Below are 120,840 nucleotides of genomic sequence, written 5' to 3'. Positions count from 1 at the left end.
AAAGCATTAGAAATTAATTTTCTGTGTCAAATGACAATAGGGCAGCTGCAAACACATGAGTGAGTACAGATTTTCATAGAATAGAATCATCATTTATGTTGGAAAAGAATCACAGAATCATTAAGGTTGGAAAAGACCTCTAAGATCATCAAGTCCAACCATCAGCCCAACACCACCATGCCCCTTAAACCATGTCCCCAGGCACCACGTCCACACATTTTTTGAACAGCTCCAGTGATGATGACTCCACCACCTCCCTGGGCAGCCTGTTCCAATGCTTGACCACTCTCTCTGTAAAGAAATTTCCCCTAACACCCAATCTAAACCTCCCCTGGTGCAACTTGAGGCCGTTTCCTCTTGTCCTGTCGCTGGTTACTTGGGAGAAGAGACCAACCCCCACCTCACCACAACCCCCTTTCAGGCAGTTGCAGAGAGCGATGAGGGCTCCCCTCAGCCTCCTCTTCTCCAGACTGAACACCCCCAGTTCCCTCAGCTGCTCCCCATCAGACTTGTGCTCCAGACCTCTCCCCAGCTCCGTCGCCCTTCTCTGGACACGCTCCAGCACCTCAACATCCTCCTTGTAGTGAGGGGCCCAACTCTGAACACAGGATTCGAGGTGCGGCCTCACCAGGGCTGAGTACAGGGGCACAATCGCTGGCCACACTATTGCTGGTACAGGCCAGGACGCTGTTGGCCTTCTTGGCCACCTGGGCACACTCCTGACTCATGTTCAGCCACCTGTCAGCCAGCACCCCCAGGTCCTTTTCCACTGGGCAACTCTCCAGCCACTCCTCCCCAAGCCTGGAGCGTTGCCTGGGATTGTTGCGACCCAAGTGCAGGACCCAGCACTTGGCCTTGTTAAACCTCATACAGTTGACCTCGGCCCATCGATCCAGCCTGTCCAGATCCCTCTGCAGAGCCTTCCTACCCTCCAGCAGATCAACACTCCCACCCAACTTGGTGTCATCTGCAAACTTACTGAGGGAGCACTCTATCCCCTCATCCAGATCATCATTAAGATATTGAACAAGACCTGCCCCAGAACCGAGCCCTGGGGAACACCGCTTGTGATCGGTGTGGCTTGGAGTTGTTCAGATACAAAATACATACAGCAATTTTGCTGCAAACCTGTGTTTTCTGCATAGGGCAAGAGGAGGCATGAGGCCATTGGGAAAGAATAGTCTCATGCAGGTCTGCTGTAGACTTCAGAGGTTCATCATACCCTGTTACATAGAACTAGTTTGGTTTTACTTATGGAATGTCAGTAGCACATATTTTTGTGGAATACTTTCTCACTTGCATTTTTGCTTCTACTGTTGTCCATAAAATTTTGTTATCTTCCTGGTTTCTGCAGTTAAGAGGTGACTGGGGAAATTTGGGTCTCTAAGCACATCTTGTCCTATAGATACGTCTCCTCATGTGTATATGTTTATAGACAAATAGGATTTGGCTTAAAATGATAAACTGAAAACAAATGGACAACAGTATAGAATGATTTAACTTGTGATGATTCAGCAATCAGCAATTCTTCATTTCAGGAAGAATGGCAAAGGCAGGGAAGCTTGGGCTTTTTCTTGTTCTACAGACTCATCACCAACCAGTACCTCACTTCAGTGTCTGGTGACATTGATTTCTGCCTGGCATTCCTACAGTTCAGCATGGAGCTGGAGTGTCTGGTGACATTGATTTCTGCCTGGCATTCCTACAGTTCAGCATGGAGCTGGAATATCCAGCCAGAACCTTTCTGGTTCACATGACAAAAATACAGATTTTAAACTTCTAATTTTACTAGGAAGTTTGCTTTGCAAGAAAAAAATTATCACGCTTGGTTGGGGCCAGCAAAAGTAACAGGTAATAAAGTTTTTGATTGCTAAGGTGAACATGTGACCAATTAAAAAAGAGAAGATCTTTTACGTAGGCACTGTTTTACAGATGGTTCCAGAGGAAGAATATACTGAAAGGCAATAAACTTGTATCTGCTTATTGAATGATAAACTTAGATTTAACCATAACTGTAGTGAACAGAGAAATGGAAAGAATGTTTGTCAATGTTTTTAGGTTTAACGGCTATCTCTTTTTCTTTTTTTTTTTTTTTATGGGAAGTAAATGACTTTGTTATCAGATGATAAATTGAGCTGCTAACTGAAGTTCTTTAGAGAAAGAACACGTTATTAGTAGCTGCCACATCTGCATGGGCTTTAAGACTTTCTGCCCTTAACAGACAAAAATCTAGCTGTTAAGACCCATCAGTGTCAATTTATGTTGAGAATGAAATATTCAGGAATCTACTTATGCCTTGAGAGCAAATGTAGCAAAGACTAAAAATGTGGTGAGAATAAAACTGATAAGCACTATCTGCTGATGTAAATACTGAGGAGTCTTTGGGAGTCACAGCCATAATAATAAATACAGAATTATAAATTACTACCTTTGTTCTGAGAGAGTTGTTTTTCATTTGGTTGCAGTTTGCGTGCTGGCTCCTCCAGCAGCAGTTCTCTAATCAGCGTGAACGTTGAAGAGAGATTTGGCAAACAAAATCCATTTAACAACCTTGTTGCTGTGTCGGACAATACCTGCATCGCTGCTAGAATCCGCCCAGTTTGCAAATACAAGAAGCGCAGGCTCATCCGAGCTACCTCCGTGTCTCACTTCACCAGGAAGGTAAGTGAAACTTTTGCCATGTGGTTACTAAACTATGCTGTGTTTTTATTTAGAATGTGTGGTTTGTTTTATTTTTAGTAAAAACTATCATAATGTTGGACTCTGGTTTTAATACAGCATTTCCTGAGCTTTTTTCTAAAATTCATGTAGATCTGCAGCAGAAATTCCCAAATATGCCAAAAAAGTCACAAGTTCTCTACATTGGTTTAGAAACTGATTCTAAATTTCCATCCTTAAAAACCAAACAGCTGGTTTTTCTGAGTAATGATGACGAGGGTGTACTTCAGACTTTAGTGTGGGCAGCAGCCTTTTGCCGCTGGCCTTTTGGAGTTGATTACTTTGGAATTGTCCAGGGAAAAATAAACCAGCAACCCCAAACCACAACACAAAACCCACCACCTATCCAAAAATAAAACCCTAGAAATACAAAACCTTAGTTAAGACTTGGCAAGCTGGTGTGTGATTGAGTATAACTGGATTGTGGTTATTTGAAGCCTGAGCTACCAAGCCTTATGAAATGAGAACTCCTTGGACACCTACCTGTGAGTTACCTGATGATTAAAAGATGTTTAGTGTATTAATTCTGACAAAGAACATGTGGTAACATCCATCAGTTGACAAGTGGCAGTCTGTTACATTGCTCATATCTTATTTGCTTATTTGTAGACTTTCCCTCAAATAGTGATTTATAAGTAACAGGTATTTAACAAGCTGCAGATTGAAGACAAAAAGATTAAGAGTTGTGTTACTTTTCCTGGTCTGTTTTTTTGTTTCACCAGAGTGCAAAGCCAGTATGATTTAATTCAGTCTGTGTAGGCTTTAGGTAAAAGCACTATTAATGCTCCCTCTTCTGGTTTGACTGATATTCTGGAACCTGATATATTGATGGTGAAGGGGCGTTGGGTGTGTCTTAGTGACAACGTTGGGGAAAATGGTTGAACAAAGACATTCAGGCTGTTGTGCTTGCAGCCCTTACACTTCAAACAGGCAAGTGAGGAAAAGTGGAAAATAAGACAGTGGTGGGTTCTGCTGGTGGTGGATTGCTCACCTAAGTTTTTGATCAAGTTTTTTGGAAACATCAGAGCTACAAAAAGCCTTTAAGGAAGATTATAGAATCATAGAGTAGTTTGGGTTGGAAGGGACCTTTGAAGGTCATCTAGTCCTAAGATGAGGAAGAACAGGATGGGAAAAGGCACAGAAGTGTTCGAAGTTTTAAAAAGAAAGCGATAGGCTATTCTGACTTCACTGGAGTCACAGAGGACCAGCTCTGTTGGCTTGGAAATACTGGTAAAGAACCACACAAAACGTGTCCCTTAATATACTGAATTATTTTGAAAAGGTAGTTCATCTATGGTCAGAAGGAGAAAGAGCCTGCTGTAGTACTCTTGTACACTCTCTTAACATTGACCCTGGCTCTTGGTCTTATTTTTCACCCTGCAAATGTGCTGCTTGGTTATGGTTTTGGGGAGTTTTTGTTTCCCCAGTTGTGCTGGGGAAAGATTATGCCAGAGATGCTTTTCAGTTTTTCAAAACTTGCCTGGCTTGGCTTTTTTTTAGTGAATAGAAACTAGCGTACCTGTAGAAAGCAGACTGGAGATACTGGATCCGAACTTCAATTTTACTTATATTTGAAGCGTGTTTCCCTTCCTAAATGTTTGATCTCCTTTCTTCTGCTAGCTGCTGAAACCTCTCACCGTGAAGTGCAGTTGTGAGTGGCCCAACTCTTGCATCCTCTGTAGCTGCAAAGCCCCTGTCCAGACAATAGACCCTGACACCATGTCCCTAGAAGAGCGCATAGCCCTCCTGGACTCTGGCTTCCACCCCGTTCTCTCTTTATCTCATGGTGAGTGGATCACATCTTACAATGTGAAAGAGGATCCCTTACCGTGCCACTACCCTCTTTGCTTGTCCTCCTTACACGCAAGGAAGTTAAAAAGACTCTGACAGAGTTGTAAGCGTGTTTCTAGAGGATAATGAAAAATGTCCAGTGATGTTCTGCATAGTAACCAGACAAACATCTGACGCAGTTGCTTTCTCTAGTTTAATGTAAGCTTAGATCAATTCTTTAGGATCAGCTCTGTCTTCTGCAAGGAACACCAATTCTGGAAGCTTGCAGAACAGCTGTTGTAAGTTCCTTCTAATTCCCTGCCCTGGAGGGCTACTTGAAAAAATCCCAAACCTCAAGTTGGTTTTGCCAGGCTGTGTGGCAGTTGTTTAGTAGACTTCTAGCACCAATTCTGAGTGTGAAATCACTGTTTGAGTCTAATCACTCATTATTTAAACACCTGCGGCCTAGGTGTGCTCTGTGGTTGCTTTGTGAACTGTCCTGGGTAGAATCTTAAGATTTCGTATCAGTTTAAATAACTGAAGGATGGCAGTGGCTGCAGCGCTGCTAGTGCCTTTATCTATGGAAGAGACAAAATGTGCACTAAGGAGTTTTTGATTAGATTAAGGGACAGTTCATCCTGTTCGCTGTCACAGCATGCACGGGGCGAGAGAGCCTGCACTCAACCGTACTTGCTCTAGCTAGCTCTGTCACTTCATTCTTCTACTGAAGCACTGCCAGCTGTGAATTGCTGCTGATGCATGAGCAGCGCTGTGTATATGAAAAGAGAAAATTTGTTCTTACCAAAATCACTTGTTTTTTCTGCTTTCAGGCAACCCTCTCCACTTGCACTTTGAAACCTTATTAAGAGAGGATGGGTTGCATAGACTACTGAGCCATGAACTTGGGACTCTGAAGATGTCTCATTTTGGAAAGAAACGAGATCTAACTAACGGCGCGTTCCCAAAGCTCCATTCCTCATTCCTGCTTGCCTCCCGTAAGTTAAGCAAAATGGAGTTTGAGATGAAGTTGGAAAAATTAAAAGTGGGCTTTTAACCAGTACCTGAGGGCAGCCAGTCAAGGTAGAGTGGAGAAAGTAGCTCACTTCCTTCTAGTGGAAGATAATGCCTGTCGTAATGCCTAAGTGACTCAGCCCAGCATCTTGCAAAGCATAGAAATTGTGACCTGCTTGGAGGGACACAAAAATACTGGCCTCAGCCAAGTTATTAAAAATAAATAAATCTTGCCATTCTCTGTGTTTCTTTCAAGGGAACAAGCGACCCAAGAAAGAAGCTTTTATGAACCTTTTTTTGAAATCAGAGTAGATCAGTACTTGCCTGGCAAAATTCTGGCATCTTTTTCTGCTGTGGTAGCAATTGCTGTTCCAGTTGCATGCTGCTCTTACTGTTTTGGAAGGCCCAATTTTTTTTCATCAGCCTGTCAGTTGATGATTTTAAAGTGGTTCTACAGCAGGTTAAAATGAGTGACAGAAAACTCAAGCTAGTTTCAAGACGGGAAGAGGGAAACCCAGCTAAAACACAGCTCTTAAAAGAACTGGGGTTGGTGTTCCATTTGGCTTTCTTTAAAAGGCATATTTTTATGCCAGTTAATTTTGTGAAAGGAACATGATATGCAGACTGCAAGCTGCCTATATTGACATTCTTATTCCAGATGCAGCAACTGTGTCCCATACTTTTCATGTTCTGTGGTTGCTGATGCAAACTATCATGAACAAACTAGATAGTATTTAAAACAAACAAAAAAACCCTGAAACAACTTCCATGCTGAAGGTATGTCAGCGGTGTCAGGTTGTGTGTTTGGCCCTAACAATCTGAGCTATAACTCAATTTAATGATGCTTCATCAGTCTGAGCTGAGGTTACTTGGCTTTGAATGGGGATGGATGTTGTTTTTGGAGAGAAGTGTTCTGGAGAGACATCATCCTTCCAATAATCAGCTCAGGATGTAATGAGGATAGAATAAGCAGGTGGTTAGTGTCAAATAAATGTGAGGAGCATGCTAGAGGATGCTTGAGTAACACACCAGTATAGATTCTATCAGTTGGTCAGCAGTTGTTTGATTTTTAAGTGATTTATCTTCGTATACCTCCTTCCTTTTTTCAAATATTTAGCCACAAGACTACACAAAAACTATTATTTATGGGTAGCATGCATGGGGTGGCGGTGTGTTTAGACACCTACTGTGAAGAATATGTTTTAATGGGTAATGCGGGATGATTTCCATAGATCTTTAACTCTCTAAGCCTCACAGAGCTAGGTCTTTAGGAAAGATTTGAATAGTGGAGTAATGAGTAATCTGGCACAATAGGTTTGGAAGATTGCTCTCTTTGTGGTATTCAGCATAGAATAATCCAGTCACAAATGGGAGAACAAATAAAAAGTGATTGAGAAAAAGCATATCAAACCGAGGTTACATAGGACTTCAGGGAGAAGAGTACATCTGTCTTAAAATCAGTGTGGTTTGTTACTGGAGCGATCATTAGAAATGGGACCAGCCTGACCAGTTTGACAGTGAAGGAAGCTTTTCTTAAGTGGCTGTATTTTGGACTGAGAAGTCTTGTTCTTGATGGCTGTAACCTCTACTTCACCTTCCACTTTATTTTGGAAACCCCACCAAGAGTAACATTTTTTGGGCTAGCATCTTCAGCGCTGCAGAGCACTGACACTGCACTTGAGGCTCCTGTTTTACATTTGTTCTCCAATGCTGATGTTTGTTCTGCTCTGCTCCCCAGGGAGGGTTTGGTGACCTTATGGAGGTAGCAACATCACCAACCAGTCTTAAGTCAGTCTGACTTCACCTTGGTTTTCTGTTCCCGGTTTAACAGGCTCACTGTTTGAAGGGAGCAGGCAGCCTGGAGGAACATCCAGTCACAGCTTTCCTGTTTCCAGTCCTCGGGCACATAAATACGGTTCTTTGCACCACCCACCGTCCTTGTACCCACAGACTCCTCCAGCCCCTTCTTCCAGCCAGATCCCTTTCACTGGCAGCTCAGCATTGGTGAGTTGAAACAAAAGCTGTGGCAAATGAATCTGAAAAGGGGGAATAGCCTTAGAAGGGAGCTGGGGGCTACCTTTCTCACTGAGCATTGCCATGGGGCTGCAGACCCACTGGGAGTTCAGTTGGGTTGTTACTGCTAACGAACTGCTGGGAAATGCAGTTTGGATGTTGGTGTTAAACAGTAACAGCTACTTGTTTCATTTTTCCTGGGGCAGCGCTTGGCTGGCGAGGTGCCTGCTGTACTGCTTCTCCAGCCAGACAGGTTGGTTTCAAATTCAGTACTGACAATACTGATTTTTTTTTTTTTTTGTAAGCAAATAGCTATGTACACATAATGTTACAGCATTATTTGGCTGCAAATTAATAGTAGAGATTTGATTGCTATGGACTTCCCCACATGAAGCAGGAACATCAGCCAAGAGACTATCTTTAACATTTTCTTGTTTTTCTAGAAGTAGCAGGGGATTAAAAAATACATCCCACAACAACCACATCTCTAGGAAGGCATTGAGTAACTCCTGGTTCTCCAAATACATTGAACAAAGGAGACCTTGAAGGACGGGGGCTCAGACTTGCTATCCTTACCGCTATTCCCATCCTCTTTTTGCTTATACGCAAACTGTTAGGTCCAGTTGACAGAAACAGGTCTTTCCCAGAGCTGAAGCTCTTAGGTGACTGTTTTGTGCTTCATGTCTGTCTCATGGAGGTCGACACAGTACTTGTGGCTCTTCACTGGACTCTTGCAGAAAGGAGTAGGGGGCTCCTCTGTGGAGCCTGCAGCCCCTGTTACACCCGTTTCACTTGTATCAGCTACTAATTTTCTGATTTTATGGCTCCCACATTGTTAGTACTTTCTTTGCAAGTGTGGTTCTCCCCCTCTGATGCACAGATTTAACAGTCCAACTTTGAGCTGGCTGCTTCTTTGGTAAGCTGCTCTTTTGAGTACAGTCTTTACTTCCTGATCAGATTTTTAAGGATGCTTTTGGGTAGTCCTGTGTCTATTAAGGTTTTTAAATAATATTACATCAGTAATAAACCAGAGCTAACCTTGTGTCCTCAGAGAACTTTAATTTGTCGTTGGCCTCTACCTAGAAACAAAAGGATGTTTGTTTGAGAAAGGAACAAAAGAACTGAGGTGACTTGGAGACTAAAGGGAACACTTCTCTTCTGGATTGCTCTGCAGGGAACCACAGTATATGGACCTCTTAATAAACAGATCAAAATGCATCTCAACACTACTTAGGGGTCTTTTCATCCCATTGTTCCTAGGACATTTTTCCAGAGCCTCACTCCTCAATTTGGAAATACTCTGACTTCCAGCCGGAGTGCTGTCATGTTCTCATTTGTTGTCTCAACAGCAGTATCCTCCACCTCACGAAGGTGGTGTTCTTCCATGGGTTTATTTGCTTTACATTTTCCTTTTCAGCCCTTATTTTGCAAGGCGAAACAAGTACAGCTCCTTTAGTCCAATGAAATGACAGGTTTTTATTTCTTGAATCATCATAGCCTTTTTCTTTGCCTGTTTGAATTATTTTTTTGCTACATGATGACCTAAATATATACAAAGTTAAGTGAAAACCCACCCACTAAGGTAGGTAAGTATTATCCTGCTTCGTATAGGAATAAACCAAACCACAGAGGTTGTATGACATGACCAAAATATCATTGAACTCCAGTGACAGGGGAAAGAACCCTCTGCACTTGCTGTTACGGAGAAGTTGCGTTCTGTGGTGTATTCAAATATGCTTTTGTTCCATGGGGTTTTCTCTTCATCCTGTGTTTCAGCAGTCCTCAAAAAGAAGGAAAGCAGAATGTTCCTATGACATCGACAACATTGTGATCCCCATGTCAATGGCAGCTGCCACTCGAGTGGAGAAACCGCAGTACAAAGAGATTGTAGTACCAAGGTATCTACAGACCCGGCCTTATTGATCCTCTCTCCTTGGGTGACAGGAGAAAATGGCTTTAGTTGCGCACAATGAGAGCATTTCCCCTTACTGACAAAGGAAATTATTCCTAATGGATGAAAACAGAAAGTATTTCATGCAAAAAAGGTGTTCGTATTGCCTGGATATAAATGTTAGTACCAAATGTGTTTTTCCTTGAAGTGATCTCTAGCTTGTGTTGCCCCTTGCAGCTGGAGGATAGTAGAGCTTGAGGAGCTGGAGCCTTTCAGTCAAGCAGACTCTGAGGTAAGGAAACAGTTTTGTCAGTTTGTCTCAAATGTTTGTAGCCACTCTGAGTACGTGCCACAAATGGCACGTCAGTAGCTCTGGAGTCAGTCTTTACCAGTTACTAAATTCTGCCAGCCCAGTAAGCAGCTGCTGTACGAAATGCTGTTCAGTTGCATCTGAAGCCAGTGAAAGGCCAGCAGGATGAGGCCTGCGGTGGCATGTCAGCTGTGGGTCACTGCTGCTAGCTGCAGGCAGAACAAACCCCTTCATTGTGCATGACTTAATGCCCTAGGCAGCTGTTTATATGGTGCATCCAACAGCCTGCATCTGGCTGCCGACAATTCAGGCTGACAAACAAGTTCCCAATTCAGTGCATAATGAAAAGTATGAAAATGAGGTAGTGATACAAAGTGCGTGTGCTGGTTCCCAGATGGTTTGAGTGGGTTGGATATTGCTTACCTGAATTTTCAGAACAGTAGGCTTGGCCTGCAGGCAAGATCTCATGCTCTAAGTATTCAGACAAAACTTCCCTTCCTAGTTGGAGGATACTTCTGATGAGACGTATTCCAGTCATCACTCCAAATGTGAAGATCTTGAACGAGCCTGCTGGGACTCCTGGGCAGCAGCTACTTCCCGTAAGCAAGGAAGCAGGTACTGTTCTTGCTAGCAGACACAGAAGGTGGCTTCTTTTGAAGTTTTCTTCTGAACTTTAAATTGTACGGAGATCTTGATTCAAGGCGTTCCTTTGAAATGAAGAAATCATTTTGGTCATATAGTTTGTCTATTACATAATAGAAGCAAAACTGATTAAAATAGGGCATAATCAGCAGAATAGTAACACAGCATGTCAGTCCTGTTAAAAATTAGCTTCATACTAAGCTCAGGTTCTTGTGTTGAGAGCTTTGTGCTAACTGTAGTACTTCATACTTTTTCCAAACACTTTTCCTCTGGCCTACTTCAGAACTTACTGCTATGGAGATTGTTTTCAGTTCATTTTGTGTACCTCCCTTACCTTTTTACCTGTTGCTGGGACAAAGAACAATCTGTTCTGTGTCCAGAGGCACACGCATTCTGTTTGCATGGGTAGAAGCTGAATTCTCTGCCTTTCCTTCAGTGGGGCAGTAGTAGGACTGTCTCTGCTTTCATTACCTTTTGGGAGTTTCATATTTTTGAGATCCCTGCCTCTATCAGAGGTAAAATTCAGATGTTTTTGCAACTTGTTGAGCAGTAGAGTGAGGAGAGGGACTGACAAGTTGTATCGTTAGTAATCCATACTTCTGGAAGAAGGCCAGAATAGTGCAGTCACACCAAGGAAGAATGTTGGTGGACCTCCAGGTAACTTTAGCCATAGCAGTTTTATCTCTAATAGCTGGTGTGTTTTTCTGTTGTGTCTTACTTCTTTTCACAAGGTTTTATTCTCTCTTAATGCTTAATTGTTCCCTTCATGCTCAGGATAGCTGAAATGGACAGTGATTGCCCAAGAAGCCATGAGATGCTCTTTGAAGAGATGATAGGAGAGAAAGGGCTATTTAGTTAAAGCACTAATTGAGCAATATGATCTCATCTTATTGTACAGAGGGGATAAAGCTTACATTTTTCGATGTACAGTGATCTTATTTTTGTTTGGGTTTCTTGCTGTACATAACTGACCGTGGTCCAAATACTGTTTTGCTTTAGGTCCTCCAACAAAGCAGATGGCCGATGGGCTGGGCAGCCTCAGCCAGCATCTCCAGTTACTGGATTTAATTGCCTTAATGGTCTGTATGGGCACTCTTCCACTGGCTTGCACAGCCCTGAGACTTGGAATGGTTTGCAATCCCTCTCCATACACAGTAGGACCAGAACGGTGCTGTCTTGCAGTGAAGGTGCCAGATCTTCCCTGGAAATGCTCAATGAAGCAGTACAGGTGAGGTTATGCTGTAACAAATGTCAGCTGGCTCCAGACTGTGTGTTCTTTTAAAGTGAACTTTCTGAAAGCTGCATGAATCTTCATACCGCTCAGAAGATAGTTCAGCTTGAGTGTCTGCTGAGACTTGGGCTGGCTAACAGTGAGATAAATTATTCTTCTTCATATCATAGTTTAAATAATTCTAAAACAATATTGACCCAGAGTTTGAGATTACTCCCAGTAGGCGAGACTGAGTCACGTATATGACAGTGAATAGTTTCAGGCAGTTGCACACATCATGGGATGTTTTTTGGCGGAAGGAGTTAACTTTAAGGATTAAATTCTGAAACTACCACAGGAATTGAACTTCCTCTCATTCTTGGGGATGGTCTTACGAAGTCTTACAAGCACAGTCTTGCGCTTCATACCAGATCTGTCCTTGCTTTGGGCTCAAGTCTGCTGTGTTTGCTTTGGAAGCCTTTTCAGATAATGAGACTCTGAAAAATAAGGAATGTCATGGAGATGGCAAGGCAGTAGTCTTGGTACCAACAGAGCTGAACTGGTGATCCTGGGAATGTTGTGAATAGAGCACTGTGTTCATTGCTCTTAAAACTTGGCTTTGCTTTGGCATCCTGACAAACTCGGAGCTAGCTTTCTAAACTGAATCTGCTGGTGTTTCAGCAGATGGGGGGACAGGGAGGAGATGGGTATTGTAGAGTTCTTGGAGTACTTGATTCTAGGGTTTTCATTTCAGCAACTTCTCCCTTCGCTTCACAGAACGTACAGCCTTGGGAGCCTCGCACGTTTCCGCTTTCAGATTCTGCATACCAAGGTCTTCTCCAGCACTCCAACGAAGATAGCTGTGACCAGGCTGACTTTCAGCCCTGGGTCTCTAGCAATAAGCAGGGCATCAGGCCTACCTTTGGAGACGCTGTTGTACCCCGCTTCACCGAGATGCAGTTTTCAGATACACACCTGCAAACAGATGGCAATAAAAGCATGGAGGAGTTCATGGTCCAGCACTGCAGCCCAGCAAAGCTTGTCAACAATGATTAACCTGAGCTGTGGTGTCTATGAAGTGTTAGCTACCCATGCTGCAGTGTCAAAAGGCTGTCTGCTCTACTGGTGCAGCGGAGCACCAGCAGTGTGTAGCACTGCTGTGGGTCAGACCTTGCTTCAGCAGCAGATGAGATTTCTGGATGAGGAGGGGTCTAGGCACCTGATGGAGCTATGGTGCCAGACCTCCAAGGGATAGTGCTTTTTAGAAAGACCAATTTCAGCTCAGGTCTGCAAAAAAAGGTTCAGCTGCCTTGTCACAGGAAGGTGAGGTGTTGCTACAGAGAGAAGAAAGGAGATTTGAGTAAAAGGAGTTCCAACAGTGGAAAGAAAACAGCATTGTTCAGTCTCCATCTTTACAAAAGTGCCTACCAGGTGGCTATTGTGTTCTTTAGTGGCTAGAAGCAGGTTTCAGGGTGGTGCTTGCTCACCCTGGGATCCATTTCCAAATGCCTCAGAGGTCTGAGGAAGTCTTGTTGTGAGTTTGATATAAACCAAAGACCTGATGAGGAAGAGGGAAGGAGAAAGCTGCATGATATGTACTCTAAAATGCAGCTTTGAAAAATTAGTCTCTTAAGTACATAAAAATCAGGTTCCCCTTGCCCTGCATAATTGAAGTTTTGTATCAGCTTCCTTCACAGAAACTGCAGGTCCAGTTCATCACACACACTTGTCTTGCGATATCCTTGCTGTAACAGAATTGATGAGTTACAATTCTCTGCCTTCTTGCATCATTTCTGAATTGCCTTCTCTCCTTGGAGTGAAGACATGGTCTCAGGGATGTTGGCAACGAGGCACTGAAAAGCCATCCAGCTGAGAGAAATGTGTAAAAGGGTTCTCCAGCTGCTGGCTGTTTCTAGGTGAGAGGCGTGGTGAGCTGCTTTCAGGGAATGAGCTTCAAACTTGATCAATCTGATACTTTCCGGTGGGACATGTATCAAAACTAATACTGCTATTAAGAATAACTTGAATCTGTATTAAGGTTACCCAGAACCATGTTCCAGCTTAACTAAAACTTCTTGCTTAAAATAATTGTCTTGAGCAAAAGGTGTTTATTTACGTTCTAGAGCCAAAAAAAATGAAGTTCTTATTACTAGTTCATTATGGAATATACTCACTTTGCTGCCTTTCAAAATGATCTCTGAAGTTTAGATTTCTGGATGTTTGGCTGTTTTTATCATTCTCTATCTCCAGAAGCATCCTTTCTTGTAGGTATTTATTTTGCGGTTGGAGTGTTCGTGGGCAGGGGGAACACTTGCAGCCTGTAGTAAGGCCAGGGATGTTTTTCTATGGGGATTGTGGTTTTGCTGAAGAGGTTTTTGTCTCTCTATTTGATTGTATTTTAATAAAGTGGCAGTAAAATGCCCAAGTGTTGCCTAGTTACATTCTGTGAAGTACATTGCATGATTCAGTGATGAGGCTGCTGTTCACCACTGCAGTGGTGCTCTGTTGCACTGCCTGCAGCTGGAAGTAATCGATCTTGTTTGTACCAAAATGTGTACAGATGGAGTGGAATTGTGGCTAGTTCAGAAAGAAAACAAAAAGCTGCAGAGTTCAAGGACGCATGACCGCACCTGGGTGTGGGTTTCTGTTACTGGTTGTGTGGACCAAGGACTGTGGTGCTACTTCAAGTTGGTTTGAAAAATTGGGAAATTGGAGAAGCCCCCACCTTCACCATTCTTACTTTTCTGGAGTTGAATGTAGGAACAAATCATAGAAATGCACTCAATTTTTTGTACTAAAATTTGTTGACTTGTGTAATAGCATACAGATTTTTTGCCTGTCTTTTTGAATGTTTGTATTTTGAATGGTTAAATTCACAAAAAAAAAAATTAGTAGAAGCTCAGTCAAAGCTAAATCTTTTAAAAAGAAGAAATTTCGGGGAGAATTGTTTCATAATGATTCATTCCATTGAACTAGATGCAATTACAAAAAGAGAAATAACTTCTGAATGTACCCAGCAGTGAAGACGTGGTGCAGATTTGTTCATTATATTTCAAACTACTTGCTTTTTGAAGCCGTAATGAGCACTGCCTGAGTCAGTTTTCTTGTGGGCTGGCTCTGCAAGGTAGAGCCTCACATGTGTCCCTGTACCTCTTCTCCTAGGCTGCATCCTGCAGGATTGCTGCATGTTTGTGCTTCTAAATCTCCTTGAGGAGACATTAGTAGCACCAGCTCTGTTCATCTAGCTCAGGCACTACCCACTGCTGTGCCTTTCTCTAAGGCTGCCTTAAGGTTACATACAAAACCCTCAGCCTTTCCTGATCAGATGCTTCATCGGGGCATGTGCTGTTCTACCACCACTGAAGCTAATCCAGCTGTTCCACTGCTGTGGAGCTACACAAGGGCTAAAACTGCCTGTAGGGTAATTATGTATGTTGGCACCCAGTTTACTCCCTAATTGCATCTCTCCACTGAACTTGAGCTCTCCACGCAAACTGTGAGCTTCAGCTCACAAATCATCTGCTCATATTCTGAACTCTCCCTTTGCCTCCTACGGTGTCTGTGCACTCAACTGTGTCCTAAAACAAGCTCATCAAGTCCTTGTTGGCCATCACCTAGTCTTGACGTGCAGATGATCTTCCTCTTCCTTTGTGTGGCCAATTGTTATGCCATTGCTGGCATTAACAGCATTCCTGGAATGCCCTTGTGGTGTCTGACTAGGAAGGATGTGCTCCTGGAGCACAGACTACTCGCTCAGCTGTATGGGCAATCACAGCATTTGTGTTGTGTGCCAAACCTGACCAAAGGGGACCAGCAGGTCCAACATTTGCAAGGTTTGGGAACAAGGGGAATATGACGGAGTAAGTTGTTTAAGAAGCTAGGCTAAAGCCAGATCTTCCTCTCTCTGAGACCCAGATCATCTAAATCAGAGTTGTGAGTTACCCTACAGTCTCAAAAGACACCTTGGGTGAGGATAAGAGGGGGCGCTCTATATCTGGAAGAAAGAAAAAGGGCAGGTGATGTGAGGTGCCTAGCTATAGGGCCAGAGCCAGTCCTTCAAATCTCATGGTTCTTACATGGCGCACCAAATGTCTCGGTTCCAACCAGATGAAATCTTTGATTTTGTGTTTTTCCCCTTCAAGGTACAGATCGATCAGACTCCACTCTACCTCAGAGAGTTAGCCCCAACAGCAGAAAACGATGGTTACGAGGGAGACAGACCAAGATCATCATTTGTGATATAACTGAAATACAAATGTTTTCCTTAGTCTCCACAGTCATGAAAATCAGCATCTGCGTTCACTTTGTCTTCTGGGAGCTTTTGCAAAACACTGGTGCGTGTGGTGTTCACTGAGGTATGACCTCCTCCTCTGTTCCGCTCCTGCCTGCCTTCTGTCTGCAATTCCTCCCCCTCTCCCTTCCTTTTCTACACTTCCTCGCTGGGATTCTGATATGTGAGGGCCATGACTGCAATCATGACTTCAAGAATTTCTGCTCTCTAAGTTTTTCTGCTTCTGTGCTGCAGCTCGTACACCTGGAGCTGCACAAACACACATTTCTGCAGGTGATGTCAGGAACCTGACCCACAGCAAGCTGTAGTTCAGGTGGCTCATTGATAAACCACATGCTTGATCTGCCCATAACCCATCTAAAGAATTGCTCCCAATTCTGGTATTTTCACTTTTGTTTCAGGTAAGTACACGGTCCAGACTTTTGGAAGAGCTGCCCTTTCTAGCTGAGGTGCAATTGTGAATTACAACTCAGCTACCTGTATGCTTAGCACTCTCCCCCTTCTTTTCACATTGTCATTTTCAGTACTTGCCATCGTGGAGATGACACTCTTCAAACCTTGAAAATTGAGGCTCCATTTCCCTGCCTTCCACTTTTTTTTTTACCCCAAAATATTACTTGCTAGATGTCATTCCTTTTCTTCTGTGTAAAGCTTTAGTCACTGTAGGAACAATGCGTGCAGCCACACTGCTCAAGGATGGTTTCCCTGGCACTGGTACTAGTGCTCCACCACCCCCTGTGGTGTCCGATGAGAGAACAAACAGCCTGGGCTGGTGTCTGAAGCCTGTGAGCTGTTTGCTCATCTCACTTCTGCTTAGCAACTTGAGAATTGTCTGCCTGATAGCCAAGGGGTCAGCTGTCTTCAGAAATTCAGAACGGAAAAAAATGTGTGTGGTTGCACATCCTTGCAGCCATACTTGAGGATGAAGCTGTCCTCTTATTCTTTATGGAAGTCTCATGTTTCGCTGCCTGCTGTCCTGAAGATGGAGGAGCAAATATAAAAGGCTACACAGGTCTCCACTGTGCCTCTTTCCACAGCAGGGAAAAAAAAGCTATTTCCTATATATCTGAGCAACCTGATCTGGTTGAAGATGTCGCTGCTCATTGCAGGGAGGTTGGACTAGATGACTTTTAAAGGTCCCTTCCCACCCAAACTATTCTGTGATATGAGGCATTCTAATGCCCAAAAGGTGGTATCACAGATTTCAATCTGCCACCCCCTAGCACAGAGTGCCAGAATGCTTTGAACGGAAAAGATTTTTTTCCACCCTACATAGCCAACTCCTCTCCACCAGTATAACCTGTGTGAGATTTAAAAGGAGTTCTGGATCAGATCAGATTTGCAGCTTCCACAGCCCAGAGCTACCAGGAGCACCCCCCCACCCCCCAACTTGGTCCTGTGTGAGGTCAGCGACGGCTGAACCACGGAGGAACAAGCAGAGGTGACGAAAGCTGCACTAGCACTAGAGAGCACGCATGTAAACAAAGTTAAAAAAGCACCCGAACTCATCAGCGCACCCCTCGTGCGGCAATACAGCAGCGGGATTTGACAAGTCGCCACAAGGCGAGCTGGACATGGATGGGACTGCTGCGACCAGCCAGCGTGTGAGGAGAGGGTGAGACCTCTCGGGATGCCCGAGCATCCCTCTGATGTCAAGGTGTCCACCCGGTATCAAGGGCACCGACGGCGTTGTTCCGGGCCCGGAGCGCACCGCCAGCGCTCCCCAGCCGGCATCAAGGGCACCGACGGCGTTGTTCCGGGCCCGGAGCGCACCGCCAGCGCTCCCCAGCCCGGGTCTCTCGGCGGCAGCCTCTGAGGCGAAACCGCGCTACCGGCCAGCTCGAGGCGGGGGGAGCCAGCGCGCATGTGCCGAGGCTGGGCGGAGGGGGCGGGGCCGGCGCCGGAGGGAGCCCGTTTGTAGTCCCAGCGCATGCGCGGGAAGCAGACACCCCCCCCGCCCACCCGCGCAGGAAAAGGGCCGCTCGCGCATGCGCCAAGATGGCGGCGGGGCTGCGTGGGGGAGGGGCGGTGGCGCGCGGGCGCTGAGGGCGGCGGCGCGCGGACGCCAGCGCCGCCGGGAGGGGCGGGGGGGGGCCCTGCACCGGGGGGAGTTGGAGCGCACTGGGCTGGCGCGCGCGCGCGGCGGCGGAGCGGGGGGGGGAGCGTGAGCGGAGCGGGTTCCCGAGCATGCCCGAGAGGGCGGGGCGTCCGCCGCTCGACGCATGCGCGGCGTCAGGCGGGTGGGAGGTGCAGGGCCGCGGTGGCGGCGCTCGGCGAGGCTAACAATGGCAGCGGCGGTGGCGGCGGGCGGCGGCGGCACGGGGCCTGGAGCCGCGGCGGCGGCGGCCGTGGCGGTGAGCGGCGGCCCCGGGTTGGCGGCGCTGTCGGTGGCGCGGCGGAAGGACGGCGGCCCCACGGGGAAGTTCTGGGAGAGCCCGGAGACGGTGTCGCAGCTGGACTCGGTCCGCGTCTGGCTGGGGAAGCACTACAAGAAGGTGCGGCCCGGCGGGGGCGTGGGGCGGCGGGGCCGGCCGGGCGGCCCGAATAAAGGCCTCCGCGGCGGCGGGGCGAGCGCCCGGCTGGGGCGGGGGAGGGGGGGCGGCGGTTTAACGGTCCCTTCCCGCGGGGGAGTTCACCGGCGGGGCCCCGGGGCTGTGGGGCGGAGCGGGGGGGGAGGCCCGGCACCGCCGCCAGCCTTTGTCAGCCGCGGCCTCGCCGCCGCGCCCGGCCCTCCTGCTGCGGCCGGGGGGGCCTGTCGTGCGCCCCGCGCCCCCGGCGGGCCGGGCCGCGCTCCCTCGGCGACGCGGCGCCCCGCGTCCGTGCGTACACCGAGGCGAGCCGCCGCGGTAACTTTCTTGTGCGGGCAAGTCCCGGCTCGGCTTGCCAGGATTTTATTACGGGTTTCACTTAAACCGCACCCCTGAACTGTCGGTGTGTTTAAAAAAAGGCAGGGGAATTAAAAAAAGCTGTTCGTGCTGTTCAGAACCGCGTTTCGGCGAATCTGGGACGTGTTACAAGCTCTGCGTGTTGCTTGTACTTGGGGCCAGTTCAGTCTTTGAGGGTGCCATTGCTCGCTGTGTGTTGCCCTTGTCCTCTTCCTCTTTCATACGGTTTGCTATGTTGTCCGTTTCTTTGCTTGCTTTTCAAGTGTTGTTCCTGTGTGATGATTTTGTAACTTTTTTTCAATACTTAAGCCTCGAAAAATTACCTGAAGTGACCCTTCCAGAAGACAAATAGATCTGCCTAGACAGCGTTGTAGCAATCCTGGGAAGAACATTAGGTGGGGCAGAGCGATGTCAGGGGGAGATGCTGGACAACCTAAAGGTGCCTTAGTCTCCATATTTCCCTGAGGTTTGCAGGCCGTCCCTCCATTCTTCTGTAGGTCTGGTGTCAGTAACCTACCCACAGGTTTGCCCGACGCTCTGCGGGTGCCATTGCTTGGGTTATTTGCGTGGCAGTGCTCTGAAATATGTTTGATCTGATCTGGGTTAGAAACCAGAAGACATTCTGAGGTGTGTTTTACCGGTCCTTCCACATGACTTGTTCCAGCACAGCCGCATACAGTCGAATCCACGCAGTGGGGTGGAGGTCATCGTTGGAGCGAGCAGCTTAAGTTATTAACATTGATAACGATAGACTTTTGTGTTACAGTTGCTTCAGTTTTTCTTTGTTTTGGTTGTGCTTCTCTGCTGTTTCTAGACTACTGGGGAGGAGCGTTCTTTCATTTCATTTTCATAACTGAATACCCACCAGAACACAATAAAGTTTTGAAATAACTTTGAATTGGCACCTGCCATTTTGCAGAAGAGCAAGTCATGTTATTAAAAGCGTTAACAGCTATTGTCCCTTGCTGTTGTGAATCAAAACTACCTAGACAGGCTAGTTCTCATCTTACTAGCCAGGCAGGGCCTTTTATCTGTAGTTTGGGAATGGGAGCTTTCATTTTGTATGCCAAAACAGAACTCCTTTAGTATAATTGGTTTATGCTTATCGGTATTACTGATTATAAAGATTAGATGCTTATATTTACTACTTAAACTCTGGAAGCTAATTAGAATTGGGCTAAGACGAAATCTTCACTGGGCAAGTGAATTTCAGAATATGTGTAAAGTACTTTTTAAAAATTGAAAATTATTTTTGTTTTGGGAAACAAGGAAACTGATACATACTACTAGCATTTAAAGGCGTATCCTTAGTACTCTAAATGTCAGTGTTAATTCCTTTTTGATACGCAGTAAATGGACTCTAGTTCATCTTACGTTATTTTTCTTTGTGCAGTGGATACTTCATTATTAATTTTATTTCCTGTAGTTCAGGTGGCAGCTTTGCTGTATATGTGCATGACTTCCTTCAGAAAAGTACATGGTGATCATAGTTGGCTTTGGTCCAGTTTGTGCTCTTAAAAAAGGATACATGTGGATGTTGGCAGTGGTGAAGCCGTCAGCTGTAGTAGGTGGTGTGTCCAGCTCTGGGGACGTTGGGAACCAGCCGGAGAGAATCACGAGAGCAGGAGCGAGTTTGGTCAAGGATCCAGAAGTCACAGTGGGCAAGGAGAGAGTTAGAGAATTGCAATTATAAAACTTCTCATTCTTCTCTCTAGATTAGACAAGTCAAAATGTCTGAGAGTTCTCTGTGTCTCTAGAATATAAGTAAAAAAATGAGAGATTTAAATACTGTTTGGAAGACTTGCACTGGATATTGGAAAACTCTTATTAACGGGGAGGAGCGGGCTGCCTAGGCAGGTCTCTGTCAGATCTTTTGATGATAAATTCTGTTGGGCAGCGATGTGGGGTTTGTAACCCTGCGTTGCTGTAACGTGCTCTTTCCTGACACAAACGTTTCCGGGCCCATTTCTTCTTGGCTAAGGTGCTGGCAGTGAGGAAGGCCCTTCCCTGGACGTGCAGAAAGACGGTGTGCGTTGGGAGCTTGTGTTGAGAAGGCTCAAGTGGTTGGGTAAAGGATGCCTGTAAAGATGGAAGGAACCCTGGGGAGGGACTGTTAGTGACAACAAACTTAATGACAGAAAACAACATTGATTGTTCCAAACTTCCTCCCGCTCCCTATTTCTGTGTATGATGTATGGCCGTCATTTTGCGTGATTTCTCTGCATTGAGAGCTGCAGGAGGTCCCACGCTTCTTCCCAGGCCTTGGACCAGAGTACAGATGTTTGAGCCTTTCTTCCCTCTGAGTTGGAAACGGGTTTGTGCTGTGGTTTCTAAGGCCTGGGGGATCTGACAGGCTTTCATAGCGTTTGGGTAGACTAATGCTGGTGACATCAAGCTGTCCACTGTAAGTAGAAATTTCTAGTTCAAAAGTAAACTGGGCAATTCACCTTTTATTGTACTAATGCTCAGTGATCTCTAGTACTATATGTTGTTTAGGTAGTTCCTTTGACATTAAGGAACAAATTACTCTTATTAAAATGGCTTTTCATAAAATAGAGTTCTCTCTTGCATTTAAAATATCTTCCTGAGATAGTTTGGGATGGGGTGTTTTGCATATGTATTATGAAGGATGCAGAAACTAACCTTGGCCTTGCAGTTGTAAGTCCCTAAGGACTGTTCCCAGTGTGTTAATCATGTCCAGTTCAGTGTATCAGCCTGTCGGAGCTTGAGCCACTGGGAGGCTCTGAAAGCTGTGCCCTGCCCCTCTGAGACAGAAGGCTGGAAAACTGCTGTTTTGAGGGGTGGGGAGGAGGCTGTTTTGGTTTGGTTTCTAAAGAACAAGGGGAGCGTTGCCTTCAAGGGTGAGTTACAGGAGAAGAGGGTATGGACTGTCCATATAGACACTAAACCGTACAGACTATGAGGAGGTATGGCTTGGAAGTCTGGGTGGTTTGTCGAGTATCCGGGACCCACCTGCCCTAGTTGCAAGTGTACGATAATGAGTTTTCTTTCCGCGTTAATCGAGTGCGGTGCTGTTGTAAGGTGTTGGACTGGTGCCGGTGGAACACGCTTGTTTTACCGCAGGCCGATAAGGACGGGCAGCAGCGTTGGGATCCCTTTATGCCCTTCTATTAATATGCCTCAGCCCGACAGCGAGGAGGGACGAGCCGCTTCTTGGCAGCTATTGTGAAATGGCAGTTGTTAGGGCTGAAGATGTCTGTTCAGAGACCACCTGCTTGTTCGCCGCCAGCCAGGAGCTGAGTTTAGAGGATGTGTCTGGCTCTGACTTCTTGTGCCAGTGCTAACCTTATCAAGTATTTCTTCGGTGACTGACTTTTATTTAATCTGAGGCAGGTTCTTCTCTGTTTGCAGCTCTCTTGTGTTCTTGCCTTTAAAAAAGGAACACGGGTTATAACCTAAATCAAAGTATTGCTGGCTTTCCTTTCCCTGTTATTTAGCAATCTGAGCTGAAACGTTCTTTGTTTGGGGAGGGAAGGAAAGGGGTTTGTGCATGAGGGCTACAATGCAGAGCCACAATGTGGTTATTTGAGGTCAGTAACCACATGAAAAACAGCTCTACAGCTCTGTCCTTAGGTCTGTGACAAAGGCTTTCCAGTGCAGCTGCAATGGCAAATCTTGCTGGTGAAGAGAAGTGATTTCCTCTGCTAGTGGTTACTCTCTATTCTTGAATATTTGAGTTAGACTGAAAGGCTTCAGACTATATGTGTTTTCTGCTTAAGGTTCTGTGGGTGTATTTCTAATTGACGTGGAAATGTTAGAAAAATCTTTGCTGTGTCAACGAGGCTTTGGTATTTCAGCGCTTGAACAAAATCCTCTTATGCCGAAGGTGTGTGTCTAGGAACAAGGTGTCGTTTCTCTCTTCTGGAATTCGTTCTTTAAAAACCTTTAATTGCTGCAGAATCACTTTCTGCCTTTGTCTGCTCTGGATACTAGTGGAAAACTTGCAGTTATGTTGTGACTCCAGTCCTCTGTGGTCCCCTCAACCCGCTGCATATCAATCAGGAAATTGTCTTACTGATCTTGCTGCTTTAAAGATCCATTTGTATTGCTGGATAGTGTGCATAAATGTATGAGAGGAGTCTTTTGTTTCCTTTTGAAGGTGTGGGGGTTTTTTCCCCCTTATTTTAGAGGTTTAGAGGGAACCTTAGGCAAAGAAGCGACTTTACTGTATAAACAATTTGCAAGAACAGTGGTAATGCAGAATAGAATGGGGGATTCCTAATGTTATGTTACCTACCTTTCTGATAGCTTCCAGCTGTCAGTGCCTCCTGTGGAGGTAAAAAATGGGATCTGCAGCAAAGGAATAAGTGTCTGAAAAATTTCACATGTCTAAGAATATGCTTCCCCAGGTACATTCTCATGTAAATGTTTTGTGGCTTTTTTTTTCTGAAGGAAAACATTTTTAAAAAAATATGGTAAGTCAATACAAGAGTACCACCTCTTCTGGATTCATTTTTTTGACTGAGGTTGCAGTGCTGGGTGCTGTAAGTCACCAGGTATTTATTTACAGCAGGCTGTGTTGTCTTGGTGAGCTCTTGCTTACAAGTGACAAAGAAACCCTGCTAGAAAACCCTAAACTTTGACTACTTCCTTATTGGGTTTTGTTTTCTGTTTTTGTTGGCTTGTGTGAAGAGTAAGTTCCTTCTCTGGTTATCTTTTTCATGAACTATCTTCCCATGGTTTAAGGGATCCTCAGGCTGGAAGTTGAGAGAACCTTGGGTAGAGGGTTATGCTGAAGGCAGGATGTGGTTTTGTTCCGGGTGCCCTAAAGAAGCTGTGAGTTTAAGTAGACTGTATGGGTTGAGAGGTGGATTAGTGAAATTCCAAGTTTTTGGATTGGTGACTTTTTTCTTTGTTACGTTTTAAATGGTGGCCGTAAGTGCAGAATTGCTTTAAACATCTATTTAACTGTTAGTAGGAGCCATCAGTGTTTGTTGCATTTTATGCATTTTTCAGTGCTTTATTAATTTAAAATATTGTGTTAAACTTGGTACAAGAAGCTTTGAGACTTTTAACCTGTACAAAAACCCCAAATGTAGCAGTACAGAGGCTTTTGCCCATTAAATGAATTATAATGGTTATGAGGGTTTTTCTCTGTTCTATAATGGTTATGAGGGTTTTTCTCTGTTCGGTGTTGCCAGAATGAAGGCTGTGTAGCTTCAGAGAAGATATGCAAAAGCTATTTTTCATTTTTTATCTTCCTGGAGTATGCCTCCCATGCAAAACTAAAGGTGTGCTACTGCAGTGTACTCTGTTTTACTGGGGAAAAAAAATATATCTGTTGATCTAGATAGGTATTTAGAGAAAGGGCTACAGCTAGGCAGATCGACAGTCTTACATAGCTGGACTTGAGCTGGAACCAGCGGCTTTGCTTTTTGAGCATGTTTAACATGTATGGCATGTGAATGTGTGGAAAACCAAAGCTGTCTTGGGAATAGAAATAGGATTATTTAATATGAAGTCTGGCACTTCATCCGATGCGCTTTTGTTTTCACATTTGTGCAAATGTTTTGCCTGCACCTTTTAATTTACATTTGTTTGATTGCATTATAACTGGCATAGCTGAGCTAAAAGCTCAGTTTTATTCAGACTTGAATAAGGTGGTGGTGCAAAGGTGGAACATGCAAACTGATGGGAGCTTTAGGGCTGTTGCCTGTGATACACTACATCCGTGCACATCCTGGGTATGATAGGCACTTATTTTTAAACTGTACAAAAAAACAATACAAGAAAAAGCTTTTATTAACAGCTTTAAAAATGCGCAGCACTGCATGTGTTTCGGTAATCATCCTCTTGGTTTAACAACCCTTAGGACGCTGATAAAAAGGGTTCTGGCAGATTCAGCAGTAGGGGTTTGGGTGTTATTCTGTGCCTCCCTGCTGGAGAATTTTACCACGTGTAAGAAGGGAAGAGAAGGGCACGCTCCCCGCTGAGCTGCAGCACCTGGTGAGCTAATGCAGAGGCTGGGACGGGTTTTTCAGTAACGATGCTGGATTAACTGGGGCATCTGAGTGAGTCACATGCTCCATTTTGCCATCCTGTCTAGGATCAGTAATTCCAACAAAAGATTGCTTAAACTGCTCTGGTAGATTCAGCTGCACCACGCAGAGCTTCTAGTCCAAAAATGATAGAGAAAATAGTTGCTAGCTGAGAGGAGCATGAAGGTCTAGAGGCTTTACAAAGCCTAAGAGCAGAAGTCGTCATCTTCGAATGGATTCTAACAGCCATAAAGACTGACTGCTGTTGCTGCTTCAAATCTCTGTGGTAGCTGATGTGAATTGGTAGGAGTTACTAATTGGATAAAATGCTCACAATTGCCTGCCTTTCCTGGGGGGAGGGAAGAGGACTAAGAAAAGTGCAGCTTTGGAAATTTAGCCCTCTGTTCCTTATAGGCTGATATTTCTAGATTAGGTTTTATACACAGGGAAGGACACCTGGGGTGTCTTAACAGGTGTTTGTGTCCTTAGAGTTGTGAAGATGTAAGTTCTCAGATATGTGTCTCTGCCTTTGAACAAGTGCTGAAGGAACTTGCGTCTCTTGCATCAGTCAGATGCTGTAAAATCGTAATGACAAAGTCAAATGTCTTTTTAGTATCTTTTACTATGTCGATGGCTTAGTTAGAAAAAAGCTTGGTTAGATTTGACTGCTATTTAACACCACTGCTTTAAACTTCTGAGGGTTCTGGCTCTCAAAAGAAATTTTTAAGGGGCTTTAGAAGAATCTGATTTGAGGGAAGAGAAAAGGCCTTACGGCTCGTAGTGCTACCTAGGTAATATTACTCCGTATGCTACGTGAACAAGTAATGTTTGTTCTACTCTGAGAAGTCATCTGGCATGGTGAGGAGATTACATCCAGTAAATGAATAGTGTAATATTATGGGTAACGAAAACTCAGCAGCCATGGGAGGTTTTTGTATATTCCATGCTGTGATTTCCCCTTCTACATATATGCATTTTACTAGTAGTATAACCTTGGGAAGTGCTTAGATTGTCCCAGAGCATTGCGAATGTAGCTGGCTGGATCGTTTTTAACTCTTTTTACGTGACATGCTATATAGTACTAAATGGATGCTCTTAGGATTAATGTGTAGTAGTTGATTACAGAAGGAGCTGGTAAAGTTGCTGTAGAAAGCTTTGTGTATGTGTGGACCAGAATTAGTCTGTTCCTTTATTAGGAACTACAAATCAGATTGAAGTAGTTAATCTCTATCTGTAAAACACTGCCGGCTGTGATGAACTGATGATGATTCAGAGATACGTGCTGTATTTTAAAACTAAAGCTTGAAAAATGTTTGTGCTTGGCGCTTCTCCTGTGTGCATGCACACACCCCCAGCCACACAGTGATCCTTAAATCTTAAACTGTGCTTCACAACAGATAAAGTGGTCTGGGAAATTAGTAAACTAGTCTTCATGTTTTACTATCCTCTGTCCCAAGTAAGCGTGTGGGTTTTGTCTTTCAGTATGTTCAAGCAGATGCTCCTACCAATAAAACACTGGCTGGGCTGGTGGTGCAGCTGCTGCAATTCCAGGAAGATGCCTTTGGAAAACATGTCACCAATCCTGCCTTCACAAAGCTTCCTGTGAGTATTGGGGTTAACCTGCTGCTATTACTACGGCATATGTTGTTCTTCATCCAGTAGCTCTGCTGCTGGTGATGGGAGATGCGTGCTTAGCCTGAGGCTTTTGTTGATTCACCCTCTGGAAGGGGTGAAAGAACACATTCCTTAAAAACAGATTTTTCAATGTAACACATCTTATTTCCTATACGTTTGGAAGTGATTTCCTGAATACTGTGGAAAGGTTTTGATTTCTAGTGAAATTGTATGTAGACTTGCAAACCTTTGCTTGGACTGATGCATCCTAAACTAACATGCGCATTCCAAAAAGGTTTCCATTGGGCATTTGTGTTAATTAAACTTCAAACTTGTAATGCTGTTAATGCTGAAAAAAGGCTTTACCATGTTCCTTATTAGCACATAGTTACCTAATTAGTCTGGAATACTTCTCCAGTCACTCAGAATATTGGTATACAGAAACAGTATCAATGTTTGTTGATATTTAAAGTTGCTTATTGAAAGTTCAAACTTGGCACATGTTTCGCAGTAGTATCCTAGTGATTATGTTCAGAGATCAGCCCCGTTGTGCTTGGAACCCTCTCTACCACCAAAAGAATCTTGTCCAAGTGAGTGTGAATTCTAAACAACTGATAGAGGGAAGATGGATGCAGCAAATGGTGAGGACAGAGTAACAAAGGGTTTTCAGTTGTGAAGGGCAAGGACTGCAGCGTGGTATCAAGCAGTCAGTTGGCTGATTTAGGGTAGGTTTTGTGGGCCAAAAAACTGTCATAAATGTGTATGTAAGCATTGTGGACGTGAGCAGGAAGATCTTTGCTTATCTTTGCCACAGAATGCTTACTGGGAACCTAAGGTCATGCAACCCAGGGCTCTGGGTAGATACACATACTAAGTTGGAAATATATATAACTGATTACAATATCATAAACTGAAGTTGTTTTGAAAACTGTTGAAAGTACTCCCATCATCTTTGGTCTACCACTTAGAGTACTATCTTTTTATTTTATGGTGATTTTTTTCCCCCAGACTTGTTGCTTATGTAACTTCTTTTGTGAAGACTGAATTCATGCATGTTTTCTTCAGAAGAGGGGTTTTCAAACTTACTAGGTGAATCTCTTTGGTGCTTAGGAATGCACACAGAAGCACCACAAGATGCCATTTAAGATGTAGCTCACCATCTTTTCCATTCTGATCACCTGATACCTCAGTGGTAATGACAAGCTTTAGGGACAGAGATGAACATTGTGGTGCTTTGTTTTGATATGGCAGTGTAGACCATAAAACTGTACCCATATTCAACAAGCTGATAAACCATTTGAGTGCTTCTGAGTCTTAAATCAATTTGTCTTATCTTAAAAATGGGTAATAAAGATTTCAGTGGCATTGTAGATATGTTGTTCCTGTGTTGAACTATTCTTGCTGTTTCAAAGGTCTAATCTGATCAAATTTACTCAACTTCACATCAGTTGTGTCTCTCTGCTCTCAGTTACTTCCGACAGAAGACAACTGATCAGTACATCTTCCCTTATATTGTTTTTATGACGAAATGCAATACGTACTCTTAAGACTAGGTTAGTTGTCACTTTTTTAGACAACAATTTAAGATACGAGTTCAGGCTGCAAAGGAGGCTTTGTTATTCTACCATAGTGCAGAAAGCTCCAGTTCTACAGGCCTATGACTTGGGAAGAGAGGTGGGGCGAAGGGATGTCTTAAGTGACATTGCTGATCTCCAAAAGCATATTGAAAAGCTACTGCAGGCTTCCACTGAAAAGAAACTGAATGAAGCTAAAAGGTTAAAGGCTTGTATTATCTTAGTGACTGGTCACTATTACCATGTTCCTGGGGAGGGAGGATCTGAAGTTGAAGAGGAGGAAGTCATGCTTGTGTAAAAGAAACAACCCCCAAGCCATCAAAATTTTGAGTGCCATGTACCTGCAGATGACTTCAGAAGTCCTCAACTTGTGACTACTGCTCACAACTACCATCACTAATTGCTGACATTAATAGTCCACTCCTGGCGTGATGCTGTTCTCCATTAATACACACTGCAGTGCCTCCCTTATCAGTGCAATTTTATTTGAGATTAAGTGTTGATCTTGAGAACTGCAGTTGTTGCAAAACACAGGGATGTGGCTCACCAGGAGAACTTGCTGATGAGAACGTCAAAGCAAGGTTGTTCTTCCAATTCACGTTAGAGCCTTTATATTTATTTTCCAAGTACTAGCTAGTGTACCTCACGCTCATTCTCTGAAGCGTCTGCTTTGCCATGCTGGAGCAGTCAGTGACAACGGGAAGCTGGTCTCTCCCATCAGTATTTGAGGTAAACCTCTGACCTGGACTGCATATACAGACTTGAAAGTCTACATCACTATATCTCTTGAAATAAAGTTCGAACATTTTACTTAGTGTGTTCAATATATGAAATAGACCTTGCATTTAAGAGAGGGTTTAAGCTCCTGTTCTTGGCAAAGATGCCGTACGGTACAGGGTCTGTGAATAAATCTAGAGTAAATGAAGGACTGTTACAGCTTGACTTCTGTGCATGTCTTTTCATTATTGCATTGAAATGCATATAGTCTAACCTTATTGATGCTTAAAAAAGAGAAAGATGATTAATTCTCTTAAAGGCAGTTTTGCATGTTTCAAATAAAGGCTCTATTAAGATACCAACTCTTAAGATGGCAAATTGTAAGGCCAGTTGATCTTAAGTGCCTTGTTATGATGCATTTTGGGTAAAAATGTTGAAGGGAATCTAGTTTATTGACAGCTGCATCTCTTCTACAGAACGGGTTTTATCTAATTGTTAAAAGCAATTTTCTTTTATGCTAGTAGCAACGACCACAGGGAGGGTCTTGCTAGAGTCTGCTGACGCTTTTTTAAAGTGATTTATGGCTATGAAAGAGGTTTGTATACTCTTTTTCATGGTTAAGTATTGGCTGAACGTCCTGTGTGTGGTAGTAAAATCCTAACTTGCCAGAGTCACTGCGATTACTTCTGCTGCCGAGGACTCCTGGATCGCTGAGCCCTGTGCCAGGCTGCAGGACTGCCTTCCAAAATTGCCCCGGTAATGCAGAAGGGTTTGACCTTGTCCTTGAAAGATGTAATGTGGCTACTGATGGACAGCTTGATAAGGGAGGAGCTGCAGCAAGCAGCCCCCCAACTTGAAGTAGGGGACGTTGGGTACAACGGTGGGATCAACAGTTTCCCAAAATGCAGGTGAGGCAGGCTTTGCTGTGGTGATTTCATTCAGTTGTGTGATATGTCAGGCATGTCAGCAAAAAGGGAAAGGTTGATTCTGGATGACCATACGTATGTAGGACACCTCAAGATAAGTAACGGCAACTTGCACGCTAGTGCTGCAAAAATATTCTTTACCGTGGGTCTTTACAGCAGCTAGCGTTTGCATGCATGTTTGTAAAGCAACGCTTGTATTCTCAGAGTCTTATGGCAATAAAATAATTCAGCATGTTAAAACATTTTGTTGTTGTTCAAGCTTCTGATCAGAGACTGCTCCATCTGTAGAGGACTTTAGTTTGCTAAGAATAGTACTGAACTGCATGCAGCTCGTAAACTGGCAAGTACCCGTATGGCAGCTTTGAGCTTGCTTTATTGCTTTCTGTGCACAGTAGGGCTCTAAGCAGATGGTAGACCAGGAGTGGCCCTGTTCTTGTCGAATGCTTATGAAGGTTCTTTTTTATGTTGTTCTTGGACACTGGTGTATTTGATATCTCACAGAACTGCTTTGCTTTCCATCAGCAGCTCTAGAGCCAAGGAAGGCAATGTTTTGTTTAGATCCCATGCTACTATTTTAGTTGCCTGGCTGCAGAATGAGTTTAAAATGCTTGTCAGCAATGTGAAGACTGTAATTTGTTGTTCATTCTGTTAGCAGATACTCCTGAGGTGTAATATAATGGACTTAAAGACCTATTCTAATCTAAAAAGTAAGATAGGAACTAAATCAGAAAACATTTCTAACATAGAAAAACTATGAGGAAGGCTGTTGTGTGTGCGGTGTCTCCAGCTTTGTGCTTTCTCTAGTTCCAGCAGAAGGCAGCTCGCAGAAAGCTGCTGGTAACCAGAGCCCAGCCATTAAAAACTCCCCAAATTCTGTTCTGTGAATTGTACAAGTGTTTTATGTTTACCGAGAAACACAAAATAGACCGATCTTGGTCTATAAGCTTAGCATGCATGTGAAAAGATAGGTTTCATTTCCTGTTCCAGTAAGTAGTTGGGCATCTTGTACTGAGTGGAGCAACATCAGAAGGGGTCAACTCCCGAACGCCCCTTGGCCGTTGTGCACTTCTCACAGGACTGGGAGGTGTGGGTCTGCGTTTCTGTAGGCGGGTCCTTCCTCGTTAGTGCCAGGGAATACCGGCTTCGAGGCAGAATACACGCGTCTGTTGTGGAAGCCTAGCTAGGTGATGGATCTGCTTCATTTTGTCATTTCAATTTATTGTCAGAACAACTTTCTTTAAAATACATATAAAAGGAGAGAGAGAGAGCATCACACAGCCTGTGTGTCAGTACTCAGCGAATCATGCTTAACGTACATTCTAGCGTTGCCTTTCTCTGGTCCTGGCTTTACCTGAGCTATACAGTTGTCTGCCATTTTGAGGATGACTTTGACAGTGGCTTACTTCTTCCAAGCACATACAAACATCCTGACAGGAGAGACTAGTGAAGGAGCAAAGATAATTCCAAACTAAAATTTATCAGAAAAATGTACCTTTCTGTGTAGCAAACAGTCCTGCTTCTTTAGTAACCTTTTAGGGAATGGACTTGGTGGGACTCGGAGCTTTTCAGTCTCCTCATGCTGCTGTTCGAATTTCAGTTCTTGAAGTCGGAGTACCTGTTCCTCAATATGTGACTCAGCTGTACTCTGCTAAAATTGAGAGTGAAGAAATGAGTTGGATTTAGTATTTTAGGGCAGATCTGCACAGTGAGCTTTCCAGATCTCGACAAACAACTTTTTGTTGTGGTGGAGGAAGGACGTGAACGGAGAGCTTTAGGAGCCATAGTGAATTTGGACCCTGGTTTTAGACGCTCATTTCTAATGATTTGTTTTAACCAGCTTAATACAGATGAAGAGCTGCTTAACAGACAGCTAAGATTTTACATGTAATTTACTATGAAATGGATGTTCAAAGAGTAGCTTGGATTTCTGTTTTACAGCTACGCAAGGAATTTTTTTGCAAGCTACTCACGTAAGAAAGGCATTGGAGCTTTCAGATATATCAGGTTTTTGCAAACGTGAAGAATTCTACTTAAACCAAATGCATTTAACCTTCTCAAAACATTCTTAGAGGAGAATGTAGAACTCAAAGTGATTAATCTGAAAATTAAACTATGCATTTGATAAGTTAGTTGTCTAAAACTCAGCTAACAAGCATGTATTAATTTAAAATAATTACCAAAGTCAATGTCATTGTGTTTCCACTTTTTTTTCTGGTTCTAGGCAAAGTGCTTCATGGATTTCAAAGCTGGAGGTACATTATGTCACATTCTTGGTGCTGCTTACAAATATAAGAATGAACAGGGCTGGTAAGTTTTAATTTTGATTTATACACCTTTTGCATGAAATTAAGCACATGAAATGCCTATGCAAACTACTTAAAGTTTAATACTTTCTGGAGAGTTGGGTAGGCAAGGGAGTTGGAGATGGGAAGAGGAATTTTTTTTCCTGTTTTGCTGGTGGTAGCTTTTTTTAAGACACACCCTTCTAAATTTAAAGATAAGTTGTCCAAGTTTAAGGTCTTCAGCCTGTAGGTTGGGAGTTAATTACAAGCTTGAGGCTTTTTTTTGCCATTTGTTTGCCGTATGACTGAGCAAATTAACCAGTGTCTTAGAATTGCTGTTTCCCATCTATAAGATGTAAATCTTTGTTGTATTGAGTATAGGGTTTAGTTATAATTGGGAAAACAGGAAGCGTTGCATAGATACTAATAAATGCTAAGTTTTCCATTGCTTATCAACCTTCCCAAATGGGGAATGTAAGTAGTTAGAAACACTGCTCGTGTAGCTATTGACCCTAGTACTAAAACTTTTCCTGTGACATCCCAAATGTTGTCGCCTGTGTGTTTTTCTAAGTTATAATCTTCTTTCCAAGACAGCAGTAGCATGAACTACTATATTTGAGAACACTGGAAAAAATCTGAGGATGAAAAATTGATAGATAAAAAGTAAGCAGAGATCATTCTTGTACATGAATTTAAATAGTTTGACCTGATGTTGTGCAGACCTGTAACAGCATTCCTAGAATTGACTGTGTGTGTTACCCACAAGAGCAAATTAAAAGGCAAAAAGAAAGTTGTTTTGGTATGGCTGGTTGTTTTTAGGAGTTGTTTATACTCGTATTGGCTAAATGGATATCTGAGGTGGATATATCAGAAAGCTGGTATGAGTAAACTGCTGTCAGGACTTTTTTTTCTACTCCAATATTGCCAACACCCAGGGCATGATATGTGTTTGTAGTGTTCTGTGTGGTGTATCTTTCAGAAGTGTCTTGCTACCTCTTTGCCTTAAGATAAAGGAGTGAAATGGCTCCTACTTCATGAATATTTAAACATTCCTATTTTTTCCAAAGAATCTTAGTTTTCAGTCATTGAAATTTGTCAGCAAAACTCAGATACATGATTGCCTCCTCTCTTCTCACTCTCTTGCTGATTCCTCAAAACTAGTGGGTAGTGTCTTGTGTTTGTGCATGTGGGATGTAGAGGGAAGTAATACTTGAATTTAACTCTGAAGATCAGACTTAGAGCTTGGAATGTATCCTTCACTGACTCAACCAAATAATATGTGCTGTTTTGCCTGAAATATTATATTTTTTTTAATGGTATGCATTGTCGCTCTTGCTTAACCTGTTTGTGAATGATCTGTCTTATAGGAGAAGTACCTTTCCTCGTCATAATAGGTATGTCTGAAAAATGCACTTATCCAGTGCAGCTGGACATACTGCAGTTCAAGTAGTTGTTTGCTAAAACCTGTCACAGGGTATCAGTTAAACTAAGGACAGGAAGAATTAGTACTACTATCTTACCTAAATGGGCAACTAAAAAAAGTGCAATTTCTTAATATATTGACATGTTTCTCTCAAAGTATGGGTTTCAAAAGCAGGCAGACATTTGGGGACATACAGAGCATTAAATGAATAAGTAATGCAGATTTTAGGCAACGAAATGTAAAAATTTTGTCCAAACTTCAATGTCTTAAGTATCTTTGTTTAATAGGTACTGAAGACTTTATTAAGTGTCTAGGAAAATAGGTTAGTTTGTGTTTGTTTGGCATCTATCTTCATCCACTTCCTTGAAACTATTACGATTGAGGAGCAATACAGACTATGAAGCTGTCAATGGGTGATTACTCGAGAAGTGGCTTGATCTTGGCTCTTAAAATCCTATATATCATAGGTGTAAAATACTTTATTAAACTGTGTTGTGCGGTGAACTGACAGGCTTATTAATTATTGGCCCTACTTCTAGAAGTCAGTGTAAACTCTTCAACATGCACAATGCTATTTAAAGAGGTCATTTCTTCTAAAATTGAAAGATGATTCTAATAAATATGCCAGGATATTATCTTTAACTTGTTTGCCAGGTCCTTAGTGTAAAGGGAAAAGTCCTCAATACTGCTTTAGGATAGAAGCCTAATAGTGAATATTTCTAGTGCTGCCCAACACTACAGCATATTCACGCAGCACTAGCTGTGTGGGCAACCTCTTTCTGAAAATGCTAGAGAGCCTCAAGTGAAGAAAAGCATGGTGGTCTCAGCTGAAGTGTCTTTTGTTTAATTTAGTAGTGTAATATTGATGTGATACCATCCTTGTGTGGTAATGGGTTTTGTGACTAAAAATCGATCTTGCTTTGGTTTACCTTCATTGTATATTTATAAACTTTTAAAATTGGTTTGTGTTACTGGAAACAAACAGGTGTTTAACAGAAACTGTCGTTAGATACTGGCACAGGAATAAATTCTTGCGTGTTTAGGTTGAGGTGTTAACTTAAAGCATATCAGTCACCGCATGGCAATTACGTGCATGGCTTTTTCACCGTGTGAAGGGTACAGGGTACTTCTTATTTTACAGGCTGAAAACCCTTCTGCTGGTATTGCCACACCTGAACGCCAACTCAGCACCCCAGTTAAAAGCGTTTTCACACCCTAGCAACAGCTTTTTCCAAAACTTGGGAGGTACAGAAGTGTACCAGTGTTTTACATGTGAGACAACCACCTGATTATCTAAATGTATCTTGGTGCTTTGGGCAAGGCTGAACACTTTAAGGGTCAGGCCCAAGTCTGGTTCAGAGGCTCCTAGAGCACGGCTTACCCTGGCTGGCGGCGACGAGCCAGTGCGATAGTGCAGACGCCTGCGGGTGCTGGACTTGGCGAGGCGGGCGTTAGTGCTCTTGCTGTTCTACCTCTCAGGTTTTTGGGGGTTGCCATTCAAATTCTTTATTGGAGTTGATTCACCAATGGCTTCTGAGTATTTGTTAAGTTCAGGTGGATACAGCAGAAAGCCTTTGGGGAGCTTTTGTGGTTCTTCCCAGTAGAAAGTCTCAGACTTTGTGTTATCCCCCCCATTTCTGATCCCTACATTGTTTTTTCAAGAATTTTGATTACGTTGTCAATGAAGCAGCAAACTTTGAAGTAGCAGAGTCCAGCAAAGACGATGATAAAATGCTTACGTGGGTATGAGCCTACCTGTATGCTGGGGGTGTGTGTGGATAAATAGTTTAGAAAATCTCAGGCAAATGAATTGCTGTGTTTTTCCTGGATTAGAATCTGGGACTGGTGGATGGTGCAACTAGAAAGAATAGAAACATGAGAACTTGTTCATGAACTTTCTCATCTAGTTGTTGAACTCCATCATGAGCGTTTGATTATCTTTCTGTTTAATTATCATTTGTGACTGTAATGGAATGCGCTACCCTGCTACAGGGTTTTGTTGGACAGTGTCAACCTTCATTTTTCCTAAACATCTCACAAATCAATTACATTTTATTGATTTGGTTCATTGTGATTTTTCTTGCTTATGAGGGCTGCCAAGTGAAGCAAAAATACTTGTTATTGTGCTTTAAGTGTTTTTATGTAGCTACCATGATATACTGTTTTTTACGTGTAATGTGAAAGATTCTTGACTACTGAATGGAGGAGAGTTGAGTTTAATATTTTTGAATAATTTTCCTTAACAGGCGGAGGTTTGACCTGCAGAATCCATCCCGAATGGATCGAAATGTGGAGATGTTCATGAACATTGAGAAAACACTAGTGCAGGCAAGAAACTCATACACACTGTGTGTGTTCACGTGCTCGGGGGAAGAGATTCACTAGCTCTTTATGTACCTCAGTTGTGACCCACTGAAGAGTTTCATCCTGGACTTTTGCAGGAATATTACACTTTTCCCTCCCTCTCCCACCCATTTGAGTCACAATTCCATGTTATCACTTGAAAACTTCTGAGTGTTTTCATTGATATTCTGTGGATATGCATAGGGTGAGAAAAGACTATTTGTAAATTAGGAGAAAGCATCCTCAGTGTCTCAGTCTTCCTATGAAAATAGCACCCTTGGGATTGAGTAGCTAGTTCTGTACACATCCATTGAATTGCTGACTTTCTTGAGACTTTCAGCTGGATATAAGCTGACTTTTTTCAGGGTTAGGGTACATTTTAGGCTCTCTTACTTGTTTTGTCAAACAAGTTATCAGAAGCGAGCTGTATGAATCTAATTTGAAGTTAAATTTTTTAACTGCTGTGTGCAAATAACAGAATATTTTTTTTCAAACTCTAAAACCAAGCTCAGTGCGTAATATTGTTAAGACGTAACTTTCAGGTGCTTGTCAAAAATGGAAATAAGAGGGACAGCAAAAAGAAACAATACTCTTACTATTGCCATTGTATGGTGGCTTCAGTACATAACAGAGTACATGTTAAAATCCAAAATGAAATGAATGTGTTCCTGCAAATATCATAGAAATGCATGAATCTGCATGCCAGTGCAACAGGACAGGTTCAGATTTGGAAATTCATATGCAGGGGACTCTAAATTTGCTTTCAAGCAAAGTCTTCCAGAGCCTGTCAGAAATTCTTTGAAATTAAAGACACGTTTCCATTAAAGATGTTTCTGTGAAAGTAGGAATGTGAAAACAGCTACGTTAGGTCACGTTCCCTTCATCAATGATAATGTCTCTGACAGAGCTAACAGCAGATCTGCAGAGGCCAGAAAGAAACCCATGATAAGACTTCGGTGGGGAGGTGTGCAAAGGAAGTATTGCCGTCGTAGGGGTTTCTGGAGCTAGAGCTAGTGTGCTGTATCACAAGCTGATACATGTTCCTTTTGAGCTTTGCCGAGCTTTGCCAAGCATTGGTGACCTTAATAGGAATTTTTTTATTCATGTTACAGGTGGCCTGCTAATTTCTTACTTAACTTCTTATTCTCTCCACTAGAACAATTGTCTGAGCAGACCAACCATCTACCTCATTCCAGATATAGAATTGAAGTTGGCTAATAAGTTGAAGGATATCGTCAAACGTCACCAGGTAACTGTAAAATAGGATATATTAAAACAAGTGGTTTGTCAGTTGTAAGATAAAGTGTGTTTGCCAGACTTCAACGTATCAGTTGCGTGTGGATCGTGCCTGACAACACAAGGCAGCAGCAAGTCACTTAAGACCAGACATTCACTGTTTGTAAAATGCCATTAGTGGTTATCCTCACATGGAGATTGAGTCATAACTCTGTTCTAAAAGTCAACCTGAAACGGCTGTTGAAGTGAAAAGTAGTTATGGTGTCTCAATCAGTTGGCTGCAGGCCCTAGCTGATTTAATGCTGAATACCTGTTTATATAAAGGAGAAGCTCACCGTTTGTCTAAATCTGAGGCCAAAGAAGGTAGTAATACAGCTGTTCTAGCTGTGGGGACGGCATAAAGAAGCTTTAATCTTAAAATGATCGCTACCTGTTCTCATTTATTTTACTTTTTTTCTTGCTTGTGCTGAGCAGAACACAAGCAACAACAGTCTCTTGCTTATTAGGTAGTCGGCATATTTCTGAGAGAGTCAACATCTTGCCACTGTAATTTAATATACTAAATAATGAACTGAACAAGATTAATAGCTTAATCTCTTAAAAATGTAAATAGTCTTTTCACTTGTCTTGAGAGAAATAGCCTGGAATGTGAACTCTAGATGGTCTGATAGCCCTTTGTGTTGTGATAATTCATGGCTGTAGCCAAAGTAAACTGCTTCTTCTCCAGATTAAATGCATTTCCTGTGTTGCGATTATGAACCATTGTCTCAACTTCAGTTGTGTAATTTTTCACAAGTTAGTCTTAATTATTTAGCTGATTCAGGATGCTTGCTATTGCTTAAATTAGGGTTAATGATTCAATTTTCCTTTCATAAAGGAATTCTACAGTGAACTAAAAGTGTGCTATATCTATGAATGATTTAAGGGACTTGTAAAGCAGGCAGCTTTGTCTCTGAAGGGATGTGAAGAACTGAAAACAGAAATTATCCCTAATTCTGCTTTTTGGGCTTTGTTCCTTTGCCCTACCTCTGAATTCTCATCTTATATTTGTGTTGCTATCTGTGCTTGCTTACAGTCTTGATTTTTTTTTTTTTTTAACCCATTGTTGTCATCTTCCCTCTACCCCATCACTAGTACCTGTAGCTCCATCCTCTCTGGTGTTTCCAAGTCCTTGCTGCTCTGACTGCAGCCTGTGCAGAGATGTTGCATACCTCTTGCCCCAGCACAGTGCTAGTGTGATCTTTGGGCTTACAAAAAGAAGTATCCATAAGATGTTTGTTCTCTCTGCTGGTGAAGATGCTATTAACTGTTTCTGGTAGTCACACTTGTTCTGATTTTTCTTTATAAATATTGAGGATTCTTCTGAGAAGAGCCAGAATAATACTTTAGGAATTTGGAAGTTGCTAATGAGCGAGCTTAGCATTTATATCTCTCTGCTTCAAGAAAAGGGTTTTTTCGGTAAAGAACTCTTCCATCTTCTTATGTCTTCAGCTTCCAGTCACATTCAGTTTAGTAGAAGCAGGGAATAAGCTTTACAATCTGTTTACATCTTCCAGAAAGCTCAGATTTCGGTGTCTTTAAAAGCATCTTTAGCTCATGGGGAATGAAGAGAGAATTTCCATTATTGTTCCTTAAACACTTTGTAGGTTCTTCATTCATGCTAGGGCTCTTTCCTTTCCCTTTGAAGGCTTTTAAATTTTTAAATACTTTCCACCTTTTTTGCTGTTGTTCAGACCACCTCCTTTCCCTTTACCCAGTTCTGTGAACTCCTGTTGCTGTAGGAACTCTTGCCCTTCAACCCCGATATCAAATTAGTCTCCACATATTGCTGCCATAATGCAATGCATCTTCATGCTTTTTAAATTTTCCTCCTTTTGATGCTGTCTTCTAAATAAGTTGTTCACACATTGTTGGCTGTAACCTATCCCATGTGCTCTTAAGTCCTTTAAATAATTCTGTCAAGTATTTATAGAATGTAGATTTTTGAATAACATTTTCATACAAACTGCTCCAAAATATAACTCCTGTACAGAAGCATCTGCAGACTCTGAATTTCTGCTGTTCTGGGAAATGACTCTTCATATACGGAGACTGAGAGGTGTCTCTGCAGAATGTGGGAGAATCCTGGTGGTTCTCCACGTGAGCGAAGGACGGGGTTTTCTTGACTGGCCACACTAAGCAGTGTTACATATTTATTTAACAGATACCTAATCATGTAGTAGATTTTTCTTGCATGATGATGTAGGTCCAATAGGAATATAATTATGGCCTGTACCCATATGTAGAGAGATTGCTTTATGTACCGCTGTTTGTGGCATCTACGTAAGCATGAAAAGTACCTCTGTTGCGTCTCATATGTCAAGAAAATTATGTCCTAAACCAGCAAGGAAAAAAGTATTCTCGTGCTTGAATACTTGACAATGGTATCACATTAATGTATTTCTGATTTATTCTCTTTGTTCTATGATTTAGGAGGCTTTTTTGAAAGAATAGGTGTTTATTCCGTCTCTTGACATACAGCCTTTCTTGAATACTAATGATGTTCAAGGCAGCTCTTCCTAGTGAAGCTTCTCATAGACTTTATCTTACGTAAATTGTCATATTTAGAAATTGTTTTGGATCAAAATGTGTACTTAGTAGGAAGAAAGTTACAGATGCTTTCTTACAAAATATTCATCAGTAGGTTTGTATGAACTGATAGTTGAGCAATTTACAGTCAGGGCTGGGGCAGAAGGAACTAGGAGGAGGAAGGATTTGAAATTAAAAGAGCAAGAGATGACAAAGTAGTTTGGCAGCAGTCCTTTAAAATAATTGCCTTTTTCTGGCACTTCATAGAGATGGTATTCTTCATACTTGCATTGAGGTTAGCCTTGAATATTTCTAGGTTGCATAAGATGTGGGTAAAAAAAAGCAACTGAGAAGCTTTGGGTAATATGTTGAAGGTTTCTCATGCAGTTTCCTCTCTCCTTCCACCTTTTCCACAGGGAACAGTAACTGAAGAGAAATCAAAGGCTACCCACCATGTTTATCCAAGTCCTACCTCAATGGATGATGGTAAAGTTGCATTCCAATTTTTAAGTAGAAATGGTCTTGTAACTAAATTCCGTTAGCACTTATGGGAGCTTTTGCACAGCCACAGAACATTCCAAGCCTGCTTCTGAGAGACACTGGAAAAGTATTTCTAGGATTAACAATTCCCAATAAGATCATTGTGTCCTGCTCCTAACTATGTAACACTCACATTTTTAATTGATGCAGTGTTTCCAGATTAAGGTGTGTAACACTGACTACTCTTCAGTGATTGCATTGGAAGTTGATAAATTATTTAGTGCTGAATGCACATAGACATTTTATTTGTCCCAAGTAACTTGCAGGCTGAACAAGAGCAAAGCTAAGGGTCTGAAAGAACTTAAGAACTTATCTTAGATAAAAAATTAAAAGGAAGGATAGTGAAAGTATGGGGCTTAAAATTAAAGTTTCAATTTTTCTTTCTTTTTTCTTTTGTTCCTTCTCTGGTGTCCCCCAGTGTGTAAGTATTAGGTCAGAATGTTGAGTGAAACATTACTAGCAATCAACTAGATGTGCGAAAGGTAAATAGATGTTAAAGTAAATGAGAATCACAAAACTGTCTGCCGTGTTCTCTTCTCTCCAGGTGACGGGTTGGGAATGCTGATATTGTTGCGTGTGTTTTAGCAAGGTGCATACAATAACAAGTAGACCCGATATATGGAGGTTGTTGGCTTTATTATAATGCAGTCTGCCTCTGTATGAGGTACATAGGTTCCACAAAAGCAATTTAACAGCTGCATCCTTCAGCAAGCAACAAAAAATTGGTCTTAATTTTTGTAATCTTAAATACGTTTAATTGTCTAGTGGATCATTGTTGTTGAGGCTGAGCTTTGTGGATGTAGGGTTTTTTGATGCACCCTGGCATCTGATGGCCACTAGATGGAAGTGTTCACTCCTGTATAGGAGTGGTCATGGATCGTTTGTCCTCGGGTGTTTCTGTACTTCTGCTAGTATCATGCCTAGCCACAGGTTTGTATTTATTTTTAACCACTTCAGGTTCTTGGAAAAGGGTTGAACATAGTAGGTCCCATCTGTCTGGTAGTCCGTGAACATGCAGGTGTGCTAGACAGAGCTCTCTTAACCCCTGGTTATACGAAGATAAGAAAACAGCCACGAATTCAAGCAGCGTAATGTCATACAGCTTCAAATCCCCAGGTTTTCTCTTTTAATACTGCTCTGGGTCATATTCTCAATATTTGGGTTGCAGGGGGTAGGGTTATTTCATTGTGTGATGTGAGGTTTAAAAGAAAAACCTTTGAAACACCAGACAGACTGAGTTGTCTGGTAGACTGTTGGTGTTGCGTGGTAAGTCTGTATTAACTTGAAGTCCTTATTAGCACTGCTGTGAAAGAGGAAAGTTGAAATCCAAGTTTTGTTAGACTCTTGGAAATTTTTTATTAAAAATCTGTTTCAACACCACCCTGCCCTGACATTCTTCCTTCAAAACTCTATTGGTTTTTTAAAAATACCTGTTGAGAGTAGAATTTAGTACAGGAAAGAAGGTCTTTTGAAATAAATATAAATCAATAGAAGTTGTTAATAAGGGGATTCAGGTGTCTAACAAGGGTACAAAAAGACAAAGGGGAAATATTTACCACTTGACAAGAAAGCATTTTGGGAGAAGTTTAGTCTTTTCAGTTATACAGAGATTAAAAAAAAAGGTGAAAGATTGGAGTGTCTGTCTCTGTTTCAGGCCTCACTGGACAGGGGAGCGAAAATAGAACAAAAGGCTCGTCAGTCGAGATAAGGGCAGGGAGAGATCACTCGCCAACTACCATCACGGGCAACACAGACTCGACTTGGGGAAAAGAAGTTAATTTAATGTACTACAAATCGAATAAGAGCAGAGATAATGAGAACTAAACCCAAATCTTAAAACCCTTTCCCCCCACCCCTCCCTTCTGCCTGGGCTCAACCTCACTCCCCATTTCTCTCCCTCCTCCCCCTGAGCAGCGCAGGGGGATAGGGAATGGGGGTTGTGGTCAGTTCATCACACCTGGTCTCTGCTGCTCCTTCCTTCTCAGGGAAGGACTCCTCACCCTCTGCCCTGCTCCAGCCTGGGGTCCCTCCCACGAGAGACAGTCCTCCACGGACTTCTCCAGCGTGAGTCCTTCCCACAGACTGCAGTTCTTCACGAGCTGCCTCAGCCCGGGTCCCCCCACGGGTGCCATCCAGCCCGGGTCCCCACGGGGTCCCAGGTCCTGCCAGCAAACCTGCTCCAGCCGGGGCTCCTCTCCCTCCCCACGGGGCCACAGGCCCTGCCAGGAGCCGGCCCCAGCGCGGGCTGCCCACGGGGTCACGGCCTCCTTCGGGCATCCCCCTGCTCCGGCGTGGGGCACTCCCTGGGTGCGGGTGCAGATCTGCTCCCCCGTGGAGCTCCATGGCCGCAGGGGCACAGCCGGCCCCCCCGGGGGCTTCCCCGGGGGCTGCTGGGGACCCTCTGCTCTGGTGCCTGGAGCCCTCCTGCCCCTCCTGCTCTGGGCCGGGGGCTGCAGGGCTGTGTCACATAGTCTCACTCCTCTCTCCGGCTGCCATTGCACAGGGTTTCCCCGTCCTTCGCTCCGTTCCCCTGAGGCGCTGCCACCGTCACCGATGGGCTCGGCCTTGGCCAGCGGCGGGTCCGTCTCGGAGCCGCTGGCGCTGGCTCTGTCGGACATGGGGGAAGCTTCTGGCAGCTTCTCGCAGAAGCCGCCCCTGCAGCCCCCGGTACCAGACCCTTGCCACGCCAACCCCATACATAGGGTGTGCATGTATGTGGCCAGGGAAGGAAGTGTAATAATTCTTAGCAGGCAGGTGTATTACTGTGGCAGGCCAGGCCATTGTAATTTCACTTCCAGCAGGCTTTTATCAGAGGTAACTGCAATAACTTTACTACGACTGACTACGGAAAAGCAAAATAGTGTTTAATGTGCTTTACAATCTGAATCTGATTCTAGATCTCTTTCCCCTTTGCAGATGAATGGTTGAGACCTGTGATGAAAAAAGACAAGCAGGTGCTGGTACACTGGGGCTTTTTTCCAGACAGGTAAAGAAAGGTCGGGGAAGAAAGCATATCCCAAGTCTTACTTAGGTTTGTTGAAGGAAAAGTGTTGATTCAAACTTTGAAGTAGGAGAATCCGTGTCCTCAAACGAGCTGCTCTTTTAGCTTAGAGTGTTACCTCTCCTGATAGCAGTGCTCTGTGGCTATCGGTAGTGAACCTGCACGGGGAATGTCCCAGCTGTGTGGGCTATAACTACGCTCTTCTCTTGTTCTGCAGGATATGACAGGCTCAGATTTACCTTTAGGACACTGGCTGTCCTAAAAAATTAACCCAAATATATATTACTGCATTCCTGTTTCAATACTGAATGATCATACATCAGTGCTTATATTACAAAACAAGCAGTAGGGTCCATTATGGGGTATAACCACTCCGGAATCCAGTATTGCTGCTGTTTTTCCTCAGCATCCAAGGCTTGAAATGACTTAATCGGTGGTTTAAAACTGAAACATGCATATGCATTTGAGATGCTGGCAGGTGGGGGAGGTTAGAGAAGGCGTCTACTTTTCTGCAGAGCCACTAGTAAGGCTGCAGGTTGAGCCAGGCTTCTAAAGGGTGAAGTGAGCCTTTCCTTAAACTTAATAGGACTTTAAAGCAAAGAGGGGGAACTTCAAATCACCTAGTTGAACTTTCTTCAACAAAGAAGAAAGATTGCACTCCACGGGTTGCCTTCGGTCAAGTGCAAGTGACTGGTGAAAGCATATCTTTGAGAAAGCTGTCGTGCGTTGTTTGGAGATGTTAAAAGATGGTATATGTACTGTTAGTAACTTAAATGTGTTTGTAATAACTGGTTTCTGGGTCCAGTTTATGGAAAACTCAAAAGATTGGTAACCCAGGATTGACTTCTGTTTAAGTAACTTTTTCAGGGTACTAAGATCTGCTCTGCTGCACGTGCACAGAATTCTCAGGAACCACATGCAGATTTCAGTGGAAGAGAGCAAACAACAATCACACTTAAGTTTCTTTATACAGATGAAGAACTTTTAAAATATTTTTGTATTTATATCATATCAGTAGTCAAGTCTGTGTGGACTCTGTGTGTGTATATGTATTCATAAAAAATATGTATATCAATAAATGTAAATATGACGAATGCTATATACACCTCTTTCCTTGCATGTGATTTATTGCAGTTGCTCAGTACATGCCTGGTGTTGATTACAAAGTATTTTGGCTTTTGCTGTTACTGAGTGCAGTTTCTTTGTATTTATAAATAGGCTGTTGAAGGAATAGCACATTGAAAAGTGAGTAAGAATAATAGATGGATTCTGCAGCAGTAGGGATTGAGGGAGAGGATGCATACTCCTCTCTTCTAGGAATTCAGTATCTCCTGCTTTAAACTCCTAAGAACAGAAACGAGTTAATTAACAATGCCAGAATTTGAACAGATGACTCAGAAACTGCATTTATATCCCTGAATCTAGAGAGTAGATTTGCAATTTTAAGCTGGAGCTGGCTTCACTGAGATAACTTTTAAATTCAGAAAGTTAAAAATTAGTCTTAGATGCCTTGGAACCCTCCCTTTTCAGTGTGCTGTATTCCTGTAGCAGAAACCACTGATTATTCCTTTAACTTTTCATTGTGTGGAAAATACTTGACTATTCTAGCCCAGCAGTATGGTTTGCACATGTCAAAATTGCAGAAAAAATATTCCTGCTGGTGATCTTTCTGGATGAACATCCCAGGGGACCAATTTTGTTTTCTCTTGACTCCTCTCATTAGCTATGACACTTGGGTTCATGCCAATGAAATAGATGCTGAAATTGAGGATCCTCCAATTCCTGAAAAGCCATGGAAGGTAAGTCTCTCTTAAACAGTTTCCCAATATTCTGTATTGGTATAGCTCATGCTCAAGTGCTACTAGGTAGATGTTTTAACGTGCTGCTGAGTATCAATGGCTGTGTTTCCATATATATGGAAAAGCAGAGTGAGATTTCTAGAGTTGTAATGAAAATGTCCAAAACATTTCTTTGGTCTGGGAAGGAATGCTGTTGAGAAAATATTTTTTGGAAATAATAAGTGGAAAGGACAGACTGATGCATCCCTCCCTGATAGTGCCAAAATTACCATGTTTACTTTGGCCTGACTTTTGAGGTGTTTTGTGTTAAAGGTAAGTCCTTCTCGTACTGCTGAAGTGCAGCCATCTCTGATGAAACGTGACAACTCATTAGAAGGCATAATGGCATTACACAATATTTTAAGGAGAGGAAGTGGGGAAAATACCGTATCTTTGTGAGGTTTTCGGAAGAATATTGTTAGAGATAAATCCTGCCAGGTTAGAAGCTTGAGGTTACTGCACATGTATTACGGGGCTTAAAACATTTTGTGTGGAGAAAGTTCATCCTTTTCTATAATATAGCAATGGCCAAAAATATTGGGACTTTAATAATATGGAAATTAAGAATCATCTTTAGGAGAACAGATCCGAATTTTTGAAGTCCGTGGTACCATTGAAATCTTGTTCTTTTTGAATTATTTTAGCGGCAACTTTATTTCCAGCAGTTTCAGGTATTAGGAGCAAAGCAGGGCTGTGATCTGACAAATTGTGTGTGGCCGTGGGCTCCCCCATCCCCTGGTTTCACACTGCTGTGGAAGCTCTTGAGTTTGTCTTAGCTCAGTACTGCTGCAGATACCAGCTTGTGTATGCTCTTAGGACAGGGCACAGCTCAAGTTTCTTGATTTTACTAAATTTGCCAAAAGCCCTGGCATTGCTGAAGAACTGTAGTGTATGAATGCAACTGTCCCTAGAGTTAGAGCCAATGTGAAAGTGTCTGAGAAAATCGGTAGCTGTTTAAAGAATCCCTGATGGCCGTATCTCGTCTTTCTTTATGGAAAGGTTCCGTTTAATGGGAACTCTGCTCTTAGCTGATGTTGTAATAATGCAAAATGTCAGCACTTCTCAATCTGTTGAACATCACGCGAGCTTTCAAACCAACATCAGCAGCCTTACTTAGGTTCTCTACATAATTAGTTTTCTTTCTACAGAAATGATTTGTTGTTCTGATTTAGCACATTGCAAATGAATAGTACAGAGCAGTTATAATCAGACAGTAGTAAATGCTACTTTATTGTCCTTTTATTGGATTTACTCTTTTATACATAACATGCAATGTTGTTTGGTGTGTGTGCTGTCGATTCGAACAGCAGAGTTAAAAAAGAGCGGCTCAGGTCAGAAAATAACTTGATATCTATTCAAACACTACTTATTTATTCCAAGTAGTTACCTGTAAATAACTGGAACATAAACACTTTTTTGTATAAACTATACTAAAGCTCAAGAATTTATTTTCATTATGCAGCTATGTAAACTAGAACTTTATTTGAAGATGGGTGTGTTAAGTCAGGATAGTCAATCTTTTCTTTCCAAGATATGGCCAACTCTTCCTATTTTTTGTCATCTTTGTGGCACAGTATATCTGCTAAGATGAGATGTCTTCCAAGTAGATGATTTTGATGGTTATTTTCAGCATCCAAAGTATGCTTTTAATACAGAGCCGTTGTCCCAGCTGTGAGAACTGACCTCACACTTCGGAAGGCCTAAAAATCACATGGCATTCAGTAGACTTACGGGTGTGTTCATCCCTCACTATATTGCCTCATAAAACTGTCATCTGTTACGTGTAAAGCCGTTACAAGATACTCGGAAGTTCAGACCCTGATAACAACGCGGCAAGTGTGTCCTTCATCCTGTGAGGTCTGTTAGGGAGATCTTTTTTCAAAAAACATCAGCATGTTGATACATCATTCTTTAGGTTCATGCCAAGTGGATATTGGACACAGATATATTCAATGAGTGGATGAATGAAGAGGATTATGAGGTAGATGAGAACAGGAAATCAGTGAGTTTTCGACAGAGAATCTCCATGAAAAATGAAGAGGTACGTGGCTCTTTGCTTAATGAGTGACCTGTTGATACACTAATACACTTTATCTCTGCATAAGTCAAATTTTTTGGCACTCGAAGTTGCTAAAATTAAGCCAATGAATCAGTTTGAGGTGCCTCTGATAACATAATCTAGTTTAACTTTTTTCTGATGTTTGTCCTTTATCCAGAGTGTAAGTGTGCCCTTTGATTTTTCTATTTTCCCCCCCTCCCGGATGATGGTAAGAGATGGGACCCATTCTGCTTTCTCATAACTGAAGCCATGGGTGTGTTAAGCTGCATCAGTTAAATGTTTGATTTCCAAATTCTCTGTACCAAAATACTTGTTAACTAGTTTTTGTATCCCTCCCAACACAGGAAGTTAGTTAGGACTCTGCAAATGTTCATTTAACCTTGAGGCCAGGCTACTCATTAGGAAATCTCTCCTGATGGATACAGTATACTGAACGAGTCACATTAATGTTTGACTCTTGCTCTGTTTTAAGAGCACAGTTCTTAAGTACGTAGCCATTGCAGCATCTGGGGGATGGCTGTAGAAAATTATGGGGTCTTCACGTTGACAAATGGAAGTAGTCTGGCGCTGACTGTGGTGCATCTTGTGTTGATACTGCTTTTAGCTTCTCTGTTGTAGAATGTATTAAGGAAGAGTGTAGCCTACAGCATTTCATTAACTGTAGTATTTGGCATGAGGTAACTACTTCACTTCTCTAACAGCCTGTACGTAGTCCGGAGAGGAGAGACAGGAAAGCAGCGGCAAGTACAAGGAAGAGAAAGCATTCTCCTTCTCCACCCCCCACTCCCGTGGAGTCGAGAAAAAAGACAGGGAAGAAAGGGTGAGTGTCTAAGACCTGGAATTTGAGGCAAATTTTCTTGAAGAAATGCTTATGGGGAAATCTCTGTCACCTTTCACTTGTCTATCCTCAGATTACAGTAGAATGATTATTTCTGCTATAGACTTGAGGGATTTTGCTCATGCAGTATATGTAATATCTTCACATATAGTAAAGAAATGTATTGCCTGCAGGTGGAGGAAGAATCTAGTGCAAGTTGTCATGTTATCTGTGTCAACAACGGGGTTCATTGCTGCATCAAGAGTAGAACTTATCAAATGAAAAGTTACTCAGGTGCTTCTAAAATAACTCAAACTGGTTAGTGGAGTCCTGTAGTACATGTATGGTTTTTGAAGTATAGCCCCATAAATTATGGCATTTAATTGAGGAGTTTATCTACATAGCCAGGTATTCTAAAGTCCACTTCTCAAATGCAGCTTTAACAGAGCAGCATTTGTGGTTACTGGTAAGCTACAGATTAGGCTTTTTCCAATACTAGTTTGAGCTCAAAAAAAAAAAGCCAACAATATAGCCAAATAAAAGCTTATTTATAGGGGTTTGTGTATGGATATCAAAGAAACATAGAATCTCTCATGTTGGAAGGGACCCATAAGGATCATCAAGCCCAACTACCTGTTCCTCGCAGGATTACCTAAAACTAAACCATGTGACTAAGAGCGTTGTCCAGATGCTCCTTGAACACTGACAGGCTTGGAGCACTTCTGAACTAATAGTTCAGTTTGTTTAATAGCCCTGTTGGGCTCTAGTAAGACAAGACTGGAAATTTATCATCTGAGGTGAGGAAGAATTAGTTGATAATCTGCATTACTTTTTTATTCCGAATGTAGATTCTGAGTTAGATTCTGTAAGGGTGGGTGATTCTGCCTTTCTTCCCAAAATGGTTTCCTCAGTACACAATTGATTGCACAAATGAGCCTTTTCCTTAAATAAGGCAGTGTGCCTTGAAATGGTCTGTTCCCTCTTCTGTTCTGTGCAGCAGATGCCCTTATTGCAACTTCAGAAAGGACAAATGTGAGTGAATCACTGCTTCCTTGAATCTTACTAGTATACAAATGCTGCCAATGTGCTGGGGAGAGTTTTGGGCTGGAATCAAGATTTATATACAGTGGTGGTCTCCAGTCTTGAAACAGTGGAAAAGACTTTTTTTTCAAGCGTAACTTTGTTTTAGTAATATACAGAGGATATTTTTCATTAACTTCACCAGCCCCACTTCCTACAGCATTCATGTTTTCCGAAGTGTTTTAACCCAGTCCTTTAATCCTCATATCTGAAGAATAACGACAAGATGAGAACATCTGACAGTTGCAGCTGGCAGAGAATTTGTGTGTGATCTGTTTTAGACAAGCAGCCTTATATGGGAAAAGGAGAGGGCAGAAGGAAGAAGATGAGCAAGAAGATCTTACAAAGGACATGGAGGATCCCACACCAGTACCTAATATAGAAGAAGTGGTACTTCCCAAAAATGGTAAAATATGCATACACTAGATTCTTTGAATGTTAAAACAATTGCTTAAACTGCACTGAAAAAATACACATGTGTTTTGTCAAATCTTTGAAATACTTTGTGGCCATTGGGCCAGGTGATTTGCACCCATCTAAATTTATTTAGTCAGGGATTTGAATGTGACAGCTGAGAAGGGCAGCAGATTCACCACCTTTTTGACTTTTTGAAATACACTTACAAAAATGCACTTAAATGTTTAGTTTTGCCTGTTTTAGGATTGCTCTTGCCCATTATATGGGATTCATGTTTTGGGGCATGGAGTTTTCTGGAGGAAAAGAATTGTATGTCAAGTACCCCAGATAAGCACGTCAGATGGGTGGAAACTCTAGCAACGTGCCAAATGCATTCAGTTCTTAATCCTTTTCAGAAGAGTGTTGGTCTATGCAATACCTGTTAAGTAAAGATAAATCAGAAAAAGAATTCCTTATATCAAGTCCTTGACACCAAACCTTTTCCGGTGTCACACCATTTGGTTTTTACCTGGTTTGGACTTGCATGTAAGATTTGCTATGTGTTGTATAGGTGGAAAAAGTGCAGTACCTAGTCCACTGACTGCATGAATAGAAGCTGCTTTGTGTTCAGATGTGAAATTACAGAGAAATCAAACAAATGGTCTGTTGTACTCAAACTGCACAGATGAACTCTTTTGAACTGCAAAGGCATGACCAACACAAATGTTTATTGATAGTAAAAGCATGCTAGACTTTGATAATTGTATCTTGTCTGATGGTTACTCATCAGTTTCAATCTTCCTTCTTTTGTAGTGAACCCAAAGAAAGACAGTGAAAACACGCCTGTGAAAGGAGGAACAGTAGCAGACCTTGGTAAAACAAACACAGATTTCAATCATAATGTTTTCAATCAGAAAACATTATGTTTTCATATGTATTTGAGTTGAAACCTATTGACTGTTTTTCACTTGCAAGACTCTTCCCTTGTAGGTGTTTTTTTCTGGGTTTTTTTTTTTACATGGCATATAAGCTCCTTCCTGGCAGAATTTTTCTTTTCTTGCTGGGAATCAAGGTGAATCACAGTCCCTGAGCTTTGCTAAGCCTTTGGCATAAGAGATACAGATTAGTGTCCTGCATCCTATTATACAAGGATAGGGCACTGGGTGGTAATTAGATATGGATCCCTAAGCGTGGAAAAGTTCTAATTATCCTTCCTCTGTATTCTTATGTGTTCCCTTGTCTGGGATAGTTGAGTTGCCTGCATAGGGATGAGGTTGCCTTAATGATGTGTGGTCCACTTTGCTTTCCTCCTCGCTTCCCTTCCACAACAAATGAAATTCTCTTTCCAATTAAGTAATTGCATTGCTAGAAGGGCTTATGAGCAATCAGATGCTTTTTATTAATGCAATTCTCAATGCTTTTACCTTTCAGATGAACAGGATGAGGAGACAGTGGCAACTGGAGGAAAGGTAACAGCAGCCATTTCTTACTAAGTTTGGTAGAAACTGAGATCACAGAATTGTAGACCAGTTTGGGTGGGAAGGGACCTGTAAGGCCCATCTAGTCCAACCCCCGGCCATGGGCAGGGACATCTTCAACCAGAGCAAGTTGCTCAGAGCCCCGTCCAACCTGACTTGGGGTGTTCCCAGGGATGGGGCATCCACCACCTCTCTGGGCAACCTGGGCCAGGGTTTCACCACCCTCAGTGTGAAATGTTCCTTCTATATAGTCTGAATCTGCCCTCTTTTAGTTTAAAACCGTTACCCCTTGTCCTATCAAGATCTCCATCTCATCTTCAGTAACTTAACCTGTCATGTCTTTATATAAGATTAGATTAGTCACTGATAGGAATGTTGTTTTGCTATTATAAAAATAGTACAAATGCTGGGAGATTATTTTGTATTTTTAAATCTAGTATATAAAAAATGAGAATGAGGAGACAGGTTGAAAGTATTTTCAAAGAAGCATTTTTCAGATGCAAATTTTTTCAAATCTTGTATTTTTTTCTTTAGGTTTCAGGACTAAATCTAAACTCTAGATAGGCTTCCTGATAATTTTCATAGAGTTGTCAGGGTAGTTTCTGTATTGAATTGCATTGTAGGTATGCCAGGCGCTATTTTTAACAGCTTGCTCGGTATAAGATGGCTGCCTGATGATGCAGGTAAGAAAAGACCACATCTATGTTAGGTTCATATAGTTGCAGGCCTGCACGCACACGCACTTGGATGTGTCCTTAGTTATACACATGAATAAGAAAATCTGACTTTCCATACTGACGTATTTCTAGTTTTACTGTATTTCAGTTCATACATTCAATCTGTATACGTGTTTTCAGAAGTGCTCAAAAAATCCTTTCTCATGTTCTAAAATGGGGAACGACGACAGGTCTAGGTGTGCAAACCACTGACTGGCTAGTAAGCAGCCTTTCTTTTAGGTTTCAGGTACAGGTATCACACTAAGGAGCAGTGGGTTTAAGTATCTAGATACGGACGTGTGAACAGAGATCACCAAAATAGGATTCTTAAGCAAGCACTGTTTTCCAAGTTAGGGAAACTAACTTGGAAGGAGTGTGACAGCAGGCTTGTCCATGATGCAAAATGCCTTTTTTTTTACTGGTGTAACTTCTCCATCCCTGGGTGTAGAATGACCTGGAACTGTGGGATGTGGGCAGCAACCTTAGTATTTAGTCCACGTTAGATTGGAGGAAGTTTGCTTTTTATGGCCTGGGCTAAATGGTGTTCCCTGGGGGGCCGTGGTCTGTTCCTGTGTTTAGTGAATGCACTTTGAGAGAAGAGTATTGGAAGTCAGGGGGTGATGAGAGGAAGGACTTCTTTTCTGAATAGCTATTGTCAGATCATTAAATATATTTAGCATGGTACCTTGTTGTCTTGGGGGGAATTTAGTCCCCAGAAAGATACATCATTGATACCAGTGACTCTGAGGCCTTGCTTTAGGGAGATGGTTATTTTTCTGTTTCTGTGAAAGCTCTCTGGATTAGTAACTCGGGTAAAGAAAACCATTTCATGTTGAGTTGTCTACAGGCTCTTCAAGTAGCACCTGAGGGTTTCTCTTACGGTTCATATCACATCCTGACCCTCTTACGCCACGTCTGTGCCCTTCTCTTTATCTTTATGGATCAGGACGTGAGCGTGTGCTGGAAGTGAAGTTGCAGAACACCTAGAGTTCACAGGAAGCTTCTGTTGTGAAGCAACAGAAAGTGACCAAAGACTTGTCCCTCTTGGGAGTTTTAAAATCTTGCTCGCTGATGTCTTCACAGCCCTGTATGAGCAAACTCATGGGTCTGTTCACCCTTTGAGTGGAAGCAGAGTCAGGGACATGCAGAGTTACAAGTTGAACTTGGCATCTTTTCTTCACAAGAGAAAAATATCCAAGACCAGCTTTAAGATTGATCAAAGTGAGTTTATCCAAGCAAAAATCTAGGGTAATGAGATGCAGTTTTGCAGACATGAAACTGTAAGTGCTGACAAGTGTCTCCCAGTGAAACTCGAAGTAATGAATCTGATTTCTGTTAATGCTTTTCTGAGGAGTGAGAAGGTTAATGGAGGAAGAGTGGCCAAAAATACAACCCATCTTAGACAGTATTAAAAATTGGTGCAGTGACAGTAACTGGAGATGGCAGCAAGAGCTAGACTGACAGCTTACAAAGTACACTAGATTCATGCTGTGTTAATTACACGTGTTTGCAGTATACTGCAGAATTGAAATGCAGTGTTTTGTCCCGTAGAGCGTGCTTAATTTTATAAACAGGATGTGAAGCATGATCTAACTGTACTGCCAAGTATCTCCTTGAGATTTCAGCCAGCTCCGTAAAAACTTCTTACTGGCCTTATGCTTCCTGTTAATATTTTTATGAACACAGGTTACACTTTCTTTGGTCCCTGAGGTCTTCCCCACTGACCAGAGATTGCATCAAGAAAAGTGTATTCTGCACAGGATTGGAAAGCATTTGTTTTGGACTAACTTTGTGCTGGTTGAGAGTTGTTAGGTATGTCTCTTGCAACCTGTTAACTGTTGTGTTTCCTCCATGATACAGGAAGATGAAGATCCTAACAAAGGTGATCAAAGTCGGTCAATTGATCCAGGTGAAGATAATGTCACAGAACAAACCAACCACATCATTATTCCAAGCTATGCATCTTGGTTTGACTACAACTGGTAAGAAAATAATTTGGAACTGGGGGAAGATTTAAGAATTTTGGTGGTTGTTTCTCATAAATCAAGCTGAGCGCTGAAGTAAATTACTTTTAGGTCTAATTCCCATGTAGGGGTACATCTTTTCCATTTAAAAATCTTTCTGAGCTGACTTCTGGCAGTTCTCAGGGGTTGGGAATGAGGAAGAGAACTTCAAACAGCATAGATCTTCAGTCTACCTTTTCAGGATTTTATTGCTTTACACTGGCTTTTATTCTACCCCACAGCAATAGGAAAATAATTCCTTTCTCTTCCCTACTTCTCTGGTCCTTATGTGATCTTTCTATGTTTGTATCTACTTCTGAAAGCTAGTGGCTTTTTATTTTGCTTCAGATCTTGACTTTGAGAGTAAGTCACTGATTATACAGGGAGGATAATTGTTTCATTTTGGAATCCTCCTTGGAGTCAGAGGTTTGTGGTGTGCTATGACCATATATTTCATTATAGTAACTGTAATGTTCTCTATGCTCAAACTTTTGTGGTGTGGGAAAAAAGCAAGCATTTGTTTGAAATGAAAGTCCCTCTATGAGTTAAACTCTTACATAATATATTTTTGAAAATAAAAACTGCTTTGGAAACAGAACAAGGAATAGTCAGTCATCTGGAAAGCTGTAATTTGAGTGTGCGTTTTTTAGGTTTAGGAGTTGAGACATTGTTTAGGCTGGAATCTAAAAAGATGTGCTGTGACACTTGAGTATTAGGATTCATGTGCAGCTTTCAAAAGTGAACAGCTTTTTTGTAGTAGTGAACTAAGATGGGATCTGAACTGTTAGTGTAAGAGCTGATTAAATTTCCAGCTCCAGCAAACTTTGTTAACTTGAGTCAGTTGCTTAGCCTGTGTCTGTGCTAGTGGCTTGAGTTGACCTAAATCCCTGTATATAGAACTGACCATTTTCTCAGTCCCCTTGCTCTCTCCCATTTTGAGATGATCCTGGAACAGAAAAGCCAAGGATCACATACTCTGAATTTATAGGTGCTTCAATTGCTTTGTGAGTGGAAAAACTCAAGGTGTAGCTCTGTTATGCACACAGAATGAAACGCTCCACTCTTGCACTTCATAAAGGGAGAAAGAACTGTGGATCTGCTGTAGATCAGGAAAGGCAACTTTGCGTAGCTTGAGCGAATTGAGATTTACTTTAAACCAAGGTTGGCATATTTGTAGTCTCTGTGCTTCCATTCCTTGTTTGTCAAGTGAAGGTACAATGATGCTTCCCTACTGATAAAATTACAACAATGACTTTTTGTCATGAGGTCACTCTGACACTATTGTACAACTTTTTCCATTCAGAGATAGGTTTTTGTAGCTCTGGAGAACTAGAGAGCACTGGTTCTCCCACCTCAGACTGCAGGTGTTGCTGCTGTTGCTGTGCCAGCAAGATGCTTCTTGGTTTATGTAAATATATAAACAAATCACTGTCTGCAGCCTTCCCAAATTGCAAATATTTCTTTAAGGAGCCCAGTCACAACTAATTTAAAGGAGGCTGAAGACTAATTATGATCTACTTCTCTAAATGTTTTATAAACTGCTCTTTCAGAATAGTCCTTGCTAAAATTAATTTTCTAGGTAAATTTTAATGTTCAATTCAGTTTCAGTGTAATCTTATGCTTTGGCGACTTCATTGCAAGAACTAGATAATTTGTTTGTTACTGAAATCTGAACAGTTTATTGGTTAATCTTCACCTTCAAGTTAGAGAATTTTCCTATGAATGGCAAGAGTAAGCAGTATCAGCGTAAAAGGACAATTACGTGGTAGATTAAAAGACAAGAGGAAGGAAGATTTGTAAAGGATATATTTTTCTATGTTTCCTTTAATAGTAACAATTCTTAAAGGACCATTGTAGTTCTTAAGATTTTAACTTGTCTAAAATACCATTCTACGAGTTTCTGGCTTAAGTTACTCTTAGAAGCCCTGCATTTCTGACACTTTTTTGTAAAATGGAAGATTTTTTAATCTTGAAACTATTTCCTCACTTACTAATTGGTGGGTTAAATCTTAGGTCCCTCAAAGAATTTGCATAGTAAGGTCTTAAAGAAAAAATGAGTTGACTAATCAAGGTTCCATATACTCTGGCTGTTTCCTTGCATTGTAATTGTGCTTTGCAGTGAAAACCCTATTATATATCATACTATATGCCATGGATAACACAAAATGATCTTCTTCATTTGTTGCTGATAGAGCTCCACAGGTGCAATCACCCTCCAATTAAAACGTTTCAGGACCAAATTTCCTTATTTGCTCATATCACTTTCTCCAGTCCTTTATTAAGGGACTATGAGAATAAATGTGAGAATGTGATTTCATAAGTTTCTGCAGTGCCATTTACATTGTCAGGCTGGTAGTACAAGCAGAATGGAAGATTCTACTAAAATAACATTTAAACTTAAATGATACTTTACCTGGAACAGCTATGGAAGGAAAAAAGCAATAATGTATCTGCCAAATAACTAAAGCTGAATTTGCTGTGATCTTTACCTTAGTTTATTTCATATACTGCATAGCACCTCATGTGTCATTAGTTCTGCTCTTCCATATGTGGTCAGGTTTTGCTCCGTATTTCATCCTTGGGAAGAATTATTTTTAAGATTGTGTTCAGTTGCTCCAAATATGCATACTCTGGATTTTATTGTCCCAGTTGATCAGGGAGGTACTATCTACGTTCTTGAAGCCAGTCAGTCTTGCCACCAGTGAGCGTTGGTGATTACTGTAGACCCAACTTTGGAGTTGGACTCAAAGCACTTACTTGCATTCCCATCTTCTAAGCATATATTGTAAAAGCTTGGTTTCTTTGAGGTATTGGTACTTTGCTGAATGCTTGCATTAACGAGGTTGAAGAATAAAGATGCTCTGTCAGAATACAGAACTCATGAAGGTGCGGTTGAAAACGGGCTGCTGTTCAGTACTCTTCCTTCAGATTTTGATTAGGGCAGCGTTGGGTGCATAGTTTCGCTTCAATCAATGAATGAATTTTGTGGTGCTGTTTTAATGCTTATTTGATGAAAGTAGCATGGCCCTTTGAAATTTGCTTGAATACTAGGGGTTTTTAAATAGAAAAAAACAACAAAACCAAAAAAACTTGCTATTAATGTACTCCCTCAAAATAGTCATTTGAAGGTTTGTGGAGTACTCAGAGAGTAGTGGAATTCTTAGTATTTGGCATCTGAATTGTGTATTTTTGTTACAGTATTCATGTGATAGAACGTCGTGCTCTTCCTGAATTCTTCAATGGAAAAAACAAGTCCAAGACTCCAGAAATGTAAGTTGTGAATATAGGTGTGTAAGCGTTCAGCATGATAAAGGAGCTTTCAGTTTCATGAATCCTGTCGTCACTTCAGCTGTGCATGTGTTAAGCAGATACTGTCTGTAGGGGCGTGAAAGAAGGAAAGAGCACCTGTGCAAGCACTTCTTGTAGTCTGATAGTGTCTGTGCGCTATTGTATCAGAGCTAAAATTTGAAATATCAAAGTAATAGTTAATAGTGGTTATCCAGGAAAAACAAAACTAGTTTCTCCCAAGTAATATTGGAACAAATTCTTGCACTTTTTTATGTGGTACAAGACATGATTATCTTCCAGAGACATCTGAAAAAATCCATGATACTGTAGAAACTGAACAATCCTCCTTATTTTTCTCTCTCTTCTCATGCCATGCTATATTTTTGAGAGTCACGAGTTTTATATGTAAGCACTGATCACGGAGTTTATTGTAGGGTGCTGTGTCAGACTGTGGAATGGATTTTGCAGAGTTATCTGTGTTGATTTTGCAGTTCCCTGAGCAGCTGATGGGTAATTCTGAAAGTGCAGCTGGGGGTTGGAAAATGGATCTTCACAGGCCCGAGATATAACTGTGTGTTCAAATATTAGGTAGTCTGATTTAAATTGGAGAGCTGGAGTTGGGCATTGCAAGAAGAAAAAATTTTTTTTTCTTACATAGCTATTCCAAACCCTCTAGTGACATTTTAATTCTGCACGTGCCTGTTAAATCTAGGTGGAGTTCTCAGCTGAATTTAGATCTAGTTTGTACCTAGCTCATCTCCTTGTGGGATCTGGTATTTATCACAGAACTTAAGCGTTCTTAATTCAAAATTATACACACAGAGTTGTTCAAACAGCTTAAACAGCTTCCCTGAAGGTGTTTAAAATAAAAAAAAAAAAGCGCTGATTATTGTCTTGAGGTATTGCAGGTTTTTTAATACATCAAATTATTAACCTCTGATCTCACTTAGCAATGTAATGAGATAAGCTGCTGATTTTGCATCAAGTGCTTGTCTTGAGAATCTGCAAGGCTTGTTACATGCATTAGTAAAAGTACACCGTCCCTTCTCTGAGAAGTTTCTGTTATAACAGTAAACTTAGTTATTCAGAGCAATCTTGAACGGTGGTTGATTAAAGGAAGATAGTCAACATCAGGCTTTTGAACAATGTGCTTGTTAATTCTAATCCTAAAACCTCAGTGTTCACCAAAAAAAAAAATTTGAACACCATTGTATGCTTGTCAACTTGGACAGTGGAACTAGGCTGTTTGCGTTCACTTTATCTTGGTATCAAATCTTGGTCTAGTTGCAAAGCAGCTTTTGGAGATTTTAAAGCAATTTTCTGAATTGACTACTAAAGCATTTGAGGTATCTTCTCAGTACGTTGTTTTAACGTCAGCAAAGCTGTGCATTTTCATGCATAACACTTCTTCAAAGTAACTTTATTCCTCAGTGTCTTCCTAGTGCAAGTGACAGTGGCAATACCATCCTGCATTGCTCTTCCAGCAGGTAAACAAGGCAGACTTCAGAGAGAGCGTTCTTGTGCTTGAATCGCCTCTTCTCAGACGTGACCGATATTTTGTGAGGCTTCTGATCTAATCTGAGATAGGGATTAGAAACTAAGCTTTTTCAGCCTGAGAAGAGAAGGATTGGGAGACCTTATAGTTGTTGCCCAGTGCACAAGGAAGTTACTGAGCAGTCAGAGCCAGGTACATTACTGAGGTGTGTGCCAGGAGAAAAATAAGTCAAACTGAAACACAGCAAGTTCTGTCTTGATATAAGGGAGATTTTTTAACTCTGAAGAAGATGAAGCACTGGGGTGGGGCCCTGAGAAGATGGGAATGTTCATCCTTGGAGTTTTTCAGGCCTGGCTGGACAAAGTCTTAAGCAACCTGGTCAAAATTCAATGCTGACCATGGTTTGAGTAGGAGATTGTCTTGGAGACCTCCTGAGGTCCCTGGCACCCTGAATAATTTTTCAGTCTATAGTCTTTACTTGCAAATTCTCTACATGTCTGAATTGGAGAGGTAGCTGTAGCTGCATCATAGTGATTCCAAAATGTATTTGATCCAAAATGTATTTGACACTAACTCTGCTCCATCAGTTTTTACTGTTCAGCATATTTTTGTTTTGGGGTTTCTGGGGCTTGGTGTCTGAGACTGCAAGCAGGTTGAATTGTGGAAGAACACTTAACTTTCATATTTGCCATTGATGTGGTCATCGCATGTAATCCCATGCTTCCTTTTTCCGTTGACATCAGAACATCAGGTCTCCTGATACTGATCTGTGTGCTGCTACTGGTTATTGCCTATGAGTGAAGGAAATTAGGGACTTCCCTTCTGCCAATCCTCATGTTATCCTAGAGTTGTATTTTTGTTGCCATTTAGGGATTGTAGGAGTAGTGCATGGTCTTGGCTTTGTGTTTTCTTTTTAAATAAAATAGAAACATTCTTTTGAATGGAAATGTCTTGCCTCAGCCTAGTGTTCGGGCCAAACAAAATACCATGTTTCAAAACCTCACACAGGTTCATTCTTGTGACAGTAGTGCCCGGGGGATGGTTTCTGTCTTAACTAGTATTTTGTTAAAATCCCCTTTGACTTACCTATCATTTGTTGACAAGTTTTAGCTGATGTGTCATGTCACTGTCAAAACCAGACTCCCTTCAGGATAAACTTTAGGGATATTTCTGTCTTAGGCTTCTCTCTTCGCCTACTAATGTGACCTTAACTAATCAGTATTAAATTAATTTCTTCAGCCAAGACTGCTTTAAAGTACCTACTCTTGAGCAGGTGGCAACCAAGCTCTCTCCAGGAGCATTCAGAAATGTTCCTGAATAGTCCTCTCTGGAAGAAGCTCCCTTTTTGTTTCTTGCCTACCAAACATTCAGCATGGAGGAGCCAAGCATCTAGTTCCATAACTTTTTTCCAGCAAGTCTCATATATAATTTGGTCAGAATGAAGATGTGGGATTTTGGCAGGAATGTGTACTTCAAGCATCTGTCTGCTTATGTCTTGCCTGTGAAAGGCGTTGGTGTTCCATCTCTGCATGATTTATATTTTTGGTTACCAGCTGCTTTTGCACGTGAGACATCCCTGTCTTGAATTTTCCAAAGGCAGAAATCTGCTTATCATACACTGTTTGGAACACATCTTGGCATAGGATACTCACTTGTATGTGGCAGATTGGTTTTGTTCCATCTAAAGAACAGGGCTAGCAATAATTTCATGGTAGTTTATTTTGTTCTGAGCAACTTGTGTTAGGAAGCATTAGTACATTGCAGAAATTTACTGAAAAAGCCTGCGAAGCAATGTCTACAGTGCAGGAAACGGGCTGAACCGCAAAACCTGCTTACTTGGACTGTTGTGCACTGAAATACAGGACACTCACGGGGGTCGTTTCTGCTTTCGCTGTTCCCAGCTCAGTGAGTGGGGAGTGCAGTGCTGGCTTCTGGATTCTTGCCCTCTGCTTTTCAAAGATCTTGTCTTCTCCATTTTGCCGTTCTCTAACCTTTCCTTATTGATGTTTTTATGCATTAAGTCCACATGTAGAAACAGTAGTGTTCCATCCAGTGTACTGCTGCTGGGTTTGTGCACAGCTTTTTTCCTTTCAGGCTCACAGAGGGGGTTGCCAAGGATTATTTAGCCTATTTCCGTGGGAAGACCAGACCCTGTTAATTTTTTTTCTGCAGCTAGCAGTCTCTTGCGCGAGTATTTGGTTAGTGACTGAGCTACGGCAACTATTTGTGGGATTTGCAATTTAAGCGTGCTTCGATGTACTGCTAATCCAAACACAGATAATCCAGAACGAAACAATCTGGAAGAGATGGGTCTTACTCAGTATGTAAAAATAAATTGTACTTACCTGTTGCTTTTGATACTCATTCTTAAATTTCATCAATAAAAATTATCTGTTGGTGTTTGCTTGTCAGTAATACAGGTATCTGGAGAAGGTGAATCCTAAAATACATATTCTAAATTTTATTAGACATCAGTGTTCATGAACCACCTATCAATTGTCTTCCAGATACCTGGCTTACCGCAACTTCATGATTGACACCTATCGCTTAAACCCTCAAGAGTACTTGACCAGCACTGCCTGCAGAAGGAATCTGACTGGAGATGTGTGTGCCGTCATGAGGTAAAAGCCATGGATCTTTCAGCCACTGCCTTCTCTTTAACAAAAAGAAATAAGAGCTGCATTAGAAATCAAAATGCTCTGTCAGACTATTTTATACTATTTATTTGTAATATTCTGTCTGCTGAATCATGTCTACAGAGTTTGGATCTTATCTTGTGATTACTTAGGTTCTGCTGTTTAGTAAGTATGTGGAGTTTTTTCAGAAATTCCAGTTTTGCAAGTCAGTTTTGTCAGTTTTATGTTTCACCAGCCTTAAACTGTGAGGTGCAGCGGAGCCCTGGAAATTTGGAACTTGCTAAATGTCGATTCAGTGAAGAACAGCTCCAGATAGACGAGGGAAGAAAGCCAATGGTTGTGCAACCCTCACAGTCCATACATTGTCTGCAAATGGTTCTGTGCATGCAGCCCTAGCTTTGCTTTGCCTTTGTCCTTAATTAATTTCCTGTTGCCCATAACAAAAAATGTCATGTTTTGTTTTATGCAACATGCAAAAGTGCAGTCAAGTCTGCATAAAGCTCATACTGTGTCATTTGTATTGCTATTTGTGATTAGTGAAGGACTATAGAAGATTCGGGATCCGTGTTTGAGCCGGAAACATAAACTTCTTCTTTTGCTGTCGCCTTTCTGCAGTGTCAAGCATTAGCAAGGCTTTAGTTCTTCAGATTTTAATTTGTCACGTTCTTTCATAGAGTACATGCTTTTCTGGAGCAGTGGGGTCTCATTAACTACCAAGTGGATCCAGAAAGCCGTCCCATGGCAATGGGCCCTCCCCCTACTCCACATTTCAATGTGCTGGCTGATACGCCCTCGGGACTCATGCCTCTCCATATCCGCACTCCGCAGGTGAGCCCCACAGGTCGCACTAACGTGTGTTTGCTGTAGCTCTAGCCAGTGTCATTTAACATGTCAGCAGAACAGCTTGTGCGCGATTTGATTTGTAGGTGCCCCATCCCTGGGAACATCCCAGGTCAGGTTGGACGGGGCTCTGAGCAACCGGCTCTGGTTGGGGATGTCCCTGCTCATGGCAGGGTTGGACTAGATGGTCCTTACAGGTCCCTTCCAACCCAAAGATTCTATCATGATTCTATGAAGAAATGTTCCTTTTTTTTGTCCATGTGGGTTGAGAGTTTCAGGTAGTCAGAATTTCCAAAACAAATCTGCTAGCATTGTGAGCAAGTGATACTATGTAAAGTCATCTCTGTAGACTCATGTTCAACTTAGTTGTTCAGTCTGTGTTCTGCTTAACATTGGTTTGAAAACTTTGAATATCTTTCAGTTCCTGCCCCTCTCACCTTTCTCTTGTAATGTTTGTTCACAGATTCCAGCTGCTCAGCAGATGTTGAGTTTTCCTGAGAAAAATAAAGAGAAGCCTACTGATCTGCAGAACTTTGGACTTCGCACAGACATTTACTCAAAAAAGACTTTAGCAAAGGCAAGCATATTGGGATTTTCTTTCCCTTGTGCCTTCTGTTAAGGTTCCTTCCTCAAGTGTCCTTCACAAATGGACAGTGAAACAACTTCTGCTACTCTTACATTCCTGTTTTAGTATTCTTCCATCGCAACATAGGACGCTAAGATATGCGGTTGTGTAGGATATCCGATTTTATAGAGATAAAGACACATACCTATCCCAAGCTAGTCCATACTGCCAGTCTCCAGACACTGAACTCTTGTTATGTTATTGTATATTTTATCTGAATGGTTCAGAATCAACAAACTGTCCAATAATTCAATACAGAAACTGAGATCTTTCAGCAGATTCTGTTTTCCAAGTCTGAGCAGGGTTTTCCAGACTGAGAGAACTAGTAAGTTGCTTGATTACAAAAGGTGTCACAAAACCATTGCAGGGAATGTTTTAGCACCATCATTGCAATGTGTTGTATTGGCTGGTTCAGGTTCTGAGATACCGTTGCAGTGGTGTCAGCAATTCCGTAACCTGTTGCCTTTAACTCCTCCTAAGGCCTGATTACCTGTGTATGTACCTGACAGTGCTTGGAGCTATTGCAGGGGTGCTTGGGCTGGCATCAGGCTAATTCTGTCTTAATTGGTTTCTGTAAGTACAGTGTTCATTGTCCGAAGAGATCATGAGATAATTGTTTAAAAAAACAACAACAAAACCAGAACGCAAGAGATCAGTGTTTATTTATAAAGCCTGATTCCATATCACATTTCATGGAGTGACTTTTTCACTTAATGTGGGGAGGTATAAATATTCACCAAATTAATGAATCTCTTACTGGTTCTAGACTCTGGTTCTGTTTACAAGCATCTATGCCAATGAACTTGAGCAGATCTGTTTGCAGAAATTTATTACCGTTTTTGCTTTATGTGTGGCAGTTGCTTTTTTGGCTGTTCATATCAGCCTGTTTGAAAACTGATCAGCTGCTGGATGACTCACTTTGATTAATGTTCTCTGTGCCTTAATGATCTGTTTGAAATGCATCTTGAGACAGGATAGATTTCCTTATCTTAAATACCCTTTTGGTGTGCTCTTGCACAGAGACATCCCATCTAGACAAGGTTCCTTCATAAGCAGGTGCCAAGCAGCTTTTGTCTTTATTTGACATGTGATGGATTAGGGTGTCTAATCACTGAAGGGGAGGTTTTCACCAAAAGTTTTGTAACTTTAAGGATAAATCTCAGGAGTTAACCATGAGGTATAGATTTGGGAGCAGCAACCCTTGGAGCAAGAGATTGCTAAATATGCAGATTATCTTGCTGTAATTACTTAGTCTTTTCAGATGGCTTATCTCATTTGTAAAGATTTTTCATTTTTTAAACTCAGTCACTGCTTTTAGGTGAACTTTTTTTTGGACTAGCATGCACCTTGCACAGTCCAGTCTGTCTGCCTTGGAAGCAGAGGTTTGATGGGGGATAAAGTTATGTTGACATAAACCCTGTTCTGTTGAGAAAGGTGCCCTTTAAGCTGAGAGAATCCCAGGTGTGCCTGAATCGAGTAACACCGTCTCCTCAACAGAGAGCAGCCTCCTTCGGCTGTACGGCAGCTGGTGAGGGGGTTAGATATTCCGTTGTGTCCGTTGGCTGCTGCTGTCCTTTGGTGTGAACTGTAGAATGCTTTGTGCAAACTGCTCCGTTCTTGGCTTAATTCTACTGGCTGAAGTCAAGCTGACCAGAATTCCATCAGTACTCCTAAGGATTTTTATTATTTAGGAAAATCCGCTTTTCTGTTTGCTGTATGTGCAAAGATAGCTGGGAGCCTGGAGAAAAGGGTGCCAAACCACCTTGCTTTGGCTTGGCATAAAAGAGGAGTTGCAGGCTCTCCTAGACATGTTGGGAAGGTGGGATCTGTAGCTCCAAGCCTCCACAGAGACTGCAGGAATGTACTCCCCTGCATGCCTTAGCTACGTAAGAATCGTGTGAACTAACCCTCTGTACGAGGTAACCAGGGGCTGGTTACCTGTAGTAGGAAGGCTGTGAAAGGTACATGTTTGAGTGGATTCTTCTCCTTTCTTTCTTAATGTTTTCTTCTGAAACGTTCTGTGCAAAAAAGACCTGTATTTCACTTTTCCCCCCACCCCATCTGTTCTAGAGTAAAGGTGCCAGTGCTGGAAGAGAATGGACAGAACAAGAGACATTGCTGCTATTAGAAGTAAGTACATGAGGGCAAAACCAAAGGCTGGGAAACCAAAACGTGCAGGATATTACATGCTCTAAAAACCTACATGTAGGTTAATTTTTTTTCAAGTGGAGTTAGATGACAGCTGCATGCTTTTACAGAAACTGGAATAGCAAAGCAGAGTTTGTAGTGGGAAGCAACCTCTTGGGACTTGACTTGTAGCTGGAGGAGGGGGGTGGTTGAGTATCTGTGTATACGAGGCTGCTGTTTTGTTATGGTTATTGCTTTTAAACTGGTAAAAGGTTACAGCTCTCCCTCTAAACCATATCTCTTATTTGACCATTGTGGCAGTAACGTCTGTATAGTAGAGGGGCTTCATATACTTTAAGGTTCAGCTCTATCTGACTTGTATCTGCAAACCAGAAATAAAGTGTTTAAGAATGTTTGCATAAACTCAAGAACAGATCTTGCAGTGCAGAGAGGTCTTCTCATTAAACACCGGTTACTGACAGTATGAAATAAATGTCCTTCAAATACTGGTTTACCTGCCACTAAGATAAATACTGATAATCTTTACAGGTTCCTGGCTATGCCATAGCACGTAAGGGAAATGGAAAATTTTTGAAGGTTAAATTGTTAAGAAACAATTGAGGCTGTTTCCTGGCTCCTGCCACTAAGAAGGGAAGCTCTTTATTTGGCAGCTCTTTAATCCCATACATACACTCATTCCTTTTGCCACATAGCTGCACTTGACATATTCTTTAAGCTTTTTCCAGAAGTCTACAAGAAATATATGAGGTGACTCAAATCACATTGTTACTGTAAAAATGAGGTCAAAGAACTGTTAGCACACTAGAATCCGGTCTTTGTCCCCACATTGCTTAATTTGATGCTCTTGAACCACATGGTAATTGTCAGGTCTCTTGGAATTCCAGTCTAGGGTGAAAACCATCATGTGAGGTGCACTGCAGAAGTATGTTCTGGTCTTTCACGCTGACATCAGGGCAGCATTGTTTTTCATAGTGCTTTGTAAGAAGAATAATCTCGGTGGCCTGAAATAATTTATGTGCTGCCACTTCCTATAAAGAAATTACCATCTACCTAGCTTTCTTTTACAGGGACATTTTCTTAACGTAGCACAGTTGGGAGGTTGATTCCTCCCCCCTCCACCTTTTATGTAATTCAGGCTTCTGGTATAAGAATTCCAGTTTTGGGGGTTTTTGGGTTTGTGTGGTTTTACTTGCAGAGAGAGCTTAAAGCAGGCTGCAATTGCGTGATTGTTCTGGCTTTTTTGTCTTTACATGTGTCAGTAAACCCATTGAAAAGTTAATTTCATAAGGAAAAGCATGGACAATGGATCTTGACAGTGCTTGACGGTGCTGAACAATACTCAGCTTCTGTGTGTGGCTTCTTTTCTCTGAGCTAGCCAAAGTGCCTCATCAGCAGCATGCTTTGATTCAGCCTTCACTGATATGGAAGGGTGTTCATCAAGTAGCTAAAATAGATATTATTTTTTTAATGTTAGGTTGGTACATACTGTTTCGCTGATACTTTTCTGTTGGCACGTGGAAAAATTTTGCTTGTAGGGTGAAAAGAGCAAAGATGTCTTTCATATTGTATGGAGAAACGATGAATATCTTGATACGCTAGCTTCTTTGCTTACTAGTATTAATATTTAAAATTCATTCTTTCGTATGTTTGTAGCTTATGGTCTTACATAGCAAGTAGTAGCCTAATGAAATAATCCAGATGACACATTCTTCTTTGTTTTAAAAAAGACAAACAAAAAAACCCCTAAGTCTTGAGATTACAATTTTATTTAATGTGAGTTTAAATTAATAATGTATTTCTTCTTTGTGGTTTTAACCTATGAATAAATCAGTGAAGAGTATATCAGTTCAAGCATAAGTAATTTGGCTGTAACAAGCCAGCTCAGTCCAATTAAATCCTCGGGGTAGCTTTGGGCAAATATATATGCAGTGAAGTTCCAAAGAATAATCTTATCGAAAATAATTATTGTCCTTAAGCCTGTTGACTGAACGAACTGGGGGGAGGAAATACCGTTTCCCTCCCAGAATCATCTTCCCCTCTGCAGTGCTTCTCCGTATCTCCACGGAGATTCTTGCATCAAGTGCATTCTCGGCTTTTTATAGTAAGGACAATTATTGTGAGAGCTAGTGTGTCTAGCAGGAAAATAACAAGCAATGAAGGAGAATGAGCAAAAAAACCCTGCGTGCCATGAAAAGCAGAGCTGATCTAATATGCTAGTGTGATTAAAAATGGATAGACAGTGACACATGACTCGCAGCACAGAGATGAAATTAGGAGAAGTGAAATGAAGGTTGAATGTTGAATAAATATTTCCCCCCAAGTATGACCTAGTGAACTAAGCAGTTTCTCATTTCTTTAAACACTTGGGCAAGATCAGACAGAGGTCAGGAGAACAGTTTGTAAGCAGTTAAGGAGCAGGGAACCAGTGGCCTTCTGAAGATATGTTGGGGGGTTTTCCCTCCTCCTCGTGCAGCTGAAGCAGTGAGACCTTGCTATGAGAGAGACAAGCTTAAAATTTCAGCCAGGTAAAGCTTAAATGGCTTTCAGGTCAGGGGCAAAAAAGCTCCACCTGCTGCAGGCAACTTGATCTCTTTTTTTCTCTGATTTTTCAGAGATCTTTAACACCCTTGGCTTTAACTCGTCTGTCCTTTTAGTTAGTCTGCTTCCACATCTTTGAAAAGATGCTGAGTTTGCATTTTTCCCCAGCTGACCTTAAACATCCATGACATGCCCAAGGGTCCTGTTCAGGTAGATTACTTTGTCTTTAAATAATTGTTGTAGCTTATGTTTTAGCTGCAAAAACACTAAAATGCTTTTCCTCCAGACTGGTGAAGTCAGAACTGCTGTGAAGAAAACAGCATGTTTGGAAACTCCTGGAATTTTTTTTTTTAATATTTATTGTTGATAAAAAAAGACTGATTTATGTCTAGTCCTTCAGGCGAATGTCTTCTGAATGCACAACCATCACATATATAGTAACCGGAAATATCTCTTATATATATAGTAACTGGAAATGTCCCTTTCCATGCTGGGGAACTCAACACATGAGGCTACTGGCTCAGTTTCTGACTTCTGTGTGTCACTAGTAACTGCTGAACCCCCCCGCATGTTAACTTTGTGTACTTGTGTCTACTACTCAGACCTGTTGGATACGCCCTCATCATGATGTCTGCAGATACAGTCCAGCTCTCAATTCTGCCTTTATGCTGTGAAGGGTTGTGCGTGTGGAAAGTGAAGTCAGTCTTGTGTGTTACCCTGAAGGCTGAGATTTCTGGTAATTCTCAGCCTTGTGGGAAAGATTTCAACTATGGAAAAGCCAATTAACTTAATTTGTTCTTAACATTGACACTTAAATGGGCATATTGCTTATTTTGGAAACTCCGTTGTCATGAGTAGTTAGGGAGGAGGATGATTTGTTTGCCTTCTGAAACACGTTGCACCTGCAAATAGCTGCCTTGAAGTCCAAGGCAGCCCGCCTGACGGCTGCAAGTCGGTAAGGACATGTCATAGGGGTCCTCCGAGCAGTCTGATGATACCCACTTCAAACTCTGCGCGTCCCCTTCCTGCCTTCATGATACAGAGTATTTTCCTCTTTTTTTTTTTTTCCCCCTGGTGCTGTTTCATTTTCATAACATCTGTTGGATGTAAAAACTGGGCTTCACCATCATAGCTAGTGTGAAATAAAGACTCTTCCTGCCCCAAAGAGCTTAGTGTGTGTAAGACATAAATGAGAGAACACAGGAGTGTCCTCAGGGGGGGTGGTTATGGGAATTAAAAGAATTGGTGAGACTTCGTAGGGTAAGCAGACTTACTTCTCTGTAAAGCTTTTAATGTGAAAGCAAAATGGGGAAACAGTAACTATGCAAATATGATGAGTAAATCAAAAATCTTCTGACAATTCTTTTGATAAAGTAACAGCATGAAGCTCATGTGATGATCCCTGCAGCTTAAATTTAACTAATGTCCCAGTGAGATGTTCATATTTCTTCTGCAGAATAATTTTACTACCAGGAAAAACCACAATTTTAAATAGCTGCCTGATCCCGATTTACTGTTCTGTTACCAAAATAACTAGTATTGAAAAATCTTTTTGTATAAAGTAGGGTTTTTCCCCCCCCGAGTAGTCAATGCATAGACAATTTTTGTCTTTTGCAGGCTCTGGAGATGTACAAAGATGACTGGAACAAGGTCTCAGAGCACGTTGGGAGCCGTACCCAAGATGAGTGCATTCTCCATTTCCTGAGACTCCCGATCGAAGACCCCTATTTGGAGAACTCTGATGCGTCTCTGGGCCCGCTGGCGTACCAGCCTGTACCTTTCAGCCAGTCTGGCAATCCGGTGATGAGTACCGTTGCTTTTCTGGCATCGGTGGTGGATCCCCGGGTGGCATCAGCTGCAGCAAAGGCTGCCTTAGGTATGAGTTTGCCCCAGCAAATTTTTTCGCCTGGTCTCCATAACTTTGCTTTCTTAGTCTGCTCTTAAAATTGACTATTTCTAGAGTTTCTTAAGGATGAGTAGTAAGTTGTAAAAAGAAATGTGCATGTATGCGGAAAATGGGTCTACTGATACCAGTTTTGTGTTCTGTTACTGACACTGACAATTTACAGGCCAGTTAGAATAGCTCTTAAAGGCCACTGAATGTCTAAAGATGGCTTGCGTTGCCCATTGGTGCTCGTTGACTACAGGTAGTGTTTGCAAGCACCACCTGGTAGTTGGTGTTACTGTGACCACTGTCACTCGTTTAGCTACGGGTAGATGCACAATGCTAAACTTCCAGTTTTCCTGTTCTACTTGTGTGAAATCACTTTATTTCACACAGTTACATGAGTCCTTTAAGAAACGTGATGAAATAGTTCCTTTCACTTGTTTCCTTATTTTTCCACATAAAAGACAATTTTATATAATTGTCTTTCCTACCATATTTCAGAGAGAAAATTAACTACCTGATGTGAAAAGAAGGAACTTGCATATTTGAGAATTCCCTTTGTCACGAGATTTACCTGCACATTGATGGAAGAAAATCGTAACTTTTAATTTGCCATAAAACCCTCATAATGTAACGTTTTCTGTGTCATTTCTAACAGAGGAATTTTCTCGAGTCAGAGAGGAGGTACCACTGGAGCTTGTTGAGGCTCATGTAAAGAAAGTACAGGAAGCAGCAAGAGCCTCTGGGAAGGTCGATCCAACATATGGACTAGAGAGCAGCTGCATTGCTGGGACGGGTCCAGATGAACCGGAGAAAATCGGTAGGCTGTCCATCAAAATGCAGAAATTTCTGCAGATGAGGTTCCTTAAGCATTTTCTTCTGACTCATAATAAACCATAAGTTCGCCTCCAATACGAGATGGGAATCGTGGGTAAGGAGAGTGTCCCCGGTCATTCCACTTCTACTTGTTGCAGGATTGTTAACTCTTGATGCTGAGTTAATGAACTTAGGACCACGTGTGGTTTTAGCCATTTGTTTTCTTACTCTGACTGAATAGAAATGCTGTTTCTTGGGATGCATAGAGTTGAGTGAGTAAAAATACCAGAGCAGAACATTTCATGTCAATGCTGTGGGTATTAAGAGTAGTTAGAGGATGCTGCCTTTCTAGCATTCTAGTTATGATAAAGCAAACTGAGATTTATTGGCTCTTTGTGCTGCAGCTGAATCTATAAAGTTATAGCACACCTTTTGGTAACCAGTTTTAATGTAAGTCGTGTGCTCTGAGTACATTGCTAACAGTGGTGGTAGCAGAAGAGGAACTTTTTATTAAATGATGGACAGGTACACAATAATGCCGCAGTTCTTGGCTCTGGTGGTTGTACGTTACACTGCCATACTAACAAGCTCTCCTTTTAGAGCTCGGTGCCAGTTCAGCTGCTCTCTGTAGTATTCAGCAGGTACTCTGAGATAAAGTCTGTTATCTGAAACTTTGACAGGTGCAAATTTTTTATTCATTACTATGGAGAGTAAAAGCATATCTTGTAACTCCCTATAAAGTGAAACCACTTGGCATAACCCTTTCTGTTTAACTCTTATTTTGGTTTTCCCACCACAGTAAAATGGAGACACACAGTTTGCTACATACCTACTGACTTTCTCAAAGACTTTCACCTCTTTAGTTTGGTACAAGTCTACCAACTTGTCTGTAGATCTTTATTTTTCTCTCTAGCATTGTTGGCTGCTGCTTTGTTCAGCTTATCGCAAATCATTTTAGTGAGTTTAGTGACTAGATATTTAAAGGTATGTATAGCTTTGGGTAAAGCTGAACTGAACATAATCTAGATTGACTGGAAGGTTTGATTTGGGCTGTGCTTGTGCATCTCATAGTTGGCCTGCTGTCACCCCGTCTAGAGACATGAGCAAGGTGCCAGATTGTGTGATGGGATCGTAAGGGACCTGTGTGTACTCCTGCTGTTCAGTTATTGACTGCTAGTCATAAAAGTGAAGATGCACGTCTACTATTTATGGTACTTAATGTCCGTTGTAAAGCTACACTTTTAAATCAGATTTATAAGTACCACCTAACTCATGAAGATATTTTTAAAATGGACAAGAAATTAACAGACCCCTCAATCCTTCTGCCACATTTTTCAGTTCTAGGCTCAGTGGGATAGACTTGATGTGGGCAGCTCGGTGCTTTGGGAAGATGTGGCGTATGTGCTGGAAGGGGAATGCTATCATCTGGAATATCTGCTTCTCCCTGTTCTGCAGGGCTCTGTTATGCAAAACTGACAGCAAGCATTGAAGCGCTGTTGAAAGGGCAAAGCTTTCGGGTTTATTTTCAAGTCTGCTATTAAACAAATCTAGGTGTTATTCCATCAGGGACTAAGTTTAATTTGATAGTTATTTTAAAATAAGCTCAGCTTAACTTAAATTTTTCTTCCTGGGGTTTTGGTTTCGCTTTTCCATATTCTCCAAGTAGAGGCGATACTGTAGCATGTTAAGGACCTCTGCAACATACATGCTACTTTGAGTCTTAATTCTTAATCCTGCCGCATGACCGTGGAAGTTTACCACTGCTAGGCTGCAGGTTAGCCCTTTTTCTAGGAGAATTTGTGCACAAGTTGCAAATAGAGATTTGGAAATGCTTGTCATTTAATACGAGGAGTTGGAGAGCAGATGACCATAACATGATTATTTCTCAGTGAGCTGCGTGGTGAGTTCTAGAAGTAATACTGTCCTGTTATAGTTAATGCGATTTGTATTGGGCTGTGACTAATGGAATAAATTAGGACAACAGCAGATGGTTCTCCCTGGGGGAGCTGCTCAGCAAGAGTGAACTGGGTCACTCAACAATCTGTGGTGTCTTCCACCTCCAAAACAGCTTTGCGCTGGGGGACATGGGGGAATCCATCGCTTGCACTTGCGGAGGTGTGCTTAATGCGTTGAAGTATAGTGGTGTGGTATGCATCTGCTGAAATGGAGCTGTTTTTGCATACCTAGACCTGAAGTTTTATATTTAAATGGCACTATGGAGAACTGAAAATACCTACTTAGGGTTCCATACTATAATTAAAGTTCATCAGTTGTTGTATTTTAGAAATAAAATTATATCACAGCTCTGTAATAATTTAAAAGCTCTTCAGATTGGTGAATTACAGGCAATATGGGACGCAAAAGGGGAAAATATGACTGGAACAGATTGCAGGAGCTTACATTAATATCCAAGAATCTCCTCTTAAGTCTTTTATTGTTAGTTTCTCTGAAAGCTGATGGTGGTTCCTTTTAGATTGGTACAGTAAGGCTTCAGTAGAGTTCCGAGGAGACTCAAGTGGTTCAGGTGCTGTGGTGTGAGCATGGTAGACGCTTTTGCTTTCCAGGATAGCACCCCCCTGTAGGTTACATAGTATGATAGATGAAGATGCTCTGCTTCTGCTTTAGTAAAAATGAATTGAAGAGAGCAAAACAAGGGATCCTAGCTCTTTAGGCTAGTGATTAAGCTTCAGAGAGGGAAATAATCAGTACATCTGTGGTACGTAGTTTCAATTAAGTCTTCACTGAGTATGTGTGCTTTCTTAATGGCTTTCCAGAGGTGATTAACTACATTGGCTGCATTATGTGCCCTGAATGAGGCACCAGGCAGTCTCTGAAGTGCCGGTGTTGGAGACAGTTACTTCTACATTTTAGGTCTTATTCTAACAAGTATTTCACTGAAAGTAATTCCACTGACAGAAGTGTGTGGATGCTTCAAGCTGTAGCTCACCTGTGACAGTAAACGCTGAGGGAACGGTGGTCTGATTTATTGTCTCCGCTACAACTGTAAGTGACTTAAATGGATGATTAAATTTAACATTTTATGGATGATTTTGTATCGTACTCAAATACACATACTAGGAAACCACATACAAGTATACATACACGGGAGAAGTTATTTTGCTTCACTTTTGGCAGGAAGATTTCTCTTGTGGTCTCCAGGGTGTGCTTTGACTCTGAAATAATGCAAGCACTGCTAAAATGAACAGACTCAGAGTACTTCATTCACTTTGCCTGTGTCCACATGCTGGTGAGCTAGTTCTGCACCGCTGGAGGATTGAGACCATCAATCCTCTTGTGATGGACTCATGCAACTTGCACGAAAGCTGCCGCAGCTTTCTGTGAACTCTCCACCCTTCTCCATGGAAGCCCACTTGGTTATCGTGCTGTACACCTGCAAGCTGCATGAAGTAGGAACGGAGGAAGCTCTGGTGGCTGTGAAGTCCTGACTTACTGTGGAAAATGTAAATTGTGGTCTAGATAATAGCCCAATAATTATATTCAGACCCAGGATTTTTCCGTAGCTATAATATATTTCCTCACAATAAAATATTAATATTCAAGCCTGACTTTTGACAGGTGGTGTGTGTTGCCTTAGTGAAAACAAAGGAGACTATGATGTCTTGAGGGCATCTTTAAACTATTTGCTGAGCTGAAACTCACGCTAGGGATTCTGTGCATTTATGTGTGGGGTTTTGCATATTGTTCTTCTGATGACAATGAAGGTTACGTACCTGCTTATGCTGCAAGTGTCTGTTTGCTGGTAATGCAGTAAATTCTTACCATGGAAACATTTTATAGTTTTCCTTCCTGCCCTAAAGTCAATTTAACTTTTCTGTAAAGTCCCCAGGCTTCATCAGAAGTCACTTATAAGTTCTTCACGTATTAGAAAACAGGATTCCGAGTGCCTGGAGAAAATACGAAGAAAGAACAAGCTTCCGCAGGGACAGAAAATAGTTGCTGCTTTGGGTTTGAAGAGGGGCATGGAGAGGCGATTGCATGTGGTTTGCACGTGGTTTCTCCCTCTTGAAAGACGTCTGAGGCATCTCACAACCATCTGCCTCTTGCTGATTTAAGAAATGTCGTTAATTTGATTCTCCCCCCCATCCTGCAAGGTGTAATACCAAATGTGCTGAAGAGGGTTAAAGAGCATTGTTGGTGCTATGTAAAAGGGATTACAGGGTCTTTCTCATTAAAGTTAAGTCTTCCCCTTTTGTAATAGGGACATGTATCTCCAACTAATCAATTCCTGTTTGCATTGTCAGTTATGTATTCTCATTAACCTCGTTAGATCGTACAGGAAAATCAGTAAGGTTGAGTTTGTAGCCAACTGAAAGGCAGGAGTCATTTCTCTCATTCTCATGCAGAGTGTCAGAAATGTTTCGGGGTTTGTCTGATCCGTTCATATTTGAATTAGAGATTAATTTTTACGGGTTGCTTAATTGTTTTGAGGTACTTTTAATAGCCTGTAATTTAGAAGCAAAAATCTGCTTCAACCCAGATAAACTTATTTAACCCTCAGACTAATAACTGATAGCTTTAATTTTGTTTTTCCTCATATATGTAGAATTTCAGCGTGGTCCTCTCAATGTACACAAGTGCAGAATGGCTTATGCCGGGGAACTGCAGAGACATAGCGCTGTCACTGCAAATAAGGGTTTGGTAGCTAATACAGGAAAACAGTTTTCAAAAACGATTGACTACCACCTGCCTAAAGTTGTCATCCTAATTTTAAAATAACATTTATTATTACAGCCAGGACTATAAGACCTAAGTTAAATCAGGATGTTTGCAATAATCTCACTGTCACACATATATCCTTCTGACTTTCTTTGTAGCTGAGTATGTCCCTTGTGTAATATAAAAGAACACTTGGTTTTGGAAAGTCTGTCAAATGTATTACGATGCAAGGGAGAGTCCAAGGGCAGTTTTCCTTACTGTGAGATGCTCTGTTGTGCTTTTTTCTTTGAGATATTTTTCTCTAAAGTGTGGGTGGGAAGGAGTTTGTCTTTCTGGGGTATCCTGTTTACGTTGGAACTTCCTCCACAGCAGTAGTCACTTAACAACTCTTACCATGCTCTACAGATTGGTCTACAAATTTGCGCAGAGAAGTTGTGGATGCCCCATCATTGGAAGAGTTCAAAGTCATGTTGGATGGGGCTTTTAGCAACCTGACCTATGGAAGATGTCCCTGCTCATGGCAGGGGGGGGTTGGACTGGATGATCTTTAAAGGTTCCTTCTAACCCAAACCATTCTATGGTTCTATGAAATAAAAAAGGAATATTTAATAAAACTTGGCCCAATACTTGCAGAGAATTAATAGCAAACACTTAGAATCTATGGTAATGCTTGACATGTAGCACATTGTAAACCTACACCAACTCATCCTGCGCTCGTGTCTTCAAATGCCACGTGTTGCTGGACGCTGCTTTTCTGAAGAACTTTACCTTGAGATGGGAAACCTCGAAATGCACTGTAATCAGAAAACAAAACCCACCACATTTGAAATTGAGTTTAAAGTAGAAAGGCAGTTCAGTCTTACCTGAAAGATGCAAGAATGAACTGACTTTTTGAGTAGAGCAGAAAAGTGTGTGTCTTACAGGACTTTATTATATGGCATAAGTAGGGGCAGCTTACATAATTACTTTACAGCTTTCTCGGTGTGATTCAGAATCTAGCAAGGAGTATTGCCACCTGCTAAGCTTAGCATTCCTGAGCAAATCATGTGCAACTGTGCGACAAGAACCTTCTAGGGATTTTTTTCCCCTCCCTCAGAGTATAAATGCAAAGCTGCAGGTTTTTGTGGGAGCTCCTTTAGACTGACCAGAAGCCTGCAACAGATGAGGTAGTAGCCTGGTGGTCAAGATGCTTGCCACTGGTGTGGGATGCAGAGACTTGAGTAGCTGCTCAGCCTAACTGTAGGCTGGAGAACTTGAGCTCCAGGTTCTCACCTTCCAGAAGAGTGAACAAATTATCAAGTCATTACCTTTTAAGAGACAGAAGCCTTCCCATTTTGACTTAAAGTTGTCCACAGACTAGAGCTTTTCTGGCCTGTTTCACTCTGACTTGTAGTTTTTGTAGGAAGCAGAACTTCAGAATTGCTTAACTTCTCCCTGTGGTTAAGTTTTGGGTTGCTTTATACAAAATTATAGACTTTTTTCTTTCAATTATGCTGTATCCCAGTACTAGGAATCTTGAAGTTCTTAGTATTTGGGTTAAGCTATGCCAGAATGAAAATTTGTGTATTCCTATGCAATATTTTCCTAGTTTGAACTCATGATCTTCCATCCTACCAGCCCAACCGCACTTGGAGTGTTCTGCACTTTGTCTCTGTGGGTTTTTGCTAAAGGAGAGAATAAAGCTTTCTTTGTAAAGCTTTCTCTTTCATTTACTAGGAGGGATGATGCTTTTAAGCCCAATTTGGACCTCTGCTTCTAGGCTTGAAATAGCTGTCTGACAAAATCTACTCTAGATTTTCCTTGTGACATTATTAGGTCACTAAATCCTAACTCTGAGATAAAACTTCTGAGGAGGTATGTCCCCAGTCTCCATAAATTGAATTATGGTGGCAGATACTTCAGATAAATAGGTTTATCATCTTAAAATAAGCCAAGAAGAAAACCATTATCTTTCAGTCAGATTTCTGGTATGTTTTTCTTATCTATGGAAGGGACTTATTTAAAAACTTCCGTAGAGAGCTATTGCTATTAAAGCAAACCATTTTATGCATCTCTCTTGCTTCAGTGTAGCACATGGGAATAAAATGAGGATTACTGAAAATGAACACCCAACACCAGCTAATGTCTTCAGAAGCTTAGAGACGGATCAGGGCTTTTCACCAACAGTTTTATATTAGGATGGCAGCATGTGTTGGAGCCCATGGTCTAAATAAGCTGCTCCTTGAATGCCCCTGCACATGAAATTGTACTACAGTTTCTTTTCTTGCAGGTCTGAGATCCTAGACAAGGAGTAAGAGATTGTGCTGACACTCTTCCCTCTTGTCTGTTCTTGCAGAACAGCTGGGTGCTGCAAATAGATGGGGATTTCCTGGGCTTTTAAACAACCCGTATACAAAATATCAGGAAGGTAGTGCATTATTTAAACACCTTCATGGTATTCTCCATCAGTATGCCTCCTGTTATCCTATTATCTCAGAGGACTGCTATCATTAGGAGGAATATTTTAAGTGCCCTGTAAAGGAGTAACTTAATGAACCAAGGGTTAGCACCAAGAGATGTGTATTAAGCACAAGAAGATGTTAACTGCTGTTAAAACACCCGCTTCTGAGGTGCATGCATCCAGCACATGGTAACACATCATGCTTTTTTAATTATTTTTTTTCCTTCCTCATTTTGGTCTCGCTTGTATACCAGTTATGCTGTTACCTAGCTTCTTTCGTAACTGCCGAGGTTAGATGGGACGATAACTGGTCAGCTGCTACTGAAAAAGCAATCTGTAATGCAAGGGTGGTAGAACTCTTCAGATCTCTCTGTAATAGCTATTTGAATGCCAAACAGACAGTAAATAAGGGGTTACAAGCCTGAAGAGCTCAGTCTAGTCAGCCAAAAAAACAAACAAAATGAGAAATAGCAAGAAGCATGTAACTGTGTATTGAAGTTAAGGTTTTTTTCATGCCTGGTGGTAGGGCACCTGGCAAAGTTGTTCTGGGTTCCAAATGTGAAGGTGTAAGAGGCGGCGAGCGCTGTCCTGACCCACGCATCCACGGTGGTGAAAGAACCCCCAAGTGTCCAGACGGTTCATGTTATATACTTTCAGCTTCTCATGAAGATGGAGATTTCTGAGCAATTCAGAACCGGAGGCTGCAGCGGCGTAGGTGAGCTGCCTCTGCTCTCTGTCGAGGTCATCTCCTGAGCACCTGCTTGGCACGCTTCTTTTTCCATAAGGAAGTACTTCATGACTCCAGTATGGGAGCCTTGGCTTGGAGCCAGTCTTGGCAGAGGCTGTCTCGTGTGTATCCTCTGAAGATTCAGGGCACGGTGTAAGGCTGAAGCTCCATCTCCTGGAGAAGTCCAGGAAACTGTTACTGCCTAGAGAACCCAACCGGTGGTTTTATGGAGAGCATCTTACAACATCTGTCAGCAATACCTGAAGCCACTGGAGAGAAGTAAGCATTGACCTAGTACTGTTCTCTTCTTCAGCACTGGAGGTGTGACTCCAGCTCTTGACTTTTCACAGCATCCTGGAAAGCATGCTTTTCAACCAGCTGGGAGTTGGGCAGGCTATCCTGTGACAGCATTGTCAGGAGATGTGGCCATTCAGCCTCTGTTCTGTTTCTCAGTGGTTTGGATGGCTATATTTTGGCTGCAGAGGGAACGTGAAGCTTTCTGTTGGTAATTTATGTCCTTGCTTCAGCTGGTAATTTTATGTTCTTTTCTTGCTTTATATCTAACCAACAACCAGCTCTTGTGCTCAAAAGTGATTCATATCTTCTTTAGCACCTAACTGGGCAGCTGCGGTTGCACTCTTGAGGAGCTGCAATACAGCTTGCCATATAGCGTTTTTTCAGTGAGAAGGCAAAGAAAGTGTTAGGGTTTCTTGGATCATTTCATTGATCCACTCTTCAGTGCAAACCCACAAGTATTGGTATAATTAGAGCTGAGGAAGAAGCAAGAGAACGAATGATCAAGGTCTGAGTGAGAGCACTGTCCAGGAACATCTACCATAGGACTACACCTTTTGGGCCAGTTTCTTTGATTTAAGCTTCATTGTTCAGTTCAGACTCAACATTTGTTTTGAATGTATTTCTGAGGACTTGGATGCATATCAGAGTGCCTTTGGGAGAAGTGTGTTTGGAAGAACAGCACAAAGAGCCATATGGGACTGGCGAACCACTTGGTCATCGTGTTTATGCAGAGCAGCAGGTACAAAGGTTGTGAAATGAGGTTTCACATCAAACCAGTGTGGAGGATAACTGCCCGCTGCCTTGAACTCCGGTGGTTTTTGGGGCCAGAAATAACAAGAGACCCTTGGTGTTTAACAACAGTGTTAGTGCTTTAAAAAATTTGCTACTGTTTAGTGTTACTCTGGTGTTGAATAATTATTTTGAAGTCTGCTTTGGAGAATTCTGGTATTTGCACCACCTGCAAAATGGAATTTAAATCTTCAGTTGACCTGCGGTGCATGACAATGCCTCTGGATAGACCTTTTGTCGAAAGCAGCTCAGGAGATCTTGTGCTAAGGAGGAATTACGAGTCTGGCAGCGCTGTAATTGAGGTTAATCACGTAACTGACAACCATCTACAGAATCAAACTGAATGTATTGGGAAAAACATTTTGTAATACTGTGACTTACCAATGGGAATTACTGTATGACTTGAATACTGCAGAACTGTGCATTGAACTGTCCTCTGTGTAGCTAAAACTGATAGATTCGGTGGTTTCTCTCTGCATGGGTAAACTGGGTGTTTCAGCAGAGCATGGATAACTTAATATTTTGTCCTGCTTGTTGGACTGAAAAGAAAAACCAGTTAAATTTTAAAATCGCAAGTAAACTTGATTTTTAAACTAAAATTAGTGTAATAAGCTTTTAGTCTTCCAGGAGTTTAGTGTTGTGGCTTTCTTTAAACCCCTGTCAGTGGAGAATAGAAAATTTTAGTTAACCCTGAAATAAATGTTGAGTATGATAAATTGACATTATGGCAATTGTAAATACTTCACTTATTTGTTTTCTCAGATGGAGCTGAAGAAGACAAAATGGAAACTGAGACGGATGGGCAGCAGTCTGAGAAGGTAAGCTTAGCTCAGTACACTCGTTCTGAAAACATAGTTCTGACACTTATGAACCTGAATTACTACGTTCTAAAATGCCTGATAAGAAAAGTGGACGGTACTGTGGCGTTCAGCGTGTGCGTCCATAGGGAACAGTCTTCATTCTCCATAGTGCTTCATTTTGTTATGAGTGATTTAATCTCAAACCATACAGAGACATTTCGTTTGCTGGGCAAAGAGAATGAGGTATCTCTGTTTCCTAGTGCTGAGGAAAAAAGGTTGGGACTGGGAGGAAATGTAAACTAGGTGATACCAAATGAATTAGAGGCTTAAGCAGCAGAAGGGCATTGGTGTGTTATGGTTCATGACTGGTCGCGGTCTAAAGCAAGCATCACTTTGAAGTCTTGCCGTAGAAATTGCCTTCCCAAAGTTGAACACAGCTTTCAGTTCTGACAAGATGAGAGAGGTCAGGGCTTTCCGAGAAATGGGTGAGTTGGCTTATTCGCAGTATTTGGCAACCATTTGTGAGTGCGGTGTGTGGTGCTGAACAGACAACCTGAATGAAGCTATTGCACCAGCTGCGTCGCAGCTCTCCAGCAACAGTGCGAGTTATATATATATATTCGGTCTGCACGATCACATGTGGCTTGGCGGATGTGGGAGGTTGACATCTGGCTGACTAAAGGAAGGTGGCCATAGCTGAGCTGGTCAATCAAAGTCCTCTTTGGAAGAAGTCTACGTTAAGTCTTAGTCATAGGTGTGTGTATTGTACTCTTTTGATGCTAGGTATGATGCATCCTGCTCATAAAGATCAGGTATTTATAAATTAATTTTTTGACCTGTTGATAACGCCTACAAGAATGCAGTTGTTTGGGGCTTTTTCATATCCCCATGCCTGCACACACAGTACGTCTTTTCAGATAGTCTACAATAATGGCACTGGCTCTGATTGTTTCAGAACTGAACTGAAATTAAACTAATATCCTGGAATTAGAACATCACCCTGCTAAATAAATGGTGGTGGGCATTTACTGAGTCTGCAGCAACAGGCGGTATTTCTGTATTGCCTGCTTCGTCAAATGAATGCGATACAACTAACATAATCGTTGCTGTGTATAGACTTGATGTTAGGTCTTGCTCTGTTTTCAGATGGTTGTTTTGCTGCCTTCCTGATAAATAGTCGGGTATGCTTAGGTAGATATAAGTGTAGAAGACTTCTTGGTCAGCACTTGAAAAGATGCATTGTTCTGTAGAGCAGAATAAATCAGAAATGTACAGGTCAATTTGGAGTATTTCCAAGGTGAATATGATACTTCCAGTCTTAAGCATGAAGATGCTGCTGATTTCTTTAATACTGTGTTAAGGCACCTAGATTTTAACCAGAAATATTTATATTCCGTTTTGCAAACATTGCTCTCTTCCACCAATTCCTGTACAGAAGCACCCTCCTGTAATGCGTAATTCAGTTGTAGCATTTATTGCCACAGGATGCTCTTGTGACCATGAGTTCTGCAGAATTTGGAGCTGTGTGGAGAGGTGAATACTGTATAAATTGTTAACATGACAGACACTGTCAGCTGCTACTGAAAAAGCAATCTGTAATGCAAGGGTGCCCGGCTCTGTTTTGGTAGAACTCTTCAGATCTCTCTGTAATAGCTATTTGAATGCCAAACAGACAGTAAATAAGGGGTTACAAGCCTGAAGAGCTCAGTCTAGTCAGCCAAAAAAACAAACAAAATGAGAAATAGCAAGAAGCATGTAACTGTATATTGAAGTTAAGGTTTTTTTCATGCCTGGTGGTAGGGCACCTGGCAAAGTTGTTCCGGGTTCCAAATGTGAAGGTGTAAGAGGCGGCGAGCGCTGTCCTGACCAGGACCATGCACAAACTACTGGAATAAATGGGGGTAGCATGGGGGGCAGAACATGTTCTTATCTGTCACCTTAGTTTAGGATTTCTTGTACCTTCTGATGAACCCAGGTTGGCCTGGGTTACTGAGTTTGATAGACTTTGTCCAGTGTAGCTTCTTCAGATTTCAGTTACGATTGTCAAAATGGGCTTATGTAGCAGTGAACCTGTAAAATCTAATCTTTTCCTTTATGACAGTGAATTAATTTGAAAACTATAAACGAAGTTAACAGTGAATGTCTTCCATAGCTCTTGTTCATCAGACAATCTTTCATCCCATTTAGGTTGAAAATAAAGCAGAGAGTGAAATTGAGGAAAGCGATAAAGTACAAGAAGGAGAAAATGAGAGAAATCCAGAAAAAGAGCAAGATAGTGAAGTGGCTGCAGACACCAAGCCAGGTAATGGTTCCCAGCTGTTCCTCAAGCTGTGTTAGCTTTAATAGTCTTCCTCTAAAGTGGTTGGAATAGACTGTAAACCCAACTGTGGCAGAAATATTTCCTCTTGCACATCAGGCTGCTTCATGGTTCAGTAGTAAATATTCTAGTTTAATTTCACTGCAAAGCTTAGGCACTAAATTCTTTCTTGAATTCATTTTAGACCTCAGAAGGCTCAGCTGTCATTGTGTAGTGACTGGGTGAAGAAATTGCAGTAGCAAAGTGCATGTAGGTCATATAAACTATTTTCTTTTGCCTGAATTGCACACCATTTGATCATTTTTGATGCAAAGAAATGGGACTGCTTACTTCTACCCTTAGAAGTTAATATGTTAGCTCAGTTTCCCTGTGAAGTGATGCAGACTCTTTATTTTGACAGGCTAAGGAGTACTGGGGTTTTTTCTACATAAGAGATTATTATTTTTATTTATTTTTGACACATTCCCCTTGTATCACATGGATATATTGTGGAGGTTTTTTCCTGGAACTTACATTTAGTGTTTTAGCACCAGGTAAAGCAAGACATGTTTGAATTTACATACAAGAGTAGATATAATAATGGAGCTGATTGGGAAATGCGGCTGAAATTGTTCTGATGAGAGTGAGCTGATGGTAGAAGATGAATTGACAGGATGGAAACTAAAAGCATTTAAAGTTGCCCTATTTGTTGGATCAGATCCTCTTAGACCAGAATTGTTCCCCTGTCAGTGGTTGGACGAGTAGCAGTGCTATAACGTAGGAATGTGACAGTGTGTGGATGAATTAATTTGTTTGACTAATAGCAGTGTACGTAGTGTAGTTCCTGTCCCGATGCGATACTGTTAACAAGAGGAGAATGCACGTAACAGACTTGGCGGTAAATCTCTTCCAGAAGAAAAGGAGGCAGAAGAGAACAAGGAGAACGTTGATGCAATCAAAGACAAAGAAAACGAGGCTGGGAAGAAGAAAGTGGAACATGAAATCTCGGAAGGAAACGTAGCTACAGCTGCAGCTGCTGCCCTTGCCTCAGCTGCCACCAAAGCAAAGGTTTGTTTTGTACAAATACCCATTGGCTTGCTTTCCCGTTTGCATTAGAACTCTTCTTAAAACGGTCCTTTGTTCCAGATCTGTGCAGTTTCACATTCTGATCTCTAATACCTTGAAGGAGCACAAGTGCCTTCTTCAGTTTCTTCTGCTTGAACTCCTAAGTGAAATAGTGTACAATTTTAATTTAGGCAACTACTTTTATGATTATGAAGCTGATGAACATTCCTAAGAAATAGCCCCAAAATGTGTTTGTCAATTTTTGGAAGGACTTTTCTCTGCTCAGTAGATCTGGCTGTAATGCTGAGGGCTTAGGTGTGGGTGGGGAAACCCTCGTGTTGCCTTTTTTGCTGTGCCACCGGCTGTTCTCTGGACTTCACGCAAGCCTTCTGTTCTTGGACTCTTTGTCTATAAAAACAACGCAATGTTCAATTCTAGCATTACAAATTTTTATAGACAACTGATTTTTTGTTGTTGTTAAGAGGTACTGTGTGTCTGTTGAAAGCACGTTCTTGTCTTTCTATCATTAAACTGTTTGTAGTCTCTTAGTGAGATGTTTGAATCCGTGTCCTATCTAATAGCTTTTCTTTACCCTATAATTATTAATTGCATGTTTTCTTTAATTTTCTTTTTGCAAGAACCAGTCTTCCTTCTCTCCTTTCAGAATATCTTCTTCAAAATCCATTTCTCCTTACATAGTTTTTGGATTCGAGTTGTAGTTTGGGTTTCTTAATCACTCTTGGATTCAGTGCCAAGTTGCATGTCACCTACTTTATAGATACCAAAAGCAAAGCACGGATGGTGTTTATTTCCTGATGGATTTCCAGGACATAATAGTGCACCTAATGAGGTGTTGCATGTACTGACTTTTCCAGTCAGATCTTTGACTCTTATAACTTCAGACTTTTTTTTCCAACAGCATCATATACACTGACGATAGTGCGGTGATAGGTGTTGTCATGATGATAGTCTCTCCTTTATGAACCCATGGGATTTGAGGATATTTGTAGTTATTACCTTTCAAGCCAGGTTCTAAAATCACAAGCTGCATGAGTTCAGTGTCGCTTAGTGTCACAGCTAGGCACCCTAGCTGTGTGGAGTCCCACTTTGCAGGCGAACTTCAGGTTCATTATTTCGGTGAAGTGCAGAGTCCTAACTGGCTCCCTTGTGCATCACTTCACCTGTCTGCACGTGAACGTGTGGTGCTGCAAGCACCGAGCTCTTTTACCAGAGTAACTTACTATCACTTCATCAGACTTACAGATAGTTTCAGCCAAGTTGAAAAATACCAAAACCCTGCATATATATAAGGAGGCATGAAGTTTAATCTCTATTTTATGGAAGGCTGCTTGCTCCAAATAAAGATGATCTGCTTTCCTTCCTTGGGTGATGACAAGTGCTAGAGGGAGATGGGACTTGGCTAATGGCAGTTTTCATTATGGTAATGGTAATATTCTAGAAGAATTTTAGCCTTATATTACAGGAAATAATATAATTGGGATGTTCACACTTCAGCGTAGAATTCAAGTTCAACAGGGATTTCTCTTTCCACTTGCACTTAAAAACCCAGACAATATTAGGGCTTTCAGTGAGCTGTATCTTGTCTGAGAGTAATTCAACTCTTCATTATGAACTCAAGACCTCATTGTGTGAAGAGCTGTTACAAAGCTGTTTTCCTTACAATTTTATATCAGAGGAGTATTGCAGTTGACTTCTAAGGAGAAACAAGGGTTAAAGGCAGGCACTTGAAGTGGTTTTTCTGGGGTTTTGGTAGGTTTTTTCCTTTTGCGGTAAGTGGCTTCACCAATAAGTTGTCTTATATGAGAAATAGTATGCAGTGACTGTGTACATTTCGGGGTGAGACACTGTATTACTACATATAGAATAGAGCAACAATTTTAAACGTGTTTTTACAGGTTACGGCTTCTGTACAAACAATATTAGAATTTAAATCACTTTTTCCTCATTTTCTTCTCAGATTCTTACAACAATATAAGCTATTTTTTCCTTTCTGTGCATAAGTAGCACATGATAGAAAATGTCCCCTCTCCTGCAGATTGCTGTTAGCTTTTGTCCAGTTGTGATCAATCACAGAATCATTAAGGTTGGAAAAGACCTTCAAGATCATCAAGTCCAACCATCAACCCAACACCACCATGCCCACTAAACCATGTCCCGAAGCACCACATCCACACATTTTTGAACACCTCCAGTGACGGTGACTCCACCACCTCCCCGTGCAGCCTGTGCCAATGCCTGACCACTCTCTCAGTACAGAAATTTCCCCCAACACCCAATCTAAACCTCCCCCGGCGCAACTTGAGGCCGTTTCCTCTCGTCCTGTCGCTGGTTACTTGGGAGAAGAGACCAACCCCCACCTCACCACAACCCCCTTTCAGGCAGTTGCAGAGAGCGATGAGGGCTCCCCTCAGCCTCCTCTTCTCCAGACTGAACACCCCCAGTTCCCTCAGCCGCTCCCCATCAGACTTGTGCTCCAGACCCCTCCCCAGCTCCAGCTTCTCTGGACACGCTCCAGCACCTCAACATCCTCCTTGTAGTGAGGGGCCCAACTCTGAACACAGGATTCGAGGTGCGGCCTCACCAGGGCCGAGTCCAGGGGCACGATCCCTGCCCTGCTGCTGCTGGCCACACCATTGCTGGTACAGGCCAGGACGCTGTTCAGAGCTGCAGAGCTTCTGCTGTAGCTCTTGATCCATCACTTATACTGCCAAAAAGGACTGTGTTGGTCATCATTTGACCTCATATGTAACTCTGATCCCATGACTTCTCTGAATTTCTGTTTTGAGGTAGTTGTGATTGAGGACTTCTTCTTCTAGAAGACACTGGTATCAAAACTACCAGTGATGCAAAACCTCCTATGATTGTCCATAAGTTTTTCCATGGGTGGTAAACATTGCTGTTAAGTTTTATCCCTAGTGTGATATGCTTCACCCACTAACCATTGTACCATAGTAGCGCTTTCCTTTGCCTGCTGAATTAAAAAGCCTTTGGTTATCAACTGCTCTTTTTTGTGTGTAGCTATTTAGAAATGGAAAATTCGGGAACGGAAAAGGACCCTGTTGCTAAAATCCTATTTCTTCTTTTTGCAGGCAGCTCCATCCCATCTTCTGTTTATAGGCAAATCGAATTGTATTTACCTGGTTCGTTTTGCTGTTCCTCTAGAAGCTCACTGTACAACCTTTTTCATCTCATGCCTGAATGTATGCAGGGCAGGACTTAGTTCTTCCCATTGTGTCCTCTAATTTCGATAGTTCTGTGTTACCTGCCACCTTTATTTCTTCTGCTGAGTTTGTGAAAGACAGTTTTATCCCCTCTTGGCCTCACAAAACAAAAGCTAGGTGAAGCATCTTGTCTCCTTCCTTCCCTCTTCCTGTTTTGTGAAAGGAAGAGTACTCCATCCCTTACTGGATATGGCGGGGAACATTGTCTCCAAGGACGAGGACAAGGTTGAGGTACTTAATGCCTTCTTTGCCTCAGTCTTTAATAGCCAGTCCAGGTATCCACAGGGTAGTCAGCCCCCTGAACTGGAAGATGGGGATGAAGAGCACAAGAACCCCCCATAATCCATCAGGAAACAGTTAAGGACCTGTTAAACCACCTGGACACCCACAAGTCTATGGGGCCTGATGGGATCCACCCGAGAGTACTGAGGGAGCTGGCGGAGGAGCTTGCCAAGCCACTCTCCATCATTTATCAGCAGTCCTGGTTAACAGGGGAGGTCCCAGACGACTGGAGGCTTGCCAATGTGATGCCCGTCTACAAGAAAGGCTGGAAGGAGAATCTCAGGAACTACAGGCCTGTCAGCCTGACCTCCGTACCGGGGACGATCATGGAGCGGTTGGTCTTGAGTGCTCACAGGGCATGTGCAGGACAACCAAGGGATCAGGCCCAGCCAGCACGGGTTCATGAAAGGCAGGTCCTGCTTGACCAACCTGATCTCCTTCTATGACCAGGTGACCCGCCTAGTGGATGAGGGAAAGGCTGTGGACATTGTCTACCTGGACTTCAGTAAAGCCTTTGACAGCGTCTCCCACAGCATTCTCCTGGAGAAACTGGCGGCTCGTGGCTTGGTCGGGTTTCCTCTTCGCTGGGTAAAGAACCGGCTGGATGGCCGAGCCCAGAGAGTTGTGATGAATGGCGTTAAATCCGGCTGGTGGCCGGTCACAAGTGGTGTTCCCCAGGGCTCGGTTTTGGGGCTGGTCTTGTTCAATATCTTTATAGATGATCTGGATGAGGGGATTGAGTGCTCCCTCAGTAAGTTTGCAGATGACACCAAGCTGGATAGGAGTGTTGATCTCCTGGAGGGTAGGAGGGCTCTGCAGAGGGATCTGGACAGGCTGGATCGATGGGCAGAGGTCAACTGTATGAGGTTTAACAAGGTCAAGTGCCAGGTCCTGCACTTGGGTCACAACAACCCCATCCAACGCTCCAGGTTTGAGGAGGAGTGGCTGGAGAGCTACCTGGTGGAAAGGGACTTGGGGGTGCTGGTTGACAGCCGGCTGAACATGAGCCAGCAGTGTGCCCAGGTGGCCAAGAAGGCCAACAGCGTCCTGGCCTGTACCAGCAATGGTGTGGCCAGCAGCAGCAGGGCAGGGATCGTGCCCCTGGACTCGGCCCCGGTGAGGCCGCACCTCGAATCCTGTGTTCAGAGTTGGGCCCCTCACTCCAAGAAGGACGTTGAGGTGCTGGAGCGTGTCCAGAGAAGGGCGACGGAGCTGGGGAGGGGTCTGGAGCACAAGTCTGATGGGGAGCGGCTGAGGGAACTGGGGGTGTTCAGTCTGGAGAAGAGGAGGCTGAGGGGAGCCCTCATCGCTGTCTACAACTGCCTGAAAGGGGGTTGTGGTGAGGTGGGGGTTGGTCTCTTCTCCCAAGTAACCAGCGACAGGACGAGAGGAAACGGCCTCAAGTTGCGCCGGGGGAGGTTTAGATTGGGTGTTGGGGGAAATTTCTGTACTGAGAGAGTGGTCAGGCATTGGCACAGGCTGCACGGGGAGGTGGTGGAGTGACCATCACTGGAGATGTTCAAACAAACGTGTGGATGTGGTGCTTCGGGACATGGTTTAGTGGGCATGGTGGTGTTGGGTTGATTGTTGGACTTGATGATCTTGAACGTCCTTTCCAACCTTGGTGATTCTGTGATACTTTTCTCTGCCTGTTGCAATTTCAGTGAACCTGTTGCATGTGGATGAGAAGAGTTCAGCACAGTATTCCAGTGAGTTGGTGCTAGGATGCTATCCATTTTCCAGAAGTCTCCTGTGGTCTAGCTTTACAGTTGTCTATACCAGTTGTCACACTTGTGCTCTTGCTGTGATTAGCTAATTTCACAACTAAAGCTAGGTTTAAGAAGAGCAGGGGATGGGCTAGGTTCTGTGAAACTGCCTGTAATGTGTGTGTTAGCTGAGTAGCTGGCCTTGTGATACCTCCTAAGGTTATCAGTATTCACCCAGAGATACAATTTCGGGAGTCGGCACTGTGGCATCGGGCAGGAGCCCAGGCGCGGAGGCACTAATCGCTGTACTTGTGTTTAGGGCTCCCATGTTTAAGTAGCAAACCAAAGCGTCGTTCTGTACCTGCCCTCAGCCAGAGGCCAGATCGACTTTGCTTAGTGATGCTCAGGTCGTTGAATTGCTGTGTCCCAGGACAATGTCACATGCTGTCTTTTTTGCTTATTTATGACTTGTTAAGGTGGATGCAGTGATACGTTTATAAGGCAATTTAAGTCACTATTAATTTTTTCTTAAATTTTTTTTTTGTCAGCAGCAGTGTTAGTAATGACTTGTTCTTTGTCCATGTGAAAGCGCTGGGTAATGTCAGGCTAACGAGCAGTCTCTTTGGGTCTCTTCAGGAAAAACTTCAATGGTGATTTCCTTTCTCATGTGTATTTTGAGACCTGTCTTTTACCTAATCATGTACCTTGCTGATTTTTTGTTAATCGGATTTCATTGTTAAAATTGCATCCATCAGGCAAGGCAAAATGACTGTCAGAAGGCTGTGTGTATCAACAAAGGTACTTCTGTCACTCTGACTTTTCATGCAAATGAGTTTGATTTACTAAACAGTATTAATTGATGTTGAATTTTCTAGTTCTGTCAGCCATTCAGTTACTTTATTTCAAATGTGTGCACCACTGGTCAGTATTTAACGGAATACCCTACTGGAACTTCACAGTGGCGTGCTGTTAGATGAACTTGGGTGATCACTCTGGTTCGCTCAGACTGTACCTGATTTAAACTTAGTGAGAGTCTTGAATGCATGTTGCCGAGATTTACTGGAGACTTGCTGTATTGCTGGTGGGTTACCAGGGGTGAATGCTGTCAAATGACACAATGTGTTAGTGATGGAAACAATATCATACGTTTTTTGAAAAATTCTGTTTATAGTTAGGATTACCAGGGAGTTTTATGGTGCTCCTTTTCTCTAGCTCAGTATTTCTCCCAGTTCTGAGCCAAGGTTTGGGGCACAGCTCACTAAATATGAGTCTCTGTTTGCAGCTTGAGCTGGAGAAGATCCAGCTTTTTTTTTCCTTCCTTCCCCTTGGCCCTCACCTTTCTCTTCTCAAAAGCCAACCCTCCTTCCCCCTCAACCCTTGGATGTGTCAGTAGGGCTTTGCTTGGACGCTGTGGTTGGGAAACATCCTTTGACTATCGATACAGAAACTTCCAAGCAGTGCACGTGATGGGTGTTTCATTTTGCGTGTATTTTCATTTGAACAGCAAGCTTTTAGCAAACGCTAGTAGAAGGCATCATTAATGTGCCTTTCACACTTGGCAAATGTGAAACGCTTTATAGGCTGTCTCATATATCACATATACATACCCTGTATCATATATGGGTATATGTAAATGGGGTAGAGCCTTGTAAAGAATCTATTTCCCTTTTTCTGCAGTTCACTTCTGCAGTTTAAATACAGCTTTGCCTTCAGCTTTCTTTTGCAATAGGAATACTATGCAACCTGGTTATGAAAGGAAACTGGAAATTTTTTTTTTAAACAGTTGCTTCTAATACCTGTGTAGAGATTTCTCTGCAAGCTCTCCCTAGCCCGAGGTGGAACTGCTGAGCTGAGAAAGCTTATGGTTTAGTGGTGTGGTGCTGCATGTAATGGGAATACATTTAACGGGGTACATAGCTTCTCATTTACTTCAGCAAAAAATATTTCAATGGCAAAGGCATGCAAGAGTCATCTCACTGGTTTGGAGGTTGTTCCAGGTAAAAGCCTTCCATGTGTGTTTTGGTGAGAGCTTTTTGGATGACCTGCAGCTGACTCGGTACAACGTACCCTTCCTCCCTCATTTGCATTTCCACTGAAAGTGCTCTCTGTTGCAGAGCACTCGCAAGGCTTCCAGGCAAAGCTGGATTGCTTTTGAGTACTGAGCATCCACAATACCTCTTGTATTAGGACTTGACACCTATTTATTTGATTAAAAGCTTAATAATCTTCTAAGGGCTTCTGGTTTTGAGCATAAGATTGATAACCTAATGCCCTGTTTTCTGTCCAGAAGTGGAATAGGGTGGGTAAAGCTTGATGCAGGCGTAGTTGGCTTATTCGTTCCCTTAAAGCACTTTATTTTGTGGAATGCATGTAAAGCAAAAACCTGTGCTTTATCCTCAGCACCTAGCAGCGGTGGAAGAAAGAAAGATCAAGTCCCTGGTCGCCCTTCTGGTGGAAACGCAGATGAAGAAGCTGGAGATAAAACTTCGCCATTTTGAGGAACTGGAAACCATTATGGACAGAGAGAAAGAAGCAGTAAGTAGGGGGGTACTAATCCGAAATTCTGCATTAAATCACTGTAAAGGTCTATGTATGCTAACAGCTGGAAAACTAGCAACTTCAGCTGTTTCTCACCTTCATGCAGGTCTTTCTCCTTCAGCTAGAATTCATAATTACCTCCTACAGTAGTGTTCGAGCCCTGCCCTTTATCAAGCATCTTCTCTTAACCATAATCAGCAAACTGGTGGTATGCTAGATTTGCTTGCTAATGCTTTCTCCTGTCATTTAAGCATGAATGTGGAGTTGGTCCTGAGCCTTTATCTAGGCCTTTACCATATGAGTGATATCTGACTGTGGTGAGTTGACCTTGGCTAGATGCTGGGTGCTCACCAAAGCTGCTCTATCACTGCCTCTCCTCAGCTGGATGGGGGAGAGAAAAAATATAACAAAAACTCGTGGGTCAAGATAAGGATAGGGAGAGATCATTCAGTAGTTATTGTCATGGGCAAAACAGACTGGACTTGGGGAAATTAGTTTAATTTATTGCCAATCAAATCAGAGCAGAGATAATGAGAACTAAACCCAAATCTTAAAACCCCTTCCCCCCACCCCTCCCTTCTGCCCAGGCTCAACTTCACTCCCCATTTCTCTCCCCCGAGCAGGAATGGGGGTTGTGGTTAGTTCATCACACGTCTCTGCTGCTCCTTCCTCCTCAGGGAAACTCTCCTCACCCTCTGCCCTGCTCCAGCCTGGGGTCCCTCCCATGGGAGACAGTCCTCCACGGACTTCTCCAGCATGAGTCCTTCCCATGGGCTGCAGTTCTTCACGAGCTGCTCCAGCCCGGGTCCCCCCACGGGTGCCATCCTTCAGGAACAGGCTGCTCCAGCCTGGGCCCCCCCACGGGTGCCGTCCTTCAGGAACAGGCTGCTCCAGCCCGGGTCCCCGCGGGGTCCCAGGTCCTGCCAGCAAACCTGCTCCAGCCAGGGCTCCTCTCCCTCCCCACGGGGCCACAGGCCCTGCCAGGAGCCGGCCCCAGCGCGGGCTGCCCACGGGGTCACGGCCTCCTTCGGGCATCCCCCTGCCCCGGCGTGGGGCCCTCCCTGGGTGCGGGTGCAGATCTGCTCCCCCGTGGAGCTCCATGGCCGCAGGGGCACAGCCGGCCTCCCCGGGGGCTTCCCCGGGGGCTGCCGGGGACCCTCTGCTCCGGCTCCTGGAGCCCTCCTGCCCCTCCTGCTCTGGGCCGGGGGCTGCAGGGCTGTGTCACATAGTCTCACTCCTCTCTCCGGCTGCCATTGCACAGGGTTTCCCCCTCCTTCGCTCCGTTCCCCTGAGGCGCTGCCACCGTCACTGATGGGCTCGGCCTCGGCCAGCGGCGGGTCTGTCTCGGAGCCGCTGGCGCTGGCTCTGTCGGACATGGGGGAAGCTTCTGGCAGCTTCTCGCAGAAGCGGCCCCTGTAGCCCCCGGTACCAAACCCTTGCCACGCCAACCCCATACACTGGCATAAGAATGGCTTTTGCCTGTAATGAGAGTGAAATGGGTGGAATCCTTACTTCCCTAAGGGAAGGGAAGCCAGCTCTGTCCGCCTATCCTTCTGGACCTACTTTAGAGTGGAGATTTGGGTTTAAGCATGTAGTTCTGTTTTTTTGGAGGGCGTTCTCAGTAGCTCTTGAGAAAGTCCACAAAGTGAGATTCGGTAGCAGAAGGATACATGCTCAGGAGTTACAGCTCGTTTTGTGATGATGAGGGATTTGCCTGAGCTGGAGATGGCAACAGCAGCTTCAAGAGAAGGGAAGGAAGCAATGACGTCAGGAGATGAAGAGGTAGTTGCTCATAGGGAACTGAAAAGTAGCAAAAGGACTTGCTTGACCAACCTGATCTCCTCCTATGACCTCCTAGTGACCCAGTAAGTGGATGAGGGAAAGGCTCTGGATTTTGTCTACCTGGACTTTACTAAAGCCTTTGATACCATTTTCCACATCATTCTCCTGGAGAAACTGGCTGCTCGTGGTTTGGGTGGGTGTATTCTTGGCTGGGTAAAAAACTGGCTGGATGGCCGAGCCCAGAGACTCGTGGTGAACAGAGGTAAATCCAGCTGGCAGCCGGTCACAAGCGGTGTAACCCAGGGCTCGGTTCTGCGGACAGTCTTGTTCAATATCTTTATCGATGATCTGGACGAGGGCTCCGAGCGCTCATGCTGGAGGGCAGGAAGGCTCTGCAGAGGGATCTGGACAGGCTGGATCGATGGGCTGAGGTCAACTGTATGAGGTTTAACAAGGCCAAGTGCCGGGTCCTGCCCTTGGGTCACAACAACCCCATGCAACGCTACAGGCTTGGGGAGGAGTGGCTGGAGAGCTGCCCGGCTGAACACGAGCCAGCAGTGTGCCCAGGTGGCCAAGAAGGCCAACAGCACCCTGGCCTGTACCAGCAATGGTGTGGCCAGCAGCAGCAGGGCAGGGATCGTGCCCCTGGACTTGGCCCCGGTGAGGCCGCACCTCGAATCCTGTGTTCAGAGTTGGGCCCCTCACTCCAAGGAGGACGTTGAGGTGCTGGAGCGCGTCCAGAGAAGGGTGACGGAGCTGGGGAGGGGTCTGGAGCACAAGTCTGATGGGGAGCGGCTGAGGGAACTGGGGGTGTTCAGCCTGGAGAAGAGGAGGCTGAGGGGAGCCCTCATCGCTCTCTGCAACTGCCTGAAAGGGGGTTGTGGTGAGGTGGGGGTTGGCCTCTTCTCCCAAGTAACCAGCGACAGGACGAGAGGAAACGGCCTCAAGTTGCGCCGGGGGAGGTTTAGATTGGGTGTTGGGGGAAATGTCTTCACCCAAAGGGTTGTCAAGCCCTGGCACAGGCTGCCCGGGGAAGGGGCCGAGTCCCAGCCCTGGGGGGATTTAAAAGCCGTGTAGACGCGGCGCTGAGGGACATGGTCAGTGGTGGGCTGGGCAGTGCTGGGGTGATGGTTGGACTCGATCTTAAAGGTTTTTTCCAGCCTAAATTATTCTGTGATTCTAAAATAGAACAAACGAGCTGGCAAATCTCATGATGAAGTGCAACTGATAAGGAGGAGCTGAGCGAGCCAAGCAAGGAGGGTGTTAGTTTATGTCCTCAACCTAGTGAGGCTGTAAGCCGGGGCACAGGTCTTGCCTGAGGTCCAGCCAGCTGACCTGGCGGTGATGCTAAGAGAGCGTATATGTAGTGCATCCTAAGCAGGGTTGTATTTATACTGTAGCGCTGTTTGTGACACCTTACTGGAGACTTGTTATACCATTGTTTTAGGGACACACATGGAAGAGGTGCTGACTGCCTATCGGCGACTGCATTACACATTGGTTAGGAGGTGCTCTTTCAAATATAGTGCAGCATACTTTCAGAGGAGCTTTTTCTCTTCGGCTATTGTAAAAATCACCCAAAACTTCGTTTTTATCAGAGAGCAGTCAGGTTTTTTTATTTTTCTGTTTTGTTGCTTGCTCATTTTTTGTCAATAGGCAATTACTCTAGATGTGTTGAAGATATTGACTCATAATTCGAGGGGTTTTCACATTTGCCCTACCATGCAAATTTAATGGAATTTACATCCTCACTTTGGCATTAATCACATTGATAGAGTTTGACAAAGTGTGGTTTTTCGTTGTAGCAGAATGTCAGCAAGAATTTCTAGATTGCTCAGCATCCGCAACCGTTTCAGTGTGGTGGTTGCCTCTGACACTGATTGGCAGCTCAAGAAATGGACCTAACTATTTTGAAAAGGTTCTTTCTAGATTTCTTTCTTTGGGGGATGTGATGGGGGTTTTTTTTCCACTTTGAGGCATATGACATTTTCCTTCTTAAAAATGTGCATACACTTTTTTCTCTTGGCTTTCTGGTAGTTAAATTCAGTCTTTTCACTTGTTGTTGTGGATATTTAGTGGAATAATTAAAGCAAAAAAATTCCTTAGTGCCATTGCATGCTATGCATATGTCCTTATTTGCTGCACTTTTCTTGTAGTAAAGGTAGGACAATTCTAAGTGTTGAAAGAAATCGGTGCTGCAGACGGGAAGGTGTCAGATTTTTAGGTAAAACACATTTTCTTCAGTGTTTAAAGTAATTTCAGTGCTGCCAACTCTGTGCGTAACCAGGGATCCTATTGGTAGGAGCCTTGTTGACCCAGAATTTATAATAGCACATGAATGCTTTCTTTACTGTTTCTGTTCGGGGAGGAGTTACTTGCTGAAGAAGAAATTGTAGGACAATGATGGTTATTGTATGAGTATGCATTAAGTGCTGGTGAGAGTCCCTTCTAATTGTGAATCACACTGGAAGAGTGCAGAAGCATGCTGTTGCAAATGTGAAGAGTATCAAGAGTGCAGTACTCATGACCAGCTACCTAGAAATTTGGCTGATCTTATGAATCGGGTAGTGTAGGGAGATCATGCGGCAGACTGATGCATGCTCATCTTTGTTAAGGTGCTTAGCCTCACACTTGCCTGGCATCTGCTGCAGGTATAACTGAGTTTTGGGAGTTGGAAGAGTAAATGCATATTGTGCAGTAGGCAGTAGGTGGTAGCCATAAACCTGCTTCTGAAGTGATTACAGCAAATGCAAGAACCCAGTACAGAACCGGGTGTTTTGGGCTCTGCATCAGCTTTAAGGTCAGCTTGTGTTGTAACTTGTGTATTTGCCTTTTTCCTCTGTCCAACTGTCTTTTCTCATCCTGAGGAGAGGGAATGTGTAGAAGAGAAGTTTTTGCTTGTTTTCCCAAGTATAAGGTGTGTTTTCAGACACTGGATGCTGTTCAAGAATGTTTGTAAAGACTTTTTTTTAAAGACTGTAGCAGGATCGGGTACCACAAAGAGAGCAAAGCAGGAGTATAGAAGAGTATAGAAAGGCTATAAAAAGTACGGTGTAGCTGTACTTCTTGTCTAAGCCTGTGTTTCGGGTCATCTGCAGTAATTCTCTGAACTACCTGCCACCTACGGAATCTGTTTCCACACATGCACAATTAAACCATTGGTGTACGTGTCTCTTCATTTTATCAAGTTCTTCCTGCTAACGTATCGGATTGGTCAAGGAAAAAGGAGTCATGGCAGCATGAATAATCACATTGTGGTCCCTACATCCAGAAAACCAGCCCCCAATAGGGGGTATGTATTATTCATTAGGCTCTCTCCCCATCTGGTTCTCTTGGTGAATGCGTGCTCTGTAGTATTGTGTTTTCATCCATGCTTTGTCAGCAGTCAAACTGCTAACGCAAAGTGTTGATGGAGCTTTGGGATTTTTGGAGAACTTCTGCTAGGTGGAAGTCTCCTTGGCAACGTGCTCTTCAGATAAATTATGGAGTATATCGTAAAACACTCATGAAATATTTGTAAACTAGTCACAGAAATCCATATGTTGAATTGCTTAAGAGTAATAGATGCAGAAATGGGTTACGATTTCCTAAATAAGTCAAATGCTTATGCTTCCTTAACCATGACAATGATCAGTCATATAAATGCCCAATAGTAAGAAATATTTTTCTGTGGCGCTTTTGTCTTTTCATTTTGGGCTTGCTTTCTCTCCACATGCCTTCATAATTAAACAAAGTAGCCTATTTTATGTTAATTGGCCTAAATTGCATAAGTTTTTAAAAATAATACTCTTCTTAATAGTGCAAATCATTGCTCTCTGGATATCGTGATGTCTAGGTCCTACATTTAAAATAACGGTACAGAGTAGGATTGTGCCTGTAATCACTGAGCTTGTGCTATTGCACATATTCTACTTCGGTCTTTCCCTAGAAAAAATCTCTTTAGTTTCCTGTTGCCCTCGTTCCAACATGCAGAAGATCGAGAAAAAAAAATGTACTGTTTCTTCTAGAATTGTGTTAAGGCTAAATGCTCTGCACCATACTTACTGAGTAATGTGTTAGTTGTATTACTGAGAGATTCCTTAGGACAAAACAAGGCAAGTTCATCTGTTGCAGCTGGAAAATGGCCTGGACCCTTTACCAAGCCCTGCTGCAAATCAGACAGATGTGTGTCAATAGGATAGGCATTTGATTTGCAGAAACATGTTTTAAATGTGTATTTCTTAACTGTTTCTTGACTTTGCCTTTTTTCCTGTATTTTTGACACAGTTAGAGCAGCAGAGACAACAGTTGCTGACAGAACGCCAGAATTTTCACATGGAACAGCTGAAATATGCTGAATTAAGGGCTCGTCAGCAAATGGAGCAGCAGCACAGTCAAAACCCACAGCAGTCTCACCAGCACTCCAGTGGGCCTGGGATGAACCCCCTTGGGGCACCAGCACATCCAGGCTTACTGCCTCATCAGCAGCCCCCACCGTACCCTATGATGCACCACCAAATGCCACCACCTCACCCACCGCAGCCAGGTAAGAGTTAGAAGGAGAAAATCGCGTATGTTAATCACCAGATAGATTAAAATCAGAGGAAGAGGTGTTGCCAGGTAGAATTGCGGAAGTTATAATGGATGGTCAGTGTTACCTGGTGGTTTCTAATGGTGCTGCTTATAAAACAGAAACACAGTTTGCTAGAAAGATGAGCTCTGCTTGTACTGCAGCTTCATTTTACAGCTTTTGCCCCTGCACCAGATATGTGGATGGAGTTTGGGGAGGGGTTATCTTATCAATATGTATGAATACCCAAAAGGAAGGAGTGAAAGAGGGAGCCAGACTCTTCTCAGTAGCACCCATGGACGAGGCAAGAGGCAATGGGCACGAATTAAAACACAGTCAATTCCATCTGGACACAGGAAAAAAGTATTTTCCTGTGATGGCCCCGGAACCCTGGAACAGGTTGCCCAGCAAGGTTGTAGAGTCCCCATCATTGGCGGTAGTGATGCCAAGCTCTAAAGTAAGAAATGGAGCTGCCATGAAGTGTCATTTTCAAATGTCTTTTATCTTGTTTGTATTTCCTTAGACCTTTTTTTATGCCTAGTGATCTCTGCTCCTTCAAAAACAGTCATTCCCTCCAATTTCCCAGTTCATGACACACCTAACTGTATTTAAAAAACCCAATAAAATTTAGGGGAAAGGTCACGAAGGAGAAGCAGAGGCAGGAACCTGCTTAAGCAGTTTCCTTTGGCAGGAGACCCGATTCTAATATGCCTCTGTGCTCTACTCAGGGCTTTGCTTTCTGGCTTCCGCCCTTCAGTTGTGCCATTCAGAGTCACAGAACCACGTTGGTCAGAAGGGTCCCTTGAAAGTCTCCAGCCCAGGCTCCTGCTCAGAGCAAGACCAGCTGGACCAGATTGCAAGGGACTTGTCCTCTTGAGGTTTAGATATCTCCAGTTGTGGAGATACTCCTAATACCGAAGGATGGAGAAGTTAGGTGGTGATGTGACTGTGCCTCACCTCAGGAAGAGGAACATCCACTAGGCATAAAAAAATATTGCTGTCACTTATTCAAAACAACTGTGCTTAATGGCAAAACTAACAGCCCTACTGTTAAGTAATTAAGTTGCTAACAGCATTTGCAGTCTCACCTTTAAACCATTTTACTGTTCTAAGGGATTGGGACTACCAAATGGTCTACTTCTGCTGTGAAAGTGCTTATGGGAATTAGAATTGAAGGCTTTACTATACTTGCTAGATGTTGTTGAAATGATAGTTTAAAATAGAATAGCACCACCTGGCATGGAGTAACCTGACTGACCAGACCACAGCGAAGGAGAACAGCTTGTGTCATTTGTCAGCTACTTGACCAAAAACCATTCTAAAAGAAGACCTGATGGGTTGTTGGCCAAAAATACTTCGAAGGTCTTGTATAGGCTGCTGCTGCTGAAGCTGAAAAGTTTGAGGTATGATAACCAAAAATAGGGTGTGGCAACAAAGTGTGTAGGAGCTTGAGTTTTCATCTTGGGAGAAGGCCTATGCTAAGTGCGTGGTTTGGAAAAGAGCAGAAGTGCGTAGTAAACTGGCAGGATTCGCAGATGACCACAAAAGTGGGAAGCATCTAACCCAACTGCGTGAATCTCCACAATAATAAAAAACGATTTAATCAATAGATAGAGAGTAATGCTCATTGGAGAGGAAGGTAAGAATTAGGCATCGTGCGACCTAGATGCTTAAGCTAACCTTTTAATGGATCAGTCAGCGAGTTCCTGGCTCCGTTGTGCACTTGTGGACAAAAAATGCTGACGTTGTTTTGGGAGCTGTTTGGGTTTTGCTGACATTAAATTGGGAGTGTGATAAAATATGGTCTATTTTTTTTAGATTGAAATAATATTGTAGCTCAATTTGACTGTTGTATGCTGTATTGACAACTTGGGTTTATTCACTTAGCAGTAGAATGAAGAAACGTTCTGTGAAATGGAAAAATGGCAAATTGAAAACAGATTAAGGGGGGAATCATTGCATATCATTAGACTAGCTCGTACTTACAAGCTGCTATTGAGACTGAAATGTAATGAGATTAAATGCATTGTTGTAGTCACTAGGGGACTAATAAAACCTGAATTCTAATATATTCATATCCTTGGTTCACATAATACCTTATTACTTCAGCCCCATCATAATCATCCAGGCCCTCTGTATCCCAGTGATCCCGTTCAGTGTGTATTGTGGGTAGCGTGGTACTGTGTTAATTAGTCAGTACATTTCTTTTTCAAATTTGATTAAAGTTAGCCAATAGATTGACTTTTCCACCACCAACCCCCCTCCTGTTAGAGGGTGGCAAACTGATGGATGAGGCGCAGTGCTTCTGGTTCCCGCAGCAGTGAAGCATCTGGGGCTGTCTCATGCCATACAGATGCAGGACGAGGATTTTGCCTTTTACTTAGTCTGGCGGTTTGCTGGTTTGATATTTTTGTGAAGGTGGGAATTCAGAGGCCCTTTGAGGCAAACCCCTCTGCTGCTTTTACCATATCCCAGCTGATCTTGCCTAGAAAGCCAAGTAGGCTCTTTTCCTCGGGCTCTTCGGTGGAAGTCTGGCACTTGTGGACTTCCCAAGCGTTTCTAACAAAGCTCTTCAGTTTCACAGTGGAGTTGTGTATAACTTGAGGGCAAGTGGAAGAAACTGAGAAGTTCACAGTTCCTTGAGCGAGTTCAACACTTAAACTCTGAGCCAGTCCTGGGCGGGGCGGTGTGTAAATAGGAATTTAGGGAGCCTCCAGTCCCCAGAGATAGCGACTCACAAATTGACCTGATTTTTTGTTTAGGTAATTTAAGATGCCCAGAGTTTGACTTTCCCTCACAAGTCAGTACATCATCACAGGGTTAATCTCTGCTGAAAAGATCTCTGTTGCACGCAGCAGACACGAAGTTACAGTCTCCAGCAATCTTAATGGTGCGCTGAAGCAGTCAGCAGTTGCATTTTGTGTGCACACACCCCATGTATTATATACATTAAAAAGTAATCCCATATTCCATCACATTGGTGATGTTGCATCTGTGATAAATACTACAGAACTTCTATCGTATCCTATGTATTTTCCTTACGTTCACATGTTCAGGGCAATTGTGGTGTATTTATTGGACTTGTAAGTCTTGGAGCTTTAATAGTCCAATACTTTCATGACAGACCTGTACATACACAGAGCAGTAGCAATTTTTGCTGCTCAGTTGCTAATTTAGGACCCTTTGAAACAAACTGACGAAGTTCACCTTAATGACCACACACCCGTAAGTTCCCTCACTGCCTGCCTGCCCATGAGTCTCCTGCAATTTTGATGGAGGTGCCAAAATTTGGAGGGTGTGGATAGATTAATTTCATCTGGTGTAGGTAATCCCTGATAGAGAGGGCTGAGACGCACTTGCAGAAGAAATCTGAACTCATTTTTTACTGTTAGTCCTGTAGATGAACCTCTGGCTTGAGAGGGCTGTTGGTGTACTGCTTCCCAGTGCAGAGCTTGACATGCTTTTGTAAGAAGGAGCATTTTCCTTACCTGAGTTCTCCGCTTCTCTCCAATAACAAGCTGCTTTCCCTAAGGTTGCCAATTTCAAGAACTCTCAGTGACAAATAGCACGGCATAATTCTTCATTCAGGTGTAAAGAGGTTATTGGAGACTTAGGCAAGTTGCTGCCTGCTGGTCTAACAGCTCTGCGGCAAGAGCAGACCCATTCAGTTTGCGTTGGAGAAAAATCCCAGAACAACTTAGCAATAACTGAGAAGCACCAGTGGGCAACCTTCCAAAACACAGCCCCGAGGGGAAGCTGGAGATGGAAATACCTTCATGATTTCCTGTTCAGCTGCGTGGTTTTAACTCCAGACTTTACCTTAGTTCTCACTGATGTTTTCAAACAGGTTTCTGACCTTAACAGTGACTAAAAGTGTAACTGTTGGTGCAGTAGACCGTGAACAAAATGCTAGGTCGGATGTCTTCGAAGTGATTGATGAAAGCTGAAGAGATGGTAGGAAACAACGTGATGAAAGGCTCTGAAAAGGCATTTATAAATGGAAGAAAAAAAAATTCCTGAATTCAGAGGCGGAAGCAGTTAAGCTGAATCTTTTAACTAAAAGTTAACAGTAAAGCTCTTCCCAGAAAAATGTTCTTTAGCTTAGATGTCAGTCTCTGGAAACAGCTGGTGAACATTTCCAGTCGAGGGTCAATCTTTGCAGTGAGCCGCTATTCATCGGCATGGCCAGATCTGGTTCTGCTGGGCCGTAGAATTCTTTGGGACACACTGAAGAGCTGAAATCAGTCCAGAGGCCAGCGCCTACGGGCAGCTTCGGTGGGAGAGAAACCAAGACAAGCCAGGAGAGCTGCTCCAGATTGGAGAGCTGTTGAGTTCCACTTTACAGTGGATAGTGTACAACGCACAGCCAGAGAGGCTTCCTGGAAGCTTTTGCTGCTTCTTCCAAGGCTTTTCTTTCTGCGTCTGAGTTAACTGAGAGTGGTCAGGCATTGGCACAGGCTGCCGAGGGAGGTGGTGGAGTCGCCATCTCTGGACGTGTTCAAAAAACGTGTGGATGTGGCGCTTTAGGACATGGTTTAGGGGACATGGTGGCGCTGGATTAATGGTTGGACTTGATGATCTTGAAGGTCCTTTCCAACCTAGAGATTCTGTGATTGCTAGTCATGGCAAGCAGCGTGGCTTGATGGTTAAAGCTTTAAGAACTTGAAATAGGACTCTGTTAGCAGTTTGCTGTGGTGTATGGTTTAACCTGATGCCTGCTTCTCCAGTGCAAGCCTGTGTTCGGAGTTTGGCTGCCTTCAGGTTGTCCTTTGGTGCCTGGGTGTGATGAGATTCTGCTCAACTCGATGATCAGAAGTATGCTACTGTTCGCAGGCATGGGCGCTGATTTCAGACAAGTCCCATGACTAGTTCCTTTCCCATATTTTTTACTTGAACTTCAATTTGACTGAGATTTTGTTGTCTCCTTTCACCTGGAATGAAGACTTTTAGACTAGAAAAATAAAATTTGATTCAAATTTCACTGTGAAAAGCTGTACCTTGTAATTATAATGGAAAATAAAATTCCCAATTTCTTCCTGTGTTACTAGCCTTGCTGCTGGTTGTACAATTTGAAGCACATTATTGATTTCTCTTTGGGCACTGTTCTGGTTATCTGTGAAGTAAGTGCCTTGTACTACTGATACTTGTGTGTAATATGAGAAACTTGTAGAAATTCTTGGAGGAAGAGAGATAGATATGTATTAATAGCTGTCATTAATTAACTCTTCCCTTCAGGGGGGATTTTCAGCTAGTAAATAATTTTTGACCCAAAGCAGGAATGGAATAAGGAGGTAGGGATACACTTTCCGCTACAGCAGGATGAATAACTTTAATAACCTCTTCCCCCAGTATATTTTGCATAATTTTCTGTCAATGGTTGAAATATCCTATGTAAGTAATTTTGAGCTTGTGGTTTCTCAAGTAAGTGTTGTGCATTGCATTATTTAAAACTTGTGGGTTTAAATTGAGCTACTGGATGCTATTTACTTTCTTGTTGGACTGTTTGCAATTCCCGGATTTTTTTGGTGCAGAGAAGGATTTTGAGTTCACTTCCTTTTGGTAAATATTTTCTAAGAACTGTCAGTGCTTTCTTTTTATCTATCATACGTAATGAGCCTTGCTGGCAGGAGGCATGCAGGGAGTAGTCAGGTAAAAGGAAAGCAAAGTCATACGGGTGGTAAACGGGTTTGCAGCATTCATCCGCAGTGCCGTAATGCATGTGTAGTTGTGGGTTTGCAAGGTGTTAGGTGGTGGGTAACACAGAAACGTTAAAGCCGCCTTGGGTGCTCTCTGGTATATTCTTGACTGCGTGAAACCTGGCCAGGCAAGAGGCAATAGTGCCCAGAGGGGCTGGAATAGCAAGTAAGAGTCAGCCAGGGGACAGCAGTTCCAGTGCTGGATGATATTTCAGTGATTTTCTCTGTATTGTTGTCTTAAGATCTGCAGAGCTTCTCCAGTAAGTTTGAGCAGTTCCTAACTCCTTACAAGAATGTATTATTGAAGATGCATTAATATCTGAAGGTTACCGGTGCTGCCCTGCGAAACGGTTGTCCTTGCTGCTGTGACACACTAAGCAGCTTCTCGACAAAGTATCTTCCATCGTACGTGCTTTGCTGTAGAAAAATAATGGTGAGCCCTCAACTGGGAGCCCGGCACGGTGCACCTCAGCCTTCGGAGGTGCCTGACCGCAGCACGCCGATGTCTCCGTCGTCAGTGCCGGGTGAATCACGCCAGAGAGGAGTGACAGAAATGCAATATGCAAGTGAAGTGGAAATTCTTCCTCTCCCCCGAGATGCAATGCTAAATGAGTTATTGTGGTTAATTATTCACAGTCCTTGGCTATGGGATTGTCTGCTGCAGTGCGTGTGGGGAGAGGACGTGCCAAGGAAAGGACGTGTCTGGGAGGTTGGTTAGAAGTACAGATTTCCAGGTCTTCTGAAAGCCGTTCCCAGTGGGAAGGAGCACATCTTGCAGTGCTGCGGAGCTGCTCTGCAGTGAAGCTCGCAGGCATTCACTGGAACGGTTCTCTGCTTGTTCCCGAATCAGGGCTGTGAAACAATTCATTCAGTAGTAGGAGAGCGAGATTCCAGCAAGGCACATCCCCTGCGGAGATCAGAGGAACGTCGGAGCACAGCGTGCTTTGCTGCTCTCCCAAATCCTGGCCGCCAGAGGAGAGGCTCCCTTCACGTAGCACTGGCTGCGCTTGCGGATTTTCCCTTTGAATACAGGGAGAGATGTGCAGGAGGGTTTGAATCGGCTCCAAGCTTTGCGCACGTGCCCCGTCGGCTGCTCCGGCGAAGCAAACATACCGTTCACCACTCCAGTGCCCCTCAAGTAGCTGATTTAATAGAGGTAGAGGCTTATTTAATAGAGATAAATACCTTGGAGATCCTTTAAAAACTGCCTCATCCGTTTCGCTGTAATGTGAATCTGCAGTTGGCAGTTTGCTAATAGTGGAATGCTTCAGAGCACGCACTAGAAAATGTCTACAATCTCTAACGTGTAAAGGATTTTTTTTTAGCCTGCTAAATCTCATTTTATTGAACCTTTTGGCTTTATCTCTTCCTGCGTCTGCTATTTTTAAGCTCTCCCCCTTATGTAGGTCACACTTCCACGTTTTATGCTTGAGCCGCTGTCTTGAAGCGGTATCTCTTGTAAAATGAAAAAACATATGATCTCTATAGAAATAGGACTTTGTTTTTGCCACAGTGGTAATAGCAATTTCCCCTTGCCTAATCCTAGTTTGGTTGGGTGTTGCTTGATCACTACTCAACTTCAGCATTTTGGAGTTCTGGTGTGTGATAGGATTGTTTCTCTGCGAGTAGCTTAAGCTACTTTGAAGATAAAATTTTTGCATCCAACATCAGGAAGGCAAAAAATGGACAGCCAACCCTGTACTCAAACACAGAGGAGCTTCTCAGCTTACGGGCGCCTTCAGAAAAACTGCGGTGCCACTTATTTTTAAATCTCTAAGATTTAAGAGAGAAAAAGGCTCTAGAGACTCCTTGGTCCAGGTGGGAGGGTGCTTCCCAGCGAGCATTGTCATGAGATTTGGAGTGATGACACGCTTTGAATTTATGAAGAAACAACATTTTCAATTTGATTTAACTCCTGTTTAATGGTTGATTTTTTTTTTTTTAATATATATATATAAAAAATAAAGTCCTTGAATTCTTTGCCTTACTGCAGGTTTGACAGCCTTTCACTGAAGGAATACTTGCCCAGTGTTAAAGCTAAGACCTGTGTGAAGCCACTCAGTGTGTAGTAAGTCTGATCCAGCTTCAAGTGTTTCAGAAGAGGATTTTTTAATATTAATGACTTCATTAGTGCAGAGAGAATCTTGCAGACATGCGGTGTGCATGTTGTGTGAGAAGGAAGACGACCAAATTACGCTTGGAGAGGTTGAGGCTGCTGTCAAGCAGCAGCTCCCAGGCTGGGGATTCCTCAATTTCCAGCTGTCCTGGTCTTCTGAAACACAGCTGCGGCATTCCAGTTTTTACTTTTTTTATTCCCTGATCAACCTTACTTTTGCCAGGGAATAGCATCTCTCATAGCTGTGAATATCTTTCTTTGCTACAAAGCCCTCTACATCTTTGGGCCATGTTTTATCTCCAGTCGCTTGTTTTGGCAAGGTTCAGCCCGTGCCACCCTTCTGGCCCCAGCCGTTTGAGTCGCCCTGTATCTGTTTTTGCCTTTGCTTCTCTATGCCTGTAGCTGCAATTGTTTCTTCTTTGAGGGGGGGTGGAGGTGTGACAATACGGGAGTTTATTAGAAATAAAAGGTCTGCTCAAGACAGGGTTCTTGACAGCATAATGTCGTGATGTACCGAGTGGCTGCGGTTCCTGTGCGGTACCCTTTCAGAGTACAACACTGGAGTCAAAGCGTGGGGAGTGCGAGGATGAGGGCATACGAGGAAGCAGTGCTCATCTTGCTTGTATGGGCTAATCTAGATCCAGACACAGCTTCTACTGTTAAAGCTTGGTATGCCAGCTCCATTGCTGTGTTTTCCAGGGAACTTGACTTTTCATGAGTAGGTTGTGAGTGCGTGTATATTGGGCCAGCCCAGAGGTTCCCATCTCTGGCTTTGATCTGATAGCAGATCTGGCTTTGATTTGATAGCAAATGCTTTGTGAATACTACAAGAAACAGGGTAAATGCAGATCAGGCCTTCCACAGTCATACTCCTGGAGCATTTTGCCCCATCGGTGCTTAGGGACTGCTTTGAACTGGTGTGTTCTCCTAGCCACCGATAGACCTACCCTCTGCAAATTTGTGTTAGAGACTTCCACGGTGTAACAAAGTTCTGTGAAAGTGAGTTTTTAAACCACAGCATAAGGATTTTGATCACCACCTTTAATTCTGTATTTGAGGAAATAAAGGCTACATATTTGCTTTTCCCATACCTCTTATGCTCTTAGATGTGTAATAAGCTGTCATCCCTTCTCCCATACAGACTCTCTCCCAAGTACTTGATGGGTATTAGTTGTATGCCTAAGTCTCTACACTGAGTTCACTTCTTTAGTAAATATTACTTTTTTGAGTGTGCTAGAAAACTTCAAAGGGACCAGAAGTGGGCAGCCTGTCAGTACAGCAAGGCAAATGCTCAAATTCCCTCCTTGCCTATGAAACAAAACCAGTCTGCAGTGTTCTTCTGTTCTGAGCTCTAAGGAATAGACTGTATGTGCAAAAGCAACCTCTGAAGACATAAGCTGCTCTTGGAGGACTTCTTGCACAGGTTAATGGAGCAGAAGAATACATTTTTTTTCCTGGAAAGTAACTATTTTGAGTTTGAAGATGTCAGGACATTTCATAAGTGAAAATGGTGTCCCTCAGGGGTCCATACTGGTACCAGTATTCTTCAATATCTTCATCAATGGCACAGCCAGTGGGATCGAGGGCACCCTCAGCAAGTTTGCAGATGACCCCAAGCTGAGTGGTGCGGTTGACACACCTGAGGGACGGGATGCCATCCAGAGGGACCTGGACAAGCTCAAGGAATGGGCCCGTGTGAACCTCATGAGGTTCAACAAGGCCGAGTGCAGGGTCCTGCCTCTGGGTCGGGGCAAACCCAGTATCAGCACAGACTGGGGGATGAAGGGATGGAGAGCAGCCCCGTGGAGACTGACTTGGGGTACTGGTGGGTGCAAAGCTGGACAGGAGCTGGCAATGTGCGCTTGCAGCCCAGAAGGCAACCGTGTCCTGGGCTGCCCCCAAAGCCGCATGGCCAGCAGGGTGAGGGAGGGGGTTCTGCCCCTCTGCCCCGCTCTGGGGAGACCCCCCTGCAGCGCTGCATCCAGCTCTGGAGCCCTCGGCACAGGAGAGACATGGACCTGCTGGAGCGGGGCCAGAGGAGGCCCCAGCAACGCTCCGAGGTCTGGAACAGCTCTGCTGGGAGGACAGGCTGGGAGAGCTGGGGGGGCTCAGCCTGGAGCAGAGAAGGCCCCGGGGAGACCTTCCTGCAGCTGCCGGGGCTGAGAGGGGCTGATAAAGATGGGGACAGATCTTTTATCAGTGCCTGTAGTGACAGGACAAGGGGTGATGGTTTTAAACTACAAGAGGGCAGATTTCGACTAGACATAAGGAAGAAATTTTTCACACTGAGAGTGGTGAAACCCTGGCCCAGGTTGCCCAGAGAGGTGGTGGATGCCCCATCCCTGGGAACACCCCAGGTCAGGCTGGACGGGGCTCTGAGCAACCTGCCCATGGCAGGGGTTGGGCTAGATGGTCCCTTCCACCCAAACCGTTCTAGGATTCGAAGTGAACAGGCTTGTTGGGTATCAGTTATTGCAGTGGCCACATCAGCCCCTTTTCTTCTCTGTAGCTTGACATTGCTGGTGATACAGGATTTTTTTTTTTAATATTTCACCCAGAACTTCCAGCAACCAAACTTCAAACTGCTGTGACTGCAGTGCCACAGGTCATCATGTAACATTGGGCATGTCAGAAGTTCACACATCTGTCTCATGCAAATCGGGGGAAATCCTGATTTCTGGAGCTTGACCAGCTGTCCTGGTGCAGCCGCGTTTTCCGACAGGCTGTGCTTCAGAGCTTATCTCTCAGGCTGTGTTCATACATACCCCCACACTGGTTTTGGCCTTGCAGGATGGAGAAGAGCTGCTTGCTTCTTGTCTACCTGCTATGCTCATGTTTGAAGCTCCAGGCTGAAGTTTCCTGGAAGCTCAGCACCAGTGCAGAACTGATTAGAGTCTGCAAATGGGTGGGTTTGGGCTGTTTGCAAACCCAGCAGCATTTTGTCTCTCAACAGCACTGGTCCTGTAGCTCTCAACCTGCTTCTAATACTAATAGATTACCATGTCTTTAAGGCTCAGCCTGTGCCTGGCTGTTGCTTTTGGTGACAGTGTTCTCATGTTGCCTGCCATGCCCTTTCTGCCCACCCCTCATCTCAGAGGGTCAAAACAGATGCCAGGAGCGGTAAATTCTTGCCGCGTCTGCTTAAATCTTCAGTTATCTGCGTATTATCCATCGATACGCTTGAGGGCAGGAGGGCTGAGGCAGGCTGGAGGAACGGGCTGACAGAAGCCTTGTGAAATGCAGCAAGGACGAACGCAAAGTCCCGTACCTGGGAGGACTAACCCAGAGCAGCAGCTCTGCAGAAAACACGCTGTGGGTCCTGGTGGGCAGCAAGCTGAGCGTGAGCCAGCGGAGGTCGGCAGCGTCCCAGGCTGTATGAACAGGAGCACCGGCAGCAGATTGAGGGATGCGGTTTTGGGAAGACCTCTCTCTGCTCAGCAGCTGTTAGACTGCATCTGGAGGATTGGGTTCCCCAGTACAAGAAAGGCATCGATAAACTGGAGTGAGTTCAGCAGAGGGCCACCAAAGATGGTCCAAAGGCCTGAGCACTTTCCCTATGGAGAGGATGAGGGAACCGGGCTTGTTCAGCCCAGAGAGGTGGCTTTGGAGGGACCCACTAGCAGCCCTGCAATACCTATGAGGAGGTCATCAAGAAGACAGAGACAGGCTTTTCGGTGATGTGTAGTGGGAGTGAGAGACAGACAAGCTGGAACGTGAGAGGTTTCAACTGGATATAAGGAGGTCCAAGCACTGAAACAGGTTGTATAGGGAGGTGGTGCAGTCTCCATTCCTCGCCCTTTTAGAAATCAGTCAGGTCTTGACAAAGCCTTGAGCAACATGGTCTGACCGCAGAGCAGACCCAGCTTTGAGAGGAGATTGGACCAGAGACCTCCTGAGGTCCCTTCCAACCTGAGTTATTCTGTGATGGAGATAACGCTTCAGTCCTCTTGCAGCTGGCTTGCTGCTGAGGAACATCCAGGTCAACATGGCTGCAAAAGGGGCACCAGTCACTGGAGCTCTTGTGTATGGGACTTGGTCACCTTGAGTTACCCACAAAGGCATGCCATGTAATCTTAGGAAATGTCCCACCTTTTCTTTCTTCTTTGAAGGCTGTTGACTGGAGACGTAAGGATTCCAAGGGACTTCTTCAAAACCAAATATTCACCATCACCAAAGCAGAAAATATTTTGTTAATAGTGGGGACAAAGGAAGGGATTAAAGGCTCCCATGTACACAGCTCTTCTGGTTGGCTGCTGCTGCTGAACTTTAATATATAGTGATGGAAATGCCATGATGTGCACTGCAGGCTGCTGATCAGCGGTGGAGTGTGTCCAGGGATAAATTTGTAGAGTTCTTTTCCTTTGTAAATATTTGAGAAGTCTGATGGTTTCTGTAGAGCTTCCCATCTGCTGCTTGCAGGTATGCTGGTCTTGCTCCTGTGATCAAGCAGTGACAGGTTGGCACATGGACCTCTTGCTTGCATGACCGGGAGCTTCAATACTATGTTTTCATGGTTTGATGCTTCAGAGTCCCTGAAAGACTCTGAGGTGGTTCAGCACCTCTGCCACAGATCTCCAGGGCTGTATGAAGCCAGTGGGCTTTGGTATGTTGGATTCTTTTGCACTGGGACTGTTGGTGGCTCCAGTTTCAGCAGCAAGTACTCCCTTACACCGTCATCCTGCCTTGCCTTCTTGCAAGGATAGCCTGTCTTTCTCAAAGAGCCGGTTATTGGTTTAAAGTACCATGGAACTACAGGCAGAGACCAGCAACCAAGGTCTAAACAAGCTACCAAGTGCTTTAGATGTCCAAGATACGCATCTTCTGGAGGGATGTGGCCGAGCAGGGTAGACTTGTGTGGTTAGCGAAGGCACCAAACATTAGGGAAGTAGAGTAAGTTCATTTATTTGTGTTGTGTTTTATTCTGTTCTAACTATTGTTCAGTAGGTATTCCTGCATGCTTGGAGTGCTCTTCAGTGGTCCCTGTAGCTTCCTGCAGAAGGGCAATGACGGAAGAGGATATGGGATGGCTGATGGACTTCACCTCTGTGAGAGGGTGGGACGTGGCCCTCAGGCAGAGGTCCTGTACAGGCGTTAAGTAGTGACCGTTCCGAAAGAGCAGGCTTTGCTTTTGATCACCAGGGTGGTTTTACAGTGCAGATCGCTGGTCCTCTAGGTCGTAATTTGCCAAGCATCGAGGCACAGAAGAGCCTGCTCCCTCTTTGACTGAGCTCTGAGGCTGCTCTGTCCCATGTCCAGGCTGTGCCAACTTGCTGGTGGGCTTGTATGGTCCTACCTCTGCCCGGAGGATGCGTGCGAAGAGCTGTAACCCGCCTGCTTCCGGCAAGAGCTTGTCAGTCAGTCCCGTTTTCTGACATCCTAGAAAATGGAAGTAACGTATGAATAAAATACTATTCAAAGCTCTTATTCTGAAGCTGATCATAAATAAGAGTTAATAGTGTTCATGCCGAAGTATTGACTTCGTCCCAAATCCAGAGCTCCTGCTTTCTTGGCTTTAACTGCCAATGTGACTGTGATGCTTTTTATGTATGTTCAGAGCCTTTTTTTGTTCGAGAGTTCTGTCATCACACTATATTTCACATTATTGCCTGGGGTGTGGGGTGGAATGAGCTCGTCTGAAGGAATCCTTTACAATCCATGCCTAATAGCTGCTTTTCTAGCTAAAATACTGTACCTTTATGTAAGTGTGTAAAAGTAAATGTAATTGGATTATGCAAAATAATCTCTTCAAATGAGGTTTTAAAGCATCAATCAGCGAGTTGTAGGTGTCCGAGGCCGGGTGATTCTAACAGTTCCTTTATGCAGCTGAAACCTAATGGTCTCTTACAGAGCCGGTAGGTAAGGAAGACTTATTGGAACCCTCTATCACATCAGAATAGGGTTTTTTGTAGTGGAAAATTCTTTACAGTCCGATTTTTAACTGTGTGATTTCAGTTTTCCCGTTAAATTAATCCATTAGGCTTTGTGGCTGCTCTTTTGCATCAAGTGATCTTACTCTGATGTCTTCTTATTCTAGTGCAATTTGTTTCCTGCGCCTTCATTTAGATTGTTATCAAATGCCTTTTCAGTAGGGGTTCACTTAAAATGTTGGGTTTTGACTGTGAGTGTTACCTTCCGCTTGCTTCTTGTGCTGATGTTTTTGAGAGGTGACACGTGCCCCGTGGTTCTTCCTGAAGGGACTGTGTTGACTTTGGGGGGATGAAAAGGCATTTCCTTTGGTGTTTGGAGCGTGTACGGAGTTGGCTGTCATGCACAAGACTTCCCCCCCCCCCCCGCTCGGAGAACAGCTAGACTCTGTTTTTCTCTTCTGATCGCTTCCATGTTTCACGTGAGTCTCATGAGCAATGTCTCTTCGCTGCTCTTGCAGGTCAGATGCCGGGGCCTGGTTCGATGATACCTGGACAGCCCATGCCAGGCCGGATGATACCAGGTGTGTCAGCCAGCATCCATCCAGCCGGCGGTGGTCCCCCCCCACCTGGCATGTCACCGATGTCAGGAAATCTAATTGGACCTCGTGTTCCTCTAGCAGCCCCAAACGGCATGTGTAAGTGGATCTCCAGCAGAAAACTGTTTGAATATACCTGATGTGGCTTTTCTGTCGCTTGCCTTGTTGCTGGAAGAGTCATTGTAGTTGAAACCCCTTTATGTGCTGTAGGAATAATAGGAACTGTGCGCGTCGGCAGCCGAAGACTGGTGCCAGAGGTGTGCTTGAAGCTTTAAGCGCTTGTCTCCCCTCTAGGCATCCAAACATACTCCGTTGTCCTTTACATATAACGTCCCTTATTTTATTTATAATGACACTAAGGCTCTGTGGTCATCATCAAAAGACTCTCTTGACTTAGTCTGGAAGAGTGCACAGTAGAGGTTCAGGAATTAACTATAGCTAAATCCCTTAAAAAGTGGAGATCGGAATATAATTCAGTTCAACAATACCTTACTGAAAATTTAGCACTGTGAAATTAAAAAGAGGAAGTCCTAACTGGGAAGAACCAAAAGGTAGATTGGGAATGTTCCTTACATGGTATAAATACCTACACCTCTGAAAATGAAGTTGATTTATGCCAGCCAAAAAAAAAGCAGCTGAAGTCAGTAGCCACTGTGTGGGTGTTACCTGAATGAGTGTGAGAATGTGGCCAAACCCAGAAATCAAAAGAAAAGCTGGCATGGCTGGTGCAGGATGCTCTGTGATGAATTCCTCACTAAATTTGTCTGTATTAGTTGCAGCCTGGGACAAGCTGCTGGTCTGCTTCAGTGCAGCAGCCTTAGCCCCAGAAATGTTACTCAGCATAACTGTCATCACACGGGCAGGAACTGTGATCGCTTGTAGTACCTCTCCCAAAAAATAATTGGGAAAAGCCATCTCATTTTGGCTTCAGCTGAAGGGAGTTGCTGAGGAGTACTGACTCATTGGTGTTAACCAGCATAAGCATGAAATACTTTCATGTTGATGCTATTTTTGTTCAGACATTTGCTCCTTATTCTTCTGGTGCTCCAGCTTTCCTTAGTTTTCCTTCCCTTTTTCTGAGCCCCTACCACTGGGAATATCTTATGTCAGGTTGTATTCCTGCTTGCTCTCTTCCCTTATCTTAATTTCTCTTTTTTTCTCCCCTACTAAACAAGTCAGTCATGTTCCATTAACATCTCCTCTCTGCGCGTGAAAGCTGGCCTTTTGTATCCTTCGTTTCTTTCCTCCTACTTGCTGCATCTGTGGATTCCTCTACTTTAACCTACATACACTGCTCGGAGCCTAAGTGCAGGCTCTGTTTATATAAAGTCTATTGTTCCCTCTGTTTTAAATAGAAAAGAGCCATAATCTAAAGGCTGGAGCATGGAGCTGGGAGATGAGAAATGCCAATTCCAGCTCTGCAAGTTACTTGACGTGAACTTTGACAGCTACTGAGCTGCATGCTTTTCTTTAAAAACGAGGGAATTTTTTTCCTCTTTCAGAGTCCACGCAGTGCTTAGTGGTTGAAAAGCACAATAGAACATGCAGTGGAGGAAGCTTAGGAGATATGGAGAAGTCGCAGTCGTGGCCATTTCTGGGGCTACTTCTTCCTGCTTTCTCCTCAGACAGCCACGTCTCCCATGCCATATAGACATCTGGGCGTTTGCGTTGGGTTCCTTTTCTGTGTTCAGCCTCTCCCGGTGTCCTGCTCACTGTTTCTCTGCTGGTTTTTGCAGATCCCCCTCCTGCACAGCCGCCTCCGCCAGCGGAAGGGGTGACCCCACCTCCGGCAGGAGCCCCGCCAGCCTCAGCCGCTCCCTAAGCAGTCAAGGAAGAAGGAACTTCTACAGCAACGTAGTGGTGACCAAAAATGAATTCCTCAGTTACCTTCTGTTCCCGTGGGAGGTTTTCACCTCCCGTTGGCCTGTCCCGGTCGTGTATGTGTTGCACATACAAACACATATACAAGCACATACACACAGCATCCTTTTCCCCCCTCTCCCCACCGCTCGTAACCTGGCAGTACTTGGCATTCCTTTGGGAAAGCTTTAGATCAAAGATGCCGGTAGTGCCTCCCTGTTGCTGGTGGGAAGTCCTTTACGCTTTGGTCTGCTTGCCTTTCGGAGTGTGCTCGACTTCTGGTTTCTTTCATCTTGGTGTTTTGAGCTTTGGGTTCTCCTGGGGAGGGTAGAAAAACCAAGCTTTTAAGGTGGAAGCATTAACTGAGCTTTAGGATGTAGCACATGCCTGCTCCACCTGTGATTTAATGTTTCGGGTTCTCCGGGTAGAGCAAAGCATCAAGATCGGATGCCAAACCAGCGTTTTGAGCAGAAAAGGAAAATAAGGGCGTGCTGTAGCACAGAAGGTGCAGGAATGCCAGCCGTGTTCATTACAGATACCTGATCATTAAGGACAGGAGCCGAGTCCTGGGGCTGCCTCGCTAACTTATTAAAGAAAATATTGATCCAGTGCGAATGAAGCCAGGAGTGAATCAATTGGAATAAAACCACTCAATGGTAGGAGTTTTCTTGCTCCAGTTTTTACCTTTCTTTTGCCTTTGAAGGTGGTAGTTGAACCTTCCCTCCGAGTAGATTGGTACAGTAGCCAACTGAGGAAGAAAACCATGACTTTTAGTCCCTCTTTTTGGAACATATACTTTTTACTTTTTAAAATGAACAAAACAAAAAAAAAAAGTAGATAGCGAAGGAGTGCTAGCATACGGGATTGGGTTGGGATGGCTGGGGTGCGAATGCCAGAACTACCTCCTGCGGACAGCCGAGGTGGGCAGAGTCAGCGACCGTGGTGCGCGTCTTCGGGACAGCTCACGCATCCCCTTCCGCCCGCTGACCTTCCGTGGTCTCGGGGTTGCGGGTGAGGGAACAGCTTCAGCAGGCAAATCTAGGAGCACTCGTTGAGTGAGACCACCAGCGCAGTACTGCTGATGCAGACCTCCAGACTGCCAGAACTGCTTGTTTGCTCATTGTTAGTAACTTCAAAAAATCCTTTGCCGGCTGTGGTTCGGGTTCTCCTGGTTGTAAGACGGTTTGACGTGTTTCCTTGCCAGAGGTCTGAAGACTGCTCGCTGATTTACAGGGTGGCTGTCAGCGACCAAGCGCAAGGTGATGGTCTAAGGCTTGACCGGAGAGAGATCTCCCAAATAATCTGAAACCCGCAGAACCACTTATACTGTTTAAAAAAAAAAAAAAAGGGTTTGCTTTGAAGAGCACTCAGGTGATTGACTCATCGATGTTAACGGTTGAACTTCCCAGGTCCTGAGAATGCGTGAGTGTGGAGTAACCGTTTCCGGGCTGCCTGCACATCCTCTGCGTGCTCAGACCATCGTCTGCAGCCTTGTTACTTCCAGTGTGTAGGAACGATGCTTTCCACCGTCAAGCTCTAAGAATCCACAGTGCCTAGCAGAGAACGGTCAGGGCCTGCCTGCCTTCCACCTCCCACGAAGGAAATTCGTCCCCAATGTTACCTTTCCCTATAGGGTCTTTGGGGTGAGCATGGGATTTTCTGGTTCAGACCGTAGTCCAGTTTAGAATAACCTCAGGTTGTTTTTAGCGTGATCAACTTCAAATATAAAGGATCCAGATGAAGACTATTTTTTACTGTACTAGTGATGATCCTACAGAGTACCTGAATTCTTGACACTGTTGTGTTTCTGTATAAATAATACATGTGCTGACTTTTTCATCTGATCCTATGTATAGGGCCGGTTTTATTCCTGCAACACAGCCACCCAATTTTGTGAAATAAAAAAAAGTGTTTTTTGTACAAAGCCTGTGCCCCTTTGTCTGGAGTCTCCTTTCCCTCCCTGTGTGTTGTGGATGAGCCAAGAACTGTTGATACGATACGGGTCTATTTTGGGGCTGCATCTTAACTACAATGGAGTAAATACAAAGCCTGAGCTTGTTACCCGGCAAGGTGGGAGACGCCTAACGCAGGTAGGCGAAGGCCCTTCACAATGCGCTCGGTGATCTGCCGCTTTCGAAAATGGTGTTTCAGATTCAAAAAGCTTAATGAATGTGGACGAAGTGGAACAGCATTCGAGGCCTAATAGGATTATTTCTGTTTGATTCCTGCTTTCCCACTGTCTTGCTGTGCTAACTTGGATGGTTGCTCAGGCTCGCGTTCCCAGTTGAATCACACTCTTGAAAGAAGTGCTCTGAAGTGGCAGATTTTAATAGAGGGGGACTGGGCACGACCTAGCAGGGTCCCAGCATTCCTCCATTCCTGTACCAGCTTCACCGTTAATTGTTTAATTCGGATGCCTGTTCAGATCTTTTGTCCCCTCCTGCAGCGCTCCGGAGGCTGCCAGGAGAGTTTGCCTTTTTGATTAAACTGAAACCGGGAACGCAATCTGGATTATATTCCAAACACTCCTGCTACTTCACTGAGGAAGAGCTTTTTCCTCTGGAGAATCCTACTAACGGCGCTTCTTCCCGGGCATCCTGGATGTGTCATGCCCGCAGTCCCTACTTCCCTGAAGCGGAAGAAGGAAAAGCACCGGGGGTGGAGGTGTGCCCCCAGGTCTGGGACACCCCAGGAAAGCCCCATCCCCAAGTGGGGGTCCCTCTTTCGCTGGCGTGGAGGTCCCTGGGGCCGGGATGTGCCGCTGAATGTTCCCAGGGGCTCCTGCCTGGGGCCAGGCGAGAAAGGGAAGGAGCTCTTTGTGCTCCAGATGCCTTCAGCAAGGCTCGTCCCTTGCGATTGCACCCTCCTCCTGCAGCACGGTGAGCGAGCGGCGTTTTCCCTCCTCATCTTGAAGACCTCTCTCCTAAGGAATGCAAACAATATGGAAGATCATAGTGTCAATTCTTGAACAGTCTTTTCTGTTTACGGGCCTTTAAAGCTTTACAGTCGCGGAAGATGGCTGAGCCTGGGCTGATGTCTTGACAGCCATTGCAAGTGAAGACGCGTGGAGGTCTCTGTGCAGTTTGGGACCGTGCTTTTGCTGTAGGGATGTCAGATCCCCCACAGCTGGCCCTGGGGAGGGGTGGGAGCCAGTACGAGAGGGCTGGGGTCACTGGGGCTGCTGGGGCAGGGAGTGGTGGGGGGTTGGAGAGAGCAAATTCATTCCTGTGCACGGCTTTATATGAACGCCGTAAGCTTGAAGGCAGGTTTAGGACAGGGCTCTCAAGTGCAGCGCTGCTGACGTGGCTCCAGCGTCCATCGCAAGACCACAGGGGGTCCTTTGAGACCGAGGTGCCCTTAGGGTAAATGGCCGCTTACCCGCTTAGGGCTGAGCCCTGCTGCCAAAAATCCACCGTCCTTACTGGTAACACACGCTGCTGGCGGGGTTCTTCATCTTCACCTGAGTAATTTCATCCTGCCGCAGGCGGGAGGCTGGTGTGCGGGTTTCCTTGTCGGCAGGAGCGATGGGGCAGTGGGCCAGAAGGGGTTCAGACCTCCTGCCTGCACTTGTCTCCACTTCCTAATCATTGTCCCTTGCTGGTGTGTCCTGTCTGGCAGTACCAGCTCCACCATGTGCTTCATGAAAAGCTGCTTTTTAAGTTTTATTTTCTGGCTGACTTTAAGCCAAAAATACATGTTGGGACACCTAAAGAGTTTGGGGTGTCTAAATATGTGAGTGCCTGTTGTCCTCTGCCACAGTTACTTGAATTCCTGTGCCTTTCTCATGAGAAACTTTAAAATGAAGGATGGGGCAAGGCTGGAAACTCCTTTTCAACCCAGGATACGGTTGGCTTCTGGGATGCGAGCGCATGTTGGCATGAGCTGGCTCATGAAAGCCACCCGTGTCCTGGGCTGCCCCCAAAGCCACGTGGCCAGCAGGGTGAGGGAGGGGATTCTGCCCCTCTGCCCCGCTCTGGGGAGACCCCCCTGCAGTGCTGCGTCCAGCTCTGGAGCCCTCGGCACAGGAGAGACACGGACCTGCTGGAGCGGGGCCAGAGGAGGCCCCAGCAACGCTCCGAGGGCTGGAACAGCTCTGCTGGGAGGACAGGCTGGGAGAGCTGGGGGGCTCAGCCTGGAGCAGAGAAGGCTCCGGGGAGACCTTACTGCAGCTGCCAGGGCTGAAAGGTGCTGATAGGAAAGATGGGGACAGATCTTTTATCAGGGCCTGTAGTGACAGGACAAGGGGTGATGGTTTTAAACTAAAAGAGGGCACATTCAGACTAGACATAAGGAAGAAATTTTTCCCCATGAGGGTGGTGAAACTCTGGCCCAGGTTGCCCAGAGAGGTGGTGGATGCCCCATCCCTGGGAACACCCCAGGTCAGGTTGGACGGGGCTCTGAGCAACCTGCTCTGGTTGGGGATGTCCCTGCCCATGGCAGGGGTTGGACTAGATGGCCTTACAGGTCCCTTCCCACCCAAACCCTCCTGTGATTCCCGGGAACTGCGGGGTTTACAGCACCACTTACAACGCAGCTGGGGATAACCCCGATGTGCGTTGCCAGACACCAGCACCCGTCCCATGGACTAATCCCCCCAAATCCCGGTAGGAAACGATGTGCCCCAGACAACCGGCAGCAGCACGGCTCTGGGTGACCTGCCAACAGCTTGTCTGTGCCGGAGCCGGTCCCTTGCCCGGCTCTCTAGGAACAGCGTCGCTCTTTGTCTGCGCCGCCTCCCGCCCGGCCGCGTGTGCTGCCCGCGTGGGAATTTCTCCTTTCACTGGAACCTCCTGCCGCTGCCGGGGTCACAGTTCAGGGACCCTTTTCAGCAGCCCTGGGAGCTCTCGGGCGGCGGGGTGTTGCCTGGAGGCTGCGGGGGGAAACCCAAGGGTGATGAATCGGAATTATTTTTCCAAAATGCCTTGTTTTCTCTCCTCCCAAACTGGTGTGTGAGAAAAACAACCTGGTGTCCGTCAAAACCAGCAGCCTTGCTCGCACGCACGCTCCCCGGTCTGTAGCGCTGGGCTGTTCGGCGATGCTGGCTGTCGCCGTGCGTCGGCGCCGGGGTTGCCCACCCGGCTCCGCGCTGCTGAGCCGAGCCAGAGCCGTGGGGGGAGCGGTGCCCCGATGCCTGGGTGCAGGGCAGCGGGTGATCTGGTGGACAAAGACCCGGACCAGCAACTTCCACAAGGCAGGTTCGGCCCCGGGCCAGCTGGGGACCCCGAGGGGCGTCTCCTGGCCAAGCTCTCGTCCACGTGCTGTTGGAAGAGCCACCGGATCCCTGCAGGATCCGCTTTATGGAAATCCCTTGTTCCCTCCCAGCGCGGGGACCAGGAAAGACCCACTGCAATGGAGACAGGCTCTGCCCCCGCAGGATGCTCAGCGCAGAGCTGATTTCTGCGACCTGCGGGTCTGGGTCTCTCCCCCGCTATCATTTCGGCTTCCCTCTTCTGGATGAAACAGAGCCCGAGTCTTGGAGGTCGTTCAACACCCGTGACCTGTCGTGAGAGGGATAAGGTGTGCGTTCGCCACTCCGTGCACCACCGGGGTTCCGCTCTTCTGCCCTCCCGGGCTCTTTTCCTTCATTTTCGGTTGGGTGAAGTGATGTCTTCACTCCTCGTCCTTAACTGTGAAATAGCTGCTTTGATTCGTCCTGGCTTCCAGCAGTAAATAAAAGCAAAACCTTGAAGATAAAAAGCATTTCTGAAGCGCGTTTAGTGCCCTCTTTGCAGAACCGCGAGTATTAAACCAGTTCCTTGCGCCAGGAAGGAGAGGTGGCGAAGGTGCTATTGCCTGCAGCTGACTTACCCCAGTCCGTGACGGTTTTATTGGTCGCTCCTTGCAGACTCCGTGAACGTTTGCAAACACAAACGGCGTTGAACACAGCTGGCGGGTGCTGCGCTCCGTCCTCGGGAGGCGACGCTCCGTCCTCGGGATGCCGCGCCGGCTCTTCCCCCCAAAGCAGCTCGGGGCCGTTTTACTCGGTTCTTCTCTTGGTCTTTGCAGCTCGGAGCCGTAGAGCGTGAGTATCGAACCTCTCCCACCTTTTCACTCGGCGGCCGCAGAGGACCGCGGCTCGAAAACGGCCGCTGCAGGGAGAGCACGAGCCGGGGCTCGGCCTCCTCCCCGAGCCCGGCTCTGCCTCTACGACACCGAACCCTCAGGCCAAACGCGCCAGCTCCCTGCGCAGGCCAGGGAGGGTTTTTTTTGAAAATACCAGCTCGTTTATCCCTCCGGCCCGGGGCAGGAGCAGGCCTGGAGGGCTCCCGCGCCGCAGGGCGCGCAGAGGTTGCAGATCCGCGTGTCTTTACCCGATTGCTGCCAGCATCCTTCCCCGAGCTGCTCGTGCAAGCCTAAACATGGCTCCTCTTTTGAGGACTTGAATTACGGCAATTTTCAGATCAAGTCGGTGCCGGGAGCGGTTTGGTGCGTGACCGACACGTGGTGGGTGAATTCGTTCCCTGCAGAAAGGGTTTGGATGTTTCTGTGGGGTACTTGCGGCCGACGGCGGCGGGGAGCGGGGCCTGGCTGAGCACGGAGGCGGCTGACGGTCGATTTTAAGTCTCGCAGCGGAATCAGGCGGCGGCTTCCTTCAGCGATCGGTGTCGCTTTGGGGCTTGTCACCTCGGAGCCGAGCCCCGGGCGGTGCCAGCCTGGCTGAGCTGAGCTTGGCCCTGGGCTCCGGCTCGCCGTCGAGGAGGCTTTGAGAGACGGAAGAGCTCCCGTCCCCATGGCGAGCGGTGCCTGGGCCGGGGCAGGGAACACCGACCTCGCCCCTGCCTGTTCGGCGCTGCATTTTCCGGAGTCGTGATTTCTTTGCGCCTTTCCAATACTTGTTAATTAAAAACATTGGAAAAGGGCAGGTTCGAGCATTCTGGTACCCGGGTGAGGAGGGAAGAGGTCAGGCAGGCAGCACAGGCAGGCAGCACAGGCAGCCTGCCTGGGGAGACACGGTGGGAGAAATGGAAGCTGGTGGAGGAGTGCTGGCCCCAGCCTGTCCTGCTGCCTCCGTCGACCCCCGTCATCCCCCGGGTCTGGTTGCAGCCCATCGTGGTCCATGGGGACATCGTCATGGGAGACCGGGGCGCAGGTGATTCCCCCGTGCTCAGCTGATGGGAAGGAGCCCAGTCTGCGCCTCCCCCCAGCCTCTGTCTGTCTGTCTGTCCCCATGGAGTCCCTGATCCCAGTCCAACCCGTCACCTGTGCCCAGGCGGGTTCCAGAGCAGATCTGCCTCCGGCTGCTCTCGGGGATGGGGGGCGAAGGTGCCGGTGTGGGGCTGCCCCACGGCTCCAGGAGCTGCCCCACGGCTCCAGGAGCTGCCAGCTGGGATGAGCCAAGACGTGGGGCTGAGCCAAGTGCTCCCATGGCACAGGCAGCCGAAGCTGGGCACCGACGGGCGCGTGGAGCAGGGCTGGGGGGGATGAGCAAAGCCCTCCCGTGGGTTTTCAGGGACCCCAAGGCAGGGCAAGACCCCTGAGCAAGCTCGGATCCCAGTGCTGAACCAGGCAGAGAAGGGATGTGGGGCAAGATCCCTTCTTGGTGTGTGACCCCCTCACTGGACAGACGGACAGACAGAGCTCGCACCACTTTGCTCCGGAAATGCCGAAAATGGATGGACAGTGTGGCTGCATTTCAAAGTCTCTCAATTCACCTTAAATATTTTGAGTAACTCCCCCAGGCAAACCCACGCCCCGCGGCAGCAGCCGGCTCTTCCCAAGAGGAGCGAGCTGCCGCTCGACGACTTCTGCGAGACCGAAGAGCTGTCACCGTGTCTGTCTGTCCGTCCTGCCGCCCCTCATCCGCGCCTCCGCTGCTGCCTCTGCCTCTGGCGAAGACAGACCTGAGGCCGGTTTGTAGGAAAGGTGGTGGAAGCGCTCGCCAGACGGCTC

The 120,840-nt window shown here is 43.9% G+C and overlaps 1 protein-coding gene across 1 annotated transcript; it reads left to right on the top strand.

Annotated features, from left to right (window-relative positions):
* Positions 1 to 18,078: 18,078 nt before the first annotated feature.
* Positions 18,079 to 112,912, top strand: SMARCC1 (SWI/SNF related BAF chromatin remodeling complex subunit C1; the record flags this gene model as incomplete). The annotated part of the gene is made up of 28 exons (XM_081996732.1): positions 18,079 to 18,351; positions 26,223 to 26,342; positions 31,793 to 31,878; positions 35,523 to 35,604; positions 36,776 to 36,868; positions 39,840 to 39,909; positions 42,880 to 42,949; positions 44,688 to 44,763; positions 46,718 to 46,843; positions 47,563 to 47,681; positions 49,040 to 49,164; positions 49,968 to 50,027; positions 50,586 to 50,623; positions 53,209 to 53,330; positions 56,550 to 56,621; positions 60,642 to 60,755; positions 61,445 to 61,598; positions 62,074 to 62,187; positions 64,306 to 64,365; positions 68,539 to 68,797; positions 69,468 to 69,629; positions 79,318 to 79,373; positions 81,543 to 81,657; positions 82,565 to 82,719; positions 90,347 to 90,481; positions 96,533 to 96,791; positions 111,013 to 111,189; positions 112,827 to 112,912. The coding sequence occupies 28 exons, from the start codon at positions 18,079 to 18,081 to the stop codon at positions 112,910 to 112,912; spliced, it is 3,378 nt and encodes a 1,125-aa protein (XP_081852858.1).
* Positions 112,913 to 120,840: the final 7,928 nt, after the last annotated feature.

The sequence above is a fragment of the Phaethon aethereus genome (genome assembly GCF_964289735.1).
Source record: "Phaethon aethereus genome assembly, chromosome: 2".
Taxonomy (NCBI): Eukaryota; Metazoa; Chordata; class Aves; order Phaethontiformes; family Phaethontidae; genus Phaethon; species Phaethon aethereus.
This window is presented reverse-complemented; position numbering and strand designations above follow the sequence as displayed.